At 39.3% G+C, this 138,538-nt stretch overlaps 1 protein-coding gene across 1 annotated transcript; it reads right to left on the reverse strand.

Annotated features, from left to right (window-relative positions):
• Positions 1-14,709: 14,709 nt before the first annotated feature.
• On the reverse strand, positions 14,710-113,294 carry EPSTI1 (epithelial stromal interaction 1). The gene is made up of 11 exons (XM_012761026.2): positions 112,582-113,294; positions 93,753-93,811; positions 91,868-91,951; positions 87,899-87,972; positions 87,038-87,121; positions 77,404-77,477; positions 51,521-51,614; positions 42,772-42,855; positions 27,865-27,938; positions 22,542-22,641; positions 14,710-15,643 (listed from the first exon to the last, which is right to left on the reverse strand). The coding sequence occupies exons 1-11, from the start codon at positions 112,758-112,760 to the stop codon at positions 15,635-15,637; spliced, it is 915 nt and encodes a 304-aa protein (XP_012616480.1). The 5' UTR covers positions 112,761-113,294; the 3' UTR covers positions 14,710-15,634.
• Between the last annotated feature and the right edge of the window lie 25,244 nt (positions 113,295-138,538).

The following is a 138,538-nucleotide window of genomic DNA, read 5'->3' on the forward strand; positions in this document are numbered from 1 at the left end:
ACCATAAATTCAGTTTTAAAAGTTCCAACTAAAGATAGTTATCTCTGCATAATAATTAAACACAAAATTTGAGGCAGCACAGTATCTTTGTAAAACTATGGCCTTTCTAAATAAAATTATGGGGCAAAAATGTGTAATTGGCCCCAAGAACAAACACAGGATGAACCCCCGTGCGTGTTTTCCCTTATATGGGAAACTTTCTTATGCTTGGGCTTCCCAAGCCAGTAGGGCTTGATGACCAGAACCCTGTAAATTTTAACTAACTACCCAACCTTTTAAGTTGTTTCCCAGAAATGGCAGAATTTCTACAAGATAAAGGAGTTAAGACTTTGGGGGATTATTGGGAAGGGATGATTGTAGTTTGCAATGTGAGAAGGACATGAGCTTTGGGGGGTCAGGGGTGGAATGATGGGGTTTGGATTCTTGGTCCCTCCAAATTTCATGTTGAAATTTGATCTCCAGTGTTAGAGGTGGAGCCTGTTTGGGTCATGAATGGCTTAGTGCCATTTTAGCTGTAGTGAATTCTCACTCTATTAGTTCACTGAGAGCCATTTGTTTAAGAGTGTGGCACCTCCCACCCTGCACTACTGCTTTCTTCTCACCATGCGACACCCCTGCTTCTCCTCCTTCCACCTTGATTGGAAGCTCCCTCAACCCCTCACCAGGAGCAGATGCTGGTGCCATGCTTCTTGTACAGTCTGCAGAACCGTGAGCCAAATACACCTTTTTTAAATAAGTGAGCCAGCCTCAGGTATTCCTTTATAGCAATGCAAAACGGACTCAGCAAAGAGTGGGGCATTGCTACGGAGATACATGAAAATGTGGAAGTAAGCAGCTTCGGAACAGGGTGACAGGCAGACGTTGGAAGAGTTTGGAGGGCTCCGAAGAAGACAGGAAGACGGGAAAGTTTGGAACTCCTAAAAAACTTATGTAGTTGTGGCCAAAATAATGAAAGAAATATGGACAGTAAAGTCCAGCCTGATGAGATCTCAGATGCAAATGAGGCCAGGCCACTCCTCCCATCACAGACCAGGGGCCTAGGAAGACCAAATGGTTTAGGGGACCAGGACCAGGGTGCCACCACCTTGTGCCACTTCGGGAGGCTGCTCCCCACATCTCAGCTGCTCCGGCCCCAGCCCTAGCTCAAAGGGCCCTGGGTATAAGCTCGGGCTGCCCATCTGGATGACGCAAGCTGTAAGCCACATGGGGTTAAACCTGCAGGTGCACAGGGGCTGCCTGAGGCTTCGGGGCACCCCCTCACATCAGCGTGCCCAGCATGCCGGACGTGGGGTAAAGGGAGATCATTTTGAAACTCAAAGATTTAATGTCTGCCCTACTGGGTTTCAGACTTGGGTGGGGCCTATTTCCCCTTTTTTTTTGGCCTATTTCTCCATCTTGGGGTGCGAATGTTTACCCAATGCCTATGCCACCATTGATATTGGAAGTACATAACTTGGTTTTGATCTTATAGGCCCATAGGTGGCAGGAACTTGCCTTGAGTATCAGGTGAGAAAGACTTTGGACTTTTGAGTTGATGCCGGAAGGAATTACACTAAGACTCACCATCCCTCCATAACTATACACATTTCTTAACCTCTTACCCCTTATAAAAGGCCCTACTCTCTGCTAGTTGAGGAGATGGATTTGAGGCTGCTCCCCCCATCTCCCAGATGATGTCATTCCTATTAAAAATTCCTTTCTTCCTTGGCAATCCTGTCTCAGTAATTGGCTTTCCGTGCAGTGGGCAACGCAACTGGACCTAGGCTGGAACCCCTTTGTGGTTTCGATAACAAATGTACTTGGAATTACATGTGGTGCAACATAATTCACACTTGCACTCAAAGTCGTGATTGCCTACCAATCCAAAGAGTAGCAGTCACGGTAAGAATTTATAAATATACATAGGATAACTGAACTGCACTTTTTTGGTGTGAAAATCTGATTTTAAATACAAGGTAGTAGCATGTGTTTTCTCTTTTTGCTGTCTGCCCTAAGTAGGATTTTGAAAATAATTGAGCCTTTAAAGGTTGTATAAATCAACCTAAGTGGCCTATCATGGTACTGAATTCTTTTTAAAAATGAGTCCTATAAATTTGGGTTGCATTTGTCCAAATCAGTTAGAAATCTTTTCTCAACATTTTCAATGAACAAGGCTCCAGAAAACATCAGCTTTCTAGATGTTTAGACAATTGGTATTAGTAGCAAGGCCTAAAAACAGCAAGACACTAAAATGTATCCCCACAAAAGCAAGAAACGAACTCAACAAATTAAATGTTGACATCTTAAACGATGTACAAGATTTAATTTTGAAATTTCTGTAATTGTATTCTGGAATATCTCAATTTGTAGATAAATTTTTTTTATGAAGCTCTCATTTTAAATTATACAAGACGAGAGTGAAATTGAGAAGAATTAAATTTTGCAAAATACAAACTAGGCAAAGAATAACAGAGACAACAAATTTGACAAAGTTTGCCTTATAAAATACTTTTTGAAGAAAGGAACATGGAGTAAAGGAAAAAAAGACATTGAAAATATATTAGAATTGAGAATATCATTCACTTAACAGAACTGCACTGATCCTATTAAGTATGTTAAAGAGAGCAATCCTCAAACATGACATAGTCTATAGAGGTCAATTGAAGGTTAATTTCAAACTTATTAGCCATAAAATGCAACTCTAAAGAAAATTTCAGACAATTCTATTTAAAAATTGAACACAGCAAGACCGTATAAGGAAATAAAACCACATTCTTTAGAAAAACAGAGTGACATGGTATTTGAGACAAATGTGTTATGGTTGTACCAGGTTCATTGCCCGCTGCTCAAAAGGAAGACAATACACACACTGAGACAGCAGGTGCTACAGCAGAGAAAGGGCTTAATATCACCAGGTGCCATGGGGGGAGATGGGAGGAAGTTCTCGAATCCGTCCCCTCAAGAATTTGGGAGAAAATGTTTTTAAAGATAGTTTGACAGGCAAAGGACTAGGCAATTGGGTCTGCTGATTGGCTGGATACAAGGTAGAATCATAGGGGTGTAGAAATTGTCTTCTTGGGTGGGAGTCACAATACAAATTGAGTCAGTTCCTTGGTATAGGCCACTGGTCTGGGTGCGTCAGTCATTCCACCAATGCAGGGCCTGAAAGATATCTCCAAAACTAGCCTTAGGTTTCACAAGGTTGATGTTATCAATGGGAGCAATGAAGAAAGCTAAGAATCTTTATAACTATTAGCTATATTTCTCCTGAGTAGTAATCAATTATAGGAAAGCAAGCTAGGGAACAATGGCTGGTTATACATACATATATATAATTTCCCCTATCACAATTCCTACCTTGTAGACCTTTAGTGATTTTTTTGAAGGGCAGTTTCAAATGTGTTTTTTAAAAAATGATGAAAGGTGGATAACTATTCTGATTATGTTACTATTAAATTTTTAGTTTTCAATATATGTAAAGAAGTTTAAAGTTGCCTTTGATTTACACAGATATGTTATTCTACTTTTTAGAGAAAAAACTTATTTTTGAAATAAATAGTGTTTAAATATAACTATGAGTCCATCAATTTATAAAAATTAATTTGTTAGTTAATAAGTTTTTCAAAAAGTATAGGGTGATTTTTAGCACTTCCTTTCGCTCTCAAAAGTGTCCTTATTTGAAGGTTAAATTCTATGGTCACCCTAACTATAGGATCATCAGACTCCCCACACTTAGAAGAAAATGAATGTTCTCTGGCTCCCCTTTCTAAGGTCTTACAAGATCAAAGTCTCCTAAGGTAGAAAGGACTCTCAAGAAAAAGTAAGTTAACTCTAAAGTATTAAGACCTTTTCAAGTTTCAGTGTACATGGGGATTTCTCTAAGAGCCCATTATGTAAATTCCTGGTTACAAGATTTGTGATGTAAGTCAGGAGTCTATATTTTTACCAAGATCCCTCTCTCTCCCCAAGAGATTCCTTTGAGAAATGGACCTGGTCAATTCTCAAATCAACTTCTAAAAGCTTTTCTTGGCATAGAGTAGAAATGCACGTCCCTGAGGTACCATCCACTAGTTCTAACAGTCACAGAGAACAGAACAGAGTTCTCTTCCCCATGACAGACCTTTAAATATGGGCAGACGACTATCATCGTTTCCAGAGTTTTCTCTTCTCCCGGCTAACTACTTCAGTTACTTCAACTCTTCTTTAGAACACAACACACACAAAGAAACATAAACTAACACAAGATTATTGAAATAAAAATTATTCCAACAAATTCCACATTATGTGTGTAGAAAACATTAAAGATTTTGGGCTGGGCATGGGGACTCACACCTATAATCCCAACACTTGGGAAGGCTGAAGCAGGAGGATCACTTGAGGCCAGGAGTTTTAGACCAGCCTAAACAACACAGAGAGACTCTATCTCTGCAAAAAAAAAATATTAAAAAATTAGGCAGGCATGGTGGTATGCACCAACAGTCCCAGCTACTCAAGAGGCTGAGGCAGGAGGATCACTTGAGGCCAGGAGTTAGAGGTTGCTGAGAGCTATGATTGTGCCACTGCAGCCTGGGCAACAGATCAAGACCCCATCTTCAAAAAAAAAAAAATTAGCCAAGGGTGAACTCAATATGTGTCAACAATATTAATTACTCAATCATTCCAAGAACAGTGGGAAGAGGAGCAGGAGAGGAGGAAGGACAAGGAGAGAGGACAAAGAAGGACAAAAAAAAGAAAAAGGAAAATCCCTATCTCTGGCTGTGGATGGTATCAAATGGGATGATATTGATTATTCAGATTTCCCCCCAATGTGCCCCGCTGCCATTTACACACCTCTGAGCAAATATCTTCCCCTTCCTGGTGTAACAGAGGTAAAGGCCTGAAAAGGGCAATGAAATGTTTTATGAATTGGCTTTCAAGCCCCCACTCTTTATGGGAATTAAAACTTGCATTCCTTCCTGAGGCCAATAGTCAAAGTGGCAGAAAAATGTTCTTTGCTGTCTGTTTTCTAGCATCTTAAACCACAGGAGATGCTCAACAGAATTGTATGGACAAGGGTCGCAAGACTGTAGTCACTGGAGATCACCAATCTTAGTTAAGCAACAATAGCTTGAAGACGAGACATGAGACACTGATCATGTAGGAATGAGCCCAACTTCTGAAAACTCCCCTGTAATAGCCCTGTTTTTCTGCTTAAAGGCAAGGTGGTGGTCTTTGAGACACTAATCTACCACCCTCCTCATTTGATAAATTAATATTGTAAATATTGTATAAATTGTAAATTTATTGTATAAATTATAAATTATTATATAAATTGTATAATTATACAATTTTATAAAAATTGTACAATAAATTTTATTGTATAAATTGTAAATTAATAAATTTCTCTTCCCTTTTTCCTCAAACCACTTGTCCTCATTCTTTTCTCGTTCTCATTGATTTGGCCTCAGGTACAAGGACCAAGGTTTTGGTAACACTGGAATACCAGCTCCATTTCTCCCCCAAAAAGCTACCAGCTATTTTCAAAAGCTGGTAGCTTTTCACTACTCAGCTCAAACATCAAGTCCTCAACTCCCCAGGAGAATTTACCCCTCTTTCCTTTGGCCATCCACTGGCCCTTACGCCTCTCATCACACTCAATTGTTTACACAATTTACTGCACCCATCTCTTCCAATATGCTATGTGATTTACTTAGGTATTATTCCTATGGTTGGGTGTTTATTTCTCCTAGAATATGTTTCACCAGAGTAGGATTTGTATTTTATTATTAAATACGAAATGTCTGATTTCGAATCGAAAGTTTATTATATCTCAAACAAAAAGCAGTACAATTAATCAAAGTATGTGCCTAAGCTATTGACATAGTTTTGGGAGCTTATTTATGCTAGCAACAAAGAAGCCTGGAGAGCGAGCAAGTGGCGATGAGATCGTGAAAGGCGTTGTCCACAGGATTGTCCTGTCTCTGTTGAACAATCTCAACTGCTTAATTGCAAGCATCCTCATCATTTCATCCAACTGGTTGCAGTAGAAATCCACTGTGTTAGATTGACCAGGTTTCATGAAGCTGTAGTGGATGATAATACTAGCGCTGGATCACCGAACAGACATCATTAGCTTTTTTGTGATGAGTATTCGGTTTTGAAACTGTGTTTCAGCACTTCATCTTTATCCAAGCATTGTGCAGAATGTTTGCAATTGTCAAAAAGAATCCATTTTTCATCACACGTAATCATACGGTAAGAAATGGTTCGCCTTTATGTCGCGACAGCAAAGAAAGACAAACTTCAAGATGATTTTTCCTCTGATACTCATTTAATTCATGCGGAACCCATCTATCCAGCTTCTTTATCTTGCCCATTTGTTTCAAATGGTCTGATATTGTTGGAATAGTGACATCAAACCTTGCTGCTAATTCCCGCAGAGGTCGAGATGAATTCGTTTCTGCTACAGCTTTTAGCTCATCATTATCCTCCTTGGTCTCGGGTTGCCCACGTGGCTCATTTTCAAGATTCAAATCACTAGAATGGGAACTTCTGAAACCATCGACATACTGTACGTTCATTAGCCATATCCTGAAGCCAAATACTTCATTGATATTTCAAGCTGTGATGCATTTGTTCCACAACAGAACTCATTTTGAAAATAATACAAATTTTTGACTCATCCGTAGTCTCACAAAAATTGCTCTGAAAAAAAAACATTGAAAGGTAATTCCAAGCCAAACCATGTGTTTGAATGAATGAGGATGTACCTCCACAATAAACATAAAATAAGAAGTGTTCAAATGAAATGTCAGAGATATCAACTGTCAAACTTAGGACTTAAGGAAATAGGACATTTCATACTTAATAACCTAATACCTCCCCAGTACCTGGAAGCATGCCTGGCACACAGTGGGCAATCTCGAGAAAATATAGTTAAAAACAAAATCTCTTCCTAACACAGAAAACCCTTTCACAAAGGTAGAAGAGAGACAACAATTTATTATTGAATAAGTACTAAACCAGAAAGTGACATGCATTACAGGCAATCTGCTAAAAAATAGCAAAGACCAGAAAGAACTCTTACTCTTTTATAGCTAAGTGGATACAACCCATTACATTAGGTGAGTTTTGTGATTTGGAGTCTGGCAGCAAATGAAGTTAGGCCCATCTCCTCTCAGGAAATGGGGAGCTAGAGCCTTATCTTCTCTGATTACATTTCAAAGAAGTGGTATTCAGGTCCTTAAGGAAACACTGTTGATTGAGAGGCAGCCCAGAGGCTTATGTAGCCATTAAAAATACTTACATCCATCAAAAAGGACAGAGAAAAAAATTCTGAAAAAGAAAAAAGAGAGTTGGGAAGTCTTTTACCTTATTTTCAACAGGGAGATTTAAGCCTTTCATTTTCAATTTGTATTTGCCCTTTCCATCCAATATGTTGAATAAACAAATAACTAAATTCAGATAGTTTCCCTTTAATTGACTATACCACCTAAGGGCAAGAATGATGTTCTGTTTGCTTTCCTGTACAACATCAGCATAGTTTTCACTCATGGAATGTTTGTGGGCCTTGCCTGTAATCCTAGCACTCTGGGAGGCGGAGGCTGGAGGATTTCTTGAGCTCAGGAGTTCTAGACCAGCCTGAGCAAGAGCGAGACCCCGTCTCTACCATAAATAGAAAGAAATTAGCCAAACAACTAAAAATAGAAAAAAGTAGCCGGCACAGTGGCACCTGCCTGTAGTCCCAGCTACCTGGAAGGCTGAGGCAGGAGGATCGCTTGAGCCTAGGAGTTTGAGGTTTGCTGTGAGCTAGGCTGACGCCATAGCGCTCTAGCCCAGGCAAGAGAGTGAGACTCTGTCTCAAAAGAAAAAAAAAAAGGAAAGAGAAGAAAGGTTTGTGGAAAGAAGATATAAATAAAAGGGGAAAGAAATGGATGATTTTGACAACTATAAAACAATCCCCACATCAAAGACTAAGCATTAAGAAAGAGGATCAAATGCTAGACAGATAAGCTGAGCCTATCATAAGAGTTATTGGCTGTACATTAAACACCTCTATGTGTACATTTAATTATGCATCAGGTAGTGATTGAGCTAGATATCGAGGGCCCTGTCCAAATCTTACAATTCCCAGCTAGTGCGTGGTCTTGCCTTATCTCCAGTCGCCTGCTTTCTCCCCTCCTCCCTCCTCCACCATCAAATCTCTCTCCTCTTAAGTGGGTAAATTCATTCCCCTGTTTTTCAGAGCCCTGCACTGTAATTCATTCAGAGGCAGAAATTTAGGCTCATTTACAGCCGATGCATGCTCTCGCATAATCTCTACACCCATCTTGGGCTTCAATTTTCTCTTAACAATGTTCATTCTACCCTATTCAGTCCAAAGATCACTCTCCTTAACAGAGAAGACAGGAGTAAATGGAAGGAAAGGAGTTCTGCTTTCTTCACGTCATCCATCAACATCACACCATTGGCCTCAAGCTGCGAGCCTCTTCCTTCCTTGTTCTGACTCTAAACTGAAAAGCCCTCCATCTTCCTTAGCCTTTTTTTTTCCTCTAATAAACCTCAGTTCACTCTGGCCTTTGGTCCTTCTGATCTGTTACTGGTCTTTGCCTTTCTTTCACATAATCTTTGGCAAGGGGCCTCTCTTTCCCCTTTTTGGCACAAGCCCTTTTAAAATCTAAGTTTTTCAGTGGGAATGTGCAGCCACGTTGGCTCTGAATGTCTTTTTCTTTTGTCTTCAGCATGAACAACATGTGTGATTGCAAAGACAGAATTATAATTTTGAAAGCTTACCAATTGCTTTCCGTTCTCTCTTCAGAAATAGAATTTTAACCATTTTCTCTTGAATTCATTAAAATCTGCCTTCTCTAAGTGTTGAATACCTGTCTTAGCATTCTAAGCTTTCTCTGCGTGGCTACCGAAAGCCCTAAAATGACACCATCTCTTCCTCACAAGATTCCCACCCCTTCCATTATGGTACAATGAGGTGAGCTGCAGGAGACAAAAGGACTTGATAGTTCGTTCTGACATGATCTCTTTAAAATATCCTAAGAAACCAATTGAAGGGCTAGAGATTGTGGAAGTAGAATTGATAATCCCTGCCAATCAATATGTATGGATGAGAGAGAAGGCAGACAGTCGAGGCCTACAAGTATGTATGGCCAGGTGATCTATAAATGGTTGAAACCACCCTTTACAAATTAACAAAGGGGTATAAGGCGAGAACTGTGGTAAGGGCCTAAAACTCTGAGAAGGCGTAGCTAAAATTAATAACAACAATAATAATAATAAGCCACTGTCCCCCTGTTTGCTTCTCTATTATCACTACTCTGGAGCCACATAGCTGGTGGTCATAAGGATTCTTAACTTTCTCCATAGATAACATCACCTTTTCAAAACATAAAGGTAGTTTCTGATATATCTTTCAGGCCTCGCATTCCAGCAGAATGGCTGACCCACCTAGACCAGCAGCCCATACCAAGGAACTGACTCAACTGGTATTGCGACCCTCAGCCAAGAGCCAGCTCAGCAAAGACGACAATTTCTATACCCCTATGATTCCACCCCAAAACCGGCCAATTAACAAACCCAATTGCCCAACCCTTTTCTCGACAAACTATCTTTAAAAACCCTGTCTCCCAAAGTCTCAGGGAGGTGGGTTTGAGGAATTCCTCCCATCTCCCCGCTCAGCCCTCTGTGCAATTAAACCTTTTCTCTGCTGTAACACCTGTGTCTCAGTGTATTGGCTTCCTCTTGGGCAGCGGGCAATGAACCTGGTTGGGCGGGAACATGGTGACAAGGTGTTACCAAAAGTTCGGTACTTGTCCCTGAGGACAAGTTATTTGAGGGAAAGGAAAGGGAAGTTTATTAATTTGCTGACAAATGAGGAGGGTGGTAGACTAGAATCTCAAAAGACCACTATCCCGTCTTTAAGCAGAAATCCAAGGCTTTTTAAAACGTGGTTGGGGTCACTGGATACATGTTGTGGCCTCAGGTTATTGCTGTTTATAATTGGTGGTTTCCATCCACCTTATCTCTGATGACAACCTTCTGTTGAGCTACCTCCTGTGGTTTAAGATACTAGAAAACAAACAGCAAAGAACATTTGTCTACCCCTTTGATTACTGGCCTCAGGCAGGAAGGCAAGTTTTAATTCCCAAAAAGGGTGGGGGTTTTAAAGAACCAACTCACAAAACATTTCATTGCCCTTTTTCAGACCTTTTCCTCTGTTATAAAGGTAGGAAGGAAGAAGAGCGAACATTTTTAATAATGAAGAGCAGAAGTTGACAGAGCAGGTTTTCATTTAATAATGACTGATTTAGTACTTACCCTGCCACTCTCCTACCTTGCACTCCCACTTACCTTTGGAGAGCCCTTATCCCACCAATTTCTCCAAAACCTGTCCTGTGAAGTAGACGTGGAGAAAAGAGATGTTTCCAGGCTTTAAACATTGGAGAATGGCAGGGCTAGGATCTCATATTTCCCAGCAGATGAGTGGTTCTCCTTTCTTTCCAAACTGTTACACGTGGCATTGCTAACAAGCTGCAGGGATTAAAGGAGAGGCTCACTCCTTTAGTACCATAAATGGGCAAAGCCAGCCCTTTGGTTTCTGCCATCAGCTGCTATTGGCAGGACCTGGGGTTACTCATAACTGATCAGCTTAGTCTGATATCCTTATTCCAAGAGTCTTTTTACCCTTGACTACCACACCTAGGGCTGGGCAATTAGCTGGGATTCCAAAACATTGTGAGTTCTCTTCCAGAGTGTTTCTCCTCTCTTACATCCTATCTTCCACTTCCTCTCACATAGAGCAGCAACTGCATTAGTCCTCTAATCTCTCTCTCAATCCCCCACCCAACACACACGCACCGTCAGCACTGTGGTTTGCTTACCTTAAATGGCCTAGCATCCAATTCTCCCACCAAGTACCACCATACTTATTTCTCTCCATCTATAAAAATCTTTCCCCTCCATCAAATCCATTCACTTTCCAAACATGCATTGAATCACTGTTATAGGATAGACACTATTCAAGGTACTGGGAATAAAGCATTGAACAAGGTAAATTTGCTGAGCTCACCGAATTTAAATCCATGGTCTTTGAAACTCTTTATTGATCACACCAGAGCTCCCTTCCTCTGAAATACCACCATTTTGTCTCTATGGCCACATCACCATTAATGTATTCATTCACCCAGGCTAGCGACATGAAACTCATATCAATGAATTCTTATGTTTCCTAGGTTATCTGTGTGCCCCTAACTCAAATTATAGTTTCTTAATGGCTGGCTTGTACCTCTTTGTGGTCTTCATGCCTGGCATACACTAGCCCCTTAGTAGAGTTCGAACTGAATTGGGTCTCTGCTATTGCTTTGCATTTTTGTTTGTTTTTATTTCAGAATATTACAGGGGTACAAACGTTTTTGTTACATAAATTGCCTTTGTACCAGTTGAGTCTAAGTTATAAGTGTGCCTATCCCCCAGATAGTATGCATTGTACCTGTTAGGTATGAATTTACCCATCCCCTTCCACCTGCTTGCATTTGTACGTATCTTTGATCTTAAGCTTTCAGGTGTCTTTGTCTTGCTTCTACAACTGTATAGTGTGTTTTGGGGGGAGGTATCATTAATCAGGGTTACTAAAAAATATTCTGGTTCTCTTTCTCCTTTGTAGATTGTAGAACATTGTGGAACTTTATTTCTCACTCTTTTAAAGTTAGGGATGGCCATATGATTTGTTCTGACCAATGAAATGTGAACAGAAATAGCATGTGTCATTTCCTGGAGAAAGCAGTTAATCGTCCTACACAGAATACAGCCCACTATCTCCTTCTTTTGCTGTAGGGGAAGCACAAGAAGAGGAGATGGAATCTTCTTCATCAGTCCTTGAATGACTAAGGTGAGCAGAGACTTCGCCAACCTGCGCTTGTAGTATGAGCAGGAAGCAAATATCACTAATCCAAGGAGATGTGGGGATTACTTATTGTGGTCACATAACCCAGCCTACGCTGACTGCTTCGTTCCCTGAGGACAGGACCTGTCCCACTCATCTGTGTGTCTCCATAGTGCCACATTAAAAACACACCAGAATAGAAATATTTTCTGCAAATGATTTCTCATTTATCTTGATTCACAATGTCCAGTTTCAAATATCCCTTTCCCATCTGTTTCTGCTCTCTCGGTCCTAAAGCATAATTTCTGTTCATTTTAGCTTAACTCCAGTTCCTAAAATATAAAAATTCAAATTTCTAACCGGTGCATACTCTGATGTTGATCACTTGTGTAACATTTTGTAGGGAATGAAATGTCATCCTCCGATGACCGACTGGACGATTCCTTCAGCTCAGCTGTCGTCAGTATTCTACGGGGATGGCGAGAAGGGATGCTCCGAGCACGTGCCTTGCAGCTGAGCAGCAAAGCAAAGGAGTTGCAATAAATCAGTTTCCTAGGCGATGTGTGTGTTGCAGTACAGGTCTCCCTGTACCCTCTGTCCCAGCAGATGGCACGACAACATGGCCATAAATGTAATGAAAATGTCCTCCATTTGCCTTTATATGCCTTCAAAAACCGTTTCACTTTTGAGCATATAATTCTGTGAGCAGAGAAAAAGATATCCTCTATAATCCTTTTTAAATGCCATTGCTAAACAATGCAATTTTTTTTTTTAAAGAGGTGGGGGGGAGGTCCAAAATAGAGTCTTGTCCTTAAAGAACTGCCTAATGTGTAATTTATTCTCTCCACAATTCTCATAACTTGAAAGGTATATTTTTTTCACATATTAATTTATTATATATCACTCCAATCTTATTTCAAGCACATCAGCACAGAACCAGTCACTGTATGTACTAGTTCATTGAATTAAAAACAAAGAACCCATAGTCTTCTTATTTTCTTCTACCTACTAACTGTTCTAACACAATTCCAGTTACTCCCTCCACAGCCACGCTTCTAAACACACCCTTTCATAGGAATGCATCCAGGTATTAACAACCCATCTGTTTAATATCCTGACATTTAAAATTAGGTTTGTAGGCACTGTTTCTATGGTTATATGTTTTCTAAAGCCAATTACAAATTTTTAGCCAGAGTTATCACAAAACTTTGAATTTTAACTTGAAGTTTTCATATTTATAAATGTCAAGTGTTTTATTTTGGAAGGAAATATGTCTACATTTACTATAACTACAATGTAATTTTCTAAAGATATTTTCTGAAAGATGATCAAATCTCCAAATTAAAAATAAGCTTGTAGGCTTATTTTTATTAATTTTTAACAAAATCAATCTAAAGAAAAAAATCCATTTTTTTTAACCTAAACAAAGTAGTTAGGGATCACAGGAAATATTTCTCTAGTGTGAAATCATACAAAAAATGTGAGTGCTCAAGCCTATACTGAGAATGGAATGAGATCTCCTGTTCTGTATTGCCCCATAGTAGGGGAAATCCTTTGTTTTGTTAGGATAGGCCACTGGATAGATTGTAGGCCATTGCTTTGCACAATTTTAGAACCTATCAACATTATACCAAGAAGAAACCACAAAGGAAAAAAATCTGATAAATCCAAATACACAGATATTTAAAACATTAATACCAAAATTGAATATTTTATTACACATCTGCTTTGTCTAAAGTTTCTATAATAAACACCTTACTTTTGTAATAATTTATTTCTTCTTTATTTTCTTTTGCAGAAAAGAAAAAGTACCTTAAGCATAGAAGCAGTGACAGGAACTTTGGGATTTCCTTCCTGTCCAGAGTCACCTACAAGTCAAATTTTATTCTAATGGGTTCAACAGGGCAGATAACATGTAAAAAGCAAAATGGTAGGCTCCTTAGGCAGCAACTCTTGCTTCTTCCTTGGTTACTTCTGCCTATGTAGAAAACCGATCAAGGAAGATGTTTACAACCCCATACATATTCTAGATAATGTTATCCCTGAAGTCACAATTTCTCACACCTGCACATTTTTTAAATGTCCAGACACCTGAGCAAAATCTTTGAGCGTGCCAAATACACCAGGCGGTGGAAGAGAAACTGACACCAACTTCCCTGAGAACCACCAAAGTAAAGAGCATCCCTTTCCCCTACATCAACTCCACGTTATACACTGGAAAACGCAGCAATCTAGGAATACCAAGCGTAGACTCGAAAACCGGAACGGGACTGTAAGGTAACCAGGCTGGCAGGTGCAGGGCCGGAATGGCTGCACGCCATAGCAGTAAAACCCTGTGACAGCCGCACATTTACAGTCAGTTTGGCGGTGTGTCCAACCGAGGCTGAGGGATTTAGTTTTCCCCGTATAAAGCAAGGACAAGGATTTCAAATGGACCAAACATTTCATATTAGCGTCAACAGCACTAACACAGCTTCAGCTGGCAGAGGAGAGGGAAACCAAGAATATTTGCATTATTTACTCCAGAAACTGCCGGAGCACCATCTGTTTTCGGCCACCCCACCCACGTGACCCTTTCTGCAATGCACCCTTGCCCAGCTCTGTCAGCCCCCCAGTCATGTGTCTTGGTCCAAGAATTTCAAATCCCAATGTTTCTCTGAATACAGAGATTTGGAGAGTTAATTTCAGCAGAGCAATTAGCAACACAGAAGATCCCTTTCTGCTGCCAAGTATTAATTAGTTGTTCGGCGGCAAAAATGATTTGTTCCTGTAACCCTTATTCTAAGATTGAATGCAATGCTTTCCCTACGTAATGTGGTGGGAGGGGGAGGGAACAGAGGGGACTCAATTACACAGCATAGAAAAATCAATTTTATTGTATGATAGGGTCTATGAACTGGTTCGAGGTAACAGAAGTTGACTAAGAAAGTCAACTGAATTCCCAATTGGAAAAAAAAAGAGTGCATAGAACAAAGACCAGTTTCTAAAACACCTATAAACCATCTATGATGTATACATTTGTGTCTAATTGATTTTTATAGAAACATTGGCCTTTCAGAAAATAAACTGTCCCCCTCTGAAAGTCAGGATAACAATATTAGCAAGCAAATCAAGACCAATGCAAAATCCAATAGTGATTACATTACTATATTATGATCTATATGGACTGGAAAGAAGAATATTAAAATGAGACCCCTCTCCAAGAAAGAAAAACCCAAGAAATTTCATTAAAAATTAAAAATGACTCATTTATATAAAAGCAGTACAAAATTTATTCATACATTCGCCTAAAAGAGTATATAAGATTTTTTTTCTTTTGTTCATATTTGTGCCCTGGGTTAAGAAAATAGAGATTAAAATCCAAAAAGGCCCCAAAGCTTCCCCAAACCCGATCTGAGAAGTAGGTAAGAATTAGTGGCTAAGAGAGACGAGCCTGTAGCGGCCACAGCTCTCGCTAACCTGAAAGCATCAAGTAATTCCCTCATTTTCTATCTTGCTAACATTGCTCTAATTATACTTCCAAGAAGAGGCAAAACCAATTAGAAAAATAATGTAACATTTCACTGGCAGTAGAGATTAAATATGAGTTCAGTAATCAGCTCCGGCAAACATGCAAAAATATGGACAGGGAGAAACCAGCCATCCCCGACCACTTAGTTGGGTGGGTAGGCAGTTGAAGTCAAGGTAAAAAACAGTGAGGCTGAACAAAATCGCTTTAAGGGAAAGCATCTCATGAGGTTTTCCAAGGTCAGTTGGTGAAGGCCAAATAGAAGTGAATATTTCTCATATACCCTGGAAGAAAAAGAGAACAGAAATTACCACAAGCAGCAAAATAAAATTCAAAGCCTTTATACTCCCCAAATGAAGTACCTTCAAGGAAAACTCTCGACTGCATTGAGCTAAAATGACCTTTTCGTTGTTGTTGTTGTTAACAATTTAAAGTACCAGTGAAACCACTTCATTTTCAAGTCGCATTGCATTTGATTCACAAAATGGTCTCGGTCAATAACGGGATGGTTTGTTGAGTGATGTCTTCTTACTGGCTGTGTTCTTGGAGATAGGCTATTGTCACCCAGCTCCTTAGTTACAGCAAGGACAGGATGAACACAATGTGGAGCACAGCAATTTAAATGGAAATGTCTCAAGCAAGGGTTGCACTGTATTATGCAGCAGGAAGGTGACTTTCTACGGGGACCTTGAGGTAGGGAGGCAGGCAGACGAGTCCCCATCCCCACCACGTGCAAAGGTCAAGAAATCTCCATCAAGCCTCTGCAATGCTGGGCGGGCCAAGCTACGTTTGGAATACAGACTATTGCGGTTTTCTAACACTCTGGGAAATTAAAATCTCAGGTTGCCTCATAGGTCATGGCAAATGCTTAACTGCCCTTGAAGACATAGGTTTAGAGTTTCCATAGCATCCCACAGAGTCTTGCCTACTGTATCAGAGAAAATATAATTTCAAGTGATTTATTAAGTGTCCCACCTTAGATGCTTCACGAAAACTAATAGGGGACTCTAGAAAATCAAAATGCATTTTTAAAATATAAAAGCAATGTTAAGTTATTGAAGAATAAATATATTAAGCAATATGAGAAGACTAATTTGAATGAAAAATTGTTTAAAAAAATAAAGATCAATCAGTCCAATGTATGTTATGGGGGTTCTAGTGCTTAAGTGTTTATATGACATTTCAAGAAACAACTGTTTTTTCCCATGGCTGTCATCATATTTTCATCATGTTTTCTGTCTTTCTCCTTTTCTTCTCTTATCTTCAGCTTTTTTACTGGTTCCAATATTTCCTCCAAGCCCATGTGTGAGGTGGGCATAGCTCTCCCTTCTTATTGTTTGGGGAAGCTCAGTCCTTATCTACCAACTTCTAAACAAATGACACATTCTTAATTTATTCTATATATTAGCTTCTGTCCACTTTACAAAACATGTTCTAAATAAAAGCTTGATGCCTTCCTTTTTGGCTTTTTTATATGGTGTCCTTTGACAACCAGATGTTTTAAAATGTAATGTACACATATTTATCATTTCCTTTCAGTTTATACTTTGGGCCATACAAAATTCTTCTCGTCAATTTTTATAAATAGCCTCTTTTTTATTTCTTCTAAAATGTAAAAAAGTCTTCCTGTTTATAAACTTTAATCCACCTGGGACTGATTTTTTTTTTTTTTTTTTTTATGAATGGTGTTAAGAAGGGGCGTAATCTCAGGTGGATACTCAATTGGCCCCACGGCACACTTGTTGAAGAGTCTGTTTCCCCCAGCAACGTATTTTGCCTCTTCTGTCACTCATCAGAATTCCAGAAGTGGGTGGTTCTGCTGGTGTCAGTTGTATAACATGTTAAACACTTATGTCCCCTTCTTTATCTTTAGAAGTGAATTGGCTATTCTTGGTTTTTTGCTTTGATTACCATTCATATAAATCTGTAAAATATTTGAGAGCTCATGCTTATCCATTGACTAGGGGTAAACTCTCCATTTATTTCATCCCCAATGTCATTCTACAACATTTTATAATTCTTTTTTTAAACAGCCATGTACAGCTTTGGTTGGACCTTTTTATTAGGTTTTTCTTTATTCTCAATGTGTATAAATGAAAGTTACTTTTTATACATTGGTTTTATATCCACCAACATTGCCAAGCCCTTATTTATTCTAATAATTTGAATATAAGTTCCTTTGGTTTTTCTAGGTGGATAATTGTATCACCTGTGATTTAGAAATGCTTTTTTTTTCTTCCTTTTTAATCCTTATATCTGATTTAAAGAAAATGTTTTGATGTTTATTAGAGTTTTGATCTCTTTGTTAGGTAAAGGAATTTCTCTTCTCTTTCTAGTTTGTTAGATGTCCCTACCTCAAATAAGTATTGAAATTTGTCAAATGTTTTTTCTGTATCTGTTGAAATGATCATACAGCGTTTCTCCCATAATTTATGAGGTGAATTATCTCAGTAGTTTTCTTGTTTTGTTTTGTGAAAAGCCAAGCTTACGTTTCTGGAATGAATCCAATTTGATCAGGATATATTATACTTTCTAAAAATTCATTATTGAGTCTGTCAAAATTTTGTGACTTTTTGAATCTATATGCATGAGTGAGAGTGAATCTGTATCTTTTTCTGCACAGTCTTTGTTTAATTTTAATTCAAAGTCATGTTTACCTGCTTAATCATTTTGGGGAATACTTCCTTCTTTTTAATTAACCAGAAAAACTTTCTAGACATTTGAAAGAATCTGTTCCTTGAGAGTTTAATAGAACTCTCCTGTAGTATGTCTAGCCCTGGTCTGTGTTTTATGGGAGGACAGTAACAAATTGATCTTGATAGCATGAGTATCACTTTGTACTTTCACCAATAATATGTCAACTACTTGTTTTCCTACAGCCTGGCAAACAGTGTATATTGTCAATCTTTTAGTTTTTTGCAAAGTAATAGGTGAGAAATGGTACTTTGGTTTAGTTTTTCATTGCATTTCTTTTATTATGATAAATTTATTGAGTTTCTTAATTTCAAAGTTTACCTGTAGAAGTTCTATCTTTTTCTTGGTTGCTTTTAATTGTCTATTTTTTGCTCATTATTTCAAATCAAATTTTTATTTCACCAATTACTATGTTTCACAGTGATTTTTAATTCAGCATCTAAACATTTTAGTATGTCAAATCATTTGGCCTAAATCTCTGTTGTGTTTAATCACAACCATTTGTTTTCCTTTCTTTTTTTTTTTTTTTTTTTTTGGAGACAGGTTCTCACTCTATTGCCCCAGCTAGAGTGCAGTAGTGGTGTCCTCACAGCTCACTGCAGCCTCAAGCGATTCTCCTGCCTCAGCCTCCCAAGTAGCTGGGACTACAGGTGCACGTCAGGACCCCCGGCTAACTTTTCTATTTTTTGTAGAAATGAGGTCTCGCTCTTGCTCAGGCTGGTCTCAAATTCCTGGTTGTAAGCAATCCTCCTGCTTCAGCCTCCCAAAATGCTAGGATTACAAGCATGAGCCTGGCCTCACTTGTTTCCTTACATGTATAGTAAGTTGCAATTATTGTTTTACACTTGTGATGTATCAGTGTACAAAACAATCAAAAGGCCCTGCTCTTGTGAAATATGGAATGTATATTACCACAGGGAGAGACAGAGATTAAAAAGTCAACAAAATATACGAATAAATTATATTAGAAATTGAAGAGTGCCTTGGAAAGGGAGCCCAGAAAGGGAATTGTAAGAGCCAACCCAAGGGCCCAAGCAGCAGCCTTAGCTAGGATGCCCAAGGCACCCTCACTGAGGTAGTGGAATCCAATAAACTAGGTGAAGGAGAACAAGCCAGATGGGTATTTTGGAGAAGAGTAGAAAGAGAGAAGCTAGTGCAAATGCCTTAAGGTGACACGAGCAGTGACCGGTTTTCAAAGAACAAGCAGCAGCTGGTACAGCTGGAGAGGACTGAGGAAGGAGGGCAGTGGCAGGAGCCAGAGGACTCCAAAGAGGCTGAGGTCATGTAGCACGTGGCAGGCTGCTGCAGGGACTTTGGCTGTTACTCCAAGTGACTGGGGGAGTGATGGAGAGCCACTGGAGGGTTTTAAATAGAGACAGGATCTGACTTCCATCACTCTCACATTGAGAATACACTCCAGGTGAGTAAGTGTGGAAAGAAGCCTTCCAGGAGGCTGCTGCAGGCACCTGGGTGAGCACTCATCAAGGCTGGAAGCAGGACAGTGGTGGTGGAGTTGGTGAGAAGCTGTTGGGTTGGATAAATTTGGAATGAAGAGTTGAGAGGGTTTGATGATGGATAAGCTGTGGAGGGTATGAGAGAGGGGTCGCACCATTATAGAAATAGGAAAAAGTGCAGCTACAGCATTGGAGTAAAGGGGATCAAAGGTTACTGAAATGTCTATCACACATCCAAGTAGAGATGCTGAGTAGACAGCTGGATATGCAAGTCTGGTGTTGGCAGGAAGAAGTCTAGGCTGGAAATAGAAACTTGGGAGTAATAAGCATATAGATGGTATTTAATTTCATAAGAATGAATGAGGCCACCAAGGTATTAGGTGAACATAAAGTTCAGGAAGTGGTCCAAGGTAGATGCCCGAGGCACTCCAGCGCTAAGAGGATGACAGGCAGTGCAGGGAATTCAGCAGAGGAGAATGAAAGGGAGTGGCCACTAAGGCACATTGAAATCCAGGAGAGTACAGTGTCCCAGAAGCCAAGTAAGAAAATAGTTTCAAAGAAGAGGAGTGATTCACCATGACAAATGATGCTGATAAATCAAAAGATAAAGACTGAGAAATAATCACTGGATTTTGCAACATGGACATTGTCAGTGATCATGAAAAGAGCGGTTTTTTTTTTTTTAGACTGATAGAGCCTAAAATCTTATTAGAGCAGGTTTAAGAAAAAAACAAACTAAAGAAAGTAAAGACAGTAAGGATAGATACCTCTTGAAGTTTTGCTGTAAAGGGGAACAAAGAAACAGGGCAGAAGCAAGAGGGAAAGGTGGTATCAATGGAATTTATATCTGTTTATATCGTATGCTCATTTATTTACATTCTAGTTGAGATGGACCATTCAGCAATAGCAAAGAGAAGGGAGAATATTATCAGAACAAAGGTCCTCAGGAGGTGGAAGAGACAGAATCGTAAGGAAAAGCAGGCATAGAGAAGTGGAGGTGGGAGCTTGAGAAGTTCTCACCTTTCTGTCATTGTTTCTTTCCAGTAAGGGTAGCACCAACAGCCACTTTTGGATTCGGGTGCGCCTACCCTACTGAGGAAGCTTCAGCCAATCAACCTCACTATTTACCCCAGGAGAAAACCATGGTCCTCTCTCTTTTATCTGAGGGTCTAAGCAGAGTTCATAGCTCAGTAAGGCCTACCAATAGTCACTGGTGAGCCAGGCTGCCAACTCCTCGTTTCCTTAGCCTGCCCAGTATCCATTTACCCTCTTCCCTCAATATTTCCCTCATCCCAGGCATTTTTCTCAGTACTTTCTAAATTGTAGGAGCTGTTGCATAGAGGAGAAATGACAAATGTATAGTGAGCTTCCAAAGTCCTGGCCAAAATCTAAATTCCAGTCACATTTCACAACTACGTTATATGAACTTGGATAACATCTTCAGCTCACAAGGTTCCATTTTCCACGTGACTTCTACTCACATATTCGTATGAATAAGTCATAAGTCAATAATGTGCGTATTATATCACACAGTGCAAAGAGACTGTGTTTCAATTATTTTTTCTCTCTCTCTTCCATGTTGTTCCTATTCTGAATGCCATAGGGAAATAAAAGAGTGGTTAAATAGACACATCCAGGAAGCCGCCTCTGCAAATTTGCTATGTTCAGTTGTCTTAAATATGTATACATTTATAAAATCTATTTGCCAATACATTTATAAAATCTATTTGCCAATTTTAACTACTAGATGTCTTTCGAGGAAACCTGTATATAAGATTTCTAACAGATTAGTTCCTCAAAAATGATCTTTTGTCCCTCAAATATTTATTAAAGGAGATCTTCTCTAGAGTTTTGAGGTCAGCAAGCATTGATTATTTATTTCATTTATTCGTTTTCTTTTTTTAGAGACAGGGTCTTGCTCTGTCACCTAGTCTGCAAAGCAGTAGTGCAATGAGAGCTCACTGCAGCCTTGAACTCCTGGGCTCAAGCAACTCTCCTGTCTCAGGCTCCTAAGTAGCTGGGACTACAGGAGCATACCACCATGTCCAGCTAATATTTTTTAATTTTTTTGTCGAGACGGGGTCTTGCTATATTGCCCAGGTTGGTCTTGAACTCCTGGCCTCAAACAATCCTCCTACCTTGACCTTCCAAAGTACTGGGATAACAGGTGTGAGCCACCACACCTGGCCCCAGACTTGACTACTTTGTATTTTTACCAGTTTAAAGATTTCTATCTGAGACGTGTGTGTGTGTGTGTGTATATATATATATATATATATATATATATATATATATATATATATATATATATATATAACATACATATATAGAGGGAGGGGACATATACACTTGAGCTTCAATAAAACCTACTGTACTTAGTTTTGATTCTGTACACACTGTAAACCTCACAATCATATACATTCCAAAGCTTCGGTGCTGGTTCAATAATATATTGTGTACACAAAATATAGGAAACACATAATACCAGTTGCCAGGTTTTCTTCACAGAAATATGGAAGGACATTTCATTTTTAAAAAGTGCCTTTAGCTGTAGGGCTTTTTAAAAATCATTTTGTAGTGAAAAATTAACTACTAGTTTCTTTGATGTGCTAGTTTCACTGAAAGAATATATTATTAGAGAATGCTTATTATTTTTGTAACCATATTTCACTTAAGAGCTTCCTGAAGGAAAAAAAAAAAATGATGTTCATTTGTTTTTGTTGTAGGCCTGGGCAAGGAGTGATAGAAAGTCTTACAGTCCAGCAATCATGCCAAGAACAAAGGGCAGGTGTCATTTTTTACTGTGATTGGTCAGAGCTGAAATCAGGACTTTCTCCCTCTCTCAGAAGTGATGGTAGAATTTACAGTAATCACCCTGGCTGACTGCCCATCACACAGCTGAACAGCACACCGAAAAAAAAAAAAGTAATAATAATATCTGAGGAGAAGGCCACGACATGTATTTAAAATTCTCATTGTTTTTATTCTTCAACTTTGAAAGATGATTTTTTTTAAGAGAGAAGAAAAAACTCACCCAGCTGTTGCCGCTATTCATATTCCAATAGCCTCCGGGCTGCTCCAGGCCACCTGGCTGACTTTTGCCTTGGAGTCGGTCCAGAAAAGCATTATTTACCCTTTAAAACAATGAAAAATGTGTGTAAGTAGAAAGCTTGCTGCAGGGCTAAGAGATTTTTTGAGAACCTAATGTGCTGCATGAACTGGCTGTGGGGATTGCGTCCCCCCTTCAGCTTAGAAGAAATCTACAGAAACTTCTTTTCCCATTAACCACATGACATGCCGTTAATAGCTCACTACTGGAGCTGGTGCCAGTCTTGGCTCAGGTCAAAGGGGGCACAAATTCTTAACTGCAGAGTTTCATGGCCGGGCGCAGTGTCTCATGTTTGCAATCCTAGCACTCTGGGAGGCTGAGGTGGGTGGATCGCTCAAGGTCAGGAGTTCAAAACCAGCCTGAGCAAGAGTGAGACCCTGTCTCTACTAAAAATAGAAAGAAATTAGCTGGACAGCTAAAAATATATAGAAAAAATTAGCTGGGCATGGTGGCGCATGCTGGTAGTCCCAGCTACTTGGGAGGCTGAGGCAGGAGGATCGCTTGAGCCCAGGAGTGTGAGGTTGCTGTGAGCTAGGCTGACGCCACAGCACTCTAGCCTGGGAAACAGAGCAAGACTCTGTCTCCAAAAAAAAAATTAAAAAGTTTCACACGCACATCTTACAGCAGTTCAGCAAGACCCTTGGTCACTTGAGTGACTGTATGTATCAGGGCCATGTCAGATATGAGCCTAAGAGGACAGGAAAGAACCACCAAAAATAGCTCTGTGGCAGTATTGTTGCAAGACAGATGTCCTGTCCATATACCCTGCACCCCACTGCTAGTCTTGCTAAAGTAAACCCCAGAAGTGAAAAGTAGAAGTGGTTGTTCACTTTATAATTAGTCATGCTAATTGTTTGTTTTATGGACTTTTCTGTGTAAATATTACCATAGCAAGGTCATGCTCTTAGTTGCCCACATATGGAGTCAGGGACTTGGAAGCTAGAGAAACAGCATTAATAAGAACTCTGTGATATCAACACGTTATTTAGGAACCAAGGAAATAAGAATATAAGCTTCTTGGAGTCAGAAACGCAGTGCCTGGTGCATAGCGGGCACCCAATACACATTTGAGGATGCAAGGGAAGGTGGCAACCAGTCACATTCGCCTCCTTGTCAGCCATGAAGATTGCAGAGGACAGTCATGGTGAGTGGCTACAAGTCAGTGACTGCAAGAGATTTGGGAACTCTGGGGAAAATAAGGTCTGGGTAGCAAAGTCAAGGCTGGAGGTTGTTCTGTCTGTACTTGCTCAGTGCTAGCTAAGATGCTAACCACGTGTCAGCTCAGTTGCTGTTTCTCAACAGCTTCAGGTCCCATCAAGCAGTGGTTATGCTGCAGCTACTACAAAAATCTACCCAAGTGCCACATTCTGCTCAGCCTGGTTCACTGCTGAGCTCGATGTTTGTCACCTTTTGTAAATCTCTCAGCATGCAGATGGAATGGTATATTACTAAGCCGGAGACCTGGCCATTAAGGAAGAGGAGACTGACCCCAATCTGCCCCCATCTTTTCTCTCTGGAATTTCCAAAGCCACTAGAAGCCTTGTTTGCTCTACCTACTAAACACATCCTGAATTCACACCTTTCTTTCCATGGACACCAGGCTAGTGCAAATCACTATCACCTTTCACTCCCACCCCCTGTAATCCATTCTCTAGAAAACAGCCTTATTAAATTATAAAAGAGATCATGCCTTCTTTTGCTTAAAACCCTCCAGTGACTTCCCATTGGTCTTAGAATCAAATCATTGGCTTCCAAAATTGTGTATTGTCTCATTCTATCTGCCTTTCCTGTCTCATTGCATAGTATTCTTTTCTGCACCTACTGTTAATATAATCCAGTCAGTTGGGACTCGAGTCTGAGCTCCATTCCCACGTTAGAGCCTTTGCACTTATTCCTGCCCCTGACAATAGGAAACACCTAAGCACATGCATCTGCCCCCCAGTCTGTGTGTGGCTGGATCTTCCTTGTTCTCTGATGTCACTGCTTCAGTGAAACCTTCCTTAGTCAACTGTCTCCTCCAATTGCTCCCCTACCTTCGCCTTGCAATAGGGTCTTCACAGTATCACCATCTGAAATAAGCTTGCTTTCTAATTGTTGACTTTTATTTCTCTCCTCTAGACTGTAATTTCCATAGTCGTGGTTGGGGACGTCTTCTGCCTTGTTTATCCCTATTCCCAGTGCCTAGCACAAAGCCTTCACAGAGCATGCCTTGATAACGTAATTACTGAATGAATGAATCTTCCTGGAGCGTGGTACCCACCCCGCCTGCTGTGACAGCAGCTGCACCGTGAAAACCCGAAAACTCCATCGGTGGTGACTGCTGCATGCAAGGCAGCTCACTGCTAATTGATTCATTCAAACACTTCGAAGACCCGTGGCTTGTCATGAAGACAGAAAGTAATGCGACTCACCTCTAAGCATCTGTTACTAAGAGGATATCAGAGTGGTTGAGCTCTCCTTAGAACTTTAGGAGTGTCCTCAACTGACCTATGTCCACTGCAGTATGGATCAACCAGAAATAATGGGTGGGAAAAAAGATTGCTTCTTTCAACTCCTATCACAAATTCATATTGGAGGGAAAAGTACCAGTTTATATTTTTGTTTGCTAGTTTTAGAAAGCACATACATTTTATTCCTGTCATACTTGCAATTTAGGTTTTCTATTGAGGGTTGATTTGGATAAACACTATTATTTAGCGATGGTTCATGTTTGAATAAATCAATTCAGTTCATTATAGTTTTCACCTCGTGGCCCAGATCCTTTCAAGTCCTTGACCTCCATGCTCTGTCTTTTCCTCTCCAGAGTTTCTACTTGTCTTCTCTTACCCAAATAGTTACAGGGGGTCAGGTTCAGGTGCACTCAAGCTCATTATAGGGTTCATTAAAAAGCTTGTGAGGAATCCCACAAGCTCTCTATTATAACACTGGGGGATTGAGTTTTCTGCTATGTGAACTTCTAAATAGTAGAAAGCACATTGCCCTTCGGACTCTAATAAAATTATGCCCCTGGAGAAAACCTAACTTAGGTCTTCCATACACACACATACTATACACATAGTTTGTGTTGTTGCCTTGAGTAAAAATGGGCATATGTTTTTAATTCATTAAGAGCTTACTAAATGAGTATTCCCGTATGATAACCTAGGAAAGCTCATTGTAAACTTTAAAGACAATGTAATTGTAGGTGCTTTTCAAAAATTAAGAACATAAAATGTGTATTGAAAGATTTGATCAGTTATTTCAAAACTGATTACTGAGTTTATTATCCAGAGAAAGTTCCTCTTGGATTAAATTTGGCTCTACATTTAACTAAAACTAGTAGAGAAAAAGTGTAGAAAATAAACAGCTCCGACAATATTTAGGTAGTTAGAAGTATGGAAATAAACTTAAAAGAATGAGGGCCAAAAGTTCTATAACAAAATAAAACAAAAAAACATCTTTTCCACCTCTAATCAATTAACTTCCTGGGTGCCCATCAAAAATTAATTTCTTTTTTAAAATACATTTAGGGGTATAATTTGAATTCCATCACATGTATATAGTGTATAATGGGTAGGGGGGTCTGGGCTTTTGGTTTGCCCACCACTCAAGTAGTGTACATTATACCCCATAAGTTATGTTTCATCCTTTATCCCCTCCTTCACATGCTCCCTCCTTCTGAGTCTCCAATACCCATTATACCATTCTGTATACTCTTGAAATAGTTCAGCTCCCACTTATAAGTGAGGACATGCAGCATTTATTTTTCTGTCTTGAGTGACTTCACTTAGAATAATGGCCTCTAGTTCCATCCAAGTTGCTGCAAAAGCCATTATTTCATTCTTTCTTATCACTGAGTAGTACCCCATGGTATATATAAACCATTTTCTTAATCAACTCATCAGTGGTGCCCATCACAGATTAACTTCTTAGCAACGGGGCCTATTAATGTGACACATCACTATCTTTAAAGCACTTACAGCCTTACAATTCAATTAATCCTCATAAATCCAAAGAAATGACTGGCTACTACTAACAACCAGTGTTATATATTAAATAAATTACAAGTTTTTTTCATTTTACATTTTTAAGTATGGGTACATAATAGTTGTATATATTTAATCAAGTTTTTTTTAACAGAAAGCCTTTTTTGAAGAGAAAATAACAAGAAAAACAATTAAAAAGGACTAAATAATTAAAAAATTTAAAAAAAAGGACTAAATTAATTTATGACCTACTCTATGATAAATAGGTGGAATCCCTACCCCACGTTACTCAACAAAATTGCCTAATAAAAGAGAGTTTTGCTGTTTCCTTAAGTGAGAGACAAAGAAATTCATATTTGATATTTTAAAATAATTTTGACTGGACTATGGGGGCAACATAGTCCAGGGAAAAGAATCTGAGCACCCACCCACAGTTAGTGGCACCATCTGAACTGTTAGCTTCCAGTGAACACATTTTAAAGTCTCTCATTTAGAAAATGAAACCAACACAACTTAAAAATGCACATTAGTGATAGCAGGAAGGTTAAATACATAAGAGAAGCCTTTCACTTTCAAAAGAATTTGCTCCTTTAAATAATGAAAACCCTTAAATTCCTCTCTAAGATACTAATGTATATCCTCAGCAAACTCCAGTAACCCAAGTGCCCCCAGGTAAATCCTAGCATAATAATGACATATGGTGGTTATGAGCACGGTCCCAATGTCACCATGATAGTTTATCATGTGCTCTGAAGTCTGATATTAGGATTAAGATGGATAGTATTTACAGTATTTTAAAAAATTACTTAATGGTTCTATTTTAAGATTTTTTGCTCTAACATATTAGTCAATAATAAAATAACTTTAATGAGCTTTTGTACTCAACTATAGGTAAACTGACCATCTATACCAATTATCCTAGAATAATCTCTAATGGTAAACCATCATTTCAAATTATGAGGCTTTGTCCCATGGAAGGCAAATTAAATATAACCTAAATAAGCACACAGGTTGAGAGCATGATTCAGTTTTTTAATGTGAGTTTATAATTTCCATGAAAATTGGATATTGTACGCACATGTACATATTGTGTATACAAATATATGTAGTACTTGGCATGCCTCATACACACATCACCCCAATAACAAACATTCAGAGGTAATATAGATTCCAAAACCATACTAAATATCATTACTCTAGTGCTTTCCTAAAACACTGCAAAAGCTTTATATTAACAGGTAATTGATTTAACCAAGAATGGTTATTTTATTAGCCAGTTATACCTCCTGTGTTCAGTTTGGTGGATTTTGGCATGGTCTTCCTCTTGCTGCTGCCGCTTAAGTTGCAGTAATTCACTCTAGGAACAATAAAAGTTTTAAAATATGGTTTCAATTAATACAGTTGCATACTGCATGGAGTTGCATGGAGAACTTCAGTCTCCATGTACCTGTACCCCACATGCCAGTACTGGTCCGTGGCCTGTAAGGAACTGTTAGGAACCAGGCCCCACATCAGGAGGTGAGCGGCAGGCAAGTGAGCAAAGACTCATCTCTATTTACAGCTGCTCCCCATCACTGGCATCACCGCCTGAGCTCCAGCTTCTCCCACCCCAGTCCGTGGAAAAATTGTCTTCCATGGAACCAGTCCCTGGTACCCAAAAGTTTGGGGACCACTAGTATAGAAGACACCCAAATCAACTACATATTTAATCTTAGCTGGTGCAATATTTCAGTTTTGAAACTTTTACTTAAGTATTATTTGGAAGTGAAATTATTTTCTTATATAAGTAGGTAGCAAAAATAACTGTGGCTTAGTCAATTGTGGCTTAGAATAGCTGTGTGAGCATAAAGTTGTTAGATTAAAAAGCCAGCGTGTGGTTAAGATATCAAACCAACAAGTACAACAAACAAATAGGAAAATATAGTGTGAATCAAACTCATTTGTGTCTTACAAAGAAAAACAAATTAAATTATTTCCTTTGGGAATTTCACACAATACTATCACTTGGTATTTCTCTAGTATTTCTTCCCTAACAAATTCATAGAAACTTACAAATAAATGTTGGAATCAATTGTGTAGTGCAATTTTGTTAGTAAAACATTCTCCATTCTGGAGAATAAGCACTCACCCATTATTAATTAGTTACTTCTATACTAGCAGAACTCTGGGCTCACTGGAAGAGATATTTTGCTTCAAATTGATCACATTACTATAACTAAATCTTTAGCTTCCAACATGCTGTCTTATGGGAAGAGGTAACATAACTTCTAGACTTAGTACTATGCTTAGTTACACCAAAGAACTGGGTTCCAGGATTTTTCTAATATCCAACTATTAATACCTATACCTTGAGGCAGACTGAACTTTAGTCCCATTTCAAAGACAAATATATATATATATATTAGGCCCGAATCACATATCAGTGCCTGAGTTAGAGAGATTTTTCTGGTAGGGAAAATACTGTCAAATCTCAATCAACACGTACCATTGAACGGTGGTGGTTTTTATTTTAACTCCCAAACTTCCTTGATGAAAAGTACAAAATAAACTCAAAGTTCAGGTTGACATTTTATGTTTTTAACTTTATTTAAAGGCCATCCAATATTCCACAGTCCCCAAAATAAAAAGACTTTTTTGTGCTGCAATATTCCAAATGTATTGCTCATACATCCCTAAAGCACATTATGTAACCCTAATTACTTCATTTTAATTTTTATCACTGTAATATATGTATATGATTTTAATAGTCTACCAAATGTCGGTACTACTTATTAGTACTACCAAAGCTTATACTAAAATAAAAGAATCTCCTGTCCTTTCACAATTACTTTGAATTCCATGTGTAGTTTCATTTGTTAATTATCTCCTTCTTCATAGCATGAATATTCTCCAATTTCTTAGTTTTTAAAAAAATCATATAATCTTTTGGCTTCATGCAATAGAAAAAGATCTATGTTTCTATTACTACCTTCATCCCAATCTCAACCTCCCTTTGAGGTACACCTCCCATCCTCATTCTTGCAACTTTTCTTTTATAAAAAACATTCAGTGTGCTGGGAGAGAGATCTAGAAATTTCACAGGTCTTCATTTTGGCTTCTGATTCATCCTCCTGTTTTCAGCCCTAGCCTTCAGAGGTGCCAGGTGTCTCCAATTCCTGAACTTTAACTAACTTGTGTCTTACTGCTTCTTGAAAATGAGTGCTGGCTTTTCCTGTTCCACTAAGTCAGTTCCCACTGACCACCTACCTCCCAGCTTCAAAATTTTTGCTAATGTCTTGTCTTTTCTGCAGCCTCCTGGCCTGTTCTTTTGTACTTGCTGGCTTATGCCTTTAACAACAACAACAAAAATTCTGTAGTGTCCTTTTAGTGGGATATGGGGAAAGAGGAACTGGGCAAAAGCAAATGAAATGTTTTTTAAAGTGCAATGTTTAACCAGAAGACCTTAACATTTTCAAATAGAAATTTCACAAGAATTGTGTTACCTGATCTTCACAACAATTCCAAAGGCAGGCAGGAAAACAAAGTATTGTTTGATGAATGAATGAGCTACATGTTATCCTTGTCTTACAGATGAGGAAACAGGGGATCTGAGACACAGTTTAAGTAATTTATCAAGAAATAAACAGCTCATTAGTAGCAAAACATGGGGGCTTAGGTTTTCTTTTCTCTACTCATTTTCACAGGATGTATTCAACATAAGCAGTTAGAATTCAGGGTAACTTCATTATACTCAAGTATGTAAAGCTACTTCCAGAATGACAGAACCCATTCACACTCAAAAGTTTTAGCAGAGCATCCCTAAGCTCAAATCTAAATCCTTCTTGCCAAAAGATGCTAATTCTTTTCACATTCATTAATTCATTTCTCCAAGGAGCAATTTCTGGTATCCAGCCCATTCTGAGTTTAATACCATGAACTCTGAACAAACTAAACTATCATTAGTTCTAGAGTATGACACAAAGAGCAAGAAAGAAAAAACTAAAAATATTATGTATTTATATGCATATTACAATTACTTTAAAATAATTTTTAAGATACTTTTTTCAGACTTGACTATATCATCCTGAAACTTACCTGGAAAAAAGAAATAAGCAAATCATGATCCCCACCCCTCTCAAAATAAGAAAGAACCAGCTCTCCCAAATATTAAGACATACCATAAAACTATAGCAATTAAAACAATTTCATTGAATCTAAGAAGAGACCTGGAACATATGGAAATGTAGCTTATCATAAAGTTTCTATGCTAAACCAATGCAGCAGAGATATAATAGTTCAATGAATAATGGCAGACTAGCCAGCTACTGTGAGAAAAATCAAAACTAGATCCTTCACTTTTTTAATAAAAATAAATTTTATAGAAGACTGAGATTTGAATCTAAAAGATGTAACTAGAAGGTTTTTTAAATGAGGCATGGGTACATTTATTTATAAACTTGTAGTGAAGGAAGCCCAAAAATCATAAAAGGGAAGAAGACTGATAAACTTGGCAGCATTAAAAACTCAAAGCTTCCATTTGGAAAAAAATACCATAAACAAAATCAAAAAACAAACTGCTAATAAATATTTATGATAGACATAAGCTATTTTTTTTCTTTTCTTTCTTTCTTTTTTTTTTTTTTTCTTGTTTGAGACAGGGTCTTATTCTGTTGCCTGGGCGAGAGTGTAATGGGGCCATCATAGCTCACTACAACCTCAGACTCCTGGGCTCAAGCAATCATCCTGCCTCAGCCTACCAAGTAGCTGAGACTAAAGGTGCCCACCACTACACCTGGCTAATTTTTTGTAGAGACAGGAGCTCGCTATATTGCTCAGGCTGGCCTCAAGCCATCTCCTGCCTTGGCCTCCCAAAGTGCTAGGACTACGAGGTGTGAGCCACACCTGGCCTCAATTTTCTTTCATTCATTCATTCAACAAATATCTGAGTGCCTAATATGAGCCAGGCTTGGATCTACATGATAGAACCACAATGGTGAACAAGACAGTTGAGACCCTTGCTCCTTTAGAGTTTATGTTCTAGAGAAAGGAAGTCCATAAACAAGTGAGAAAAATATCCTGTCTTAATCCTATGCAGAGGATTAAGACACACAGTGATATGAGATTCATTGGCTCAATGACTATTTTAGGTTGAGGCTCAGGGAAGACCTGGGGAAATGGCTAAAGACCTCTTATAAACCAATAAGGAAAAAGCAACAAAGAAAAAAAGAGACAAAGGATAGAACAAGCAGTTGGCAGATAAACTACAGCTTGCCTGCAAATTAAAAATGGTCATCTTTACCCATAGGCAAAGAAATATGAATCAAAACAGTGAGATAAAACTTTTTTTGTATCTTAATTGGCACAGATCAGAAAAATTTGACAGAATCAGGTACATTCACACACTCTGGTACAGTGTCTAAATTACTGCAAACTAATTTTGGTTTTGGAGGACAATTTAACAATAACTGTGAAAATGTACACATCCTTGGCAAAAGTGGTCAAAGATATATGTATATGGATATTCACAGTTATTAAAACTATAAAAGTTCAGGGGAAAATATCAATGTCTACCAATAAGGAACTGGCATAACAGAACATCCACTCAATGTACTACTATGAAACAGTTAGAAAGGATAAGGTAGATTTTTTTGCAAGGTGGTTGCAGGATGAAGCTTATGGAGAGATCTCTAAGATATATTAAGTGATAAAAGATAGGTTCAGAGCAGTTTTCTTGGGACTCTTCTATATAAATATAAATACAAACACACACACACATATTTATATATCGCCATTTCGACTATTCTAGGCTGATGTATATCTTATTTAAAACATATTTTTGGGTAGCCACAGTGGCTTATGCCTGTAGTCCCAGCACTTTGGGAGGCCAAGGTGGGAAGATCACTTGAGGCCAGGAGTTCAAGACCAGCCTGGGCAACATAGTGAGGCCCTACCTCTACAAAAAAAAAAAAAAAAAAAAAATTAGAAAAATTAGTTGGGCATGGTGGTACACACTTGTAGTCCCAGCTACTTGGGAGGCTGTGGCAGGAGGATTGCTTGAACCCAGGAGCTAGAGGCTGCAGTGAATTATGGTGATGCCACTGCAAACCTTGCCTGGATAACAGAATGAGACTCTGTCTCAAAATAATAAAAATAAAAACCATTTTTTATTAAAAAAATATACAAGCAAATGTTAACTAGTAATTAACACTGGGTAGAGGCACTTGGAGAGTGGATGGACAAGGAAAAGGAGGTTTAACATCATATACAGTTTTTGTTTTTTTAAGCTTTGAACCATATGTATATATTACTTCCTCATACCACCAATAGGGATTTATTATCTGTGTGGGAAGCCATTTATTATTATGCGTGGGAAGCCATTTGTTTTCTTACTCTTTTCTTTATTTAAAAATCCAATATATAAGTTTTAATACTAAGAGATGTAAAAGAGCAAACCACATTATGAAACTAAGAACTGTTAGGGAGGGGAAATGGGAAGAGAGCAACGTACGTCCTCGTCCTCCTATTACAGAGGCAAGGACAGGGGACAGGAGATAAAGACCAGGAGGGACACAGGGACGGGAGCTGATGAGGCATCACCATGCATGGACACTGCTCCAGATGGCTGAAGGGAGGTGTTGGCACCACCACAGTCAGGATTATTATCCTATAACCAGCAAAGCATATTTACTAGGGAGAGGCTGGGTTTTCTTTGGTACCAAGAAAGATAATTTCAACTAATTAATTTGTTCTGCTGAACTGACAGCCACCGAGGATGAGTCTGCATGCCTTATAAGCATATTCTTGGTTTATTTATTGGGTTCGCACACAGAAGTACAATAGCTAGTCGGACAAATACAAACTAAGTAGCTCGTTTCAAGGACCACACTTGGGACATTAAGAGAATCAAAACGCTCTGAGCAGGAGGGAGATGACATGCAACATCCAAGACACTGTCAAGTCCTGTCTCACTGAATACATATTTGTTATGCACCAACCATTTTCCAGACACCTACATTCATGCTGAAAGTACAGATACAAGCTCCATCCTGAAGGAAACCACAGTATAAGAGACACAGACCCAGAAATAACCCTGATACAAAGCAAAAGGAAATGCATTGCGAAACACAAAGTTCGGGCAACATGACATGGGAATATGGAGGAAGAGAATGCCAACGAGACAAAAGGGTGGTCAACATTGTAAGTGTCTCCACAAAAGCTCTCCGAGGAGAGTGTGTCTTATCGCTGTGCTGCACAACTCCCTACATTCAGACACAGCTGTATACCAAGAAGGTACTTAAGTGCCATGATAAACAAAATGCCATTCTGGTAATGCCAAGAGCAGAACTTCGTATAAACACTGGCCAAGTGGTATATGGTAAATGAGGACAGCACTGCAAATGGTGCAATTGCCTGTGCCCGCCCTGGCAGCGCTGTGCTCCCCAGGGCAGGGCCACTCAGCTGGGGAGCTGCAGGATGGCACCACGGAGCTCTGCTTGGAGCCCAAGCTAACAGCAAGAAGTTAAAAAGGGTAACCACTTCCAGCTAGAGGTTATAAAAATCAGCTCTCTGGGCTCCAGATTATTGGTGGTGCCCTGTTCTACCAAAGAGTCAACCATACAACACACAGGTGTGTGCAAAGTCAGAGACTTGAGCAACCTGATGAGGCTACCATGAAAGGCATGCTGCATAGCCACACTTCAGCAGAGTAATGGAAGATGAAGATGGGGTCATTTAAAAATCATGTCTGAATCCCAGTGGGGCATGTTCTGACATGGTTCAGCTTGACTGCTTTATGTAAACATTCGAGTGCCATCGCCTGGCAGGACAGACTTCTCCCAGGAGAGCTTGTTCTCTCAGCTCAACAAGAGGGAAAGGATGGTGGAAGCAGGAGAGCTGAGGCCATGGAAGGAATCCCTTTCTTAGAACGTCTAATACAGAAGAGATTTCAGGGAAGGACAAGGTGGCACTGGCTATCAAGAACAAGAAGAAAAGGTAGAAACTACCTACCAAAATTAAGACTAACCAAATCAAAGTAAATAAATACTGATCAATGAAGTAGAGGAGTTTAGAAACTAACATAAATAATGTACACTCTTCTCTTACTAGCTATTGTTAGTGGGTTTTTGTTCTGTTTCTAGAGATGGGGTCTTGTTCTGTCATCCAGGCTGGAGTGCAGTAGTATGACCACAGCTCACTGAAGACTCCAACTCCTGGATTCAAGGGATCCTCCTGCCTCAGCCTCCAGAGTAGCTGAAACCACAGGTGCACACCAGCACACCTGACTAATTTTTTTTATGTTTTCAGACATGGGAGTCTCACTATGTTGCCACTCCTGGCCTCAAGCAATCTTCCTGGTAGTGTTGGTTTTTAATTTTTTAACAAACTTTTGCCACGTAATTGTGCATATTTATAAGGTATAATTTGATGTTTTGATATACATAGATATTATATAATGATCAAATCAGGGTATTTGGCATGTCTACCATCTCATGCATTTATCATTTCTTTGTAGTGAGAACATTCCAAGACTCTCTTCCAGCTATTTTGTAATATCCAATATCTTATTGTTAACCATCATCCTACTGTGCAATAAAACACCAGAACTTATTCACCTAATTGTAACTTTGTACTAGCTATTATTAGTTCTATTATTTCATCATAAAGGTAAATGGACTTCCATCTACAATAATCGTTGAATTGCAGCTATCTCCCACCTAAAAATATTTTCTATCACCTTTCTTCTAACTTTTAAAAAAAATTTCTCATAAAGGTTATTTATTGTGGAAAATGTAGTAAGTACAGAAACTATAAAGGAAAACATAATAATCACTCATAAAAGAACCTCCGCACCCCAGAGATAAGCTCCTTTAACATGTCAGTATATTTCCCTCTTGATTTATACACATAGATTATAACTTATCACCTTGGGTCACATTTTCAGGCTTACCATGTGCCAGGATTAGGATAAACTCTCTACATGCTTTCTCTCATTTGATCCTAGAAACAATGCCACGAGGTAAAAAACATCAGTACTGAACATAATGGAAGAGGCTTAAAGAAATGAAGTAATTAGTGCAACATGCAAGAAGGAAGTAGGTTTCAAAACTCATCTGCACTGTATTTTAAAATCTTTTTCATTTTCATGTATGTGAGCACATTCCTCTGTCATTAAAATATGATAGTAATTGCTGCCCAGTATTTATTCCAGACTCTCTAAAACCTTCAAATCCTCTATCACCAAACAAATTGTTTCAAATTTTTCATTAATCTCATTTTAAAAGTAAACAACCTTGTACATACATGTTGTATGTTCCTCTGATTATTTCCTCAAATTAAATGTATAATTTTCAAATCTAATACTTTTACTTTGGGGAAACTCTTCAGAATTTGATGTTACCAAAGAGCCTTTCAGTTGATCCTCTCACCAGTAATAGTACTTGAGAGTTTGTAGTAATATTAGTAGCTACTAGTATAAGTTCTCCTTGCTGCAACACAAATTATTATTCCTATTTTTCTGAAGCTTCTTGTTTAATTTCATGATTATTCCCCCAGTTGAAATTTAGAAATAGTTTTTAAATTAATTCAAATTTCATTGAAATTTTTATTGGAATTGCATTAAACACACAAATTAATTTGTGTAGAACTACAGTTATTGAAATGTTGAGTTTGGCTACTCAAAAGTACTATCCATCTCTGCTTTATTCAAACTGACTTTTATGTATATAACCAAAACAGTGTGATACTGGCACAAAAATAAACACATAGACCAATGAAATAGAATAGAGAGCCCAAAAATAAATCCATGCATATACAGCCAACTGATTTTCAACAAAGGTGCCAAGAATACACACAGCGGGGAGAGGACAGTCTCTGCAATAAATAGTGTTGGGAAAATTGAACATTCACATGCAGAAGAATAAAATTAGGCCTTATATCTTACCATATAACAAAAATCAACAAAAATAAAATTGAGTAAAGATTCAAATGTAAGACCTGAAATTATGAAACTACTAGAAGAAAATAGGGAAAAACCTTCATGCCATTGATCTAGGTAAGGATTTTTTGGATAAGATCCCAAAAACATAGGCAACAAAAGCAAGAATAGACTAATAAGATTGCATCAAACTAGAAAGCTTCTGCACAACAAAGGAAACAATCAATAAAGACACAATCTACAGAATCAAAGAAAATATTTCCAAACTATACATCTGATAAGGCATTAACATCCTAAATATATGAGGAACTCAAACAACTCAATAGCAAGAAAATTTTTTAAATGGGCAAAAAATCCTGAGTAGACATTTCTCAAAGGCAGGCATACAAATGGCTAATGGGTATACGGAAAAATGTTCAACATTACTAATAATCAGGGAAATGCAAATCAAAACCACAATGAGCTATCATCTCACCCCAATTAGAATGGCTATTATCAAAAAGTCAAAAGATAATAAACGTTGGCAAGGATATGAAGAAAAGGGAACACTTACATGATGCTAATGCCATTATATATAAAAAAAAAGTATGAAGTTCTTCGAAAAATTAAAAATAGAACTACCATATGATCCAGCAATCCCATTACAGGGTATATACCCAACAGAAATAAAATCAGCATATTGAAAAGATATCTGCATCCCCATGTTTATTGCAGCACTATTCACAATAGCCAAGATGTGGAATCAAAATTAACCTATGTGTCCATCAACGGATGAATGGATAAAGAAAATGTGGTATATATACAAATGGAATATCATGCAGCCACCAATAAGAAGGAAATCTTGTCATTTGCAACAACATGGATAAACCTAGAGGATATTATGTTAAGTAAATTAAGCCAAGAACCCGAAAGGCAAATAGCACCTGATTTCACTTCCATATGAAACCTTAAAAAGTTTATCTCATAGAAGTAAAGAATAGAATGGTGGTTAATAGAAGCTAAGGTGGTTAGGAGGAAAGTGGGGAGATGGAGAGAAGCTGGCCAAAGGATACATAATTACAATTAGATAGGAGGAATAAGTTCAAGAGCTCTACAGCACAGCAAGATGACTATAGTTAATGATGGTATATTGTATTCTTGAAAAATGCAAAGAGAATAGATGTTAAATGTTTTCACCACAAAAAAAAAAAACTATGTGAAATAATCCTTTTTTAATTAGCTAGATTAGACACTCCACAGGGAATATATACTTCAAAATTTAAAAATTGACTTTTCTGGAAACAGAAAATTTGTGTTATTTTTTTAAGCTACTGAACAATTTTTTTTTTTACTTATTTGCTTTTTGATATCTTTTTAGCCCATTATATTTTCTAATTAATTTCTGTTGGTATTTAAGAAAGTTGTTGATTCTTGCATATATATTTTGTAACCAACTCTTTTATTGAGCTCCATTTGTTCTAACGATTTCTTAGTTGGTTCTCAAGTTGTACAGGCAAATAATTCCCACCCATAAACAACTTATTTTCCATATTAGAAAAGCTGCCTTTTATTTTTGTCTTAGCAAGTTAGCTAAAACAATTCCTAAGACTTGTTCCATGCAGTACTGACAGTTTTTTTTTTAATTAAAAAGGAATTTTTCCATCAAATAACTTTGAGTAGCATAAGGTTAAAATTTCCAAAGTAATAATAGTTAATGAATGGTAGGGGTTGCAAATATCCTTATGTTGTTCTGGGTTCTAATATTTTGCCACTGAATATAATTTTTGGCTATTGGTTTAGAAGACTATATGTATATTAAGATTTTTTTTTTTTTTAAAGAGATAGAGTCTCCCTCTGTCACCCAGGCTGGAGTGCAGTGGTGCAATCACAGCTCACTGCAGCTTCCAACTCCAGGGCTCAAATTATCCTCCTGCCTCAGCTTTCTAGTAGCTGGGACTACAGATGCGTGCCATTACAGTCAATTTCTTTATTTTTTTGTAGAGACACGGTCTTGCTATGTTGCCCAGGACGGTCTTGAACTCTTGGGCTCTAGCAATCCTACCACCTGTCCTCCCAGAGTACGAGGATTACAAACATGAGCCACTGAACCTAGCCTAAGAAAATCTTTTCATTTCTAGTTCACTGAAGTGTTTTTTAAAAATTGATAGTAGAGGTTAAAATTCATCAATACTTTTTTTGTGCAACTAAAGAGATGGACAAATGTTTTTCTCTCATGACCTCTTCTATCACAGTGGTAAGATATAAAGAGTTACATTATATATAGCTAGTCATCTTTGCATTCCTAGGATAAATCCTACTTTGTCTTGGTAAATTACTATTTAAGAGAAAAATTTCTTTAGCTAGAATTTTCTTTCAGTTGTTAATCTGTCTTTATGAGATTGGTCTATCTATAAGTTTGTGTGTATGTGTGTGTGTTTGTGTGTGCGCGTGTGTGTGTGTGCATGTCTAAGCACTTGCATTTTGTATATCAGGTTTTGACAATATGTAGATGATAGTGAAATAAAATTGTAGAGTGTTTCATAATTTTTTAGTGCTCTGAAACAATTTGTAAAGCATAGAAGGAAAAAGTGTTCCTTGAAAATTTGAAGGAACTCACCTCTAAAATTATCCAAGTTCATTCAGCCTGCTGGGGAAAGTAATTCTCAGAAAACTTTAGAAATCACTTGCATTTTCATCTGTCTTTATGTATTTTAATTCTTTGAGTCATTTTTAGAGTTTTATATTCTCCTAGAAAGTCATTCGCTTAATCCAGATTTTCAATTTATTAGCACAGTATTATCTACAGTAATATAAACTTAATCTTTTCCAAATCTATGGTTCTAGCTCCTCTTTTCTAATGTTGTGTATTTGCATTTTCATTAATCTCTTTTTGATTAGACTTACTATAGATTTTTTTCATTTGTTGACCTTATCAAAGAACAAGCTGTTGGACTTTTATAACAGCTGTTTCTTGAAGTTTTATTATTAATTTCTGTTATCTTAATTACTTCCTTTGGTGTCATTTATTGTTTTTGTTCTAAATGCTTGGATTGGATGCTTAATTCATTTATTTTCTTTTTTTAGTATTGAATGGATTAAAAAGTTATAATTTTCTTTCTCAGAGTACATCTTTGCATGCATTCCCCGTAAGATGCACTCCCTATAATTTTTTATGCGTTCTACAATAATTTTCTCTGTCACCCAGTCGTTTAAATATTTTCCAATGTTCAGTGTTTTACTTTCTAAATGACTCTAAAATTAAGACCCATGCAACATCAGTAAGTGCAATCAGCCTATTAGAGATTTTAAGAAATTCCTGAAAGGCAGAAAGGTGACAGGATAAATTACATGGGAAAACAAATGTGCTGGCTAAACTGGAGCTGAGTTTGCAGTGCTTCTGAGGGAGCTCCAGAGGAACTACTGAGGCACTCATTAGGATGATCAGTTGGAGCACTGCATTGAGAGCAACTTTGTGGTGGGCTATTTCCCCATGCACACTCGCACTGCATGGTAGGCAGCACTGACATGGACCACCGGGTAAACAGTGAATGGGAAAAGGGTGGCCAGGCTCAGAGAAAACAGGGAAATGTCCCAGGTACCTACTGAAGATAGGAGAACAAGGGCTACCATACCCAGAAGACAAGCTCCTGCATACCTCACTTGGCATTACGTCCAAAGAAACATGAGAAGGTAAATACGAATAATCAAATATTTGAGAAAGAATTCCATGGGAGATAAAGATTTAAATGGAAAGAAAAAAAAGTACAGTTAATATAGTAAGTAGAACACTTCAATGTTTGCATAGTTACCATCAATGTAGACATGAGAAAGAATATTGTACTTATAAAGAACACTGCTATGAAAAAGTAAATCAGCAATTCAATATATGTGCTAAATAAGCTGAATGAAAAGTTATGAAACACTTTAGTGAGCAGGATAATCTAGTTAAAGGTTTCTTCCAGAATGCAATGAAAAAAGGCTAAAGAGATAAGAAGTATAAAAGGAAACAATGAATGGATATAGAGAATAAATCTGGAATGTTCAAAACCCATTTGATAGATGTCCCAGAAATGGAGAGCAGACACAATGTAGGGGAAGAAACACAAAAGAAAAATAGGAAGGAAAAAGGAATACTGAAGAGAGACATGTATTTTTAGATTAAAAGAGAGAACCCAAGGCTATACAAGATTAAAAACAGAAACATACGAGATTTCTTAGAATACAGGAAGGGGAGGGAGGGAGAAAAAGAAAAGCTAAAGAAACAGTAAATAAATGGAACAAAAAATTCAAAGAGTCAAAAAAATAAATATAGTTAAAAATAGTAAATTATGTAACATGAATACAAATACATGCAAACATACTAGTAATCATAATAAATGAGAACTTATCAAACCTACCCATTAAAACTCTAAAACTAGACAAAAGGAAAACCAGCCATTTTTGTCACTAGAATTCTACTTTAAACCAAGTGGTACAGAGAGGTTAAAATTAAGTGATTAAAAAAAAAGAAAGAAGAAAATGCCACATTAAATGCTAACAAAAAAACTGGTAGATTGGACTGAAGGTTTCACCAAAAATAAAAAAAATAAAAAATAAAAAAAAAAAAAAAAAAAAAAAACTGGTAGAGAAAATATTAGTATCAGATAAAACAGAAAGAAATCAGGCTTAAAAAATCATTAAATGAGAAGAGTAGCATATTTTATATTGATAAAAATCTGTACTGAAAAGTAGCTTCCCCATTGGTTGAAATTGCATCATGTGTCCACAGTAGAACCAATCACAGTTTAGGAGAATGGAAATCCCTTGAAAGTGTTAGCCCACTTTGGGATGGAATCCCTGGGGCTGTGGTACCATTTGTCTTCTCTGAAATGGGTCATGCAAAGTAGGATGGATACCCAGAGAAAAATCAGGGTTGTGGTACAGAGGCAGGCAATCAACAATATTTGATTCACCAGCCTGAAGTTATCACAACACATGATTTATTTCCTTGCGGCATTAATTACTACAAAATGATGAGGCACTATAAAATAGAAAGTACGATATTTCCTTGTCTCCTTTTAATTATCTAATTCCTCCATTAAAATGTAAATTTCAGGAGGACATGTTTATTGATCGAATGAATGAATGAATACTGTGACAGATTACTCTGAGATAGAGTCCCCCAGAATAATATGGTTAAAAAAAAACAAAAAACAAAGGAAAGCTTTAAAGTGGTGATAGTGTTACAGAGTTGCAGGGAGATAGTGATTGCAAAAAGACCACTGAATTGTATATTCAGAAGGGAGTAAAAAGCAATTTTAGTAACAGCATTTGTGAATATAAACCAGATCATATGGAATTAAGGATAAAGTGAGTAATAAAGAAGCTGCTATAGTAAGATTACCACTGCCTTTTTTAAATTTGGTAGAAACAGAAAAAGTAGTATCTCTGAGGATAGTAGAATCAAGGAAGGAGTTCGTTGGTTTATTTTAGAATTGGTAAGAGAGTCCATGCCCAGCTATTTAGCTTATCTAAAGGATCTGGAATAAAGTGGTACCTTGGAGCCAACCCCTGATCTTTCTCATCATTCTCATCTCATGCTGAGGAGCCTCTGGCCCCAGCTGAGCCTAGTTATCAAAGGCAGGTAGGACTATCACACTGAATATTGTCCGTTGTCATACCAGGATTTCATGTCCTCGTGAGGATTTATCCTTTAAGCACTTTTCCTAGGCGGCTCTGCATTGATTACGCCGATTTCTATTGCTCAAAATATTTGGAATGCCTCATGTATTTGTGAGTACAGGGGTATACAGGGGTGAGTGTATCTTTATGTCTTATTGTACGTGTATAACTATTTTTAGGTGAATATTTAAGCCAGTTTCATAACTTCTTAACTTTGTACGCCTTCTTCGGTTGTTATGCATTCTAGTATTCTCTGATCACTATCTGTAATCTCCCTAAATTTCCCTATCTTCCCTATCTTGGTTTGATGTTAGTCGTGTTTTGTTTTGGTGCAGATCAGGAGTTCACGTGTGCCATGTCATCTTCAAGAACTGCTGGCACCAACTGTGCCCAACACACTGTAGCCCCCTGTGAAGCTAAGTACCATGAAAGTTTTGACCAGAAGGAACCACTACCATGCTCTTAAAATAAACCCAGAACTCCCCTTTTATTTCAATGTATGTGTTAATTTTTCAGGGTTAAGTATTTCAAGTATCTAAGTATTTCTGTTCATAACTATTTCTGTTCATAAACTTTTCAAAATTATTTTGTACCTCAAGCAAACAACTAGCAAGAAGTGGTAGAGTCTTATAAATACCTTCTGATGTTGTTCATCCTTCATCTTTTGCAATTTCTGGTTTTCTTCCTCCTTTAGAGAATTTTTATAAGCCCAGCTTCTGGCCTGTAAAGGTATAGGGGGGAAAGAAAAGAAAAGAAAAGTTCACAGGAAAAGTATCGCCCCAGCACACCAGTCTGCCTACTATGAGACTGGTGCCAGTAACTCAACCTAGGCATACGGTAAGATCTGCACACACACTTGCTTATCAAGTGATTTATGCATATGCCTGAATATGTCCCTTGGGATATATAAAAAGAAGGCTACTGTAAGCAAAATTACCCAGCACATTTTCAAGGATGATCTAAACGTGTGTTTAATTAAGCTTTAAAAATATCCCCTTAGAGATAACCAACATAGTTTATTCCTTCTAGTGGAAAGTTAAAGATATTTTCTAAAATATGCCAACTAGCTGATCAGTCAATACTAAAAACAAGCACTGTCTTTAGAAGCACTGACATGTCTACGGCTCATTTATGATATTCCTATTAAACAACTTGTCAGCTGGTGATTGATACCATATAATTCCAAAGATGCATTACTTTCTAAGTCTTTGCATCCCTAATCTGTATGAAGCTTATATCCATTTCTTATAGGGAAAACAAAGTCTACAGAGGAGCACAAATGCCATGGGAGAGCCAGCACGTGCGGTAGAATGTCCTTTAGTCTCTCTGACCCACACCACACACTGGCATAGTGACCATGTATTCTGGACTTCTTGGTATTTCAAGTGTTCTGTTTATGTGTCATATATTTTTCTCTCCCTCAAATTGATTTGCTGGCCTAGGCTCTGTAAGGAAGAGAGTCCAGCCTGCTACGCTAATGCTTACAAAATCTCACTGATCCCATAAAACCACTAGCAGCATCATGGCAGCAGGGTACATATTTCAGGCCTAGTTCTCTGGACTCATAAGCCATAAAGCTTATGCAAGCTGTTTTTCCCTTTTTCTTTAATATAATTTTTCTCAAGCACTTCTTAGTTCATTCCCACATTTCTGTCACTATAAAAACCCATACACCATCAAACAGTGAGAGCTACTTCCCAGAAAGAGAAGCTTTCAGAATGATACTGTCTACAGCAGTATCGATTAGAATAGTGGAGCTCCATGTGTTCAGAAAGCCCTTATATCCAACTCTGCCGCATTAGACAGGCAAACATACATCCTATGACTGCCTCTTATTTACATCCTAAACACAAGGGGACTCTGATAAGACACAGAGGGAGGAGTAGTTCTCTAACTAACCCTTTCTTTTTATCTCAGAGAAGGTTCATCTCTATCACAAATGTTCTATATAAGACCCAGGGAGGGAGGAAGGAAGGAGAGGGAGATGGTTTCTATTTAAGAGATTAAAAGACAGTAAAATATATATTTAAAACAAAATTATGGGCTGGGTGCCATGGCTCACGCCTGTAATCCTAGTACTCTGGGAGGCCGAGGCAGGCAGATCGCCCAAAGTCAGGAGTTTGAAACCAACCTGAGCAAGAATGAGACTCTGTCTCTACTAAAAGTAGAAGGAAATTAATTGGCCAACTAAAAATATATAGAAAAAATTAGCCAGGCATGGTGGCACATGCCTGTAGTCCCAACTACTCGGGAGGCTGAGGCAGGAGGATTGCTTGAGCCCAGGAGTTTGAGGTTGCTATGAGCAAGGCTGACGTCACGGCACTCTAGCCCAGACAACAAAGTGAGACTCTCAAAAAAAAAAAATTATGACTTGAGCAAGGACCCTAAATTCTATTTAAATATCTTCCTTTTAAACGTACCCCCTGTTCTTTTATTAGAATAAGGGTCTTAGTTTTTGACTCAGGAATAAAAATGGTTATTAGACATATAAGATGCTGGGAAGTACATAGAAACTGGAAAGTCACCTGGCACCTTAACTATGAAAAGTTCAAAGCCACTTGTAATGCTAATGTTTGCTTACCCAGCTGTGATCCCTAGGCAGGACAGGAAGTTTCTGTTCAAAAATAATGGGGGCGAGGGAGGAAAATTCTTTTGATCACTAATTTTCTTAGGTTCTGAATACCAGAAATTTCTAAGTCACTATATTCACGTTTTTCTCATTATTTAATATATTAATGCTAAATTTTCATCATTCAACTAAAATATACTTTATTCATCTTCCCCAAAAGTTATGCTTATAATGTATCCATTCAATAAACAACATTTAAACCTTCTATGTTTACTATGTCAAGACATGATCCCAGACCTCATGCATTTATAGCCTCGTGTGGAAGTCAGACAAGAAGATTGACAATTAAAGTACAGTGTGATAGGTATTATGATGGAGGAAGCCAAAAAGGAGGACATTTTATTAAACTGGATCAAGGACACCTCCTCATAGTGGGAGAGGCTAAGTTGTGTTTCAAAGAGTGAGTAGGCAATCAGACTAAGCAGAGGGAAGGGCATCATATGAACGGATGAAAAATAGCAGTATATGAGTTTGTTCCGCAATCCATAACAAAGTACCATATGGACTAGTGGGTTAAAGAACAGAAATTTACTATCTCATAGGTCTGGAGGCTAGAAATCCAAAATCGAGTTGTCTTCAGAGTTTGTTCCCTCAGTGGACAGGGAAGGAAAGATCTCTCTTTGGCTTGTATACAGCATTCTTCACCCTGTTTCTTCATATCAGGACCTTCCCCGTAGGGACACCTCTGTGTCCTAATTTCCCCATTTTGTTGTATAAGGCTGCCTTTCCTATTGGATTTGAGCCCACTCAAAGGACCTCATTTTATTACCTTTGCAAAGCCCCTATGTCCAAATAAGGTCACATTCTGAGGTTCTGGGGGTTAGGGCTTCCACATTTAATTTGGTGTGGGGGTGGGGGAGATACAATTCAACCCATGACAAGCATTAACTTCGCTTTTGGACATGCTGGAGTAAAGATGTTTCTGCTCCCTTCTTCTCTCCAAAATTACCATAATGAGAGGAGAAAACAAAACAAACACAAACTGTATCTCAAATAGAAGCCCTTCACCCCAGGTGCCTGCTCCCGCCCTGAAAATGCAGGTGCTAATTCACCCAACCCCAACAGTCAATGAAAAGTGCTGTGTTCTCTGCATAAACCAAATCAGGCACCCCAAGTACCCAAGGCAGCAGTGGGCAAATGCGAGGCTGAGAACAATGTAATTCTATAAAATCCTGCACCTGACCAGTAAGCCTCTCAGCTCCCTTCTTTGAAATTTTCTTCTGTTCCCTGCATTGCTTCTTCTGAAAAGTATAAGGTGATATATATTTTTTAAAGCAACAGAGAAAAAAAAGGAGCTCTTAAAAATAAAAATAAATAAAAATAATCTCCCCTGCCCTCTCCAAGGAAACCTCAAATCAGTAAAATATTCAGGAGATAAGCCAAGAAAATATTCCAGAAGGTAGAAAAAAAGCAGTCAAAGATAAATTAGAGGAGGAAAATGTTTAAAAGAAAAAAGTTAGAATAGAAATTCAGGAGGTCTAGAAATAGAATACAAATTCCATAAAGAGGAAATGAAGGGGAAATAAATCAAAGAAATAACACAAGAAAATCATCTAGAACTAGAGATGAATTTCCAAATTGAAAATGAATAGAAAAGATTCTCACACTAAGTCACATCATTTCAGAATACCATAAAAAGAAAAGATATTAAAATATTTCTAGAGAAAGCAGGGAAAAGCCCTCATCTAAGGCCTAAAATTCACATGGCCTTGGACTTCTCAGGAACAAATATTCAAAGTTAGAAGAGCAATGCTTGCTACCTGGAAAGCTTGTTGGAAAAAGAATATTAAATTTATTTTAAAAATTAAAAAATAATATAAAAATTTTTAATAAAAAAAAAGAAGAGCAATGCTTTCAAAATTTGGAGAGAAAATTATTTCCAATTTGAAATCATCATCAGTAAAAACGCAAGTATGAGGGCTAACTAAAGATAGTTTCAGATATGGAAGGAGCCAAATATGTTCACTTCTCATGCATCTTCTCTTGAAAAGCTACTAATAACATGTTCCACCAAAACAAGGAAATAAAGCAGGAAAATAGAAGAAATGAGACCCAGAAATCAGGAAACCCAACATAGGAAAGCAATAAAAGCGATTCCCAAGATGACTTTAAAACAGTGATTCTCAACCTTGACTGGGCATTAGAATCACCTGGGGAGCTTTAAACCACCCCCCCCCCCAGCCCAGGCCACAACACAGCAGGATCTCTGGGGGTGCAAACCAGGCATCAGTGATTTTTAAAGTTCCTCAGATGAATCCAATGTGCAGAGGATGCTGAGAGCCACTGTGTTGAAGGAAGCCCCAGAACAACAGCTGTTCAGGGTTTAGAAGGCCTAAAGAATAACCACTGCAGGTTAAAAAGCAGGAGGTAAGAGAAATGGGGGTGGGGAGGATAACTCTCTGACAGGCACAAAATGGAAAACTGTGCGGAAATTTGCATCAAGAGGCATTTTGTAGAACAGTCACAAAAGCTGAAGGAAGACAATCAAATGTGCAAAGGCAATGAAGAAAATGCAAAAATAGGTCCAAAAACTTGTAAAAGAAAATGTACCGGAGTATGCTAACTGGCTTGGCAGTAAGAAAACATGTAGTCATAAGGAGGAAAGCTTGAAATACTGAATGATGCTATTAGGAGAATGAGGGGAAGAAAGGGGTTAATAAGGTGTAAAATTGATTAATCAAGAGATTGCAATACATGTTAATATAATAGAAATGCTGAGCTAACAATGGAAACAACTAGAGGAGTGTGGTGGACTGAATGACGCCCCACCCCCACCCCAAAGATGTCCTCATCCTAATCTCTGGAACTGGTGAATGTTTTTGTTTTTTGTTTTTTGTTTTTTTTTGAGACAGAGTCTCACTTTGTTGTCCAGGCTAGAGTGAGTGCCTTGGCGTCAGCCTCGCTCACAGCAACCTCAAACTCCTGGGCTCGAGAGATCCTTCTGCCTCAGCCTCCCGAGTAGCTGGGACTACAGGCATGCGCCACCATGCCCGGCTAATTTTTTTATATACATATCAGTTGGCCAATTAATTTCTTTCTATTTATAGTAGAGACGGGGTCTCGCTCTTGCTCAGGCTGGTTTTGAACTCCTGACCTTGAGCAATCCGCCCGCCTCGGCCTCCCAGAGAGCTAGGATTACAGGCGTGAGCCACCGCGCCCGGCCCAGTGAATGTTTTTTTACATGGCAAAGGGGCTCTGCAGAAACCAGGGATCCTGAGATGGGGAGCAGAGCCTGGCTTGTGCAGGTGGGCCCTTTGGGATCCCAAGGGTCTTTATAAGAGGAAGGCGGAAGGTCAGCAAGAGCAGAAGGTGGTGCGAGGCAAAAGCAGAGGTTGGCACGTGGTTGGAGCCAGCAGCCAAGAGAAGCCAGAGCAGCAAGCAGCAGATGCCACCCCCCCAGCCCCCAGAAGGAACCAGCCCTGCTGACACCCCAATTTGAGCATCTTAAGATTCATATCTGATTTCTAACCTCCTGAAATGCAAGAGAATAAATGTGTGTTGCATTAAGCCACCAAATTTGTGGGAATTTGCTACAGTAGCAATGGAAACCACAAGTTTAAAGTATTGGGGTGGAAGTGGGATTCAAGGGGCACATATACAATGGTTATTTGACTTTTTTAAAGAATGAGCATGTGACACCTGGATAAAAGTTTAAATAGCCAAACTGCACTGAGTGCTCGCAGTAGTGGAGAGGATAGCTAGAGCTATAGAGCCGTGCCCCTCAGCACCCACGGAGTGTGTTAAATGCAGGCGAGCTGCGGGGGCCTGAGGCTGGTCTGCATTCCTGTAAGCTCCCAGGTCACGTCCATGAACTGCACTCGCAGTGGCAAAGGTTCAGACTTGAGCCAGTTCTCCAGATCCTAGAGGCCTGGAGAGAGGCGGATCTAAAGAGAGACAGAATCTGCAGGTGGGGCTGCGGGGAGAGATGGAGAAACAGACAGGATCTAGGGGAAGAGAGAGGCAGAGAGCAGAAGGAACTTTGTGCTTAAGCTCAGGCATTTTAACTTTATCCTTGACCTTGAAGATAGGGAACCACTGAATGATTTTGGGCAGTGAAATACCAGGATGAGTTTTTTGGTTTTTTTTTTTTTATGTTGTTATTATAGAAGTGGGGGCAGCAAACCAGAGACTAGAAACCCTTTATTATACAACTGGAAATACTCAATAATAATGGCTGAGGAAGGTATGAAGATGCTGGCACCTCTGCCTATAATACACACACACACACACACAAACTACATCAATCCATGTGCAAAAGTGAACCCTGTGAGTACCTTCTGTCTGAAGTCCTAACACAATAAGAACTTTCTTGTGTAACACCTAAAGGCATTTCCTGTAGTTTTTCATAGACATAATTTTATCATTTATTAACTCCCCATCTGCCAATGGCAGATCGACATTTCAATAAGAAAAGTGTAAGAAAAATCTTCTCAGGAAAATGGTATTAGGTAGTAAAATTAAAATTGAAAAAAAAAAACCAAAACAAAGTTAAATTCTTCCAACTCATCACAGTATTCACATTCTATACTTTGACCATTGCTAAAGTAAAACACAGGTGTCCTCTTCTGACAGAGAAGCAATGTTCTTCACAGAAGTGCAATGTACATATTTGATTTGCCTACAGCATTGGAAATGGTTCTGCAAAGCATTCTCAGAAGAATTCTATGCATATGGATTAGACAGAACAAGGAGAGTATATAATATGGGTAAAAAGTCAGTTAAATATATTGAACACCAACAACTTATTAATAGTTTGGTGTCAAAATGAGAATAGCTATTGCATGCAGTTCATAAGGAACCAGCCGGGGACAAATCCTGCTCCATATTTTCTATTAATAACCCTGAGGATCGTGTGACTAATGTACTAATCAATCCACAGAAAATTCAGCTCTGGGAGACACTGCAAATGCTTTGGACAACAATATTAAAATTCAGGATGATCTTGTTAAATTGAAGAAACGAGCCAAAAATCAATAGAGCAGGCACGCACAGTACTGCCAGGTGTTTCAAATCATAGGATTCAGGGAGCCCTCACACAGAAAGCAAGACTATCCTGGTAGGCAAAAATCCAGTTGCTAAAGCTATCCAACTCCTGTTCTCCCCCCCCTCACAGCCATGAGAATACTCAGACAGATGTCAAGACTGTCATCTACATGTGACTTCACTACCTACAGCTTCTCAACTCTTTCCCCAAGAGCCCTGCAAAAAGGAAGAGAGATGATGAATTTCAGTTAATATAAACTTGCAGAGCCCACACTGACAAATTTAGACTTTGGAACACCAAAAAAAGTAGTAAAAAAGAAAAAGAAAAAACAAGGAACACCTAAAGGTTTGCAGAGTACAGTGACCTTTTCCCAAGAAGTGTCATCATGTCTTCTTGACATTTTAATACATGGTCCTTAATGAGAACAGGATGGGGGAAGATAAAGATCAAGTTTCTCTAACAACTTATTTATCTGCTCACATCCTGGAAAAGCTAAGACTTTTAACAACTTAAACCCATCTTTCCTTTCAACTACAGCCGTTTCCCAGGGTCATCTTTAATGATATCTACTTTCTTGGTCCCAATTAGCCAGTCAACAATGAAGCCCTGTGGCTTCCACCTTCTAAGCAGTTTTCTGACCTGCACTCACATCTCCATTCTCTCCTCTGCTGTACTAGTTGAAGTCTTCATCACTCCTTGTGCAGCCTAACACACAAGCGTTAGAGGCCTCTCTATTCCTGGAGATCCAGTGTTAACGGTGTGGATCCAGTGAAAGTATAAATCTAAACTTGAACCTTCCCTGTTTAAAAATTTTCAGTGCCTTCAAGACTCACAGAAGGAGTTCCAAGTTCTCCACTGTGGTACACAAGTTTCCTCAGTGGTTTTCTACCAGGAGCACTACCAGCTTCCTGTGTGGGGCATTTCTGGATGTCTCAATGTTTGAGTAGTGTTACTAGCATTTTGTGCCCAGGGGCCGGGGACGTTAAACATCCTACAGGACCCAAGGCCACCTGCACAATGAGCTTTCCTACCCAAATTGCCAGCGGTGCCACCACTGAGAAAGAGTCCTCACTCATGGCTCTTGCACACTTCTCCGGCCTTCTAGTTCATTTTTCTACACTGCAGCTACCTATCTCTGCTTCCCCAACGCAAGCCATGCCTCTTGCCTTTATACCTTAATTCTTGCTTCTGTGACTTGATTCATTCTGATGCCTGGAATGCCTCTCTTCACTTAACTGACTCATCTTTTAAGCTTCAGCTCTGGTGTCATCTGTACCAGGAAGCATATCTACACACACACACACACACACACACACACACACACACACACACACACACACAGTCTAACTTAGATGCTTCTTCCTGGCAAGGCAATGGTGCCTTGTAATTGTGATGTGCTCTACACTCACCAGTGTGCCTTGTCACTGTTAATACTGTCCTTCACTCTGCTACAGTCCTTCAGAGTAGAAATTGTATGCACTCAGTAAGCCTTATGCAGACCTAAGAATCTGAGGACGGATGGAGAGATGACTGAGCAAGATTAAGGGCTTTTCTGAGGCTGACATTTTAGCCCCGATGTCCATAATACAGGTAACAAATACAAGCAGTATTTTCCTGATCAGGCAACAGTTGAGGTCAAAGTTTGAGATCAGGTCAGTTTAATTTAGTTCCAGCATTTTACGCTGTGTAAGTCACTCTGTGCCCTCACTCTTCAGTCACTAAACACCCCTTTTAAAAGGTGCCAGACAGCACCCTGCATGACATGCCACTTACCCATGTTGAGGACGGTGGGTCAGGACGAACAGTCGGACAGGCACTTCTGTTTGGCAACTCCGTGTTCAGTCTGCTCAAGAACTCGGCAGTTTTGCTACCAGGAACACAAATAGATGTTAGTGCCTTCATAAAAACAGAAATATCATTGTTTATTGTGCCTTTGGATACTGGCCCAGACTTTATTTGAGTGATGGCTAGAAGCATCCTAGATAGAACAAAAGGTTAGGTTGGGAACAAGGTATAGTAGAAAATCAAAACAAAATGCTATTGCCAGACTGCATTCTTGAAGAACATTAGTCTGAAAAATACAAAACTAGGTTTGTGAAAATGTGAATCTATGATTTCATTTTTTCCACTTTTGTAATATCAACATGAAAATAAATGCTCTCTCGGATTCCACAGTATGGGGCCCTAATTTCCTATCTGAACATTTAAAGCTTGACACTCAGACTTCAGGATAGAGGTATGGAACATTAATGTCCTACACCACCTCATTTCACACCAGGTTTACACTGAGCCCCTCGCCCTCTGGGGGTCTTTCTCCTAGTCATCTCATCTCCCTCATGGCTCCGACTACTTTCAGGAGACACAGACCTTCTAATTCAGAAACGCTTTCCCATTTATGGATCATGGACTCCTTTGGGATTCTGAAAGCAGAAATGAACTCTTCCTCTGCAGACAGATACATACACACATACACACACACACACACACACACACACACACACACACACACACACACACCTTTGCATTCTATTTAAGGGAGGTGATAAACCTCCTTCCATGGAGGTTAAAAAGTATTGCTGATTCTGGGCTGCATTTCTGACATTTCTTTCTTTTTTTTTTTTTTTTTAAACAGGAATCTGAATTTCTAGAGCACTGACATTTCTTTTTAGCTCCAAAAGACTGACCTAGAAATGTCCTCAGTTTAAATAAGAAGTACATTGTTTTCCCTTAAAAATCCAAACCGCTACCCCAATTTCTTCCTCTCACCTGTGTGAAGCATTGAACACTGGAATTATTTCTTAGTCATCACCTCAAAGACTGCCCCATCCTGCCTACCCTTGATTAATTTCTATTCCTTGGTCCTTTTTCTTATATAATTTGTGGGACTTTTGCCTCCTTGTTCCACATTCACAACCAAATACCTCACTGAGGGCTGATTTATATTGCACCAGACTTGGGCAGCCTGCTCCCATCTGGCTCCCTCCCTCTGCCTCCCTCTAATATTTTAAGCCCAATGCTAAGATCTGACTCATCAGGTACTTAGGACATGGGCAAAGGAAACACAAAGGGTCTGGTAAGAACAAATGACATCCACTGGGGAAAATAATCAAAACAAGGACTGAGAAATTAAACAGAGATGCCAACATCACTACAAACAATTACTTAGGCAGAACGTGGCATTTGAACAGGGTCAGAAGCTTGAGCATGGAACAGCAGAGCTAAAAGGGAAGCAAGGTACGTAACCCTGAGAAACACAACACTTCAGCAGTGGAGACAGCAGCCTTTCCATTTGTCTTGGATTACTTATCTTGCCCAGAATAGACAAGGAGACTAATGAAGTCTCTGAGTCCGGACGCTTCCCCACTGTCTGGGGTGTTATGAAGTCATCAGTCAAAAGTATAAAAAGAAGACAGAGTTGCCAGAAGTTTGGAGGAGATTTCTGAATATCCTCAGCAGAGTGCAGACCACAGGAGAAAATAGTGAAAAAGAAACACTTTGATAAGCAAGGAGAGAACTTCAGACCAAGTTGACGGTAGCCCCTAGGTGTGTGCCGACTGCTGCTCCTCACCTGCCAATGCCATGCACAAAGCCAGCTGGACACCAGCCTCCAGCTGTGGCCCTTGTGCCAATTATCACTGCCCCACTCGAGCCTCAAGATTAAAGCAGGGTGATAGGGTCACAGGACTGCCAGAGGAGTACAAGTAAGAACTTGCAGGGAATGTGGATTACTACCAAGTCATCAACTGTACAAACAAAGGAAGTCCCAAGTTACTGTGATAACTGGTATTTTTCTACTATTAGCATCAGTGCCTGGTATATAAAAGAATTTCCATATACTGGCTGAACTGAATTAAGGTCCCTGGAGGTAATTGTGGTTATATTTAATCAAAATAAGGTATAGAACCTTTCTGAGGGGCAAACAAAGGGAAATGTCCTTGTGGGATATCCAACTAGACTAAGAATCGTGGACTCTAGAGCACTTCGAGTCACCTTTTCTTTTGGGTTCCTCACCGTGATGCTGGTGCCGATCGGAGGGGATGGTCCTCTTGCACTGTATGACTCTGACCCAAGCATACAGGATTCCTTCCTTTATTCTCCATGGAACAGCTGGTTAGACTGTTTTTGAAGATAAAGTTGACTCATGCCCAACTTATGGTCCTTAAGGACCCTTCCTGCTTTTTGGAGGGGGTGATTCCTGCAGCTTATCCTAAAAGGGCTCTTCAGGATCATCTTGCCTCAGCAGAATATAGTTGTAGCAGAGACTGCTAAATGTTCATCAAAATTTACATTCTCCTCTTCTTCTGGTCACAAGCTTGACTGTGTTCCTAGCCTCCCTTGCAGCTAAGGTTGGCTGTAGGATTGAGTTTTGACCAATGGAATGTAAGAGACAGGCATGCACACCAATTCCAGGATCAACTTATTATAAACTTTCCAGGCATGTGTCTCCAGACATTTTTTTCCTTCTGGCTGGCCGGAATAGAGACAGCCCTGGAAGGGCTGGAAGGAAGCCCAAGGAAGCCCAAGGAAGCCCTGGAAGTTGTGTATTGAAGGTGGCAGAGCCTCTGTCAGTTTCATTCCCTAAATAACTGAGCAGAGGCGGCCATCTTTCAAAAGTGTTCACCAATGTCTGAAATGAGCAAGGAAAAAAAAAAAAAAAGAAAAAAAGAAAACACAGGACTCAAGCTGTTATATATTTGGGGACCTATTTATTATAGCCATTAGCTTACCCTAATAATATAGCATAAAGTAATATATACAAGAGATCATTTCTCAATTTAGGTAATCAATTTCAAAATTACCTAAGAAGAGCCCAAGAAGAGTTGAGGAAGAATTAAGAGAAAAGAATTCTCAAAGATCTGGTTTGGCTTTTTAGCCATTTCAGAGCTTTAGGATGGGAACAGGAAGATAGGAAAGGGGCAAAGCATATTCATCCTTGAAATGCCTTCTCATCGTGTCTAGAAGCTACCTAGTCCCAGAGTATAAAAATTAGTACCAATTTATCCTAATACCATTATTTTTTTTCTAGTTTGCAGATGTGTGGGGGGTTGAGAGGAGAAACTTTATTTTGAGAAAGTTAGGGAAGACAGGAACGTGGCTTGTTATATTGAGATATGATGGAAGATTTACAATGTGTTCATGGAGATCTATCAATAACAAAGTTTGACCATTGTGAAAGGATCAAAATCATAGGAAAGGCCACACAGAATGAAGTGTATGTGTTGGCTCATTCAAGTAGCCCAGAATTGCAAAAGACAATTCCTGTAACGTTTGTTCCAATAGTCAGAAAAGAGAGCTAGGACTTTTAATGTTGGAGAAAAATATCAGGGAAAAAGAAACTTAACATGGACATACTTGTGTATCAGGAGCCTGCCACTCATCACACAGCAGAGCTATAAGGTGCAGAGCACTTTTCTCTACCTGGTTACCCACACCTGCCAACTTTGAACCATGATAAGACACGTAAACGAGCATTCTCCTAAAAACGTTAAACTTACCAACCTGCCAACTTTGAACCATGATAAGACACGTAAACGAGCATTCTCCTAAAAACGTTAAACTTACCAATTTTTAACTTAAACAGTCATGATTAGGAAGATACCCTTGATGGGAAATAACAGTTACAAACCTCTCCCTGGTTCTTTTTGGCCTTGCTGGAAATAGATAGGGTAGTTTTACCTTCTCTCACCTCCTTCTGGCTAACATACGAAAGCAAATGACTGCAGCATCCAGACAAAGATTCAGTCATAAATGACATCTGCTACTCAGGTCAGTGATGGAGAGACAAGAAAAAAATAGCAGGGATTTTGACAATCTAAAGGATGAGCTTCCACATAAAGGGGTCGACTGCGATCCGGCTCCAGACTGTCACCGTCACTGCCCCTGGAATCCAGGCCAGCACTGCCAGGTGTCCTAGTTTTTACAGAGATAACCAAAATGCTGAAAATTACATTTTTAATGTGAAATAACTTGGCAATTAATTTTAAATTTTTTGAAACACTGTGGACCAACACTGTGCTGGAGATATATATCTATATATCTCTCTCTCTATATATATATATCTGATATATCTCTGATTGATATATATTATATATATATATATATATATATATATATATATCTCAGATGTGGCCTAAGGTCTACCTGATTGTGATCAGATGACTTTGTTTCTGTCTGTTCAGTCTTATATGGTTGACTGTGTGTCCTTTATGTTTACTTTATAAAAGAAATAAAAAGCAAGGTTGGATTCAAGTGCTGAAGAAGGGGTTGAGAAATAGCTGCCATGCTGGTTTATGCACATCAGCTAACAGTAAGAGAGAGGAGGTATATCATAGATATTTCATATTCATATCAAGCATGAAAGTGTATTATTTCACTTGCAGTTCATAACTCCTTATATTTGTATTAATATATGAAAAGAAACGATGAAACACTATATATGAGATGAAAAGACAAACCACACAGACTATTTATAACCAAAGAAAAATATAATCAAGGGATTAGTGTACAAAATATATAGAGAATGCTAACAAATCCAATTAGAAAAAAGACAAACAACTCACTAGAAAAGTGAGAAACATGCGCTTCACAGAAGAAACCCAATTACTAACAATAATAAAAAGAACAACAACTTATGACTTATGCAGTGCTTATTATGGGTCAGGCTCTGTTGTAAGCACTTTACATATATTAACTTCCTGACAACCCTGTGAAGGTTCCATTACAATCTATAATTTACTGAAGTAACCTAGTAAGCATCAAAACCAGAACTCAGACTTAGTTGGGCATCTGGCTTCAGAGGCCATGCTTTTCCCACTCATGGGCAGCTTCTCATAAGCAATACCTATGTGAAAAGATGGCCAATCTCAATAATAACTGGGCACATGAAAATTAAAACAAGATACCACTTTATACCTGTCACACTGGCAGAAAGAAGAAAGGAAGGGGAGGGGAGGGGAGTGGGAAGGAAAGGAAAGAGAAAAGAAAGAGATGAGAAAAGAGAAGAGAAGAAAAAAAAGGAAGGAAGGAAGAAAATCTTGCCATATGCCAGGGAATGTGTCTGGCAGAGCTGGTCCTGTTATAAATTGTGGATGGGAGAACAAATTGGCCTGACCACTTGAGACAGCAATTTGATAATAATACCCAAATAGAGTGGGAGATTGCATAGAGTCTAGATGTCTACTCTAGACAAACTTTCACACAGGTGCCCAAGGAGACCTGAAATCCAGCACCATTTCTAACAGTCCAAGAGATGGAGAAAGAAAAAAGATAGAGGGAAGAAGAAAAAGTGAGAGGAAGAAAAAAAGGTAGGGGGTGGAAAAGAAGAAGGGAATGAATTAGACTTACATTATAAATCAATATGGTTAAGTCTCAAAACACCACCCAGTGAGGGGAAATTTTTGTAAAAATTATGATACAATGACATTTAAAAAATAAACAGTCTGTATTTTTTGTGAATTCACACACATGCAGTAAAATTAGAAAAACTTATATGGGGAGAAGAAGAAGAGCAGCTCTTGACATCTAGGAATTGATCTGATGCTCACACCTAAACTTCGATGTTATCATAAACCAATTCAATGCTGCAGCTGAGCCTTGTTCTACTGTTGAATACAAACAGTCACACAGAATATCTATTTCACACGAGGTCATCATGCAATCCACAAATTAGCAAACATCCTCTCCTCTAACTAAATGAATGGCTGCTAATTCTTTACCAATTACAGCTTCATACTCATTCTAATCTAGTCTGTCCTCGCTATAGATAAGATTTCTTGAGATACTCAATCATAAAATTGTCCCACCATTCCAATGGCATCCAATCCAGATAAACCTTGTTTCCTTAGACCCTTCCCAAAATTACCCAACCAAAACCAAATCCTAGGCTCTAACACTTTCTTACTGAGATACCCCACTATTTTCTATGGTATGTGTTTTCCTTCTCTACAATGAGTAATAAGCACACTTAGTTCAAAAGAATGAAGGTCAAAGGATAACACTTCTCCAGTCTCTGTAATATTGATTTTTTAAAATTTAACCAAATGTAAGTAAAATCTTAACAGTGTGACCTTAGTGGTTGATACATATTTTCTGGGTGTCTAAAATGTTTCTCGAATAAAAGAGAAAAAGCACACACACTATGATGATGTTTACTAGGGAAGGAAGGACCTGGCAGATGCTGTTCTGGATTTCACAGAACAACAGTTTCCCAAATGCCAACAGTGTGGGGCTGGCTACATGAGAATCGTCGGTACTGCTTGCTAGAAATTATTAGACTCAAGCCTTTAACTTTCTAATTCAGCATGTCTGGAGTGGGATCCGGGAATCTGTGTTTCTTAAAAGCACCCCTGGTGATCTTAAGAACTACTACGGTACTACAGATGGATATTTAATATGCATCATTATCTTAGGTCCTCATGATTCTGACTTATGAATAATTCATGTTATATAGCACATTTGGAAATAAAATCTCCATGTGTCTTAGGGACTGTCTGTATAAGTACTAACAATGCATTCTACCTGTACTTTGTAATAGCTTCACAAACATGAACTTTGCCACCATGAGGTTTAGGTGAGTAAGTAATCATTCTCACATTCACACATGCAGGCAACAAATATTTCTTGAGTCTCTGCTACGTGCTTAGCAATGTAGATTACAGGACAATCTAAAGAAGTATTATTTTGCTTGAGTTAGTTTCACATAACTGGGTGTGAACAAAAGACACTCATATACCTATAAGCACTCACAGAGCCTATAAATAAGAAAGAAGGTGGGAGAAAATGTACTGGCATAGATATACCAGTCCCATTTAAGAGATCACAGGAACGAGATGTATGGAACAGAACGTGAATGTGAAGTAGCAACACTGGGAAAAGCTAAACTTTGTATTTAATCATAGAAATCAAACTATGCCAGACACTTCAAACAATTCTCTCCTCTTGTTTTACTGGTCTTTAATGCTTTAATTTTTAAATTACAAAAGTAATACATGAGTATGAGTCTAAGAACAGAAATAGAAAATACAGAAAAGTTTAAAGAAAAAAAGTGAAGGTCCTGCTTAACTCTCCTCTCACCCCTACTCCTTTCCCCAGAAGGCAACGCCAGGAATTGTCAGGTATATATCCTTCCAGGCTGTTTTCTATTAATGGATAAATGTCTATTGAGGATGATATACAAATGAATGGTGGTTTATATTGGGGGAGGGTAATTAGGGTAAGGCAGAGACTATCAGATGTTCTAGAAAATGTGTTTCTCTACTTCATGGGCTAGACTATATTTCCCATCTCCCATGTAGTTAGATGTGGCCCCATATCTGAGTTCTAACTGATGAAATGTGAGCAAATATATGGGTCAGGCATGAAGTGACACACATCATTAGCTTCCCACATGATTTTTTTTTTTTTTTTTTTTTTTTTTTTTTTTTTTTTTTTTTTGAGACAGAGTCTCACTTTGTTGCCCGGGCTAGAGTGAGTGCCGTGGTGTCAGCCTAGCTCACAGCAACCTCAAACTCCTGGGCTCGAGTGATCCTTCTGCCTCAGCCTCCCGGGTAGCTGGGACTACAGGCATGCGCCACCATGCCCGGCTAATTTTTTATATATATATCAGTTGGCCAATTAATTTCTTTCTATTTATAGTAGAGACGGGGTCTCGCTCAGGCTAGTTTTGAACTCCTGACCTTGAGCAATCCGCCCGCCTCGGCCTCCCAAGAGCTAGGATTACAGGCGTGAGCCACAGCGCCCGGCCCCCACATGATTTTTTTTTTTTTTTTTTTTGAGACAGGGTCTTGCTATGTTACCCAGGCTAGTCTTGAACTCCTGGCCTCTTCCCACCTTGGCCTCCCAAAGTGCTGGGATTATAGGCATAAGCTACTGTGCCCAGCCCCACATGATTCTTAATGCTCTTTCCTCCTCTAATTGCGGCACCTAAAGTTAGCACTTGCTACTAAGAATGGCAGAGCACAATTTGCTTAGGTGTGTTAGTGCCGGGGAATGACAGTTAACCTGATGACTCAAATACTAGCCCCTCATCATTTCACAAGAAAGATAAGAAATTCTAGCTCTTTAAGGCACCAAAATTTTGGTGTGTATCTTTTTACCATAGCCTTTCCTATCCTAAACTAAACGATTTTTTCTTAACTGGGCTACTGTAATATTTTGTTTTGGAAATTGATTTTTCACTTAACAGCATCCTTGAGGTTTTTCCATATTAATATACATACTTGTATCTTATTCCCTCTGGTACTTGAATAGCATTTTATAATGTAGATATGACATAATACATTTAGCATTCTTATGGATATTTATGGGGGTTTTTTTGCCAATGAATACCCTGGTATATATATCTTGTGCACAAACATAAATATTTTTCTGGGATACATACCTAAAAACAGAATTATTTTCTAGTATAGGTTCCTATAAATAGATATGCATGTTTAACCATGCTTAATAGTGCCAAGCTGTTCTATATATATTTATTTTCTCGCCAAAAATTAATAATGTGAAGGTAGCAATTCAGAACTTCAGCCCACCTCCTCTAAGCACTAATCCCATCTTGCCTGACACATTCCTACTTACCTCACCCCCCTCAGAGAGTTCTAGTGTCAACACCTTCATTACCACTCAAACGCTCAATCCCACACTGCCCTGCATATCTGGCACTTGCGTCCCACGCCTCCTGCTAGCCTCCCAAATCTTTCCACAGGGGTATAAACTCTTGATCTTTAACTAAGAGCCAACAACTCTACATCTTTCAACTTCCATCAAATACAAAATTATTAGGCAAACACCAAGATAAAAAATTGTTGCTGACAAGATCCACTATGAACGCTAAAATCAGTGGCCAAATGTTTTTAGATTAACAGGGTATCAGTAGAGTCTTAAAGCATCTCCCCCAGGGTATTTAGCAAACAATGGAAAAAAACAATAACTTCACGGTGGAGACCACCTTAACCAAACGATTAAAGTTAACACCAGCAGTGATGAGGACATTGACAACATGGACCCTCTGATATGACACACTAAGAAGAACACAGCGTCACTTCTGTAGTTTTCTTGTTGAAAATTATAACCTCAATCTAATCATGAGAAAATAGGCAAACCCAAACTGGAAGACATTCTCCAAAGTAACTATCCAGTTCCCACTGAAAGTGTTAAGGTCATGAAAGACAAGGGAATAAAGGAGGTACTGTCACATACTAGAGTTAACTAAGGAATCACTGATGACTAGATGTTTTATGTGATCCTGAATTAGATCCTGGAATAGAAAAGTAGCACTGGAGAGAAACTGACAAAATGTGAATAATGTCTGTAGTTAATAGTATTGTACCCATGTTAATTTCCTGATTTTGATAATTACGCTATAGTTATATAAGCTATTAACATTAGCTAGAGGAAGGTTTTACTGGAAACTACTATTTTTGTATCTTTTCTCTAAGTTGAAAATTATTTCAACATAAAAATTTTTTAAAAAGAAAAAAGAGAAAAAGACTGTCTACTAGTGACAGGTTTAAAAAAAAAAAAAAAGTCTGCGTCACTTTCCTGCATTATCTGAACCTATCTCTTAAAAACAATGCTTCCCTCCCACCCAATGAGCACGCTAAATGGAGCTATTTTATTTTTCACATACATATTCCTTAGTGCCTGAAAATGGAGGAGGCATCCTGTTTGCTCCCCGTGCTATTTCCAGACCATTAGTTCTCCCTATCACTTGCAAAATTATCTGCTCCTGTGGTGCTCATAACATCAAAGCATACCATCCTCTTGGCCCGTCATCCCTCAACCTTCTGGTCAACCATCTCTCATTTGTTTATGACTTTCACCTTCCTATCTCTACAACTGTCAACACAGATGTCCTGTGTGCTCCCACTCCCCCCTCACAGGCTATTTCTTGATCTCCTCACCTCCAGTTGCTCTTCTCCACTCTACCCCAGCCACACCCCCAGGCCCATCCCCTAGACATTGTTGTCACTGATAAATATATTCTCTCCAAACTATCAAATGACAAATTCCACTCCTGAACTCAACTTTCTAGCATTCACATTCTTCTTTCAAACACTCTAACTACAAGAACTTTCCAGGCTCAGTGCGGTGGCTCACGCCTGTAATCCTAGCACTCTGGGAGGCTGAGGTGGGTGGATTGCTCGAGGTCAGGAGTTCGAAACCCGTCTGATCAAGAGTGAGACCCCGTCTCTATTATAAATAAAAAGAAATTAATTGGCCAACTAATATATATAGAAAAAAATTAGCCAGGCATAGTGGCACATGCTTGTAGTCCCAGCTACTTGGGAGGCTGAGGCAGGAGGATTGCTTCAGCCCAGGAGTTTGAGGTTGCTGTGAGCTAGGCTGACGCCATGGCACTCACTCTAGCCTGGGCAACAAAGTGAGACTCTGTCTCAAAAACAAAAAAAAAAAAAAAAAGAAAAAAACTTTCTAGACTCTTTGGAATTTCCAAACCATTGTTTCCCCCCTTCTCTCTCCATCAGCTCCCTCCCATCTTTATTTCTTGTGTAGCGTAGGCCCCATAGTCCATTCTTTAAATGCTTCCCTTAAAAATGCCTTTAACTCTCTTCTTCCTCTCTCTCCTTCCATCGTACTTGCCTGAAAAAAAAATCTCAAACACAGATAAAGTCAACCATTCAGCTTCTCTGGGTCTGCACTAGAGCAGGTGAATCAAACTTGGGAAAAATAACACAGGTGTTTTGGGGTGAGAGATTTGCAAAAGGATGGAGTAGTGGGGTAGGCTGGCTTCACACAATTCATAACTGTAGCTTCACACAGTAATGCTACTCCATTTCACTCGTGAATTCTCCTCCTTAACATCTTATCTTCCACCCCATACCTTATTCCCAGCAGATAACTCCTCATAATTCACTTAGAATAGAGAAATTATTAACATAAGTCTTTCATCTTCTCTAACACCAGATCTTCAAGTCTCCTTATATTTGCACCCATCCTCCTTTTTAAAAAAATGTAGAGTATTTCTTCTTTTATAATAGGCAAAGTACCCTCTTTATAATCTTTGGCTAATCTATTCATTATCTACGCTCAGAAACTATCCATCTATACTACGTCGAGACCTCTATTTATTCTGTCATTCTCCTCTGTCCAGTCTTTCCCTGTTCTGCTGGATTATTTATATTATAAGGAAAACTCTCCCTTGATCCAACAGCCTTATCCAATTACAGCCTCGTTTCTTTGCTCTTCTTCTCAAATTACTCAAGAGTTGTTGATAAATGCCATGGCTCTTTCTATAGCTCCATTTACTCCTGAGTCCAATCCAGTCGGGCCCACCCCACTGTCATACCCAAGAATCACAATGACTTCCTTGCAACTATATCCACTGGTCCTTCTCCCATTTGATTTTTCAGCAGCAATGGAGAACTGACTAATCTCTTCTTTTGGAAACATTCCTGTCTTGATTTCCATGACACTACACTCTCGATTTTCCCTCCTCTCAGATGTTCTCTCATCCTTACCTAAATGCTAAATGACAGAGCTCTTCTGCATTGGTCCTGGGCCCTCTTCTCAAACCACAATGTTTTCCAAAGTGATTTTATCCACTTCCTTTGCTTTACGTTTACATGCTAATAACTTTTAAACTCCTCTCCCCCACATACCTGATCACCAAGGCAAAATCAATACATGCCACTGTCCATTTGCCATCTCCCAGACATTTCAACTTAGCATGTTTAACTTTTTTTTTTTTTTTCTTTTGAGACAGAGTCTCACTTGTTGCCCAGGCTAGAGTGAGTGCTGTGGCGTCAGCCTAGCTCACAGCAACCTCAAACTCCTGGGCTCAAGCAATTCTGTTGCCTCAGCCTCCCAAGTAGCTGGGACTACAGGCATGTGCCACCATGCCTGGATAATTTTTTGTATATATATTAGTTGGCCAATTAATTTCTTTCTATTTTTATAGTAGAGACGAGGTCTCGCTCTTGCTCAGGCTGGTTTCGAACTCCTGACCTTGATCAATCCACCCGCCTCTGCCCGCCAGAGTGCTAGGGTTACAGGCGTGAGCCACCACACTGGCCTTTAACTTCTTTGATATTTTTCTTTCCAAATCTTAGTTCTCTCCTAATAGTCCCCATCTCAGCTTATGGCATCAATACATCTGCATCATAGGTCATGTCAGAAACTTGGGAGTCATCCTTGATTCTTTCTTCTTCATGCCCAACATTGACATGTCCTGTTAATTATCTATACAATATGTAGCTACAGGCATACGTCAGAGATATTTCAGGTTCAATTTCAGACCAACAAAATAAAGCTAACATCATGATAAAGCAAGTCACATGAATTTTTTGGTTTCCCAGTACATATAAAAATTACATTTCCACTCTAGTGTCATCTCTTAATTATGCAATAGCATTGTCTAAAAAAAAGTACTTTATAGCTAAAAAAAAATAAATACTAATGATCTGAGCCTTCAGCAAGTCATAATCTTTTTGTTGGTGCAGCGTCTTGCCTTGTTGTTGATGGCTGCTGACTGATCAGGGTGGTGGTTGCTAAAAGATGGGATCATTTTGACAATTTCTTACAATAAGACAACAATAAAGTCTGCCATGTCAACTGACTCTTCCTCTTACAGAAGATTTCTCTGTGGCAGGTAATACTGTTTCACAACATTTTACTCATGGTAAAACTTCTTTCAAAATTGGTATCAATCTCTTAAACCCTGCCACTGCTTTATCAACTAAGTTTATGTAATATTCTAAATCTTTTGTTGTCATTTCAACGATGTTCATAGCATCTTCACCAAGAATAGATTCCATCTCAAAACAAAATACTTTTTTTCTCATCCATAAAAAGAAACTCCTCATCATTCCGGTTTTAGCATAAGGTTACAGCAATTCGAGCAAATAAATATTCAGGATCCACTTCTAAATCTAGTTCTCTTGCCATTTCTACCACATCTGCAATTACTTCCTTCACTGAAATTTTGAACCCCTCAACGTCATCCATCAGGATTAGAAACCACTTCTTCCAAACTCCTGTTAATGTTGATACTTTGACCTCTACCCAATGAATCACAAATGTTCTTACTGGCATCCAGAATAGTGAACCCTTTCCAGACAGTTTTCAATTTAGTTTGCCCAGATCCATCAGAGGAATCACTAGCTACAGCAGCTGTAGCCTTATGAAATGTATCTCTTAAATGATAAGTCTTGAAAGTCAAGATTACGCCTTGATCCACAGAATGCAGAATGGATGTTGTATTAGCAGGCATGAAAACAACACTAATCTTCTTGTACATCTCCTTCAGAGCTCTTTAGCGTGACCAAGTGCATTGTCAATGAGCAGTGATATTTTGAAAGGAATCTTTTTTTCTCAGCAGGTCTCAACAGTGGACTTTAAATATTTAGTGAACTGTGCTGTAAACAGAAATCCTGTAATCTGGGCTTTATTTTCCATTTATAAAGCACAGGCAGAGTAGATTTAGCATAATTCTCAAGGACTATAGGATTTTTGGAATGGTAAATGAGCATTTGCTTCAACTTAAAGTCACCAGCTGTCACACAGAAGTGGAAACCTAAAAAAAAAAAAAAAAAAAAAATAAAGTCACCAGCTGCATTAGCCCCTAACAAGAGAGTCAGCCTGTTCTTTGAAGCTACAAAAGTCCTAGATGGCCCGGGCGCGGTGGCTCACGCCTGTAATCCTAGCACTTTGGGAGGCCAAGGCGGGCAGATTGCTCGAGGTCAGGAGTTCGAAACCAGCCTGAGCAAGAGCAAGACCCCATCTCTACTATAAATAGAAAGAAATTAATTGGCCAACTAATATATATAGAAAAAATTTGCCGGGCATGGTGGCGTATGCCTGTAGTCCCAGCTACTCGGGAGGCTGAGGCAGTAGGATTGCTTCAGCCCAGGAGTTTGAGGTTGCTGTGAGCTAGGCTGACGCCACGGCACTCACTCTAGCTTGGGCAACAAAGCGAGACTCTGTCTCAAAAAAAAAAAGCAAAAGTCCTAGATGGCATCTTCTTCTAATAGAAAGCTGTTCCAACTATATTGAAAATCTATTGTTTAGTGCAGGGGTCCTCAAACTTTCTAAACAGAAGGCCAGTTCACTGTCCTCAGACTGTTGGAGGGCTGGACTACAGTTTAACAAAAACTATGAACAAATTCCTGTGCACACTGCACATATCTTATTTTGAAGTAAGAAAAAAAAACGGGCAAAAACACCCACATCTGGCCCGTGGACCATAGTTTGAGGACGTCTGGTTTAGTGTAACCATCTTCATCAATTATCTTAGCTAGACCTGGAAATTTGCTGCCATTTCTACATCAGTACTTGCTACTTCAACTCATACTTTCGTGTTCTAGAGATGGCTTCTTTCCTTAAACCTCATGATCCAACCTTTGCCAGCTTCAAACTTTTCTTCTGCAGCTTCTTCATCTCTCTCAGCCTCCGTAAAATTAAAGGGAATTAGGTCTTTGCTCTAGATTAGGTTTTGACTTAAGGGAATTTTGTGGCTCATCTGATCTATCCAGACCACCAAAACTTTTTCCACATCAGCAGAAAGGCTATATTTTGCTTTCTTATCATTCATGTCTTCAGTAGAGTAGCATTTTTAATTTCCTTCAAGAATTTTCCCTTTGCAGTCACAATTTGGCTTACTGCTTGGTGCAAGAGGCCACGCTGTCAGCCCATCTCGGCTTTGGACGTGCCTTCCGCACCAAGCTTAACCATTCCTGGGTTTTGATTTAAACTGAGAGATGTGTGACTCTTTCTTCCTTTCACTTGAACATTTAGAGGCCATTGTGGGGTTGTTAATTGGCCTAATTTCAATGTTGTTGTATATCAGGGAATAGAAAGGCCTGAAGACAGGGAGAGGGGAGTGGGAACAGCTGGTCAATGGAGCAGTCAGAATACACACAACACTTATAAATGAGGTTCACTGTCTTATATAGGAGCGGTTTGTGGAGTGCCAAACAATTACAATAGTAACATCAAGGATCGATGATCACAGATCACTGTAATAGATGCAATAATAAATTTTGAAACATCATGTGAGTTACCAAAATGTGACAGAGATGCAAGCAAGCATGTGCTGTTGGAAAATTGACACCAACAGACTTGTTTGACATAGGGTTGCCACAAACCTTTAATTTGGAAAAAATGCAGTATCTGCAAAAAGCAACAAAGCAAAGTGCAATGAAACAAGGCACACCTGTACTTCCCTGTGCATTGCCATCACCAGAATCTGAGCCGCCAACTCTTACTGCATCACTGCAGTAACATCGTCAGTAGCTTCCCCACGTCCACGCTTGCCTTCTCACATCTATTCTCGACACAGCAACCAGAGCGCTCATTTCTTTAAAATGAACAAAAAGCCTCTGAAAGTTCCTCCTGTGGCTTGAATAAAATCCAGACCCTATGCCAGGGGCAGTGTGACCCATTTGACCTGTCCGGCTCCTGCTTGTCTTGTCGGCTTCATGATCTCTCTTCGTTTTTGCTCACTTCCACCCAAATACACCAGCTTCCTTTTGTGTTATTGAATACACTATACGCCATTCCCTCAGCCTAGAACCTTCTTCCCTGGTTCTCAGCATGGCTGGTTCATTCCCATCCTTCTATGTTTAGTTCAAATGCCATTTTCTTGGAGTCAGGTCTCACCTATCATGCTAAGAAGATCTTCCCCTCCCAGTTCTGTATTCTCAATTCCTGTACCCTTTCTCTTCCGCTACGTTCCTTCATAGGAAACATCATAATGTTATCCTACAGAGTTCCTTGTCAGTTTCTTTATTATCTGCATTTCCACATTCACTCGTGGAGCCACTTTTGCTCTTTTCACAACTCATGCCCAAAACCTAGTATAGTGCTTGACACACATTAGATGCTCATTGTTGAATAAATGAAAGCTCCTTGCCTAATGCTAGATGTTACCAACACAGTGATATTTTTGCCAGTGTAATAAAACCTATGTCTGTGTTTCACTAACCACTAATGAGACTAAGTATTTTTATTGATTCATATTTCCTCTTTTAACTGTTCCAGTATGTGGCCAACTTTTTTTAGAGTTGTCTTTTTCTTTTTATAAAAGTTCTCTGTGAACTGAAGCCTTTATCCAATATATTTGAGGCAAATAACTTCTCCCAGATTATCACTTCTAACTTTATTCATTGTGTCTTCTACTATAAATTTTAAAATTTTTAGGTAGTTAATTCTATGGTTTTTCTTTGACTTTTGAGATTTATGTATTACTTAGAAAGGAGTTTCTATTCCCAAATTATTAAATCATCCTTCATTACATTCTACCTCTATTGACTAAATACAATTTGTCAAATTGTCTGTCCTTTTTAACAATGATTTGAAAGGATGCTTCTATCCACAGCTAAAGGCCTCAATACTAAATTTCCACATAAACATGGGCCTACTTATGGATTCTCTATAACATTCAATGGATCTATTTATGTGTTCATTAGAATGCCAATAATACTTTGTTATTCCTCCTGGCTTTAAAGTTTTTATTCTTTTACCCCAAAGTAATTTCAATTTGGGTTTTATTTTTTTCCAGAAGTCATTTAAAAAGTTATTTTTTAAATGAATAGACATTAAAATTTCTTATTAAATTCTAATTTTACTATATTTTTCTCAAGGACTGTTGCTTTCTGGAATTTGGGGAGTTTTTGGAGTTTACAGAGAGTCTTTGAGGCCTCAGTCCTAGCTAATTTTATAGTGGTTTTTAGTCAGTTTTTTAAAGTCACTCTTTATAAAGAATAGGTATTTTCATATACTAGGTATGACATTTTGTAACTGTCTATATAATTATGCTTAGTCATTGTTATTCAAATTCTCTTCTCTTTATGCAGTTTTTTAATTCACTTGATCTGTTAATTTCTATAGAGAATTAGGTAAATACAAGGAAAACTTGGCAAATCCATAGTCTATATTAGAGACTTGAACAGTTTTGTTTAGTTTTTGTCCTACATATTTCAAATCTATGTTGATAAAGATTTACAACTCCCATTTTCTTTTGTATTATGTATTTTGATCTGAATAAAATCTCTTTTATCCTGTTGAATAGTTTGCACTTTGAATTCAATTTGTCTCATATTACTATTTCTTCCTTTGTTAGCATCTGTAGATTTTCTATGCCTTTGTTTTCAACTTGTTTTAGATTTCCTTTGTAATAGCACATAGCTAAATTTGTGTTTTTTATGCAATCCAAGAGCTTTTCTTTTAATAAGAAAATCTGGCCTATATAGCTTTTTTGTGAATGCTGAGTTATTGAATATTTTGCTTTCTTATATTTTATTGTAACAATTCCACCTTCTTTTCTGCCTTTTATTGTAATGATCAAATTTTCATTTATTGTATTGTTTCTCATATGTTTTTGTGTTGATCTTATTCATATATATAATTAACATGTATAAACATAATACATAATTATTTTTCTATCAATATCTGGAATTTACAAGCATTCACTCATAGAACAAAGCAAAAAAATCCTTATTATAGTTCATATCCCTCTTCCTTGTGATTCTTTTGGTGCTAAAATCCTCCATCATTTTAATTAGATCCTAGTGATCTAATTAAAAAATCAAGCACACTGTCTTCTTTGTTCATGATTGTTCTGATATCTTATGTCTTTTCTCTTTCTTGGATTCATTATTAGTTTGGCTAAAGTTCATTTTTGTATAATCTTTTTCAATAAGGCTCTTAGAACTTATGTAGAGATGATAAAGTCGGCTGTGTGGGTAGCATGTCTCCAGGAAGGGGTCACGTATTCCCACAGGTATGGTGTGTTTACAAGGAACTCTTTCCGGGCCCCAAGGCCTTCGTGGTGAATCTTATAGGTCAAAAAGAGGTTCTCGGGGCCAAGGGGTTCCCCCTTCCTCTTAATTCTTCCTCTGCTGTCCTTGTTGGAGTTAATCACACTGTGTTGAGGGTCTCATTTGCTAGATCTCTTATGTGGGTTGTATCAATTAATCTTATAAGTCAGCAACTATTGCTACCCCACCCCATGCTACATATGAGGAAATAGAGGGTGCAATAATATTCTTCAACGAGTAAGCAGAAAGGTTACCGTTTGAACCCAGGCAGTCTAACCCCGGACTCCCTGCCCTCCTAGGAAGGGAACATTGATGGTACTAGGTTCTAGCGATGAGACAATTAAGTGAAACTATTTTGCAAGGAAGGCACTAGTCAACTTTTATCTTTTACCAATTATTAAGTACATACTGAGACAGTTAAAAGCTGGCCTGGCACTTACACCTAGGCGTTGGTGTTCTGTTGAAAGTAAACAATTTCATATAATATCAATGTCGGGAGAGGTCACTCTGTGACTATAATGAATCATGACTTACCCTGCTTGTTGATAACATCCAATCCAGAGCAGAGACCTGCTTCCTTAAACCCCTGCTTCCTTATCACCTGACACAGGCCCCAATGTGATAAGCCCTTTGTGACATCTCACTAAGGCAGCCCATGGCTCTCCATGGTGTAGCTAAGGAGTCTGGAATTCATCTTATAGGCAACAGGAATAGAAAATAATTAAATCTTTTGGAGTAGGGGAGCGACATCACCAAAGCTATGTTTCAGAAAACTAACCCTGACAAAACAACAGGTGGCAAAGATAACGAAGCCATTGAAGTAGTACGGGGGACAACCAGGAATCACAGAAGACATGGGCCATAACTCAGGTGACATGTGATAAACACTGGCATGAGAGTGGTTGCTGTGGAAATGAAAATGTGTTAAAACACAATAGGGTATCTGCAGGAAGAATGGATAGTGGTTGGAAATTTTGATATGGTCTTAACTGTCAACATGATTTCACATTCAGCAGACAGGAATTCCTTCAGACTAGATTTTTCATAACCCGCTCAGTCTTATTCTGAACAAAACAGATATGGGATTTTTGTATCTAAAAGTTCGCTTCATTAGCCTAAGATAGAAAGTTATGAATAGGATGACTTTCTATTCACCTTACCTGAATGGTAAAATTCAAGGTTGGATTTAAGCCTACCATATGGATAAGGGATCAATCTGGCCCTTAAGTGTCTTCTGGAAGCTCCCATGAAGGGCATTAGAAGTTTTGTGAGCATATTGGAAGGCAAACTTGGAGCCTAAGTGTGCATATTCAGCAGTCCTGCCTGGAGTCTCAGCTCTAGGAAACTAAAATAGATGAAGATGTGCCCTCTAGGAATGAATCACCCATTATTCAAATGCAAGTAAAAGAGATGCATGGTTCTGATGGCAGAAATGAAGGAAACTTCCCAATATTACAATCGACAGGCTGAGCTCAAGGTGGCGCATGGCAAATTAGAGATAGGAAGGCCCTGTTTTGAAATGGGCTTCGTTCCAAGAGCTTTTCCAACTGAGGTCTTCAGAACTGAGCCTTTATTCTCCCTAGAAACAATGCTGGAAACTGTACGTAAGAACAGAGAGCAGTCAGGAGAGGTCACAGAAGGCCATCTACCCTACAGTAAGTTGGGTTATGGTAATAACCCAGTGGTGGGCCTGGGAAGGTGATGTCATTCATATATGCTGATTGGAGAGAAACCAGACATATTTTCTAAGCTTTTCATTTTGCCCACTCTAGGCAAAATTAGAGCTTGGTAAGAAGAAGCAGACGTCAACTTTGCGCAAGTTGTTTTCCTCTGAGCCGACCTACACTCTCCAATCTTCCTCTCCACAGGTACCCCGTGTATCTGCAGTGCCCACTGCCTCCACCCTACGCAGATATTCTTGACCTTCACAGTACGCCATGCCTCTGAATTACCTATTTTCCCTAACCCCTAGATATACATGTCTAAAAATAGAGTCACGTATGACTCACTTATACAGTGACTCAGCCTACAGTAAAATTACTGACCCCTCAAAGCAATAAACATGTGTATGGTAGATAACACCTGCTGTGGCCAGACAGCCCTCAGACATGGCTAGAAAGTAAAGCCAAAAGACAGATGAGATAATGACTACAGCCACTCCTACAGAAGACCATAAAAACCACACACACAAATAAAACTAACCATGGCCATAAAGACCTAGAAAAACTCTACCCATAAAACTATAAGGCCTCTTTTCCATCAAACAATGACCACCAAAAGCTCTACTAAGAAAAAAACAAAATAGCAACCACCACCCCCACCCCTCCGCCCACTGTTGGTTGGGGTTCCAAGAAAAAATTAGATTAAAAAAAAGAAAAATCTCACAACAGTGAGAGTGGATTAAAAACAAAAAAAGCAAAGAAAAAAACAGACCTGTCAGTTCAGTCAGTATACTAGTCTGCCAAACTATTCACTATTCACCCCCCTCTCTTATTACTAACTGTGCATGTTAAATATATTTACATAATTCTTGGTGTATAAAAATCTCACAATAGGTGTAGTGGCTCATGCCTGTAACCCTAGCACTTTGGGAGGCTGAGGCAGGAAGACTGCTTGATGCCAGGAGTTCGAGACCAGCCTAAGCAACATAGCAAGACACCATCTCTATAAGAAATAAGAAAAATTAGCTGGGCATGGTGGTGTACACCTGTAGTCCCAGCTACTTAGGAGACTAAGCCAGGAGCATTACTTGGGCCCAGGAGTTGAAGGTTGCAGTGAGCTATAATTGTGCCAATGCACTCCAGCCTGGGCTACAGAGAGAGACCCCGTCTTTAAAAAAGAAAAAAAAAAATCTACATTGAACCATAATTTCATAAACATTTAATTAATCATATTGAGTCATTATAAAAACCTCCCAGCCCCCTGGTCAAAATTAACACAAGTAGACTAATTTAAACCTAACATGAGACCCTCAAAATCTCAAGGCCTTTGGCTGCATCACTTAATGTCTCTATGACTTTTGGAAATTTTAATAGCCCAAGCCTTCACCTATAAAATGGAGATGATACAGCCCCAATACTGTTGATCTGAAAATTAAATGGGAAAAAAGTGTATATATATAATATGCCTAATACTGTGCCTGACAATCCACAGGTTCAAAATTACCTAACAGCTTTTTAATTCTTTATTTGATTAAAAGAACCAAGCACTTTGTACTTTTAAAAGTATATAAATGTATAATCTATTACATTAAATGGTTATTAGATATGAATTAACATTTTAAATGTTTAAAATATAGCCAATTCTTATATCTCCAGAAAATTCCTAAAAAGAACACTTTTTCCTAACACCTGCATAAAAAATGCATCTGTTCTTACTCCCATCCTACCCTAGACCCCCTCACTGGTTAAATAGGCTCACAGTTCAAGCCTGTCTCAACACTCATCCAAAAAAACACAAAATTGGATGACTACATTCACCCCAAATAAAGCACCACTTAAAACTTAACATGCCAAGGTGTATTTTACCCAATGTTTTAAATAACCTAAACTGCATCATCCTATTTTTTTCAAAAATGTTTTATTAACTGTTACTTCCGATCTTTCATCTACCAGTAATAATGAATAGTAGAAAAGGCCATCCTGAAAAGTATCCCATTGGAATTTTTATAAGTCGGTAAATAATTACGAAGACTAAAAATAATGGTGAAAATGACACCAAGGTTAAATGCCCATTTCTACCCTCTGCTTTCAGGCTCAAGAATCCTAGAACTAATTCGAAATTGCGAAATTGGAATCTGTTCCCAGCCAGAGTAGCAGACTTAATGCACCATTAATCTGTTCTGCTATCAGCCGCCCATTGAAATAGTCACAGTCATTCGATTTTTAAGGAAAAGACAGTGCTGCAAAAGTACATTCCAGAGGTCTTTTCATAAAACCATCCTGTGTGCTCCATCTGCATGTGCAATCTGCTTGTGTATTTTCAGCCAGCTTGCATGGGCAGATTAATGCACACAATTAGAAAGCAACCTCACAGGCATTCAATAAACTGCCTTCATTATTACACTCAGGAGAGTCCCTTTGGATGTCAATAAAAGCCTACTTTTCTGCCTGTTAGCTAAATAATTGACAACACTAAAAATAATCAGAAGCAAATGAACGAAGTCAGGAACAAGGTGTTAAGAAAGAGCACATTAAGATTCTCCTGGTGGTGTCCCAGGTTGCTATCATGAGCTGTTTCTCCAGCCACTTGGATTTACAGTCTGCTCAAGTCCATGGCTGCCCTTCTCTACAGAAAACAAAACAAAACCAAAATACATCCTTCCTGGTCTGCTATTTGAACCAAAAACCACGGCACCCTGAAACTAGCAAGGTATTGACTAGTTTGAAAGAATTTCTTTCTTATGTTTCTATTTTGTGTTCCTTCATTTGTCAGCTTCAGGAGAATCTAATTTGGCAGGTGGGGGGTAGGCAGTCTGGTTGATCTGGTGAAATTTTTGTACTGTTAAAATCCTAACAGTTTTCCTAGACGTTTTTTCCACCATAAAGTCAGTCTAAGAAAGTGTGATAAACACTTGTTATACAGAGATCTGTCTTTTCTAAGAAGTCCCTTTCATATTTCTAGCTATACAATGGTCATTCATTTCATGAGCTATTGGTCTTTTAATTTCAAAAGTAATTCATATAATACTCTTTTTTTAAAAAAAGAATCTCACACATATATCTCTTCATGTGGTTCTCAATAGGCTTTAAAAGCCAATTTGATCTTTAGCCAACTTCTCTTTTTCCTGGTTAACTGGGACTTTCACGATAAGCAGAAGAAAGAGAGTGAAATGTGCATGTAATTGAATTCAACTCCACTGACAGTGTGCCTGGTGGCTGAGGACAAATGGGTTTGTTTTTTTACTTTTCTTTATAGAAAAAGGGTGATTGATCTTTCGTATTTAGTAAAACACAAATTCAAGAAGCCAGAAGATGATGATGGGAAGACGACTGGGCAGCACGAGCCCCTTGTTTTTCAAAACTCCAAGAATCTCTCATCCTTCACCTTTCCAGGTTTAGAACTTTCCAGAGAATGAAGCTATTCAACTTCCCAGTCCCATACCTAAGACCCCTCACTGGTTAGTAGGTCTTCCCTCTTCCAATGTAAAACTAGTATGCCATGGGGCATTGGCTCTTCTTTGTGACTCCAGGCGACTAGTGCCCCCAGCCTGGCCCTTACCTCCCACAACTCTTCAGGCTGAGCCCAGAAATAAATTCTCACCCACTCCCTACCCATGAAGGGGGAGGCAATAACGCATTAACACCTTTAATCTAGTACCCTCCCTCCTGCTATCGCTCTCCTCAAGACAGTCCATGTATCTGGGTGTTTAGCTTCCCACCAGCTTCCTCACCTTCATGCCTGCTTTAAAAGAAGAGTGGAGAGAGACAGGCTATGGATTCCATGACTAAAATGAGAGTGATGCTTGTTTTAATTATGCAAGATGACATCACTCATCAACACATCCAGCCTACCCCAACCCATCTCCCACCCATCTTCTGGCCTGGGTAGCAGAGGCCAAGTACCTTTACTAAGGAGCAAAGTAGAGGGTTGAGAAACTTCTTTTTCATTCCTGCTTCTGAGTCTTAAAGCAAGAAGGAGCTGCTTATGATAGAGGAAGGGTGATTTCAATGACATGAGAAACCAAGAGGATTCCGTGCTTATATATGTGCTTACCCTGACATCTGAGTGATCTTAAATTCTGTAAGTGGGAGACAACATGAGCGAGAGAACAGGAGGCAGTTGGTGAACATTTTATATGAAAGTGGGAGACCAAGTGCTAGCTCTGATGGGAACAGAAATCTGTATACAGTCTCTAAAAGAGTTGTACAATCCCATTCAAGTAAGACCACTGTAAAAAGTATCATTTCAAATCCTCATGTCATTTACACAAGATATTTTCTTTAATTCTTACAAATGGTCTTATGAGATAGATATTATCATTCCTATTTTAAAAATTAAAAATAATACTCATACCCAAACAGCTGTTCCAGAGAGCTAAGACTTTGAACATAGATCTACTTGGTCTAATTCTATCACATTTAGAATTAATGTAGGATCAGAAGTATTTTACTCTGGTTTTATCTCCTTTCGTTCAGTGTGCAGGTAAGCTAGCTACCAAGAGATAGGGCACGAGTTTATCTTTAACCCTTTGCACTCGGATGTCAAGTGTGGATAATGTCGAGTGGATAATGAGAAAAAAGCAAGCGAGTGCAAAGGGTTAAAGCCTATATAACAGTAGATTATCTACACTACAAAGCACACAGTAGTTGTCATATACATATTAGCTGCTGTTATTCGCAAATCACACTGGAAAAATTACCTAGGTGTATGTATGACCACCAATTAGGAATTTTGCCAATAACTGCTAAATGATTTCTCAATTTTTATCTAGAAAACAGTAACAGTCTCCAGTCCATTAGATAAATCCCTAGTTAGTTTAGATTCTGCTTGGGTGCTTCATTTCAAACATCTTCCTCTTTATATTGGCATCTTGGGAGTCAACATAATCAGAAGTATCTTGGATTACCAAAGAATCAAGCCTTCCATCTTATTAATAATGTGGAATTCCTCAAAGTTAGCAGTATTATTGCTAATCATTTGACTACTAAAGAATCCTTTGGTGGCCAGACATGGTGGCTCACACCTGTAATCCTAGCACTCTGGGAGGCTGAGGCAAGAGGATTGCTCAAGGTCAGGAGTTCGAAACCAGCCTGAGCAAGAACAAGACCCCATCTCTACTAAAAATAGAAAGAAATTAATTGGACAACTAAAAATATATAGAAAAAATTATCTGGGCATGGTGGCGCATGTCTGTAGTCCCAGCTACTTGGGAGGCTGAGGCAGTAGGATTGCTTCAGCCCAGGAGTTTGTGGTTGCTGTGAGCTAGGCTGATGCCACGGCACTCCAGCCTAGGCAACAGAGTGATACTCTGTCTCCAAAAAAAAAAAAGAATCCTTTGGTGAGTATAGATATCTCTTGCTCCAATTGGTATGCAAGTTTGGAAATAAAAAAATAAAAAGAAAAAAAAATAAGAGTATAAATATCTCCAACCTTAGATCCTGACTTACATAATAACAGAGTTCAATTACATAATTACTATAACAACCAACAATCCAATACCAGATGTTTTGAAAAGTTACCATCACCAGAATTTAAAGGCTATATGAACAATATGCCTATAAAGATACAAAATTCTACAAGTAGATCTACCATTTGATCGATCCAGCAATTCCACTACTGGGCATCTCCCCAAAAGATCAAAAGTCACTTTATGAAAAAGACACCTGCACTCGAATGTTTATAGCAGCACAATTCACAATTGCAAAGCTATGGAAACAACCCAAGTGCCCATCAATTCATGAGTGGATTAACAAAATGTGGTATATGTATACCATGGAGTACTACTCAACTTTAAGAAACAATGGTGATATAGCACCTCTTGTATATTCCTGGATAGAGCTGGAACCCATTCTACTAAGTGAAGTATCTCAAGAATGGAAAAACAAGCACCACATGTACTCACCAGCAAATTGGTGCTAATGGATCAACACCTAAGTGGACATATAGGAGTAACATTTATTGGGTGCCTAAGTGGACATATAGGAGTAACATTTATTGGGTGTTGGGAGGGTGGGAGGGGGGAGGGGTACATACAACCACAATGAGTAAGATGTGTAACGTTTGGGGGATGGACACGCTTGAAGCTCTTACTTGAGGGGGGAGGGGGGTATGGGCAATATAAGTAACCTTAATACTTGTACCCCCATAATATGCTAAAATAAAATTTAAATTTAAAAATAAAAATAAAAAATAAAAAAATACAAAGTTCTGAAAATATAAACTTACTATTGCTGATGCTCTCTAAATGCTTCTCTTCTGAGGTTTTCTTGAAGTCTTCTTTTCTCCTCCAGTTTATTGCTCTGAAATTGCAAATATCAAAATGTCACCTGTTGGCTGGCTGCAGTGGCTTATTATCCCTGTAATCCCAGAACTTTGGGAGGCTGAGGTGGAAGGATCACTTAAGGCCAGGAGTTCAAGACCAGCCTGGGCAATATAGCAAAACTCTGTCTTAGTTATTATTTAAATATAAGTAAAAACATCACCTTTTAGAGAAGCTTTAAGTGAATCATGATGTTAAAGTTACTCAAGGTCCAAAATCCTGAGGTTCAAGGGGCCTCAGAAGTCTAATATGGTACCCTGCCAGAGGTTCCAAGACAGTATTCCCTCTCAGTCCCCAAGGCCACTGCCCAGAAAGCCAGGAGCCCCCAATTCTTTCTATAGCTCCCCTCTCCCAATGTGATTGATATAATTACACATTCAGTATTTCACATTTTTATTCTCTAGTTCAAATGATAGCAACATTTATTTTTTAAGCAGTGCTTTCAAAATGTTTTACTGAAAACATGAAATTTCCATACCAAGTATGTTAAATGAAAATTATAATAAATGGTTAAATAGTTCATGCAAAATTTATATCTATATACACCCACATTCTACTAAAGCTTTCAGGAAAAGAATTACAATAAGCCAACTCAACTCCCTTCTGATTTAGAATCAGATACTTAAAGCTGTTGAGGGACTGAACCGCACATGTCATAAAAAGCCATCTACTTGAATAGAAGAGAGTTTTTTTTTTTTTAATTAGCTGTTTGGAGAGCCTAGATATAAAGAGCTTCATATTTGATATTACTGTCACCCATGGCTCTGGCATATTTAAATCCAATTTAAATAACCCATGAACACTTGCTTCTTGCTCTCCATGACACGCTGTCATTTTTTAACTTGCCTCTGAAAAACAAGTAAAATTTCCAGACAACAAATTTAATGGGGAGTTAAAAACAAGTTCTACAACACAGGAGAAATGTGAAGTTTTAAATGAATCCAAGAGAGACTGCAAAAGCAGCTGCGTTTGCTTTAATAAAAAATTGGATTTGCCCAGAAGGATGACTTGTGAAAAGGGAATAATAGAAATCATCACTTTCAAACCCAAACATAAGTTTGGCTCCATCTTTCAAAGAGGGGGGAAAAAACTGTTCTTATTGTTCATTCCCATGAAAGTCTTCATTCACCCAGAACTAATTGTGAGTCCCATTTTGAAAGGCAAAATGGATGGTGATTTCACTTTCAGAGAAAACTAAAGGCAATTTACTGGCGTCAAAGAGAATCAATTATAATGCAAGCAACTGGATTATTAATGAAACAGAATTCTAGGAAGCAAACTAATGAAAAATTTTGAAACCAAATAAACATGATGCTAATCTAGGAAAAAAAAATCCTGACTCATGAGACCAAAAGTGCTCAATTGTGATGAGTTCCCTGCATCCCAGGGGTGGGGTGTTGAGAGGCAGAGACCAAAAGATAACAAGCAAGGAGTAGGTCTTGATTAAAGGTCAGAAACTGAGAACACTGGTTTTCTTCTCTCCACTAATAGATTCCAACTCAAAGTCACATCGTAGCTCAATTTTGTTACACAAAAGTCTGTGTATGCCTCAGCAGAAGTGATAGAGAAGTATTCTGCAAAATACTGGAGTAGTTGAGAAATTGGTATTCAATACCTTCCAACATAGGTACCTGTTTTAGTATGGTAATCCAAATACTTAGATTTAGCCAGACTGTTTCTTTCTATTTAACAGTGAGTTAAGGCATCACTCACACATACTTACACATAAGTATATATATACAGAATGTAAAACATCTACGAACATGAGATACAGATGAAGAAACTATGAAATTAGCTCCAAGTCCATCATTACTGACTGAATGACCTTAAACAAATCATTGAATATTGCTGAATCTCATTTATTCAACAAATACTTATCAAATATCTACTTTATTCTTGGTACTATGTTAGATGCTGGGACTACTGCTATGAACAGAACTGTGCCCATCTGGAAAATTTCAGGGTCTAGTTTGAGACATGGACAAGAAAGTAATGATGGCAGTATCGGGTTAAATATGTTAGGGGACAGCAGTTTGCAAAATAATGTCATATGAACACAGACAAAGCACAGAAGTGGACTGTCAGGGAATGCGCTCAAAAGTTCCATAAACATTTATTCAGTGCCTACGAAGTATCAGACTCCATCCTGGGCATGAGAGTCAAAAAGTGATTAAAAACACGGGACATCTGGTTTCCAACCCAGGGTGCATGGATAAGCTGCCTGTAAGGTATATGTTCCTTTCTATGCAGAGTGGACTCATAGCTTTCGATATATTACCCTGGGGGTCTGATGACCAAATCAAAGGTAAAAACGGTGGATCTAATGAGAGATAGAAATTCTAAATAAAGACCAATCTTAAACAAGCAAGAGCTTTCCAGGAGGAGGAGCAGGAGGAGGAGGAGGAGGAGGAGGAGGAGGAGGGGAGGGCTACTCCACACTCCATTACACGGGCTGCTCAGTGCCCAGGGGTTCCCAGCAGAGAGGGTCAGAAAGGCTGAAATATCAAGCCGTGCACCCCAGCATGTGGCTTCGCTAGCACAAAGGAGGTGTCTTTTTCTATTTCTCACAAAGGTACCACCTGTCACCTGCATGAACACTCACAGAATTGACTGCCCGGATAGAGAATTGGTTTCTAATTTTCAAAAAGGCAATGATGGGCTAGTAGTGACTCTGGGTAGGAAAAGGGAATTCCCAGAATATACAGTATTTTTCAATAATCAAAAGCACAAGAGAATATGCCAGATCAGAGAACCTCAAGAAGCTCATAGGAAAATTGAGTGGGGTTTGGAGAGAAATGGGCAGAAGATAAGGCTGAGAAAGTAGGAAGGAACAATTATAAATAATTTATATGCCAAGTAGAGAAGTTTGGGCTTTATAAAGGGCAATGATAAGCCATGATGTTATCATAAGCAGGACAGTAAGCAGCTCCTCTGACGGCAACACGGAGGATAAACAGCTACAAGGGCCACAGATACACCAACCTGTGAGGTGGTTTTCATGGTAATCCAGGCCATAAATTATCAAAGTCCCAAATTAAGCCAGCAGGAATGGAGAAAAACAGACTCTAAAAAAAATTAGAGGACAGAAACAATAGGTGGTATAACTACATAGGTACAGGTTGAGTAAGAAAAGGAGGAAGGGTATAAGATGACTATCACTTAAGTGCCTCAGAATGAACATATGAGTTCAATTTGGAATTTATTGGATTTGAGGTATACTTGTGGAAAGTCTAGGGAGAAATATCAATATTCGATATATATAACCATATATTTGATAAAATATATGGTTCTATGATTTAGAAATATGGTCTGGCTTGAAGAGAAGGATTTCAGAAATCATTGGTACAAGCAATAATTAAATCCTGGCCGGGCGTGGTGGCTCACGCCTGTAATCCCAGCACTCTGGGAGGCCGAGGCGGGTGGATTGCTCGAGGTCAGGAGTTCGAAACCAGCCTGAGCAAGAGCGAGACCCTGTCTCTACTATAAATAGAAAGAAATTAATTGGCCAACTAATATATAGAAAAAAAAAAATTAGCCGGGCATGGTGGCGCATGCCTGTAGTCCCAGCTACTCGGGAGGCTGAGGCAGGAGGATCACTTGAGCCCAGGAGTTTGAGGTTGCTGTGAGCTAGGCTGACGCCACGGCACTCACTCTAGCCTGGGCAACAAAGTGAGACTCTGTCTCAAAAAAAAAAAAAAAAATCCTTAAATGTGGGAGTTTTCACCTAAAGATGCGGGCACAGGCACAGAGACGGACAGGATGGGACCTAGTGAGCATCAACAGTGGAAAGACAAGTGGAAGAAAAGAACCCAAAGGAAACCCAGAGGGGTGGAATTTGAAGGACAGAGGACTTAATATTACAAAGAGCTTAAATAAGCTAGGAACTGAAGTCTCCTTTGGATATTTCAGTTAAGAACACCACTGGTGATCTAAGCTAGATCAGAACCAGACAGAGAAGCACTAGAGACAAAAGCCACACTCAGCCCACCAACGAATGAGTTAAGGAGAGGAATCAGAGAAGGTAAATTCCTAAGCTAACTGAGCTCAGCATCACCTGGGGAACCTTTTCTAAAAATAGAGATTCTTTGGTTCAGGTGATTGATTGTTCTACAGTCTGATATTTGGGAACCAAATTGGTAGAGAAGTCTTTCATGAAGATGAAACATGATGGCCAGGGATAGAGGAGTTGAAAGCAAAGCACAATAGAGAAAATTTGTTTTTTTAAGTTGAGAGACTTGAGTATAAAGATATACTCTCTGAGAGAGAAAAGCAAAAACAACACAAAGACAAGAAAATAGAAGGAGAAAAGGGAACTTAACTGATGGAGAAGCAAGGTCCCTGAGGAAAGGGGAGGGAAGATGAGATGGTGGAATAATGGAATAACACGGGTGGAAGAATCTGTCTTAGTAACAAGAATAGGCATCTACTTATTCCTCCTGGGATGGAATGGGAGCATCAACAACAGGAGACTAAAGAAACAGAAAAATAAAGATAATTAAGGCCTAATGGCCTTTATTTCCTATGAAGTAGGAGATGAGGTCATGTGCTGAAACACAAAAGATAAGAAGAATGTAAAGTGAGCAAAGATCTTGGTAAGTGGGTTTGGGCCTAGAAAGCAAAGGAAAAATGCTGGCCATTGGGCACTGTTAGAGACACCCAGCTGAGATGAAAGCCCAGAAATGTGATGTGGCAAAAAAAAAAAAAAAAAGTATGTTTTTTTTCCTCCAGCAATCTCATATCTCATTCATGTGGGTTTAGTAACAATGAAATAATTGAACCCATCCAACTGTATATAATAGTAATAATACTCTCTATGCCTTCCTTACAAGAGGTTGATACAATAAAGCTCAATGAGATAATGTTAAAGCACTTCTTTACATTTAAATTAGGTTAGGGCACCTTTACTGAGTGCTTACTAAGTGCTAGGTATTGTACTATGGTCCTACCAGTCCCATTTTATAGTATTATTATTATACCCATTTTACAAATAAGGAAAGTGAAACACAGAGAAGCAGACAGCCTCCACTCTTAGCACCACATCTGCATTTCAGAGATATCAACATTCCAACATTATTATGGGACTGATTAGTGAAATCGTATGGCCTTTCAACAAGCAAAGGCTTAACCCCCCCTCCCCCACCATTCATCCACAAAGAAATGCATGATATAGGAACCATATTTCTTGGAAACACTGGTGTCCCTTGAAAGTTTTCAGAAATTGAAATGTTTCCCAGTTTATACAAAGAATATTCAAGTAATTTCCTCAATGTTGAGTTTTACCCCTAAAGGTATCCTTAAACAATTTGCCCTTGCTACTACTTGCTTCCTACAAATAAGAAAGCAATTAACTGTAATTCCTTAAGCATATGTATACGTATGAATCTCTGTATATAATATGCATAACTTATTTTCTACTGGTTAGTTCCTATTTCACTTTATAGCATTAAAACTAATGACACTTCTCAATGTCTGCACAAAATACTGTGGGCTTCAAGTGCTCCAAATGACCTTGGCAGCCACAGTTTAGCGAAAAGAGCAAAAGAAAAAGGTGTTGGCTGCCTAGCTGATTTTCTTCATTCTCTGAGGTTATGATACCCCAAGAGGTAGGGAGAATTAAATGGAAGTATTTGGAAACTATGTAGCACTGTATAATGTTATTTCAAACGTGTAGATCTAAGGCAGAATAAAATGAATCCAGGAGGCAGGGGGGGTCTTTAACAACAAAACAGAAGGTTTTCATTTTTTAGCCCATTTTGTGGGCATTATGAAAGTCTGGAAAAATCAAATTATGACTTAATTCATCAATGCGATTATAAGGGAAAAGTGTGGTGGAAGTTTACTCCCCACAGCACTAAATTTAAACAAAAGGCTTTCTCTGAGGTGTTAGGAAAACCTGTCTCCTTACGCTACCAGAACCGGTGACAAAGAGAACCTTTGCCTCTGGTACACTGCCCTTTTTTTTTTTTTTAAGGACTTTCTTTTATTCTAATGCTCTAATATCTTAGAAATATTATCTCTGCTTTATAGATTTCTAGGAAGAGAAATTAATACATCATTATAAAACCATGAGTAGTACTAGTTTCTTATAGCTGCTGTAACAAATTACCACAAACTGGGGGAAATGGGCATTTATTGAAACCTTAAAATCTGTACCCCCATAATATGCCGAAATAAAAAAAAAAAAATTACCGCAAACTTAGCATCTTAAAGCACAAATTCATTCTCTTGCAGCTCTGGAGGTCAGAAGTCCGGATGGTCTCACTGGACCCATTTGCAAGTGGCCAGCAGGGCTGCATTCCCTGCAGAGTCTCCAGGGAAAAATCCACTTCCTTGCCTTTTCTAGCTTCAAGAGTCCTCCCACATTTCTTGGCTAATAGACCCGTTCTCCATCTTCAAGCAGCAGTAGGCTGAATATTTCTCCTGCTGTCACCTATTCTTTCTCTCTCTTCCAATTTTAAAGACCTGGGTACTTACATTGGGCCACCTGGACACTGCAGTATACTCTCCCTATTTTCAGGTCGATTGATTAGCAACCTTAATTCCATCTGTAAACTTAATCCCTCGTAATCTCCTTTGCCATGTAAAATAACATAATCCTAGGGATTAGAATGTGGACATCTTGGGGGGCTGAGCAGGGAGAGGCATTATTCTGTCTACCACATGCATTAGAATCTACTTTTAAATCAATAAGTATCAAACATACAATATGTCAGATGTTTCCCCAAATCTTTACCCTGGGTAACCCTCTGGGGCTTGGCTTTGGAATGTGGTGGTAGGGGCAGGTAAGAGAACACTTCTTTCATTTAGTGCTAAGCAGTGGTGTGCTGGTAAACATTTAACAACCAACTCTGGCAAGGAGGAGGGAGGAAGGTCGGTTTATTGACCAATTTCCATGGTGTACATATTTCCACCACAGTCAGTTTCAAGCTGCCAACATGAAGTCAACTAGCTCAAAAAAATCCTGAAAACTTAACAATCATTATCACAAGCCAGTGCAAAGCAGGAGCACACCACTGCAAGCATACATGCACCATCGACATACTCTAGTCTAGGGGATGCAAGTTTGACTAAAGCATCCCAGTTCCCTCTCCAAATTTCCCACTTCACTCGTAAGATAAACTCTTTCTGGACCCCAGGTGACAAGCTAAAGAGCTGACTGACTTTCACACCTTCTTGTTTACTAAGGATCAAAGCACACACAAAAATGCTGGTGAGGAATCTAGTCTATTCTCCCTTCACTAAATGTTACACACACACAGATGATGACCGATCAGAAGGAGACTCGGTGTCCCCTGGTGACTTCTTCTGGGAGAGAAACAATGGAAGGGCAGTGGGGAAGGGGGCTGGATCAAGACCAGAGACAAAGCTAGAGGCCCTTGGGCGGCAGCAGGCTGCTTGGATTCTACATCGCTCACGGTTTCTGAGAAGCAGCAATTTGCCTGGAGAGACGGGCAGTGTTTTTGCAGGCTGATGTCTGTGTGTGTGTGTTTGCTGTGTGCACTTTAAAAAATAAGTGCTCCATAAGTACAGTCATTATCGCTTCCCTTCGCCATTTTCACACTGGCAATGTGAAATATGTCACTTCTAGATGGCTAATGTCCGTTTTTTTTCTTTCATCTGACATAAGCTACTAAATAGGCTCACATGTAATATGAAAAGCCACAGAATTGTATACAACAGGAAGGGCTAGGGTCATGGTGCCCATGCAGGCCAATGGGCCAAAGAAATCAAGTATGTGGAAGGACCAGGATGGGTCCTGCTTTTTTTGTAAGGTCATTTAAATTAATGCTCCCTAAATTTTACGTGCACAGCAATCACCAGGGGAGCTAGTTGAAATGCAGACTGTGATCCAGTGGGTCTGAGGTGGGGCTCAAGATTCTGCCCTTCGAACAGACTCCCAGGTGAGGCCAGTGCTGCCTGTTCAAGGGCCACATTGTCAACGGGAAGGGTCTACAGATCAACTCTCTGTCCCCGCCTCTCACTTTCTAGCAAATTGATGCCAGTAAGCACTACAGTTATCATGCTAGGAAAGGGGAAAATACTGCTTTTATCCAATGTTAAAGAAAACAGTTCCGGCCATTAACATTTATGAATAGTATACATTATTGACCCATGAAAAATTAAGCTATAAATAACCCACAAGCCAGCCAATTATGGGTACTAAATGACAACTAATAAATGAGTTCAGGATAAGAGATTGTGACACAACAATTCTTCAGGGTCTGCAAGCCTCTTAATTCAGTTCCTGGTGATAACTTGATGGTTTTCTTTGTTCTGCCTGGAATGCAGACAGGCAGAGTTCTATAAGGGAGCACCACCTCTTCCATCACAAGACCCAAGTGTGAACTTTCTTTGAAGAAGAAAATGGGAGGGGGACAAAAAGATGAAGAAAAAAGTGGAGAATAGAGAAGTGCAAAGAGAAGCACGGGGAATTTTTTAAAGTAATTATAATAAAAATCTTCTCAATGGAGGTATAATCACTGATCACGTAGAAATGGATTGCTGAATCAAATTTTGTAAACAAAGTTCCCATACTCTTTTTTTTAATACCTCCAGCATTCTATTACAGTTCCTCATTTGCAAGTCTGGTCTTTATCTCCACCCCCAGAGCCTGTATTGCTACAGCAACAGGATGCTCTTGAACTTGGGAGAACAGGTGGTGCTTACAGACTCATTTTACATAAATAGTTCAGAGAAGGTTGGAGGGCTGCCCAAGGTCACACAGCACAACAGACATTTTCCAAGACTAGTTTGCTCACAGCCAGAAAGAGACCTCCTCCTCATGGGAGGGGAAGACTAATTCTCTCACATGTTCTATAAGCCATCAGCTCTTGGCTTCATTAACTCTGATTAAAACATTGTTTGGGAACAAGGATCAAATTTTTGACCACCACTTAATCTTTAAAATAAAAAGGAAAGGAAGGGAGGTGGGGATGGAAAGAAAGAAAAGCAAACAGCTGGAAAAGGAATTGTGTTTCCTTGGGGTGTCATACGTGGTGGTAAGTTTCATGAGTCAACCCCCTGCCCCTAAACCTCCAACACTTAAAACCTACTAATATTCTCACTAACGTTGACTCAAAAAAAAAAAAAAAAAAAAACCTACTAATAGCTTAGGAGTTTGTGGAGATTAGGGGTATAAGGAGGGGGGTAGGAATAGAACAATACTACATTCTTTCTTCTTCTCTAGCAGATGAGCATTTTTAAGAGATTTTCCCCCCAAGCCTCAGAAAGAGTGTCAAGACTAAACATCACTTTGAGGTCTAGAACACCTCATGTCACGGAAGACAGGCATGTTTACCTACATCACACTCAATCTGGAAAATTAGATGTCTGGATATAAGTACGGCAGTATACCACTGATGGCTGTTGTTACTAGTTAGTTGCTTTGCCTCCTAGACTGAAAATTCACCACTTTGATCACTTGCCTAAGAGGTGAGGCAGTGTGATGACTCAGAAGCAATCTTAGTCCTTCTACTTACTGATCAGGAGCCCTTGGAAGCAAACCCTCAATAAATGTGAACTGATCCTCCACCTGCTCACCTTCTCTCTCTGAATTGCCTTCATTCTTTGGAGTTCGGCTTCTTCAGCTTCCTTCTTGATTCTTATAGATTCTTCTCTTTTTATCTAAATTGTATTGAGATTATAGAGGACAAAAAAAACAGTTACCATTTTTCAGTCTGAACCTCTGGAACACAAAATTATGATGAAAGGCAAATTACAGTATTGTCTGTGCTATACCTCACCATGATTATAGGTTGCTGCTCCAAGCTACTCAGATCACAGAGAATGGACAGACGACACCTCCTGCCCATGAAATTTCTCTGTGTTTCTTCTTTGGTCTGTCTCTTTCTCAATGACTCTGTATCTGTCTCTCTACCCCCTTTTCCATTTCTCTCTCTCTCTCTCTCTCTCTCTCTCTCTCTCTCTCTCTGTGTGTGTGTGTGTGTGTGTGTGTGTGTGTTTGGGAAGGGAAGGGGAAGATAATTTTTCTGATTATAAAATTCATAGTGTTCACTATAAAAATCACTGGGTATCTTCAATCTTTCTTGTACTACTTCCACAACTGGCATGGGGTAAACAAATCCACATTCTTGGAACCAAAACATTCCAAACATAGTAGATTTAAACTACAGTTACAATATAGTTACCTTAAACTAGAAAAATAAAAAAAATTCCCTTAGTTGAGGATCATGCCGATTGCTGGATGACTTGCCTAAGAATTCTAGGTTTTTATCTCTAAACATCTCACTTCCCAGTATCTTTGATTTTGCGAGGTGCTTTCTGCAATTGGTTTCAATGTTTTATGCTTTTAGTAAAGTTACTGTGTTATTTCATTGTTACCTGAAAGAGCTGGTACTCCAATTCCTTGCCAAAATTAAACTAAAGGAGATGGATTCTGACCTTTTGCTGGTATTTAGATTGCATCAGTTGGAGTTGTTGTTTCTGCCTGACTTCAGCCTCTGATTGGCTTCCACCTAAGGAAAAAAAAAAGCCACGAAGGTGAAACACGAATATTAGGCTGAAATGTCAGCTATCAAGGACTAATTAATACATGATAAGTCTACAACATGAGTTTCTTTAACATTTTAATACCTTTGGAAATAAGGTCTTATTAAAAAAATGCTTATGTTCTTAACAAATGAGACTCACTTAGAAGAAAAACAGAGCTGGACGGAAAGATAAGGCTGTATTCCTAAAAGGACAGCTCTACTAAGCTTTTTCAACCATTTAGGTATTAAAGTTTTCACTTAGATTGAAATCACACCTAAAGGGCCATGCAAAGCAGTAAGAAAGAGTGCCCATCTTGGAAATTCTAGAACATTCTTCCAGCTTGAATATGACCATGTCTTACCCTAATAAGGATGATGATCAATAATGCTTCAATTGGTTTTCTTCTAACTCTATTGCCCTATGTTCTAACAACACGGCTTGAACATGGGGGTCTTTCCACTAGACAAGTATGTATTCTTTATAACCCAGTTTCTAAAAATACAATGAGAATATTCTAGTTAGTAACTGATTATCAATCCATACTATTTTTTTTTAAGGTATTCAAATGAAAACTATGGATGTTAGATTATTTGCCTGTTTTCTCTTAAACCTAAATTAATTTGGGGCCAGAAATTCTTGCAGCCTGACAATCATCTAAGAATTGCCGTCTAGGGATTTCTAGGTGTTTATGCAAGCTTGGTGTGTGCATTACAAAGGATCATCTGAAATAATTCTCTGGAGCTTTGGTCACTAAAAGTGTCAGTTCTCTGAAAGATTCACTCTCACGGAAGATGCATTAAAACAATTTGTGTTCGCTGTAGTTTTTATAATTGAACTGAGAAAGACACCATAGGGACTTTTCTTCTGAGCTCCCAAAGATATAAAAGGTTTGGTTTTGGCCTTTCAATTGCTATTGTGGGGGATGGGGGGAGTGTTTCTTTTGAAACAGTGAGGAATACTGAAGCTTTTATCTAATGTTACAGCCACTTTTAGAATCTCCTACAATCATTCCAATATTTTAAGGGATAGAGAAATAGAGGAGGAGTTAGGAATTAAAAGAAATAGGGAAAGCCGGATGTGTCTAAGCATTTGTAGGTTATGTTCAAAACTCATCTCAAAGCTTAACACATTCTGGAATTTTCTTTTCTACCCCCAGTCCTCCCACACACACATACTTGACCATTCCTAGATACTTCATGTAACAGAAGATTGAAATGAGAATCCTGCTCATTTTCTGTTAAGGCCCAAGACAGTAGAAACCAACTGCTCTGAATTCCAAAAGGGAGGTGCCTGCAGCTCTCAAAGCAGGAGCTGCAAGAACTTACTGAAAACTAGTTTGGGGAACCTTAAATAGCAACTACTTTCAGCCTATAAGAGAGGTTGGATAGGCCAAAGCAAGGTAGAAATCTGAGGAAGGATATCTCTCTAAATTCCATCTCCTCTGTTTTTGTGTTTGAAGGAGGAATCTTCAAGATGTTAAAGAAAGGTTTAATGAAAATCACTTGAAGGCCGGGCACGGTGGCTCACGCCTGTAATCCTAGCACACTGGGAGGCCGAGGCTGGCGGATCGCTCGAGGTCAGGAGTTCGAAACCAGCCTGAGCAAGAGCGAGACCCCATCTCTACTATAAATAGAAAGAAATTAATTGGCCAACTAATATACATAGAAAAAATTAGCTGGGCATGGTGGTGCATGCCTGTAGTCCCAGCTACTCAGGAGGCTGAGGCATTAGGATCGCTTAAGCCCAGAAGTTTGAGGTTGCTGTGAGCTAGGCTGACGCCACGGCACTCACTCTAGCCTGGGCAACAAAGTGTGACTCTGTCTCAAAAAAAAAAAAAAAAAAAGAAAGAAAGAAAGAAAGAAAGAAAGAAAATCACTTGAAGACTTTAACCTACATGCCTAAGAGAATGAGGGTTCTAGTGGACCCCTGACTAGAAAAGTTAAATCCTTAAGGCACAAGACTATTATCAGCAGGTTGCTCAGATGAGTCCTCAAGAAGAGGGAGCTGCATTGCAAATGGCCTGTATCCACAGAGTTTGTGAGAAGAAATGATGCACAAGTGTTTCCTGCACTTCCAATGTGGGTCTCATGAGAAAGAATGCCAATCTCAAGCCACCTAGAAGGGCCTCACCCATGAAGGCCACCTTGACAACAGTGGAGCCCTACAAAGAGTTGACCAAGAGCCAACAGTGAAGCCAAGCACTGCCAGCTGGAAAGTATATTATCTCCATCAGGGGAATCCAGGTGAGAGATGGGTGATGGGAAGTGAGGGCCACAAAACTCAAAGAACCCCAGGAGGGAGAATGAGCAGCCAGCACACACCTAGGCTCAAAGAAACCAAAATCATTGCCCCATTGACTCCTGACCTCTCATCTGCTCCTCCACCCTCAACCCTGAAAGGGGCAGAATCTGGGAACAGAGGTGTTGACAGAGAAAAATCCAGCCACGCCCTGTATTGCTTGTTAGCTTCCTACAGGAAGCAGGCCTGGGCTGGGGTAGGGAAGAAGCTTTAACCCTTTGCACTCGCTTGCTTTTTTCTCGATTCCTTTATTCTACTCGGGATTTAATTTTTTAAATACCCTAGACTTTACAAAGCACGGCAGTAGAATAAAAAACTGGAGTTTCTTTTCATATAAACTTATTTGGATTTTTTTATATTTCAAATTATTGATACATTCAAAGAGTAATTTTAATCTGTATAAGTTTTGCTAACCATGTTGAGTCACACTCGGCATCCGAGTGCAAAGGCTTAATCTCCATCAGTAACAGTATTGACCTGTACCTAGGACTGAACACTACTGAAACGAGACTGTTTCAGGCTAGAATTAGCGGAGTAACTCTATTGTTTGAGAAAGACCAAAAAGATTTAATTTCTCACTTCATCCAAAGAGCACGGGAAAGACTAGAGCCGCACAGCGGGTTTGAGAGGCCAGGTAGGAAGGACCAAAGCTGTTTTCTGACTTCCCCCCGGCCAGTCTGGCCTATTCAGCATAAAGGTGACATGAGATTGACCCTTTCCATGGAATTCAGTAGGATGATGGCAATAATACTATTACCTCCATTTATGAAATCATTTCCAAAGTAGCTTATTTTTACCTATATCCCTGGGGGGCGGGGGGATATTTCCCTAAAACTATCGCAACAGTAAGTGGCCCCCGACTCAAGCCACATTTGTATTAACTAAATTCTGCGGAAACTCATATTTAGTTAATACACACTGTGTCCGGCCCTTTAAGTTCTCAGCTGCTGCTAGAAGAGAAAAGAGAAGAAAAGATGTGAATGATTCCCATTAGGTGGCATCCCCTCTGAACAGTTCAAACACCAGCAAAGGTGGCCCAGACAATTCATCACCCTGGCAGCACCCGCTCCCAAGGCCCAGAGGTCTCTATCCGCAGAATGAAAACACAGGTGACATTTCTCTTTATACCCACCACTGGGTCCCCCGCCCCCTCTCATCTTGCTTTGGAATTGACTTCTCCATTGCTTTTGTTCACATTCACATTTAACTGCCCTGATTAATATGCTTGGGCTAAGCTTTCACTCCCAATCTGACTAGTGCTGTGACAGGGCATGTGTGGCACCCCAGGTAAGCTCTCTTCAGAGTCTATCATCTAAGAGGCTCTACGTTATTTGGCAATTAAACCATCGCTTTATTTCCACATAGCCATGGCATCGTATGTTTGCTGCTTGCAGAAAATCAGAAAAAAAAAAAAATATATATATATATATATATACCTGCATTAAATGCATTTTTCATCCCAAGCAACTCAACGACCAAACAACCTATAATGTACATTCAAGGACAGACATGGGCAAGGGGCTATCAGGATCCGTGGCTGGCCCTGCCCTCCCCATTCAGGCAATTGATGCGCTTGCTTACCTAGCCGCCTGGGCGCCAGGTGCACTGGCTTAGCTCTGTTCTGTTCCTTCCACTTCTCCAGGTTAGCCAGCTCCTGCGCAGCAACTGAGCCAGGTGAGAAATATCAAGTCACTTATTAGCATTCGAAAAGGAAACAGGTCCCTTCAAAGCACAAGAAACCACCATCAGAAGACAACTAAATACCTGTGCACAAGAGTGAACAAGATGCCTGGGAAAGGAAGACACCATCCAAGCCCTGACCCCTCGGGGTGACCGTGGGCCCACTCCTGTACCACTCTCTCCCCAAGAGTCAGCACAGAGGGTTCAAATTTGAAAAGGACCTGAACTTCCATCAAAACAAAGAAGTGTAGTTTTTCTTCCCATTCTAGCAATCTTAAAGGTTTCCTATAAAAAATTTGTGCAAACTAGAATATTCATATATCAGTATGAACTATCCATAGCCAGGTAAAAATATATCCCCAGAGAATTCTGACGCCTATATTCATGTTATTTAATTGTTTTAAATTGCTCTTCATTTTGAGCATCTGGGTACAGATGAGCGGAGGATGAAAAAGGCATCCACCTATTCAAGTGATTTTAAATGTTCCCCAAGCTCACTGCAATGTGGGGAGTGAGGGCTGTGTGTCACCCTGCCCTGGTTCCTGGCCATCAAAAGCCTGCTCCCTGGGAAGCAGGGCTCATTCCCCAAACGTTCACGCTGCGTGACAGCAGGGGGCGCCAGAGAGATACTAGTCTGTGCCCTCAGCGTTTGCCCTAATGGTCTCATTAGACCTGATTGTTCCAAATGTCCATTGACAACAATTTTTATTATTAGGGAAAAAAGCAAAAATTCTAAAACATCTCAAAAACCCAGAGCACACTGAGATATTTAATATAAGTTCCTGTTAGATATTTAAATGAAAGTCTGTAAGACACCAGAGCTGCTGGTAGTTGTGACTGTCATGTTCTATACTGACCATGGCACCATCCCAGGGGCTACCTGTTTGGTGGGAATCCTTTAGAGAGCTGCTTTTCTCTTGCACCCTTATGTCCATCATTAGTAATAAAATTAGATTTCCTATTAGTCGTCTAACAAAGGAGAGCATAGATGTTCCCACAGTTTGACTCGAACAAGCCTCACCAACCTCTTTGTGAACTAAATGAACTTTAGTTTTCCTCCCAACTCTCAAGGGTAATGCTGTAACTTTGCACGGCAGCATTTATATTTACTGTACTTCAATTAGACATGCTATGCGCAAAGTACAAGTAGCACAAAAATGAGTAAGATGTGGTCCCTGCCCTCAAGGAGGTTATAATCTATTTTTTTTTTATTTGTGAACTACAGAAATAAAAACAGCTGAGGGTTGACTCTGATAGTTAACAGAATTAGAGTGCAGAGGCTAAAGAAAAATTGCATTGAGGAGGAATGGGGCAAATCAAGAAAGGTACAAATTACATCATGGTCTATTTGGTACATAACTTGTCTATATTTCAAAAGTATTCATAATGCCATAAAAAACATTGCCAGTGAACCCAACTTTACAGGGATTGTGCTTGCTTCAGCAGCACTACACCAACTTTACAGGGATGATCTATCTATTGGCAGTAAGTGTAATGTTGGTTAAGCACAACAGAAATCCAGGTCTTACTATCATGCCATGAGTTCTGTTACTAACATAGAGAAACAAACTTAGAAGTGTTAACAATAGAATATTTTTTTTCTTGTACTACACACTGTAGGTGTTCAACAATAGAATATTTTCAAAGGTATAATTAAAACTGCTAAAGTTTAAAAAGAAAAAAACTTGATGAGATTTGGTGAGTCTACATAAATCAAAAAATACCTCATACCAAAACATGCCAATTGTAAAGAAAATGAGAAACATTCTGAAATAAATATACATACTTCTTTGTATCTGATTTCTCCGGTTTTCATTTGGTGCTATCAAAGTATATGCGCCTGTGCTAGAATGAAAAGGGGAAAAAACTGCATATTATTATGGGAAACTAATGCATAGAAGCCAACAGACATTCTTTCTCCTACAATCCTGTATTTATGATCATCACTATCAAATAGGGACTGTGTACGATGATCTTAAGACCCAAGTTTGTTCTCCAGGACCTTACAATCTGTTGACAAAGTAAAGCAAATATAGATTTCAGTTTCTTGAGCAAAAGAAAAATGAAAAAAAGCAAATGGACATGGCCAAATATGGAAGTAGAAAGCAGTTTATGAAGGGACAAGTGACCATCCTGTTAGGGCTCCTCTGTTCCTCTAGGTGGCGCTTGTGAGTAAATCCTTTTAAGATTGCTTTAGATTGGTATTCTCTCTTTCCTGTGACCCACACTAGCAGTACAGGAAATACTGGTGCATTATTTGTTCCCACACAGTACAGGCCTTCTGCAGTGCAAATACCTCCTCACGGTGACCCATCAGAGTAGCCAACTGGCCACAGTCTCCTGCTATTAGGCTTTGATTTTCTAGACCTGGTTCCACTGGGTTTCTTATTCTTGTAGGGAACACGGGTTGAATTTAATCAACTCAGAGAAGCAAGTAGTCAACTTCAAACAGGGGGATCAGGAAAAACTTTAAGCAAAAGTACTCAACACTGAGATACCAGAACTTAAAACATTTCGAGGGCAGAAACTGTGCTTAAATGATGTGTATTCCAAGTCCCTGGCACAAAGTAGCTGCTTGAAAAATGTGGGCTGAATTGAAACAAAATGATGCCATAGACCGAGTTTGTAGTAGGGCTAGCTCTTTTTTGAAATGATGCATGTGGTCCCACAGAACATGAATACTTCCTAAAGCAAAAATAAAGCATGGTAACAGTCTGCAGTATGCATGTGGATAGTTTTAGGAGAAACACTGTGGATAAACACAACCTGCTTATAACTGTAGGGTTTGTTGTTTTTTTAAAAAAATAATAAAAATAAAAACCCAGATACTCTTAGAAGTCTCTCTCTTCTACCTGGAATGTACAATTTCAAAGGACAAATTAGCAAAGACTGAACAGTAGAGGCCAAAAGCGCTGATTAACAGAAGCCATTTCTTCCTTATCTCATTATTTTCCTAGTGGCGAGCCTTCAGCCAGCTTCAAACCGGGCTTTAATTTTAGACTTGTAAATGTGAGGTGTGCAACAACCTTTGCATGCAAATGGACCTGCTGGATGCCCAATTACCTAATGTATATCAGCGGACTTGCATGTGTAGCCTAGCATACATACAACGCTATGAATACAAAATTAGGAGGCTGCCGCTGGAAATTAATCCCTTGTCCACTGCATATGCTTTGTTCACCCTAAGAAAAATTTTTCACTCCTCAAGTGCCAGTATTTTATAGGAGCTTGGGAGCTGCAATTCTGTGGGTAGTCCCTGGAAACTTGAATATGATGCAATGGCAAACCATTCTACAGAGCCTCAAAGCTGAAACACGAGATACTAGATTTAACTGCCAATTATGAAATTGCTGCACCATCTTCAACGTCTGCTAACATCGTGCTATAGAGCTTCCGAGTCTACCAGAGATTTGACTACACTGTAGATCAGTAATTCTCCAACTTCATTGTGCATCCAAATCTCCTGGAGGGCTTGTAGGCAAGCTTCTTAAAAGGGCAGAGTTTCTGATTCAGTAGCTCTGGGGTGATGTCCAATAACTTCCATTTTTTTTTAACAAGTCCCCAGGTGATGCTGATGCTCTTGATCTAAGTACCACACTGGGAGAACCACTGCTGTAGATCAATCAAGCTATCTTAGAACATCTGGGCTAAAAGGAAACTTAAGAATGAATAAATCATTGTTAAAGACACAGAGGTTAAATTGTGTGCCAAGGATCACTAGGTTAATCAAGCAACAGTGCTGAGACTCAAATACAGTTTTGACTTAGATGAGTTAACTGTCTGCAACTAACTTTTCAATTCATTGTAGAAAGCATAAAATATGACTGTCCTACAACTTTACCCCCTTGATAGATTTCCAAACAATGCAACCTACTTAACTGAACACCTGTTATGGACTTACCATGTAGAGGCTTGTGGAGAGTGAGGGCAGATACCAACCACTTTAATAGAACTTATGCTTTAGTTAGGAACGAGTCAAGGAACCACCAGAGCATAACACAAGAATACCCAAACAAGTGTCAAAGTGGAATGATGTACGTAGTCAGAGATCCAAGGCAGAGGAGATTCACAGAGACTGCAGGAGTAGAAAACTGAATAGCAAGAAATAAGAACAGCAAGTTGGGTCTTAAAGGATAGGATCTGAAATGGCAAAAGTATTTCTTTGCCAAGACTTTGCTAGTAGCAGCTTCATAGAGAATTTTCCACATCCACGGGACTCTCCTATGGAAACTTTGGAAAAGGTTTGGAAAGAAAAATCAATTGGTTTGTAAAAGATTAAATTCTACAATATCTAATTAAGTTTTTAAGTCTGACAACAATGATACTAGAATGTCCAGTCTTACGAATAGGACTGCAGTCAATTTATGGCAAATGTGTATAGCCTACAGGTACCCAGGACAGGAACATGAAAATAGGGGAAAAATTAGCTCTGAAATTGGAGGTTTTTAACTGAAAGCATCTTAGCTTAAACCTCGGTAGTGATCCCAGCTTTATGTTAGAGAATTCTTTGGCAACCTTCTTAGCAATATTTTATTGGCTGAAAAATGCCAAATCTAAAACATTTGGTGATATTCACAAGGAAACATTTTCCAAGTAATTCAGCTTCTATTTCTCTTACTTGCTATACAAAGAAGAGCTTAAATCTAAGGATATGCTTTTTATTTTTTAATCTCATGTGGCAGAGTGTAAAGCCTCGGTAGAGACAAATATTCTCCCCTTCTCTCTTAGCTTTCTCTTGACATGAGTAGCAAGGATAATTTATTAATGTTTTCAGCCAATTAGTTTCTACCCACAGCAAAAGCCTTTGCTGTTTTAACCCGAGTGCCTTTCCTTTCAACAGTCTGACTCTCCAAGCTGCCTTCTAGACAAGCCCAACCAATATTTAGTATTCTGGTCATTTCTTGATTAAGCAACATTCAAGCTACTGAAATAACTGTATATTTTTGAAAATGAGTCTCCTTAATTACTTCATTGAAATTTAATGAAATGTCTCAATCTGTAAGATTGTTTTCAGTTTCCAACAGCACACATCAGTAAGGTATACTAAGGGAGAACACATGAAAGAATAGTGCAAGACAAAGAGAAAAAAAATTTTTCTGCACCATAAAAAATATATAAAGATATTCAAGAAATGTTTTCCTTGTGAAGTCTCTCCTGAGTTACACAACTGCATCTCGTGTGTGCATTCTTGCACAATTTTTATAATGTTTCATCAATGAGCACTATGAAAAAATGTTATGTTGAAGTTATGAAAAATATCTTGGCTGGCCAAAAATATCACATAAATATATCCCCTGGTGTGTACACACTACACCAGATGTAATTTAAATTTCTAATTAGGAACAACACTGGTATGATGTAAAAGAAATGTAGTCAGGAGCAAAAACTCAGGAAGCAAGAGAAGAAGTTACAAACACATAATTTCAAACAGAATAGTAGACATGTAAAACCTACAGTCCTACAAAAAAAATTGGTTTGATATTTTCATAGCTCTAGAAAATCCTATAAATTGAGAAAAAGGAGGATTCATAGGTAACCAAAGACATTGGATATTTATTTTTCTAGATATGGCATTCCATACTGATTTTTGCTACATGAGCTTCAATGTAGGAATCTGAAGCTTACTGTTTTTAGTTAACATAAGGCAAAATTTTTGAGGCATTTAGGTCTTCAAAAGTTCTTTTGTAAACAGTTCAAATTACCAAGAAAAACAAAAAAATGACAAGATCAATAAATCACCCTGACCCTTAAGCCTGTTATACCACTCCTGATCAAGCACTTCACACCTTGGGCATGGAAGGGCTTATGAATTCTCTTTGGTCTCAAAACCTGCAGAGCCTAAGACTTTGTCTGCACGCCCAAGAAGCAGATGTGAAGTTGGTTAGTTCTGTCCTCAATATAATTCACAGCTTCTGTTAATGGGCTGAATAGACACCCAGGGGATAAAGATAAACAAGCAAGCAAGCAATCATCAGGGCCTTTGTTATAGGATGCCTTTATGAAAATTACAAAGAGGTACACATGCCTGCACTCTCATACACACATTCCAGGATCCCCAGGGCTTAGTGAGACATGCAAATTTATGCAAATTCAAAAAAAGTGTCCCTTTTTTCAAGTGGCAGTAACCTCACACTAGGGCACATGGTTTGGTATGTACCTCAGCCCTGAAATACACCTTAGCAGGGCAAGTGTGTGCAGTTACTAACCTGCACAACCATACAGAGTGGACCTGAGATGTATGTTTTCACTTAAAAACACACAAATAGGGCCAGGCGCAGTGGCTCACGCCTATAATCCTAGCACTCTGGGAGGCTGAGGTAGGAGGACTGCTCAAGGTCAGGAGTTCAAAACCAGCATGAGCAAGAGCGAGACCCCGTCTCTACTAAAAATAGAAACAAATTAATTAGACAACTAAAAATATATAGAAAAAATTAGCTGGGCATGGTGGCGCATGCCTATAGTCCCAGCTACTTGGGAGAGGCTGAGGCAGAAGGATTGCTTGAGCCCAGGAGTTTGAGGTTGTAAGTTAGGCTGATGCCACGGCACTCTAGCGCGGCAACAGAGCCAGACTCTGTCTCAAAAAAAAAAAAAAAAAACCCACACAAATAATAAAAGTTACAAAATAAAGTTAGCAAGAAGCAGTCACACTAAAGATAAAAAGAATGCATATGAAGTATTATATAATACTGCAGAGACTCACCATCTTTAAGAGGCCAATGGTGGGAACCAATGGTGGGAACAGAGATGGGGACCAATTGATAGGCATGCTTAGAAAATGTCTAAAACTGCTTCCTCAGTAAAAAATAAGGACAAGGAACTGATATTTTCAGAACACAGAGATGTGAGTTCTGGGATTTGATTTGACTGTAATTCCAAGCTAGTAAGTTGGTTTGGTACTGTTTCATGGATACTGGCAGAAGACATGAGACTCCTGGATCAGAGACAAAGGACTTTATTACTTATGGCACAGCAAGCAACGTGAGCATCAGATTGTTTACATCTGTTCTATCTGGCCGTAGATCGTGTAGGGGCAATGTCATGGAAGCTGCATACACCTTGTGCTTGCACTGCAAATGAGAAAACTCAGCTTGGGGGATCCACCATTTTTATGGCAGGTAGTAAGCAAGCCCAGTCTCTTGTCCTGGGGAGAGTATACCTCCTCTCTCAAGGTTCCCAGCTCAATAAACAGCCCTGAGAAATATCCCAGGTTAAAGAGCGTCAGTCTTGGCACATCCAACACAACACACGAGTGCAAGAGGCCTTTTCCAACAAGAGAATATTTAGGATTAACTTTTTTTAAAGAATGACTTAAAGATAAAGAAATTGACATTTGCATAAAAACTACTTATTCATCAGATGGGCTGTATATTTTCTTTTATTTTTATTGTTAATAGACATAGAGCTGGATTATGTCCACATGTCTTCAGCATTACTTCTCAAGGTTATCTACAACTTAAAGGAGAAAACCAGAAGTGCAAGACAGAGTGATGTATATCTAAATCTGTGCATAGAACATTTAAAAATGAAATTCAGCCAGTGCAGTGGCTCACATCTGTAATCCCAGCACTTTGACAGGCTGAGGTGGGTGGATTACTTGAGGCCAAGAGTTCAAGACCAGCCTGAGCAACATAGCAAGAGCTTGTCTCTACAAAAAAAAAAAAAAAAAGAAAAAAAATTTTTTTTTAAAGAAAAGTTAGCTGGATGTGGTGGCACACACCTCTAGTCTCAGCTACTCAGGAGGCTGAGGCAGGGGGATCTTTTGATCCCAGGAGTTCCAAGTTACAGTGAGCTATGATCACACCATGGCACTCCAGCTTGGCCAACAAAGCAAAACCCAGTCTCAAAAACTAAAAAAAAAAAAAAAAACCTAAATTCATTTTTTTTTGTTTCTGATTTTGAAAGAAACATAGAATAAAATGCTGAAAACTATTTTAAAACATTTAAAAGTCATTCACAATCCCCCCAAAATTACAATTATAGTTTTATTTGGGTGGATTTCCATTTAATCTGTTTTATACATATTACACAGTTGCAATATTTTAAGTATAGTTATATATCTTGCTTTCATTTAGAGGTGGTTTTCCCAATATAATTGTATATGTAACATGCTTAATACTAAATGGCTACATAGTATTTCATGACATAGATACATTCTAATATAACCACTCAAGCATTTTAATTTTTCCAATTGTTCACTATTACAAACAATCCTCTAAGATGCACAATGCTTACAGCTTTCAACAGAGCATTATCCAGAAGAAAACTCTAGTAGTCCTCTGCAACTGCAGTTGCCAACCCCTGGGCTGCAGCCCAGTACCAGTCTGTAGCCTGTTAGGAACCAGGCAGCACAGTAGCAGGTGAGCAGCAGGCAGGCCAGCTAAGCTTCATCTGTATTTACAGCCCTCCCCATTGCTCATATTGCCACATAAGCCCTGCCTCCTGTCACATCATGGGCAGTGTTAGATATAATAATTATATATAGCAGATATAACACCTATATTATATGCAATAGAACCTAGCCCTGGATCACTAGTACATCTCTTTTTTTTAATGCTGTGACTGAATCCCTTTGCTATATTTTCTTTCATAAATATATATGTTTACTAATATAAGTTTACTATTTTATTTTTTTTTTATATCCCTGGTTTTGGCTCTTGCCTCTAATATCTATGTTCTGGCTCCTGATTCCTTTTTGTTCTAGGAATAATAAGAACCACTGCATGAAACAAAGTGGTATTGATAAAAAGCCCTCTTTAAAGATTAGTAAACATTTTTTCCCTGTAAATGGTAGCATGGTTCTAAGCCCAGGCTTTTTTCATTAAATTATTTATTGAGGTATAATATACCTGCAATAAACTGCATAAATCTTAAGTATACAGCTCCATGAAAAAGCTTCTTTTAAGTTCTTTGGGTTCCAAAAGAGAAAACGAAAAAAGGAAGTAGAAGGCATAATGAGCTTTAGGATATTACCCTAAAATTACTCTTTCCTCAATTTTTTATTGAAAAAATTTTAAGCCTAACAAAGTTAAAGTATTAGTAAAATGAAGACCTATATACTATGTACCTGTATTTACCAATTGTTAATGTTTTTCCACAGTTGCTTTTTCTCTCTCCTCTTTTTTTTCTGAACCACATGAAAATAAGCTGCAGGGTCAGAATACATCACCCCCAAATATTTCAACATGTCTCTCTTAGAAACAATGACAGTCTCCTACTTAAGCATAGTAACATTATCATATATTGTATTAATACATATTAATATTGATATAATATTGCCTAATAGTCTATATTCAGACTTCCAAATTATTCCAATTTTAACATGCCTTCCTACCCTTCCTCATCCCAGATCCAATTATGGATTACACAGTCCTGTTGTTTGACACACATCTCTGTAGACTCTGTAAAAAGAAAATCACAACCTCAGGCGCCTGTCAAGAGCTGGCCCCAAAATCATTCATTAAGAAAATGTCCATAATGGACATCATAAATGTCCATAATTCATTAAGAAAATGTCCATAAACAAGGACATGCAAATTGGACCTATGTCCAGCACCTAAAACTAAAGCCTATCTGATTCCACACTAATAATGGGTTACAAGTTTATCTTACAGGTAACAGAACTGGAGACAAGACAGAAGCAGACATTCTTCCTTCCCAGCATTCCCTTCCAGGGACACCTACATAATTAATGCTTCCTTCACTCCACAAACCCCCCTCAAAATGCAGTTCGTGTTTTTTCCCAGGTATGTCCTCAAAATCTTGGCTTAATAAACTTTCATTGACTGAGACTTTTGCCTCAGTCCCATAATCTAGGACAATCTTCTTGACATTTGTCTTTCTTTCGTGACTGACAGTTTTGAAGAGTCCAGGTAAACTGTCTTATAGAGTTCCTTACAAACTGGATTTAAGGAAATTATTATTTCTTTATGATGAGATTACGTTACCTTTGGAAAGAGTACTACATAGATTATCCAAGATTCCACTGTGAGAAGAAGGGCTGTTTCCTTGTACAACCGAATAATAAACCAATGTGGAAAAAAAAACAAAAACCAGTATCTGTCTATATGACAGAGAGCGATCACATTGTAAAATAAAGATTAGAAAAAGAATACCTGTCACCCTCTATTGGAAGTAGAAAAGGGCATAACGGCGCTAAGATTTTCCACTTGGCATGAAGAGTCAAAGAGCAGAATCTATATCTTTTTTTTTTTTTTTTTTTTTTTTTTTTTTTTTTTTTGAGACAGAGTCTCGCTTTGTTGCCCAGGCTAGAATGAGTGCCATGGCATCAGCCTAGCTCACAGCAACCTCAAACTCCTGGGCTCAAGCGATCCTTCTGCCTCAGCCTCCCAAGTGGCTGGGACTACAGGCATGCGCCACCATGCCCGGCTAATTTTTTCTATATATATTATTTGGCCAATTAATTTCTTTCTATTTATAGTAGAGACGGGGTCTCACTCTTGCTCAGGCTGGTTTCGAACTCCTGACCTCGAGCAATCCGCCCGCCTCGGCCTCCCAGAGAGCTAGGATTACAGGCGTGAGCCACCGCGCCCGGCCCAGAATCTATATCTTAATAAAGATTTTCTTTACACCAAAATCTGTGAAGTGTTTATTTCTAAGGGTCAGACTCGCAGGGGAATTTCACATTCTATATTATTTTTGTAATGCTTGCATTGTTATAACAAGCAGATATGACTTTACTTTTACAATCAGGGGTAAATAGTCCAAATATTTTTAAATGGAGAAATGCTTGAAATAAGTATATCTTAAAGCAGGGGCTCAGATTTTCTTACAAGTAGCAGAGGTTTCTGCTCTCACCAGCACCATAGTAAAACAAACATCAGGCAACAGTAGGCCTTGAGTTTTAATGATGGTAAATGTCCAGTTTTTCTACAGGACTTTAATGGATTGCCTTTTAAGTCTTCATATTTGGGGAGGTGGAAGAGTTACAAACATTACAGAACAAAGAAACCATCATGGAGCTGATTCTCTGATACAGAACAGACCCTTCAAATGCAGTCTTCTTCCCTTTGATTGTTTTTTCCTCTTAAGCTTTTGTTTCAGATTCAAATACATCCTGAATGGATGCAATTAACCTTAACAATATGTATAACCTTACAGCACTCTACTCACTTTGAAGTAAGTAACCTTACTGTGTAATTGAACTAAGTTTCTTTTTTCTCATTTCTGCTATGCTTCTACTGATTATTATAGGTATTATGTGTTTTCAAGCTTTCATCATCCTGTTGATTTATTGTTTCACTGTTTCAGCTGTCAAAGACTTTTTTGAGAAATTCCCATTCATTTTTGATGATATTGTATTTGAACAAAAATGATTGCTCCCTAAGACTTGGCAAACCGCAAATGCATACCATACTGAGGAGTGGAATCCAGTGCAGAAAAGTTGGAAATTCATTCTAAACAGGACCATAATTTCTACCCTCCTGCCCAAACAAGAAGGTAAATTTGATCTAATCAAATCAAAATGTCTTTTCCTTTCATCCACTTTCACAATCCCTTCTGCCATGCATAGAACTGTGCTGTTCAAACTGTAGGTGGTAACCTACTAATGGGTTGTGAAATCAATTCAATGGATTTTTAATGAACAAGAAATAGAAAATGTCAAGGTACATCACATATAGTAAGGGTGAAAATTGTTTTGTGAATTTTTTTTTCAGTTATAAATACTCTAATATATACTCATGCATTTCCCTAGGTCATGTCGTCAAATGAATTGCTCACTGTAGGCTATGGTCAGAAGTCTGAAATCAAATCACTGGACATTTATTATGTTATTGAGTTTGCACAGTGACAGTGAAAGAACTGCTCCAACACAAGAGCACCAAGCTCTCTGTCATTCAAGAAAAGCAGGGCCGGGCATGGTGGCTCACGCCTGTAATCCTAGCACTTTGGGAGGTTGAGGCGGGAGGATTGCTTGAGCTCAGGAGTTGGAGACCAGCCTGAGCAAGAGTGTGACTACTTCTCTACTATAAATAGAAAGAAATTAGCCGAACAACTAAAAATAGAAAAAATTAGCCGGGCATGGCGGCACATGCCTGTAGTCCCAGCTACTCGAGAGACTGAGGCAGGAAGATCACTTGAACCCAGGAGTTGGAGGTTGCTGTGAGCAAGGCTGATGCCACAGCACTCCAGCCTGGGCAACAGAGTGAGACTGTCTCAAAAAAGAAAAAAAGAAAAAGAAAAAGAAAAAGAAAGAGAAAGAGAAAGGAAAGCAGCAGAGAAAGGGGGATCCCCAGAGAAATGTGGCTCTTGCAAACTACTTCTCTATCCAAATCACTTTAAAGCTATGATGGGGTTCAAGACACAACATTTCAAAATATTGCACCTTGGCATTGGATAAAACACCAAAAACAGGAAGGTCTCTCTGACCTTCTCCCATCATTCACCCCTGAAGTAGGCATATAAAAATTCTCTGACTTTCCTCTAAAGTATTAATAGGTCATAAGACCCTCATTTCAGAGAGATCCTCCCTATACCTAGAGGAAAGGAATGGAGACACAAAGAAGAATTTGAACAAACAGACCTTGCTACGTTTCCCCATTAAAAATTAGTTTATTACCATTGGATTGTACCACATTTTGACCAATTATACTTAGACTGTTATTTTTCTCTCTCTCTCTTTTTTTTTTTTTTTTTTTTTTTTTTTTTGGTAGAGACAAGGGTCTTGCTATTTATTGCCCAGGCTGGTCTTGAACTCCTGGCCTCAAGGTATCCTCCCACCTCAGCCTCTCAAAGTGCTGGGATTACAGGTATGAGCCCACCATGCCTGGCCACTAACACTATCAAATCTAAGCATAAAAAGAGTTTTCCCTGATTTTTTTAGCTCTTCATTTATGAAGGCTCCAATGTCATGTAAAACTTATATTAAATCAATTTATATGCTTTTTTCTCTTGTAACTCTATTTTTTATTATAGGGATCTCATCCATGACCCTAGGGGATAGGTAAGGAAAGAAATCTTTTCTCCCTACAACTGTAAATAGAAGTCACGTCACCATTTCTATACTACCACTGTCTTCAGCCTGGAGAATTTTTCTTTTCTTGGTGTGACTATAAAACTGATGGGACCTTAGCCAGCTATAGCATCACTCCCTCCTCCTGCTCCACATCCTGTTTGGAATCCAGACTTCAGTAGACAGACAGGATTAAGTGATAATTATGTTGCTAAAAAAGCCAGAAGACCTTAGGAAACCACTTAATCTTTCAAGACTCAGTTTCCTCATCTGTAAGGGTTTACTGTGGCAAAGGGTTTACTGTGAAAACTCAGTAATGACCGCGACATGCTTATCACAAGCTTAGCACGTGGTTAACTTTTCGACATATGTGAGCTACTGATTGTTATTTTGGTTATAGTTTATCATGGGTTGCCAGTTAAACTATTCCAGGTCATAACTAATTAACTTTCTGCCACCACAGTACTGTGTAACCCTTCATCACATTTCTCTTGTCAAAAATAAGTCAAACAAGCAGAGCTCTATTGATTAGTTATTAGAATCTGGTAATCACTGAGATACCGACCCAGCTCACTGGGCCATATAATTATCATTAAGAGTTAACTACTATCTGTTGCTTTATAAACTTTCTGAATGCTTATGAGCCTTGCCTAGAGATTGAGTCAAATAAACCCCTAATGAATATCTATACTGAGAAAATTACTCAAGAAGATTACTCATTACAATCAATCACAGATCTTCTCTCCCAGTGTACTATTATTTCATGACGCTAAAAAGAATGTCAGCATTTTTCACTTCTCCATCTCCAGAGGAGTTATAGCCTGATGTTTTCATGTTGGTTAGCATCCATAGACTGAAGTGTATTTTCTCATAATCATATAGAGAGAGGAAATTAAAATCTGGAGTGTTGCAGTGAGGAAGAAATAGTGAAAGCAGTTCTTATAGGCTCTAATATATTTGCAAAAACATGCCCTTAATTTAAGAATATTTTAAGTGGCTGGTTCAGATGCAAATAATGAGTCAAGAATGACTTCAGCTCTGTCTTACACATAAGAAACCATATTTCAAGGTTTCAAAATATACACATTAGTGATGTTTATAAAAATTTAACACTACAACTTAATGGCTATAATATATATATCTTACCTTATCTTCCATATTATATTTACAAAATGTAACACAATGTTCTTTAAGGAGAAAAGAAAAAATCAGGATTGGCTATTAATTATTAAGTACCCTTTCTAAGCCATCCTTTATTCTCCTCCTTTATCTCCCTTGAGAGATTGAGGATGAAGGGAAGAAAAAGTGTCAGTTACAAGGGTTATTTCCTTCCCCTGAGCATGACTAGCTGGTGAGCAGCATTTAAGTTGGACTAAGGAAATCAGGGGCTGGGTGCAGTAGCTCATGCCCGTAATCTCAGCACTTTGGGAGGCCAAGGCAGGAGGATCACTTGAGGTCAGGAGTTCGAGACTAACCTGAGTAACATAGTGAGTGACGCAGTGGCTCTACAAAAAATTAGAAAAGTCAGCTGGGCATGGTGGTATGCACCTATAGTCCCAGATACTTGGGGAGGCTGAGGCCGGAGGATCACCTGAGCCCAGGAGTTTGAGGTTGTAGTGAGCTATGATGATGCCATCCCACTCTAGCTCAGGTAACAGAGTAAGTCTCAAACAAACCAACCAGGGAATGCCCCCTGGGTGCCAAGGGAAGAAATAAGAAAAACATAGGTGACCCCAATGTGCACAAATAGCAAGCCAACATTGGACATGAGTGTCTAAGCTGCTGTTGTTGGAATATTATAAAGTGTCTTAGAGACAGCGTCAGTTTGGGTTCTCCAGAAGCTGACACCAAGACAGGGTTAGACATGCAGGAGATCTATTAGGGAGAATGCCTGTAAAGGATAAAGGAGGGCCGGGCGCGGTGGCTCACACCTGTAATCCTAACACTCTGGGAGGCCAAGGCGGGCGGATTGCTCAAGGTCAGGAGTTCGAAACCAGCCTGAGCAAGAACGAGACCCCCGTCTCTACTAAAAATAGAAAGAAATTAATTGACCAACTAAAAATATATATAGAAAAAATTAGCCGGGCATGGTGGCACATGCCTGTAGTCCCAGCTACTTAGGAGGCTGAGGCAGTAGGATCACTTGAGCTCAGGAGATTGAGGTTGCTGTGAGCTAGGCTGATGCCATGGCACTCACTCTAGCCTGGGCAACAAAGTGAGACTCTGTCTCAAAAAAAAAAAAAAAAAAAAGGATAAAAGAGGAAGGAACAAGAGTCAAGAGTTGGCATGTAAAGCCTTGAGAACAAGAGCAGGTTTGATACCTGTTGTCAAAACCTAAATAACAGAGAGAGAGGCTTTCTAGAATAAAATGGTATTCATTCAGGACTGAGCAATGCAGGGGGAGTACGGTGGGCATATTCAGCTAAGTAAAGAAAGATGAGGATTTTTAAAGGACAAGTGAGGAGGGTTACGTAAGTTGTTTCGAGACAATTATCCTTGATTACAAGAATCAATAACAAGAGTGGATTCTGTCCAAGGTTAGACACGTAATTGCTGGGCAGATGTCCTTGCAGAAGTATTTTTTGTGTAAGATTACAGTGTGACCTTTGTGCAAGGTCATGGTTTTTGCTGAACCTTTTGTGATAGTTCTTGTTGACAGACACATGTGCTCGAGAATCGTCCCTTCATGGCCCCAGCTCCATTTGTCAGTTTGACGCAAGTGACTTCATTTTGATGCCGATAACTTTCATACTATGAAAAGACAACAGGAAGGAGTAGTAAACAGTAAGAACCTCAGACTGTTATATGGTTCTGAGAAAACCTTGGACAGGAGTATGGGGAAATCTTTCAGCAAAAGTTGCCCAATAAAAGAGTCCCACATAGGCCAGGAATGGGCTGGCACCAGTGCTCTGGAATGCTCAGGCCTTGGCTGGGAAGGGTGTAGTGTAAGCAACCACTCAGAGCAAAGAGTATAATAGATTCCAAGGGTGACACCTGGAGCTGTCAGTTGTCAACGTTCCCACAGCAAGTTCTTTTGAAGAAGATCTAAACAAGTTTCTCTGGATGCACAAAAGCCATTTAAACTCCTGTGGTATAATAAAAAAAATAAATATTTGATCATGGTCCCTGGTTTCTGGCACAGAGCTCCCAAACCTTTGGGATCCTGAGTGATGTGTCTTTTGTATGCTAATGAGATGACTCTTGGTGGGAGTCCCTAGATAGCTTCACAATGGGGATTGATCCCCAGAAAAACCAGTTATGTGATTAGAGCATTGAAACTTTCAGCCCTACCCTAATCTCTGGGAAGAAGAGAGGGCCTGAAGATTGAGTTAGATCACCAATGGCCAGTGATTTAATCAATCATGCCTACATAATAAAGCCTCAGTAAAAGCTCTTGAGCCTCCAAGTTGGAGTTCTTCCAAGCTGGTGAACACATTGAGGCACTTAGCCAGAGAGAGTATGGAAGTTCTTCATACCCCCACCACCACTCTTTTTACCCCAAGAGATGCCTTATGCTTCTCTTCCATTTGACTGCTTGAGTTGTATCCTTTATAATAAAGCTGATTATCAGTTTAGTGTTTTCCATGAGTTCTGTGAGTTAGTCTAGTGAATTATCAAAACTAAGGAAAGGGACAAGTTATGGGAGCCCCAAAACTTGTAGTCTGCTGGGCAGAAGTGAAGGTAGCCTAGGGATCCCATTTGTAGCTGGTGCCTCAAGTCTGAAGTAGGGTCAGGCAGTCTTGTAGGATTGAGCCCTTAATTTATGGAGTCTGGAGTCTGCACTAACTCTGAGTAGTGTTAGAATTGAATTGTTGGACACCCAGTTGGTCCCAGAGTTAGCTGGTATAGGATTGACATATTTGGTGTCAGGAAAACCACACAACTAATTATCCTGTAGAATGCAGCTCAAACATCACCTCTTGGGAAAGATTTTCCTATTCCTAAAACTAGCTCAAGGCCCTGGCTTTACTTTGTAGTACACATAAAGATTTATTCATGTAATTATCTGATAAATGTCTGCCCCATCAATTAGACAGAAAGTTTCATAAAAGCTTCTTTTTGAATGGTTATTTGTTCCTTTTAATTAATTATTCTAAACTAGAGATCCTCTTATATTACAAGGTTGTTGTGAGCATTGAAAGAGTTAATATACATAATGTACTTTTACATAGAAAGCACTACATAAGTGCTTGCTGTTATTATTGCTCATTCAAGTCTACAGTACTCTGGATGAAGTAGGCCACAAATATGTTAAAGTAAACTGAATTTGTATATAAATTATGCTAAATTTAACTATATAATAAAATTCTACATTATAGGCTCATTTTCAAAATACCTTTTATTTCCTTCAAACAGCATTAAGCTAAAGGACCAGGTATGGTTATAGACAAGTATCTGAATGTGACGTGAACCCTATATTACCATTAAAATTACAGACAAAGGTTGATTGCCCAAAAGTGAGTAAAACTAGGTAAACTTATGCCTTTGTCTTATGCTTATCTAGATGTTAAATGAGTAAGGGATATTTACAAATAAGCAAAATATTGAAAGGAAGAAAAGATAATTAGATTTTAAGTTTCGTAAGCATTTTTCTCTTTAAATCATGCAGCTAGCTCATGATATTTAGGGACAAGATAAAAATCAGCAACTAAAAATTATTAGAAAAGCCAACATGAATTAGTAAATACTTGTAATAAATCCAAATTCTATCAAAAATTCAACCTTGTATGAAAGTCTATCAGAAGTCCCTGGAATTCTTTGATATGTTAAGAGATTGCCATATATTTCACTAGTGTATTTTGTTTATATGTAAGCAGGTGTTTTTGTTTTTGTTTTGAGACAGAGTCTCAGTTTGTTGCCCAGGCTAGAGTGAGTGCTGTGGTGTCAGCTTTGCTCACAGCAACCTCAAACTCCTGGGCCCAAGTGATCCTCCTGCCTCAGACTCCTGAGCAGCTGGGACTACAGGCATGTGCCACCATATCCGGTTAATTTTTTCTATATATATTTTTAGTTGGCCAATTAATTTCTTTCTATTTATAGTAGAGACGAGGTCTCACTCTTTCTCAGGCTGGTTTCGAACTCCTGACTTTGAGCAATCCGCCTGCCTCAGCCTCCCAGAGTGCTAGGATTACAGGCGTGAGCTACCACGCCCGGCCATAGGCAGGTGTTTTAAATCAGTGTTTTAACAAGGCTCAAACACCTGACTTAAGGATGACAGAGTACTTCGCCAATAAACATTTGCTAAGTGAATTCAAAGCTGTCAGCACCCAACATTTAATGGATATTTGTTTTGTCAGGCATAAAGTTATGTTTTATATATACACTCATGCTTAAAACAAATCTCTTTGAGGTTGGTATTGTCTCATTTTAAGGAATGAAGAAACTGAGGCATAAAGTAGCTGAGCATCTTGTTCAGAGGGTAAGTAACAGCAATAATCAGAACTTGGACGCAAGTCTTCCTGGCATCAAAGCCCATGTTCCTAATCCCCACACTGGGACTGCCCAAAGAGAATAATGGAAGAATGTATACTGTGAGTGAACAAATCAAGCTTTACTATTAAAGCACTTAATTTTATCCTCTTTTTTTTCTTTTCCATCAAAATGCTTGTAATCAATATCCCAAAAATAAATAAAACCTTAATTTTTTTTTTTTTTGTTAATTTTACTGAGATGCCATTTGCCATCCATTCTCTTTTGTTTCCTTTAATGGAATGGGAAACCGTGAGGAAGTGGATATAAGTGACCAATGGAGATGTAAGAAGAGTTCATATAGGTCCAAACAAAATCTTAGACATTAATCGCCTACAAGGGAATGCATTGTATAATTCTCTGCTTACTGCAACTGGTTCAGATGAAAAGATAACTGAGAGATTACTGAACTCTTAGAGAACTGAACTCTTAAAAGGTATTTTTTAAATGGTTTATTTGCAAATCTTCTTAGGAAACACAAAATAGTAGATAGTGGCATCTTTAGGGTATTGAGGCCTGGATAACTAATCAGAAAACTGCCACTTTCTGAGGAATTTGGTCCAACAAGATTCTGGGGTAATTACAATCAAATAAGAAAATAGCTGCAATGCTTATGAGATGATATGAGCTTACAAATAAATGGTAATAGCTAAATGAATTCTTTAATAGGGAGGGAAAAAGCCATGTAAATGGTAATTATCATTAACCACTCATGGACATAATACCATATGTCTATGACCTCTGTTACTATTAAATGCTACCACATATAGATATGTAGATTGCTTTAAATTAATGAGCTTCTTCTATTGTGGCAAGACACCAATTACTCTGGGAAGGAGAGAAATAAAGCAATCTCTAATAGATTTCTAGATCATCTGCCCCATCTAAGGGTAACTTTAAGCTGAATAATATTAAAGGCCTGGTACTTTCAAAAGTTAAGGGATGAAAGAAAATCAGTTTATTGGTCATAAGGTTATATACTGTTTCTTAGCAACCAGCATTTGTCTTTCATGTAACTAGAAGTCGATGAAAAAGAGGAAATTAAAAATAAAACTATTTGGATAGTTCCAATTCACAAAGGCAGCACTTCAAAGGTAGTAATGTTGTTACAAAACCCATAGTGTTGAGTCAAAGTAGTTCATTCCATTGGGTGGAAAGAAAGGCTCGCTAACCCTTTGCATAATAAATGTTTCTAAGATTCCAACTGTAGTCCCTGAACCAAAGACCAGGAATAGATGCTACCTATCTGTTCATGCCTAGGGCACATATCCATGGCAGGACAAGAGGCATTCACATTCCAGTCTCTCACCTCCTCACTCTCAGCCCCATTCCTCTGGTCCTAAGAAGCGAGTCTGTCTGGCAGTCTCGTTGGGATACAAGCTTGCTCCTAGCTAGAGGCAGCATTTGGATCTTCTACCCCATGCCACATTTTGCCTTGGCCCTAACCCTGGCATTTGATATAGTGATTCCATTTAGGGAACCATTTTTAAAAAAAAACAGTAAGGGAAAACTTATTTCCATCCTAGTTGGAGTGTGAGTTCTGGAGACACCTGGAAAATTAGAAAGATGCCTAGGTGGTTTCTCCACATCCCTATCTTTCAACTGTAGCCAGTCACAAGAATCAGGAAAAGTATTAATAGTTTCTAAGGGGCTTGGCATAGTGGCTAACGCATGTAATCCTAGCACTCTGGGAGGCTTGAGGAGGGAGGATTGCTTGAGGCCAGGAGTTTGAGGCCACCCTGAGCAAGAGTGAGACTCCATCTCTATTTAAAAAAAAAAAAAAAAAAAAAAGATAGAAAAATCAGTTCCAGCTACTTGGGAGGCTGAGGCAGGAGAATAACGTAAGCCCAGGAATTTGAGGTTGCTGTGAGCTATGATGAAGCCACTGCACTCTAACCTGGGTGACAGAGCAAGACTGTCTCAAAAAAAAAAAAAAAAATAGTTTGAAAGGAATTTCTTGAAAGGAATGGGGCTTTGAAATATTTAGGGAAGGCCTGCAAACTAGCAGGTTCCACTAATAAGGCAATTCGTGGGTGGTTTTATATAGGCGAATAAGCCTTCACTCTGTCAAAATCCGTTACTGGGTCCCTGTGGTTTCAAACTCCGAATACCAGGAAGGTGCCGGTGAGTATGGCTGGGGCCTGGGCTCCCACCACCAAGACAGGTTGTTACTTACAGCCCGTGGCCCGCGTGCTCGGTGCTCTCCCGCGAAGGGCCCTCGGGGGCTGCCTCCACGCCGGGTCTCTGGCCTGGCAGCGGGCCCAGCCCCCCGCGCCGCCCCTGGGGGGCCTGGGCCGGGCGGGAGGGAGCGGAGGCGCCGAGCCCGGAGCCCAGCACCCTGCTGCGGGTGTACATGCTTGAGAGCCCGCCGAGTTCGGGCTGCAGCCGGTCTCTCTCGAGACGCGATTCCGAAGAGCAGGGGCAGCGGTTTTAACAGCTGAGTTTCGATTTCTAGCAATCGGTTGCAGATGCGCCCGCCCTGGGGAACTTCCCCATTCCTTCTCCTCTGAAGCGCCCTCCGACCTCGGCCCAGGTTCACAGCTCGCCAGTCCGCACAGGATGTGGAGCTGAGCTGGCTTGGCCCGCAACAGGTGAGTCAGTTTAAGGTCTCACGCCCTCCTTAGAGGGTAATAAGGATACACAGCTGTGACCAGCCACGGACACCTTGTGAGCCCGCAAGGTGACTAGAATCCTGAAAGACACCTTAGGAACTGTTTAACAGGCACTCTAAGGTTACTGCTGTGCGTTTGAAACTGGGAACGATATATTAACCTTACGACACCAGATGAAGTCCATAACTTAAGATCTTCTGAACAAAACATTGCCTTTTTATCAGTAATGACTGCTGTTTGGTTGTTACCAACGCAGATACTTTCAAGTTTGAGGAAATGGAAAGTGAAATCAAAAGAATAGAAAAAACAAAAACCCACAAAGCTGCAGAAGCAAGCTGAGGCAGACAGGATTCTCCAGGCAGCCTTGCTAAGCAATTGGCCAGGCATTCTGCGCCTGCGCTGTGCAGGACCTTGTGCTGTGATTCAACTACAGTGTGGGGACTTTTAAAAATATGGATTTGCCAGACTGTTTCTGCAGGTCTAGGGATTAGCTCTGGCATTCATATTTTTAAAAAGCTCTCGGATGATTCTGATGTGTGCCTGGTTGATCACCACAGTCACAAAGCTGGCTATACGAAGATGAGTGTATTCTAGGAGGCAGGTAAACAAATGCAAATAAATGAAATGACAGGTGGATGTGTGAAGCTATGAGCCCACAGGGGAAGCTAGGTGTTAGCCTTCTCAGTATTTCAGGAAAAGGGCCATCTGAGAATGAGCCACAAAAGACACAGGAATTCACTAGGAAGAAGAAGACTATGTCAGAGGCATGTGGCTTACCATGACATGGTGTGTACCTGATTCTAGGTGATGCCATGTGGCTGGAGCACCCCAGCCCCCAGGTCTGTGAGCCACTTAGGAGCTGGGCTATCTTGTTTATATTACTGGTGCTTAGAACAGAATGACAAATGTAGGTTTGATAGCTGATGAAAGAATGAAAATAAAGGGTGGGTAAATGCATTTGGTGGGACAGGAGAGGGGGAAGGTAGTGCAAAGGATACTATAGGAAAGGAAGTCAGGCTTTCTATGCCATCGCAAGGCTCTGTCGAGTAGGCCAGGGGGTCTCAAATTTCAGTGGGCATCAGAACCACCTGGAGAGTGTATTAAAACAAATTTCTGGGCCCCAACCCTAGAGTTTCTGATTCAATAGGTAAGGCCCCAGGATTTGCATTTCTACCAAGTCTGCAGGTGATAGTAACACTGCCAGTCCCAGGGCCACCCTTTGGGAACCACTGCTGTAGGCAATGTGGAAGGCACAAAGGTTTTTCAATAGGGCAGTTATGTAATAATATCTTCTGGGGAAAGAAAGTTAGCTCTTAGCAATGCAGAAGGGAGATTGAAAGATGAAAAGACTAAAATCCGAGAGATAGATTAAGAGCTGATTTATTATAAGCTAGGTAAGAAATACAGAGCTGAGCTAAGGCAATCTACAAAGCTGGGGGCAAACTTAAGACATTTCAAATGTGTATTCCCATATCACCCATTCTCTCACCTTATGTGTGTGTATTTGGGTGAAAATATGGGCAGCCCTTTACCAGCGTGGGTTCTGGGGTGCCTGCCTCTGTAACTATGGCCAGTAGAGAGAAACAGAGGTGAGTGGGGAGCGTTCTGCACCCCCATCCTCGCTTCAGTGGTATACTTTAGCCCCTTATTTCTTCTATGCACTGAACTGCTGCCTAATTTCATTTGAAGCAAGAATTCCACAGCTTTAAAAGTTGGAAAAATCATTGTACCAGACAATTACCTAGGAATATGTTTTAAGGAACACTGGAAAGACCTGAAATCTAGTGAGATTGTTAGATTGCCTGAAATTTGGCCAATTAGAGATTCATTTAGGAAATGATTTTCTTTTAAAATGTAACTGCCTCTGGGAACTAATCATTTATTCATTCCTTTATGTAAATGAGTTTAATCTGAGCAAAAGACATTTTGGTTGGGGAAGAGGGAAGCTGAGGGAAAAGAAAAGGAAGATTCAAAAAAGTGCAAAGGAAAATTTAAAATGAGGCACTATTGAGGACTGGAAATTCAGGACTACAATGAGCAATTTTAGCCACCTCTGTGAGCTTTAAGAGATTAAATCAAAAAGAAACTTCACAACTTTGTTTTGCTGTTAACATGTCCAAGTGTGTTTTTATCTTCTAAGAAAATAAATGGAAACATATCTGATTTGTAAATTAATTGCCTTTTTTATTATTTATTTATTTATTATTATTATTATTTTTTGAGACACAGTCTCACTATGTTGCCCGGGCTAGAATGCCATGACATCATCCTAGCTGACAGCAACCTCAAACTCCTGGGCTCAAGCAATCCTTCTACTTCAGCCTCCCGAGTAGCTGGGACTACAGGCATGCACCACCATGCCCGGCTAATTTTTTCTATATATTTTTAGTCGGCTAATTAATTTCTTTCTATTTTTAGTAGAGACGGGGTCTTGCTCTTGCTCAGGCTGGTTTCCAACCCCTGACCTTGAGCTGTCCACCCACCTCGGCCTCCCAGAGTGCTAGGATTACAGGCATGAGCCTCCACGCCCAGCCAATTAGTTATCTTAGATTATTCCTTCATTAGTGTGTATAAATATTTAGATACATAAACTCTAAGCTTTTTCTTGTCATACAGTATCTCAGTGAAAAAGCTTAGTTTGTGAAAATTCTAAAAACTTCCTTAAATTTGATTCATTAGTGGGAAGTCAGATTCATCCAATAGATTTAGGACAACAGTTACCTTAAAGGTTTTTTTTTCTCTTCTAACAAAGGAGTTATGTAAAACTCTCCTAATATTTGGCATCTCTTTGTTTTTAGTGTGTGTGTGTCTGAGCACATTTGTGTTGTGACAATTTCATATTCTTTAGAAATTCTTCAAATTCTACCATAGAATTGTGAAATACTATGATTGTAAGTCACCGTAATTTCATGCAAAAAGTATTTATTGAATGAATAAGCATACACCACTCACTGTGTTAGACCCTGGAGCTGCAGTGGTGAACAGACAGAACCTTGTTATTATAGCTTCATGTTTAAGATCATCTAACTACTTCATTTTAAGCACAAGGAGACAGAAAGAAATCAAATGACTTGCCAGTATTGTGTACAAATCAGTAGTAGGGTCAGAACTTGAATTTAGGTCTTCTGAGTCCAAGCTTAGGTTTTTACATTTTGGAAGACAATCTCTACAAAATATGTCTTATGACAAAATTCAGAATTTGTGATGTTTTTCATTTACAATTTTCCCAATGAGTAGCTTTGTATTATTTCCCAAAACCAAAGTAATCATGTCAGAGTTTCTAAACCTATCAGTATCAACATTAATAAAAACCTTAACACTCTAATATTAACCCTAAAATTATATATGATCAAATAATTCCTACAATGATAGTGCTTTATACAACTCACCACAATTTCCTGAATAGCAAACATGCTCAATTTGGGTCAAAATGTCCTTTCTTTAACAATGTTAAAAGAATAAGCTTTATTGTGTAGCACAAAGAATTCTACTTAAGAATGGAAAGGTATACATTTGTTCTCTCTGTTTTTCCGATGACAATACAAACTGTCACTTGGGGAAATGAGGAATGCAGAGATGTGCTTTAAATGATATGATATTTTCTGTCCTCAGGTAGGTGGCTGAATTTTCTTGTTTGTAAATTCAAACCAGAGAGGACTAGCTAGCAGCTGTCATCCCCGAGGTCTAACACTGTGTAGTAGCTGTCACAGATTTCTGCTGCTGCAGGGGTGGAAGGAGTTCCCCTTCCCTTTGAGGAAACTCCCGTAGACTGTCAGTGACACTAGCAGAGAAATCCCCTGCAGGGTTTCTTCAGCTGTGATGAATGAATCAAACAGAAACTTTCCAAAGCACTGTCCATTTTTTGCCCAACAACTGTGCATTTTCTTAAAAATACTTTTACTCAGAGAATTCCTCATTGTGCTGATGTTTTAATTCTAAGCCAACTTTTGTGAGCTTCACAGTCCTGTGTAAACATCACCAGGGATGTAAGAGATGTGTGGTGCAGGGAGACGGAGCAGTGGCCACAAGGGCAGAGGAGCTGAACTTGAGACCTGGCAAAGCCATTTGAGAGTTATGTGACCTCAGGCAACCCCTAAAACTCTCTGAACTGTGGTTGCTTCGTTTGTAAGATGGAAATATTCATCATAATAACCCCACCTGTCCTAGTTACCTTTTAGGAGTTTGTGAGGGCCAAATGAAATAACCTATGTGAAAATGGCTCATAAATTGCGTCTTGATGCAGTATAAATGGACGCTATTATTTTTGAGCTGTCAGTGTAAGAGCTTTATATATTTTTTCTAATAATACTTAAATTTGTCCTCTAAGAATTCTTAACTTCATTCAGTTCTAGTGGCTTTTGGCTTTCAATCGCTAAAACATTACAGAGCTATATCCTTAGTGTGTTTTATATTGAAATCCCTTTTGTAACACTGTTCCATCTTTTTGTTTTGCTTTTTGTTTTTCTTTTTGTTTTTTGAGACAGGGTCTTACGCTGTCACCCCAGGCTAGAGTGCCATGTCATCATCATAGCTCACAGCAACCTCAAACTCCTGGGCTCAAGTGATCCTCCTGCCTCAGCCTCCTGAGTAGCTGGGACTACCTATAGGCATGAGCCACCATGCCCAGCTAAGTTTTTCTATTTTTGTTAGAGACGGGGTCTCCATCTTGCTCAGGCTGGTCTTGAACTTCTGCCCTCAAGCAGTTCTCCTGCCTTGGCCCCCTAGAGTGCCAGGATTGCAGGCAAGAGCTACTGTGCCAAGCCATTTCCATCTTAATATCTTCTAGAAATTGACAAGAGTTCCATTTCTATGGTTAAAGCCTTGGGTTCCTCTGTTTGACTTGAACTTAGAGAAGGAGTTGTAGTAGGAATTCCCATGACCTTTAGTGTTTTCAGGTCTGGGATTTTGGGTTGGGATTTCCCACAGGCACACCACAGGGGCTAGAGTTCAAGATTCTTCTGAGTAGCACACAGCAGCCCCCCAACTATACAGCCCCTTGCCTTGAGTTACCAGTAAGACCCTGACAGAGGGAGAGTGTTGAAAATGGTTAAGATAATGAAGTCGCACACAGTCTGAAGAAAGTGAGTGACTCCCCTGTTATCCACCAATGCAGGACAGTTCTCCAGGTAGCCTTGGACACACCCAGTTCTTTCCCCTTCCTTGCTTGTAGTTCTCAAGAAGAGCTGTAGAACGTCTTGGGAATACAGTGTCCTGAGACAGAAAAGAATGACCTGAAACAGCCTAAGCCTTATTATTCCTGTCTCTCCTAAAAAATGTAAGTCTTGAGTTAGAGAGGAACCATTCACGACAGCCCAGGCTCTTTCCCCCTCACCCTGTGAAGCAGGATGTCCTTCAGAGCCTTACCCGGTGAGTCATGTGGTCCCTGGAGTACATAACCCAGGGCAGGCTGCCTTTCAGGGTCACTCAGCTGTGGTGCAAAGTAGGACATGCACCGTCGAGACTCCATCCAACCCTCCGCAGCTTTTTTGAGCCCTGGGGGACCAGCTGACAATGGATCCAAGACTTCTGCTCCTTGCCATCTATCTCTAAGTAATAAGCCCACTTCACATAACATGTGTGTGAGGATGTTTTGTCTCACTAGACTCAAACAGTTAACTGTGCATGGTGGACCTAAATAGTAGCCTGGGATGGAGTGGGCATAAGTATATGGAGCCCTGTTTGTGGGGGTTGACATAGTGATTGTCTTTGCTATTCTCCATGCAGCGGGGGTTCTCTCTTGGGATTGGTAATTAGTGAATCTGTTTCACAACTAAGAGCTTGCTATTGCAGCTTCTGTGTTTAGATCTTGGCTCCACTACTTATAACTTAGTGACTTCGGGCAAATTACTGAACATCTCAGAGACTCAGTGTCTTCAACTATAAAGTGGGAGTAATAGTTACAAGACCTACTGAATAGTGTCATTGTACACATTAGGTAAGTATAGAATGCTTCATGTCATGTATCTGACATAGTATACTCAATGAATGTGTGTACTGATCATTATAATTTCAGCTCTCAAAAAATAAAGTGAGCAGGAGAAAATACGTAAGAACTTTATACAAAAAATATATCCAAATGGCTAATAAATATATGAAAAGAAACTTCATTTGTCATGGAGGAAATGCAAATTAAAATTATAATGAGATACCTCTACACTCAACAAAATGGTTAGAATGAAAGAGAAAAAGCTGTTATGTACAAGGATTTGAAATAACTAAATTTTTGTGCTCTGCTGGTTGGCTTGTAAATTAGTACAGGCTTTTTGTAAAACACTTTGGCAGAATCTTTTAAGATTGAACATTTTCATATGCAGCCATTCCACTGTCAGAAACCCAACATAACTGTGTGCATGTATTCATAAAAAGTCATGTGCAAAAAATGTTCATATAAGCACTGTGCATTGAAGCATAAAACTAGAAACCATTCAAGTACCTATCAACAATAGATGAATAGGCCAGGCAGTAGCTCACACCTGTCATCCTAGCACATTGGGACACCAGGACATGAAGATGGCTTGAGGCAAGGAATTTGAGACCAGCCTGGGCAAATGGCAAGACCTTATCAATGCAAAAAAATTAAAAATTAGCTGCGTATGGTGGCAAGTACCTGTCATCCTAGCCACTCAGGAGGTTGAAGCAGGAGGATTGCTTGAACCAGGAATTTGAGGTTGCAGTAAGCAGCCTAGCCTGGGTGACAGGGTGAGACTCTGTCTCAAAAAAACAAAAAACAAAAAACAATGTAAAACTATATATGAGGAAGTCCTATATTTGTCATTCTTTAAGTACTGGTTGGCTATTATCTTACTTCCTCAAGCCATTCTCAGGCATTGTACTTCTAACTCCTCTCACTCATGTAAGTTATGTTAGTTAAACTTTCAGTTAAATGCAATAGTAGAGAATTAAAATAGCTGTGGGTTGAATAGCTTGGAAGTCTGCCCTAAGGTATGGGTCCAGGCATATGCAAGCCAGGACTAGTATGAGGGCTCCATGGTGTCGAGGGTCTCCAGTGGTGTTGCTCTGCATTCTCTAAGGACATCCAACACTTACCCAATTCAGCCTGTGAGAAGAAGGAAAAGGAAACTGGATAGCAAGTGTATTCTCTTTAAGGGTGCAACCTAAAGATTGCACTGATCACTTCTGCTTATGTTTCACTGGCCACAATTTACATGGCCAAGCCTAATCATAAGAGAGACCAAGAAATGTGGTCTTAATTAGATGTAGGCATACTATAGTAGCTAGCTTCCAAAGTGGCTTCCAGTGATTCTTCCCTTTGGACATTCATGTCCTCATGCTGTTTCCTCCAATGTTGAGCAGGACTGTCTGCTGTAACCTCCAGCCTCCGTCAAGACGGCTACAACCCTCGCTGACATCTTGACCACAACCTGAGCCAGGAACATGCAGCTAAGCTGCTCCTGAATTTCTGGCTCACAGAAATGGAGAAAATAAATGTTTGATGCTGTTTTAAGCCACTGTATGTTAGGGTAATTTGTTACGCAGCAATAGATAACTAAGATAAGTTCCAAGGAGAAAAAATTAAAGTGGAAAGAGAATGGGAAGCGAACATGTTGTATATGAAACTTATATAGTGCATCTAGGGGAAGCATTAATGTGATCTCTGAGTAGGGATCTAAAGGATGTGCAGGCACAGGAGGACCATTGCAGGTAAAGGTATGTTTGCCAAAACATTCATCTACCAGTGTGACACAGGCAGTGACCAATCGGCATAGGCACCCAAACAACATAACATATGGTCATAAACATCCAGTAGGGCCTTGTACACAAACCCAGCTGCATATCAGCAAAGGGAATAGAAGCCAAAGACCCTGAGATGGGAGAGCACTTGTGTTTGATAAAAAACAAAAGGGCCAATGTGAGCAGAGGGAGAGAGTAGGAGGAAACAAGGGCAGAAGCATAACATGGGCACTAGACTGTCTAGTATCCTTTAAGTCATAGTAAAGCCTTTGGCTTTTAGGGTGCATGCGTGAAATGGGAAATGTTTGAAGAACTTTGTGAAAAGGAGCAACATGATTTCACAGGTTTTAACAAGGTCACTCTGGCTAGTATATTAAAAATAGGCTGAAGCAAAATGTTATAGACAGAATGTTTATGTTGCCCCCCAGACATGTTGAAGCCTTAACCCCCAATGTGATGGTATTTAGAGTTGGGGCCTTTGTGAAGTAATTAAGCTTAGATGAGGACATGAGGGTGGGGCCCTCATTCTGGGATTAGTGGCCTTATAAGAAGAGGAAGAGAGAGAGATTTCTCTCTCCCCACATGAGCACAGAAGAAAGGCCATGTGAGGACCAAGTGAGAAGGCACTGTCTGCAACCCAAGGAGAGAGCCCTCATCTGACACTGACTTTGCTGGCACCTTGATGTCAGACTTCAAGCCTCCAGATGAGTAAGAAAACAAATTTCAGTTGTTCCAGCCACCCAGCCTGCGGTGTTTTGTTACGGCAGCCCAAGCTAAGACAGAAAGCACAGGTGGAAGCCGGGGACTGCTTGGAAGACTGTTGCCAAGATCCAGATGAGAAATGGATGGCAGCTTTGGGCCAGTGTGGTAGCAGTGGAGATAGTGAGAAGTGGCTAGGTTCTGGCTGTGTTTTAGAAGTATAACAAACAGGATTTTGAAAGGATGAATAGGAACAGATTGGGTGTGAGTTTGTAGAGAAAGAGAGCAGTCAAGGATGAGATCAGGGTTTTGAGCCTCAATCTCTGGAAGAATGGAGTTTCCATCAACTAAGTTGGGGAAGGCTGTGAAGTGCATTTCTGGTGGTGGTGGTGAGCAGGGGTATTGCCATAAGCTTACTTTTAGACTTCAGTTTTAAAAGCCTACTAGACATCCAAGTAGAGTGAGTTGTTGAAGCACAAGTGGAGTTCAGGGAAGATGTCTAGATTGAAGATATAAATTTGGAACTCATCTTCATGTAGATGGTAACCAAAGCCAAGTTATTGGGTGACATTACCTAGGTAGTGAGTTTAGATCAAAAAGAGAGCTTTGGGGTGGCCCTGTCTCTAGCTTTAAATTATAGAAACAATTTTAACAACATAGAAGAAAAAAAAAGAGAAGATATCAGAGAACAAGAATTCTCTCCCTGTTTATTCCAGTTCCAGGCTGGTAAGTTAGTAAGAACGCATGTTTTCCAAGGGTGGATGTAACCAACTCCATAAGCAAGAAAACATTTTTTATAGTTTTTTTTTTCTTTTATCTTTCAAGTTCCCAGCCCAGTAAGATTTCCTGACTAGAACTTTGTAAGTTTCTGTTGCACTGATGCATTCCCTTTTGAGTTTCTTTTCCAGAAAGGGTGGAGCTTCCTTGCAGCCACAAGATAACTGCAAAGCCTCACACCACCAGTTTGTCCAGAGAAGACAAGATAAGTGATACTCCACCAAAGATCGTGCACAACAATTCATAGAGCCTGCACACAAGGTTGAAGGAATGACCAATAGTAAGCCCTAGCTCATTATAATAATAAAATCCCTGCCTTGAGAGGGACTTATCCATCATTTTTTGATCATGGGATGTATGTGTTAGCATGATTTCTCACTGCGCCTGTATGCTCTGCACTTCACCCCAAACATGTAATGATGCTCACTCCCCTCTTGCATTATTCATTTCACCTCTAGAAAAACCCCTGATTCTGTTGATCAGGAGGCAGATTCAAGGCTCCTCCTTTCCAGTAGTTGCATCTCCTACAATAAATCATTTCTTCCTTGAAAATCCTCATTGTCTCAGTAATTGGCTTTCTGTGCAGCGAGTAACAGTGAACCTCCCTTTTGGTTCGTTAACATGGACATTAGTGATCCAGGCCAAGAACAGGCAGACACATCCGAACCTCCAAATCTCAAGTTCAGTCAAGAACATCACCACAGGCAAGAAGGAAAAGCTGTCTACTAGCAGCCAAAAAAAAAAAAACCAGCTCTTTATATTCTAGTTCAGTGGTTTCTAATGTTGGCTGCACTTTGGAATCACCTGGGGAGCTTTAGCATTGCTGAGGCTTGGGTCCCACCCCAGGATTCTGATTTACTTGGTCTGGAGTGCAGCCTGGATGCTGGGAGTTTTAAATTCTCCCCAGGGATTCCAATGTACAGCCAACGTTGAAGACCATCACTGTAGCTGAAGAACACTAGAGTTAATAAGTCATCATTACCAGCATCTTTAGGAGCAACTCTTACTTTGCTTTTTGTTCAGAAAAGTATTAGATAGCAGGGCATGATGGCATGTGCCTAAGGTCCCAGCTACTTGGGAGGCTGAGTCAGGGGGATCGCTTGAGCCCAGGAGTGTGAGGTTGCAGTGAGCTGTGATGATGACACTGCACTCTAGCCTGGGCAACAAAATGAGACCTTGTCTCAAAAATAAATAAATGAATAAATAAATAGAAGGGTTTTTTTAAAAAAGAAAGACATTAGAGAGAAGTTACTAAACTGTGGCAGAACTACAGCTCAGAAGGCTGAAAAATAGACAAAGTGTAGGGAGAAGTTTGCTGAACATATATTTTAAATTGCTTCTAGTAGGTAATTTCCCAGAACATTAGGCTAAGACCACAAGCAGAACAACAGTTTGGGATTTTTGGCAGTTTGTGCTAGAGTAGATGGTGTATAGTAACAACAGAAAAATTACCAGCCAGTCTGTGAGGGAAAGATAATGAAGCATGTACACGGAGTGTACTAAAATATAAGTGATGCAAGTGAATTTAATACTTTTCAAAAGAATGTGGAAAAGTAAGGATATAAACATTGTTTATTGATGTAAGAAATTTTTAACTGTTTTGATAGTGCTTTCAGAATACCTTCCATTCCATCTCTAGACAAAAAAAAAATTTTTAAAGCAAAAAATATAAAAAATTTAAAAAAAGAACTTCCAAATTTATTTCTGGTATGTTTGTTTGCCAAACTATAGTTCCATCTGAACCCTACCCAGCTGACTCTGAGAAGGTCACATTGTTCTTGTGGCTGAAGTACAGGGACATCACATTGATGAGTGGGTTTTGTGGCACAGTATTGGAAAAATAAAAGTATTTTGAAGAGTAAACCCTCACCACCCTAAGTTCCTTTTGCTCTCAGTAAGTTAACATGGCTATGACATAAGGAAAACAAGTAAAAAGCTAGAAAAGTAGTACCATTTGTGCTATGTCAGCAGTAGATAGAGGTTTTGGTGTTTAATTTAGGTTGGGACAGTAGAGCATACTTTGTCTCAAAACTTCACATATTCACACAGAATCTGGCCACAAAAACAAAGCTGAGACCTGAACAAGAACACAGTGTCTTGTATTTCCTAGTTGTGTTTGTCAGCAATGCTATTTCTGAGGCGAAAAGCCTTGGATCGTCATGCTCTTGTTCCTGTTTGGGGTGTATGGAATCCAACAAAAATGTGCTTCTAGGTTATAGAATGCTAAGGTTGAGTTTTAAACTCAATGGTAAAATAAATGGAGCAATCTAATGTATCCTGTTATAAACAGTAGTAGGTGGATTAGTTTGTGGATACCATCAACAGTCTGCGCCTCAAACCAGATGTTTAATTCTGGCTGAAATGCCAAGCTGTGTTCTAAAGAGACGACTGGCACTGGCATTTTAGAACTTTTAAACCAAGAAAGTTCCCCAAATTGTCTCTTCTTAAGAGCTACATGACCTTGAGCAAAGTACTCAACTCTTTGGAAATTCAGTTTCCTTCTCTGTAAAACCTCTCCTACCCGTTCGCTTTTACGTGATTTCAGGGACAAACTCGATCAAATGGAAAATGATAAAGTGCTTTTCACAGTTATTATTTAACAAGTTAACAATGGCATACTTGATAATCTGCACCCACAAATAGTTTCGTAGAGTGTGTTAGTGAGAGAACATTTTTAGAGATAATGTATGTGTTCTCAACTGGAAGGTTTAGAGGCAAAAAGAAATCTTGCATTTATTATCTCATCATTTGTCCGGATATAACCTGGGAAGAATGTTAGTTTCTCAATTTTAAAGATGATGCAAGCAGCTCAGAATTATTGTATAACAGCTGATATGTACACACATGTTCACGTACATATTTACTGGGCCACTACTATGTGTCAGACATTGTTAAGCATTTTTACCTATGTTGTGCTAGTTCCAAAAGCAAGCTTCGAATCTAATCCATTAAACTCTCTACTACTCTCTCCACTTGCTAACTCTGTTTTATCATATCGGGTATTTTAAAAGAGATAATATCCAGCAAAAAAAAAAATGATGATGAGTATAGGATATAGTAACATCATATGCAAGACTCCTATAGGTATGTGGATGAAAGATATGTGTAAAACAAAATAATAAAATATTTCTTACACATTCATAACAATGCATTCTTATAAATCTCTTTCAGTTGATCTTTTAGAATTTTCATGTTCAGGAAATCATATACTTAAGAAGCTAATGTTAATAGCAAGCAAACAATGGGTTTGTGTTTGTTTCCTAGGGCTACCATGGCAAAGTACCACAAACTGAGCAGTTAAAAAAACACAGAAATTGGCCGGGCATGGTGTCTCATGCCTGTAATCCTAGTACTCTGGGAGGCCGAGGTGGGTGGATCATTTGAGCTCAGAAGTTCGAGACCAACCTGAGCAAGAGTGAGACCCTGTCTCTTCCAAAAATAGAAAGAAATTAGCTAGACAACTAAAAATACATACAAAAAATTAGCTGGGCATGGTGGCGCATGCCTGTAGTTCCAGCTACTCAGGAGGCTGAGGCAGGAGAATCGCTTGAGCCTAGGAGTTTGAGGTTGCTGTGGGCTAGGCTGATGCCAGGGCACTCTAGCCCGGGCAACAGAATGAGACTCTCTCTCTCAAAAAAAATAAAAATTAAAAAACCCACAGAGATTTATTCTCTCACAGTTCTGCAGGCTAGAAACTCAAAATCAAGGTGTTGGCAGGGTTTGTTCCCTCTAGGAGCTGTAAGGGAGAATCTGTTCTGTGCCTGTCTTCTAGCTTCTGGTGTTTGCCAGAAATTCTGTGAAAATCCTTGACTCACAGCTGTATCACCTGCCTTTTCTGCCTCAGCCATCACATGACCTTCTTCCCTGTCTGTCCGTGTGTCTCCAAATCTCTCTGTCTCTGAGGACACAGGTCATTAGATTTAGGTTCCACCCTAATCCAGTAGGACCTCATCTTAATCTCATTACAACTGCAAAGGCCCCAAGTCCAAATAATGTCCCATTCACAGGTACCAGGGTTAGGTTTACACATTTCTTTTGGGAAGACACAATTCAACACACAGAAATTTTTGAAACTTTTTTTGCCAAAACATTTGAGTGTAAGTTGTAGACACATTGCCCCATTACTCCTAACTACTTCAGTCTGCATTTCCTAAAAATTAGGACACTCTCCTACATAACCGCAGTATACCCATACAAATCAAGAAATTAACTTTGATACCTATTACCATCTAATCCACAGACTCTATTCAAATTTTATCAGTTGTCCCAATAAATTCTTCATAAAAAAACAAACAGCAAATTTCTTCTCTTTTTCCCCTTTTCTTCATGATCTGGGATCTACTCTAGGACCATTTAGTTGTCCTGTTTCTTTAAAACTGGAACTGTTCCCCAGTTTTGCCTTGTCTTTATTGATTTTGACACTATTTTTTTTTTTTTTGAAGACTACATTCCAGCAACTTTGCAGTTTCCTTTAATTTGGGTTTATCTGATGTTTCCTCAAGATTCAAATAGAACTATGCATTTTGACAGGAGTGCCACAGAAGAGATGCTGTGTTTTTCTCAGGGCATCTCATTGAGAAACATATGATGCTGGTTTGTTCCATTATTCGTAGTGCTGAATGTTATCTTTGTTAAGATGGTACATGCCAGGTTTTTCCACTGTGTGCTTATTGAATAAATAATAAGCAGTTGATATGCAATTTGCAGGAAGATACTTTGAGGCTGTATAAATATCCCATTCCTCATCAAACTTTTACCCACTAGTTTTAGCATCCATTGATGTTTTCTGCCTGAATCATTTATGATTGTGAAATAGTAATTTCTAACTCTATTACTTCTATATTTATTAGCTGGCATTCAGCTCTAAGGAATAGCTTTCCCTTTTCCCTTTTGTATTCATTTATACAAATAAGGACTCGTGGATATTTATTTTATTCAATGAATTATAATTCATTATTATCATTACTTATTTTCATTGTCACATTTAGCCAGTGAGAACCCCTTCTGCTGGTCCCTGTATGTTTTTGACATGTCCTTATCATTTTGTGAGCACTTCCTTACTTCCTGGTACAACAAGATGTTCCAGACTTATCTTGTACTTTCCCTGCCTGAGCCATGGAATTATCCATTTCAATAAGGAACCATGTTTTCTTTTAGTAGGGAATGGTATTTAGAAGCCAAGATTTGGGTGCAAAGTGTACCCCTTTTTACTGGGGTGTCATTGCTTCTAGGCCCTTTCAGAAGATAAATATAGGAAGTATGTATATGTATACACACATACATTTATGCCTAAATATGCCTCCATTTCTATATCTATCCATATAGATATCTATTGACCTATTGACATAGTATAGATAGTATGGTAGACAGAATTCTAAAGGTGGCTTCCCTAAGATTCCTGTCTCCTAGTTATGCAATCAAACATTAATTATAGGTATTGTGGTGAAAGGATTTTACAGATTAATTAAAATTCTAAATCATTTGACTTTAAGATTATTCAGGTAAGCCTGATCTGTTCAGGTAAGTCCTTTGAAAGAACAGAGGTTTCTCCAGTTGAGAGCAGAAGGAAAGTCAGAGAGATCTGCAGCACAAGAAGGTTTGATGTGCAGTTGCTGGTTTGAAGTTGGGGAGAGGGCATTGTGACTAGGAATGCAGGTAGTCTCAAGGAACAGAAGGTGGCCCTGTCTGATAGCGAGAAATAAAACAGGGACCTAAGTCCTACAAATACAGGGAACTAAATTCTGCCAACATCCTGAATGGGCTTGGAAGCAGATTCTTTCCCAGAGTCTCCAGATAAAGGCCAGCCTGACCAACACCTTGAGTTTGCTCTTGTGATACCCTGTACCTAGAACCCATCTGAGCCCCCCTGGATTTCTAACCTACAGAACTGTGCACTGAAAAATGTGTGTTGTTTTAAGCCGCTAAATTCATGGTAATTTGTTACAGCAGCAATAGAAAACTAATACGGATAGGCATTTATACAAATATAAAACTATGAATTCATACTAATTCAAATCCAATAATATAGGGTTTTTCTAGTCTTCCCTTTTACATATCTGTGCCTCCAAAAATTAATAACATGATTCCCATATCTTCAAGATATTTGATATGATTCCAATTATATATGATATATTGATATGATTCCAATATCTTCAAGGTATTTACTTATTGGCTCAATCCACTCATATATAACCAACCTCCCCACCATATGGATCATCTCCTTGGCCTTGGCCCCATGGCACATAGTGGTTGCACTGGTTAAGTAGCCCCAGCCTGACACCATCACATACATGTACAATAAATCTCACTGGTTGAGATAACTCCCCAATTCAGACCACATCATCCATGGGGCCCATGTCAGCCAAATTTCCCTGGCCTGTGAACCTCCTGGATGATTTATATTTAAGTACATTTTATTTTTTTAACAACATTTCAGAGACTAATTCTTTGAGAGGTAAATGATAAGTATGTACCACTTCCTACTCTGACAACATTATTACTGCCATTAATATGAAACAGCATTTTACTGAATACCACTGCACTCAGCACTATGTTAGATATTCTGAAGCAATTCCAGAGGAGGAGTATGATGCCTGCTTTCAGGCCACCATTTTTTTTTTTTGAGACAGAGTCTCACTCTGTTACTGGGGCCAGAGTGCCATGGCATCAGCCTAGCTCACAGAAACCTCAAGCTCCTGGGCTCAAGCGATCCTTCTGCCTCAGCCTCCTGAGTAGCTGGGACTACAGGCATGCACCACCATGCCCGGCTAATTTTTTCTATATATTTTTAGTTGGCCAATTAATTTCTTTCTATTTTTTAGTAGAGAAGGGGTCTTAATCTTGTTCAGGCTGGTTTTGAACTCCTGACCTTGAGCGATTCTCCTGCCAAAGCCTCCCAGAGTACTAGGACTGCAGGTGTCAGCTACCGCACCCGGCCCAGGCCACCATTTTTTGATACTTAGTAAGTATGGAAGAATGACAACTGTAAATGAACAGCTGAACTTTTACTTTGCCTGACACTCTTATTCAACATCTGATAGATTCTCTCATTTAGTTTTGAGAGTTTTTTTTATTTTTCTTTTTACAAAGAGCTTGTGACATTGCGATATAAGAAATATATATTTGGTAATTTGTCTTCATTCATTTTCTGCTGCTATAACAGAATGCCACAGACTGGGTAATGTATAAAGAAAAAAGTTTATTTGGTACATGGCTCTGGAGGTTGGGAAATCCAAGACCATGCATGGTGTCACTATCTGGTGAGGGCCATCTTGCTACATCATAACATGGTGGAAAGGTACCACAGGGTGAGGAAGCACTCACACAAGACAGAGAGAGAATAGGGTTGAACTTATCCTTTTATCAAGCTCCGGCCTGTAATCCTAGCACTCTGGGAGGCCGAGGCAGGTGGATCGCTCAAGGTCAGAAGTTTGAAACCAGGCTGACCAAGATTGAGACCCCATCTCTACTCTAGAAATAGAAATAAATTAATTGGCCAACTAATATATATAGAAAAAATTAGCCGGGTATGGCGGTGCATGCCTGTAGTCCCAGCTACTCAGGAGGCTAAGGCAGTAGGATTGCTTGAGCCCAGGAGTTTGAGGTTGCTGTGAGCTAGGCTGACGCCAGGGCACTCACTCTAGCCTGGGCAACAAAGTGATACTCTGTCTCAAAAAAAGAAAAAAAAAAAAATGAGTCTACTCCCAAGATAATGTCATTAATCCATGCCTGAGGGTAGAGCCCTAATCACCTCTTAAAGGCTCCACCTCCTAATACCATTACATTATCAATTAAATTTCAACATGAGTTTGGTGGGGGCATTCAAATTATAGCACTCTTCATCCCCAGTTCCTGGCACAGAACACCTAAAACCCTCAGAGTTTCTGAGTAATAGAGGTGAGAGGAGCATCTTTTGTTATTTATAGTAAGCTCCTTCCCATCATACCTGGGTTTATGCTAATAAGGTGATTCTTGGAGGATTGCCCGAGAAGCCAGCCAAGTGATTAGAGGGCTGAAATTTCAGCCCCACCCTTGACTTTAGGGAGAAGAGAGGAGCTGGAGATTGAGTTCAATCACCAGTGGCCAATGACTTAAGTGATCATGCCTATGTAATGAACTTCCTAATAAATTTTTTAAAACAAACCTTATTACAAGTGTGAACTAAAATAAAATCCTAAGCCCTCCACCAACTGAACAACTCCCTCTTGGCCCAGGGGATCCTAGAAAAACCTTAAAACTGAGTTGTTCACCATAAGAAGGGAGATCTGACACACCGTATTACGCCCCCTCCCTTTTGGAGCTACTGTTTGTAATAGTAAGATGCTAAATGATTACTAGGACCTAAGGCCATGCAAAACAAAGGTTAAAATTACCCACAGGCCATCCATTTACTTAACAGATCTCTTGAGTTTGGTGGTATAGGTCTGGTAACTTGTCTTTGATTAACAGACATCCTTATCTTAAAACATTTCAAGCCTTTAGACAAAACTTCATTTCTTTAAACAATTACAAATCAAAGACTCTTTGAACCCGCCCATATCTTGTAAGCACCCTCATTCAAGATGTCCTGCCTTTTAGGCCAAACCAATGTACACCTTCCACATACTGATTTATGATTTTACATGTAACTCCTGTCTCCATGAATGTATAAAAGCAAACTATAACTTGGCTACCTCAGGCACATTTTCTCAAGACCTCTTGAGCCCATGTGCTAGATGCCTCGGTCCCACACATTTGGCTCAGAATGAACCTCTTTAAATTATTTTACAGAGTTTGGGATTTTTCCATTAACACAAGAAAAACCCTAAACAATGAGATTTGTAAAGTTTCTGGGCTCACGAATGCGGTGAGATGATGAAGATGCTGTGTCAGGAGAGGGCATGAAAGCTCCGTGCGTCCCCATCCCCACCCCCAGTCCTGTGCATCTCTGCCATTTGGCTGATCCTGAGTTGTATCCTTTATTGTATACTGGTATTAGTAGCTAAAATGTTTCACTGAGTTCTGTGAGCTATAATACCAAATTATCTTACTGGAGGAAGGGATCCTGGGCACTCCCAATTTATAGCCAGTGGGTCAGAAGTAGAGGTGGGGCTGGGCGCACACGCCTGTAATCTTTGCACTCTGGGAGGCCGAGGTGGGCGGATTGCTTGAGGTCAGGAGTTCGAAACCAGCCTGAGCAAGAGCGAGACCCCAGCTCTACTATAAATAGAAAGAAATTAATTGACCAGCTAATATATATATAGAAAAAATTAGCCGGGCATGGTGGCGCATGCCAGTAGACCCAGCTACTCAGGAGGCTGAGGCAGCAGGATTGCTTGAGCCCAGGAGTTTGAGGTTGCTGTGAGCTAGGCTGATGCCACGGCACTCACTCTAGCCTGGGCAACAAAGTGAGACTCTGTCTCAAAAAAATAAAAATAAAAAATAAAGAACTGGAGGTGGAAATCTGGGACTTGCAGTTGGCATCTGAATTGAGGGCCGTCTTGTGGGACTAAGTCCTTAACCTGTGGGGTCTGCACTAACTCCAGGTAGCTGGTGTCAGAATTGATACCCAGTTGGTGTCCAGAGAATTGCAGAGTTGATTGGTATGAGAAAACCCCCCTACACATATGGTGCAAGAAGAGTTATGCATGTAGAGAGAAGCGGTTTTTCCCTTTACAGCCTATGCAACCTATGTGTTCATTAGGAATATACTTTCTGCACATTTCTTCCCTTTTCAGAATAGAGAGAGAAAAGGGAAAGGCTGAATTTGCAAAAACGTAAAACATAACAAATTTTAATTATAATAGGTAATACACAGAGCTTGTTTTGCTATCTAGTAGAGAAAGACCTCCTCTTTCAACTATAAATTTGGCTGAGAGACAAGGACAAAATAATTACATATTCACCTCCATCTTTCAATAAAGGCAGAAAGAGCTTTCCATTTCAAATTTGTTTTGTTTTGTACCACATGTGGGTTAATTAGATAAAACCATGTCATGTGCCAGATTCAATCAGCCTGAAAATAATCAGAAAACTGGGTTTGGCATTGTTTATGCTGTTTTGGCTCAGAAAGACAAAAGCACAAAATGTAAATTGGCTCCCGAAAGCAACATATGTGTGCGGGTGCCAGCTCTCCTTTCATGGGATTATCTCTAGCTGGCACCTGAGCAGCAGAGGCTACTCTGGGTGACCATTAGACAAATCTACATGATGTAGATACCCATTTTTCTCGATTAGACAGCAGACTCCTCCATGAAAGGGACTTATTTTACTGCTTTGACATAGGCCCAAACTAGCTTGCCAACGATTGGCTGTCAGTCAACTGAAAATACATGTCGAAGATAAAAAATGAACCCCTATTTATGTTTGTTATCCCCTCATGACTTCTTTTAAGTTCATTTCTTGTTTTTTTAACAAGATTTTCTTCTAAGATTAGAAATAAAGCCCCCAAACGATACTGCTCAGTTATATTTCCTTGTTATAGGTAGTTCAGTGAAATATTATTAAGGGGTAGAAGGCAGAGCATTTCAGTGTCTTTCTACTTTAAGGTGGTATCTACGGTGTCCCAGGGATAAATATTTTAGCAAATATTCAAGCACAGTGAGAAAGAGTCATTTTAAGTACCTAATAATCTAATTGATAAGATCCAAATGAGCTAGTTTTCCCTTCTCTTTGTTGCTATGTAAACTGTCGTCAATACACAGGAAAATAGCATTACACATTATTCTCCTTATGCTGCTTTACAAAAGAATATTTTCTAGAATATTCTAGAATGTGGAATGGGCAGTGATCACTATCTCCCTAGTATGGATGAAAATCCTTTTGCTCAGGTCATCAGTGACCACCTAGTTATCAAATCCAATGGAAGTGTTTTATCCTTATCCATCTAAGTATCTGGCATTCCTCACTATTTAATCCTTTTTGAAACTTCCTTGATTTCCATGACCTTACTCTCTCCTGGCTTCTTCTCTCTTTCTGGTTTCTTATTTGTGTTTCTGTCCCCTCTGTCCCTGCTGTTCATTAACTCATTCTCAAGATAATGACATTAATCCACTATGAGAAGGAGGTCTTATGACCTAAACATTTCTCTTTAGGCCCCATCTCCCAGCACTGCTGCACTGAAGATTAAGTTTTAACATGAGTTTTAGAGAGGACATTCAAACCATAGCAACCACCTATTGCTATGTGTAGACATTGGATCCTGACATGAACAAGCCAGCTATTAAAAACTTGTCTATAAACATCAAGGAAATTTGGATATTAACTGGATACTAGATGACATAAAAGGTTATCAATAATTTTTATTAGATGTCACAGTGGTGTGGCTATGTCAAGAATGTTCATATTGAGCAGGAATGCATACTGAAGCATTCATAATGAAATGTCTTGATTTGTTTTAAATTACTACATCAGAAAAAGGAAAACAGATGAAGACTTGTGGCAGAATCTTAACAATTATTGAATCTGGACTTTGGGGATGTGAAGGTTCATTATACCATTATTTCTACTTTTTAAATGTTTACAATTTTAAATACAGAATTTTAAAAATTAAAATAAATTTTTACTCTTATAATGAAAAAGTTCGGAAATGGAGTAGACTTCAAATAATGTCATCAAGGATCCAGTTTCTTTCTAATTGTGGCTTTCAATGGTACAATGTGTTTGCTTCATTCTAAGGCTATCCTTTCTTATTTTTTTTCTTTTTTCCATTAATTAATTAATAATTTATATTTTTGAGACAAGGTCTCACTCATGCTAAAGTGTGGTGGCATTATCATTGCTCATTACAACCCTAAACTCCTGGACTTAAGCGACCCTCCTGCCTTGACCTCCCGAGAAACTGGGACTACAGGTACACACCATCATGCCTGGCCAATTTTTATATATTTTTTATAGAGATGGGGTCTTGCTCTGTTTTCCAGGTTGGTCTCAAACTCCTGGCCCCAAGTGATCCTCCTGCCTAGGTCTCCCAAAATACTGAGATGATAGGTATGAGCCACTGCATCTTGTCCTAAGTCCATCTTCTTTAAGGTGGGAGCATATATCCTGGTTTAGATAGTCCCAGTTACATCTATTATCCTAATATAATTATTTATGGCACTGTCTCTTCCTCAAATGTGACCTTGTTTTGGATGATAAATTACATGGTCACCCTGCTTTATGGTTGTCAAATGACTGCCAACCGCAATTAGGGTTTCACACTTCTCTGTTCATACCTAGCTAAAGAAAGAAGCTACTGCTTTCCCCAAAACACCCAGCAAGCCTTTCCTATAACCCCAGTGTCCCAGAAGGGCAAAATGCCCATCCATGAAACAGGCATCCATCATGGCTGGAGTGATGGGATGCGAAGGGGTGACAGGAAGGCTTCCCCTTAACCCTCTGAAGTTTCGGTGAAAAATCAGCTCACAAAAGGCACAGATTAATTGGAGAAAATCCATACAAATTTATTTTGCATGTAGGCAGGGAGAACCACAGAGTAATTGCTCACACCTCAACAGGTTCAGGAGCTTAAATGCCACCCTGGAGAACAGGTTATGGGAGAGGGGAGAAGAGGAATTCTGTTGAGGGGATTACTAGGGAGAGGGAATGGATCAGGGAAGAGAGATGAATTTGTAAATTATCTTGCAAAAGAGTCTGTTCAGGTGTGGTGACATTCTTGGTTTTACCAAGAGGGAAAGAAAGACCAGTTGTTTCTTTTGGTGGATCTGGATCTTAGGCAGATAAAGGAACTTCGACTTCTTGCTGTGCTCTGGGAGAGAAGGTGGGGGAGTGTCAGAAAGACCTTGAGGCTTCATCATGCCGAAGTGCCGTATTTTGGGGTATCAGCTTCTGAGCCCCAACAGATGCATTGGTTGGCTTGGCCAATCAGGGCCCAGCTTGAGAGTAGGGGACCGAGTTGAGGGTTGGGTTCATGTTGGCAAGAGCCAAAAGGGATTAAATGTGGGGAAGAAACCAATAAAGGTCATTCTACTCCTCCTTGCCACATCCCTTGCACTGCCCAAGTTTAGGTCTCAGCATCTCTTACTCAGACTGTTGCAATAACCTTCTTGCTAATCTCCCTCCTTTCATATTGTCCCATCACTATATTGCTACCAAAGAGCTCTTTATAGCATGCAGATGTATCTGATCATGTCCCTGATGCAACATTTTGTGATGTCCTGCTTTCACCTATAAGATAAATCTTAAATGTTTTTGCTTATTATATAAAAATGTTCAATATGGCCCTTGTCTGGTTATCTGTTCACCCTCATCCATCTTCATTCTCTTCTTTATACTTTGAGCTTTAGCAAAACTGAATAAATTGTATTATTCTTTGCATACAATGCTTTCTCATACTTTGTTTCCGCAAGCCTGCCTCATTCTGTTCAATCCATGAAATTTGTATTCATCCTTCCATTGTCATCTTGAGTACTAGCTTCTCTGACTCCTTCCTTGAACAGGCCCCTTCTCCTTTGTGCCCACTGCATTTTGTCACAGGGTAAAGCCTCTCTTCTAACTAGCCCAGGATAGTGGTTGGTGGCCTAACTGGAAAACTAATTAAATCTGGGATCGTAACAACACATACTTTAAATATTATTTCACATCATATATGCAGGTGCAGCAGCTTACACCTGTAGTCCTAGCTACTCAGGAGGCTGAAGTGGAAGAATTGCTTGAGGACAGGAGTTCAAGAACAGCCTGGGTAACACATTGAGACCCTGTCTCTAGAAAAAAAATTTTTTTTAAATTAGCTGGGCATGGTGGTGCATGCCTGTAGTCTCAGATACTTTGGGAGGCTGAGGAGGTAGGATCACTTGAGCCCAGGAATTTGAGACTACAGTGAGCTATGATTGTGCCATTGCACTCCAGCCTGGACAACAGAGTAAGACCCTGTCTGTATAAAATAAAAATAAAAAATGGTAATGTTTTATGTAAATCATTTTCTCAACCTTTTTTTTTTAATCATTTCTCCCAAGGAGCTTCTTTAGACTTTTTTCCTAATAACACTCCCCCTAACCCCATGAAATTGTAATATCACAACAGACATACTGTGCATTTATTCATGTACTCCATGTATGTCTGCAGGGCCAATGCCTTCTATTTGGACCTGGGTCCTCTCATTCAGCTCTGCCTTGGATTCTTTCCATACTGATAAACTATTCATCTATGAGTCCTACTTTGAATTTGTTTAAAATTAAGGGGGAACAACACATTTTAAAAGCAAACTGAGTGTAGAATCGCATTCAGTGTTTCTAATTCTTTTCCCATGCCCACCAAACAGCTTAAAAACAAACAAACACTTCATTTTATCAAGTGTTTCCAAGGCATTTAATTTCATAAAAACAACTCTTTCTTTCCCACACTTATACTTTATCATTATGCAATGTTAATAACATTTTATAATTTCAGAGCAAGAAAATTGCTTGGGGATCACCATAACTGTTGAGGGGAGGGGGAAGGGGCAGAGGAGGTGAGAAGAAAATATACAAGGAAATAAATAGGTGAATGAAGACAGTAACTAACACTTTTGTAGAACTTACTGGGTATCAAGCAGTTCTAAAAGCTTTACAAAAGTGAACTATTAATACACACAAGGGAGGTGCTATTATTATCATCCACTTTGCTAATGAGGAAATGGAAACACAGCGAGGTCAGTTTTCTTTGCCAAAAGTTCTTCCAGGCAACTAATTTCAGCCAGGCATGGTGACATGGGCATGTAGTCCTAGCTACTGGGGAGGCTGACGCAGGAGAATCATTTGAGTCAAGGAATTTGAGGCTGCAATGAGCTATGCATTGCCACTGCACTTCGGCAGAGAGCAAGACCCTGTCTCTAAAAACACAATACAAGGCCAGGGGGCTTACCACCTGTAATCCTAGCACTCTGGGAGGCTGAGGCAGGAGAATCACTCAAGGTCAGGAGTTCGAAACCAGCCTGAGCAAAAGGGAGACCCTGTCTCTACTAAAAACAGAAAGAAATTAATTGGCCAACTAAAAACATATAGAAAATTTAGCCAGGCACGGTGGTACATGCCTGTAGTCCCAGCTACTTGGGAGGCTCAGGCAGGAGGATCCCTTGAGCTGCAGAGTTGGAGGTTGCTGTGAGCTAGGCTGATGCCATGGTATTCTAGCCTGGGCAAGAGAGTGAGACTCTGTCTCAAGGAAAAAAAAAAAATCAAAACGAAAAACAAGCAAATTTCTATTTTTTTCTTTTAATCTTTTTTTTTGAGACAGAGTCTCATTCTCTTGCTCGGGCTAGAGTGTGGTGGCATCAGCCTAGCTCACAGCAACCTCCAACTCCTTGGCTCAAGCGATCCTCCTGCCTCAGCCTCCTGGGTAGCTGGGACTACAGGCATGCACCACACTGCCCAGCTAACTTTTTCTATGTTTAGTTGTTTGGCTAATTTCTTTCTATTTATAGTAGAGACAGGGTCTTGCTCTTGCTCAGGCTGGTCTTGAACTCCTGAGCTCAAGCAATTCTGCCGCCTCGGCTTCCCAGAGTGCTAGGATTACAGGCGAGAGCCACCACACCCGGCCTACAAGCAAATTTCTAAAAACATATTTTACTGAGATGTTTCTAAAATGTATTACTAATGTAATCTGCCTTTCTTTTACAAAGAAAAAAGCCAAAAATGCAAAGTCTATTGAACATAATGTAATCTGTCTTTGAAGTGGCATAACTGGTAAAAATAGGCCAATGAAAATTTAATGTGTCGTCCCTTTTGGTTTTCACAAAAAGCATTCTTTTTCATTCTCATGGAAGCCAGAAAAGTGAGTTTAGCTAAATTAGGAAGAGATCTTTGTGGGAAGGGAATAGGATTTCATTGCTCTTGTTTCCATCCTTTGCTGGTGAGGGAGACTTTACCCAGGAACCAAAGGCTAAGGCAGACGTCCTCAAACTACAGCCCATGGGCCACATGTGGCCCCCAAGGACATATACTCCTCCCCCCCCCCCAGCAGGCTGTTTTTGTCACGGCTGCCTGTCCTGCTTAGCAGTCGGCCTGGGCCCATAGTGCGTATGTGCGGAATGTGCGCCCCACACTCTCCAACGGCCCTCCAAAGGTCTGAGGGACAGTGAACTGGCCTGGCCTCCTGTTTAAAAAGTTTGAGGACCCTTGGGCTAAGGACTGGGTAATCTTTGTGGATGAGATTTTTCATTAAAACTGGGTACTTCTGTAGGAGTAGATGCCTGAGGGAGCGGGTAGGCAAATCTACAAGCAGCCAGCCAGCCTATGCTCTCAATAGGTTAGGGTCTGAGCTGAGATGCAACCCTGCTGAGCCCACCTCTCCTCCACCTTGGTATCCTCTCCCCTGACCCATTCTTCTTGTTTTCCTTTTCCTGGCTTCTACTCTGAAAGCTTCTCTCCAGTTCTTGAGCAGGGATGGCAGATGCCCTAA

Source organism: Microcebus murinus, chromosome 13, assembly GCF_040939455.1.
Source record: "Microcebus murinus isolate Inina chromosome 13, M.murinus_Inina_mat1.0, whole genome shotgun sequence".
NCBI classification, from domain to species: Eukaryota; Metazoa; Chordata; class Mammalia; order Primates; family Cheirogaleidae; genus Microcebus; species Microcebus murinus.

Excerpts from the sequence above, each read along its gene's own strand:
- EPSTI1 (XM_012761026.2), bottom strand. The coding sequence starts at position 112,760 with ATGTACACCCGCAGCAGGGTGCTGGGCTCCGGGCTCGGCGCCTCCGCT. Across the intron at positions 51,615-77,403 it reads TTTAGAGAGCATCAGCAATA|CAAAACTGCCGAGTTCTTGA; the intron begins GTAAGTTTATAT and ends TGTTCCTGGTAG. Across the intron at positions 42,856-51,520 it reads ACCCACCGTCCTCAACATGG|GCCAGAAGCTGGGCTTATAA; the intron begins GTAAGTGGCATG and ends ATACCTTTACAG.